At 45.5% G+C, this 143,857-nt stretch overlaps 3 protein-coding genes across 7 annotated transcripts; 1 reads left to right on the top strand and 2 right to left on the bottom strand.

Moving 5' to 3' along the window:
- The first annotated feature begins 11,011 nt into the window (after positions 1–11,011).
- LOC123393592 (procathepsin L-like) lies at positions 11,012–26,405 on the top strand. 5 transcript variants are annotated; one of them, XM_045086103.1, is made up of 4 exons: positions 11,012–11,458; positions 14,401–14,476; positions 14,579–14,704; positions 14,921–15,856. In XM_045086103.1, exons 1-4 carry the CDS (start codon positions 11,121–11,123, stop codon positions 15,188–15,190), a joined length of 810 nt encoding a protein of 269 aa, XP_044942038.1. In that variant the 5' UTR covers positions 11,012–11,120; the 3' UTR covers positions 15,191–15,856. The 5 variants fall into 5 exon arrangements, with proteins under 5 accessions (XP_044942038.1, XP_044942039.1, XP_044942037.1 ...); XM_045086106.1 differs by lacking the exon at positions 11,012–11,458 and adding an exon at positions 13,434–13,797; XM_045086104.1 differs by lacking the exon at positions 14,921–15,856 and adding an exon at positions 26,206–26,405 and having other exon boundaries at positions 14,401–14,704.
- A 24,597-nt stretch (positions 26,406–51,002) lies between these two features.
- FBP2 (fructose-bisphosphatase 2) lies at positions 51,003–83,523 on the bottom strand. Its single transcript, XM_004777379.3, has 7 exons — positions 83,233–83,523; positions 78,606–78,768; positions 76,501–76,593; positions 63,270–63,410; positions 60,815–60,952; positions 54,888–55,007; positions 51,003–51,422 (listed from the first exon to the last, which is right to left on the bottom strand). Exons 1-7 carry the CDS (start codon positions 83,400–83,402, stop codon positions 51,228–51,230), a joined length of 1,020 nt encoding a protein of 339 aa, XP_004777436.1. The 5' UTR covers positions 83,403–83,523; the 3' UTR covers positions 51,003–51,227.
- An 11,576-nt stretch (positions 83,524–95,099) lies between these two features.
- On the bottom strand, positions 95,100–120,517 carry FBP1 (fructose-bisphosphatase 1). Its single transcript, XM_004777380.3, has 7 exons — positions 120,188–120,517; positions 109,671–109,833; positions 106,899–106,991; positions 101,456–101,596; positions 98,160–98,297; positions 97,041–97,160; positions 95,100–95,424 (listed from the first exon to the last, which is right to left on the bottom strand). Exons 1-7 carry the CDS (start codon positions 120,355–120,357, stop codon positions 95,233–95,235), a joined length of 1,017 nt encoding a protein of 338 aa, XP_004777437.1. The 5' UTR covers positions 120,358–120,517; the 3' UTR covers positions 95,100–95,232.
- Between the last annotated feature and the right edge of the window lie 23,340 nt (positions 120,518–143,857).

A 143,857-nucleotide genomic window follows, 5' to 3' on the forward strand; every position in this document is an offset into this window, starting at 1 on the left:
TTCATTGTGGAGTAGCAGCCCATTTCTTCTTGGTAGTAAGGATCAGTCACCACAGCCGGCACCATAACTCCCTTCTTTTCCTGTTGACTCAATAGTGTGAAGAATGTACATGGCTAGGCAGCAGTCTGAACTTCCAAGTCAATGGAATTGTTGTGTATATTCTGGTGGAAGCATTTCTCCTTGTGCAACTAGGACATCCAAGGCAGAAGAGAATAAGGTGATAAGAACAGGTAGCATAAATTTTATCAGTGGACCACTAGGGGTAGTAGTGAATAGTGACACTCCCGTGTCCACCACTGAATTCTGGAACCTTTGAATTTTGGTTTATTGGAGAAATAGCACCATACTGAATGCTGGTTCAGTCCACATACAGCCTCCTAGAGAGCCTTGCGTCAGTCCTGCAAGATACTGCCACCAAGCTGGTGCTGTTACTCGAGTCTTCAAAGTCCATTCCACCATTCTATCAAGTCAGCTGTTTTGCATGTTAGGGAACGTAATAGGACCAGTGAATTCCATGAGCATGGGACAATTGTTGCCCTTCATTGGCTGTAAAGTGAAAGTCCTTGAACATAGCAAGGATTCCACAATAGACAAAGCATTCTGTAGTGCATGGGTGGTAGTTTTTGGCAAAAGCATTGTATGCAGGGAAGGCAGGTCTGTACCCAGACTGTCCATTTCAGGAAGAGCAAAAGGTTTCCCCTTATTGATGGAAGTCGTCCAATGTAATCTACCTGCACCAGGGAGCTTGCTTAACTCTCTGGAGAATGGTGTCAGGGCCCATTGTTGATCTTTGATGCCGGCAGATGGGGCACTAAACAGTGGCCATTATCAGGGTACCCTTGTGAATAGAAGTCTGTGTTGCTGAGCCCATGCATAACCTCCATCCTTGCCACCATGGCCACTTGGTCCACGAACCCATCAGGCCATGGGAGGGGTGGCTGGGCAGAGAGGCTGATTGCTATGCACAAAATGGATCATTCTACCCACTTGATTACTAAAATCCTCCTCTGTTGAGCTCTCCCCTTGGCGAGCATTCACACAGTACACAAATATCTTCAAAACTTCTACCCATTCAGAAAGGTTTTTTCACATACTTTCCCCCCAGATTTCCCTGGGCCAGAAATCCAGTCACGGTCCACCCAAGTCTTTAGTCATCTTGCCAAACAATGGGACACAGCTCGTGAATCAGAATATAATACCATGTTCGGCCATATCTCCTTCCAAGCAAAGTGAACCACCAGCTGTGCAACTAGAAGTTCTCCTCCTGGGGAGACTCTCCCTTCTCTACTGTCTCTTAGAGATGTCCCAGATAGGACTGAAGTAGTGTAGTTGTCCACTTTCAGGCGAGCCCTGTCCGTTGTGCAGAGCCATCTGTAAACCAGGCTTGTGTCTTAACTTTCTTTGTCAATAGACTGTAGAGAACTCCCAGTGAGGCCATAGGAGCAGGCTGGGCGAGATAAGGCAAGGCTGGGAGCCATGTCATTTGGGCAGCTCCTTACGGTAAATTACTCACACCTTCAGGGCCTGTGTAGGACTAATTGCACACATACCACTTCCATCTGATGGAGGAGTGCTGCTGTGCATGTCCAACTTTATGGCTTGGTGCATCAGATAGCATCCATGCATGATGGGCTCCCCAAGTCACACTGTAACCTGATGACCTGGGGTTAACTGTTCAGTCTCTACAAAGGCTCAGGAGCAGTCAGAGACCTCTTTCTCAAAGGAAGTATAGAGTTTTCCCCCGAATTCCTCAGTGTCTGTGCTGTGACTCCTCTACAGGGACCTGCCAAAGGCTCCAACCTGCCACTACCCTTCGAGCACCACTGAATGAGACCTGAGTGGCAGAGGAGTCACAGAGCTACTGCACCTGCAGCAGAGCTCCTCATGTTTCTGAACCTCATTCAAAACCAGACTTATTTTTTGTTCCTTGGGAAATAGGTGGGACATGACATTCACAGGAGGACTATGTTGTTTAAAAAATCAAAAGATGCCAAAACCCAAAGGAGACCTTGTGCTTCTTTTTTGGTTTGGGGGTGAAGGGGTGCAGATATGATACCATATCCTTCTCCTTAGAAAAGATCTATTGACCAACCCCATACCTTTGGGTCCCTAGAAGTTTCTCAGAAATAGAAGGCCCTTGAATTTTAGTCTGATTTATTTCTCACCCTCTAACACAAAAATGTCTTGCCAACAAGTCTAGAGTCTTTGTTAGTTCTTGCTCACTAGATCCAATAAGCATAAAGTCATCAATATTGTAAACCACTGTAATATCTTCTGGAAGGGAGGGGCTGTCATGGTCCCTGTGAACTAAATTATGACATAGGGCTGGAGAGTTGATATATCCCTGACATACACCAAAGAAAGTGTGCTGCTGGCCTTGCCAGCCGAGGAATAGACTTTTGGCTTTATTGGCATTTTCTTTAATAAAACAGAAAACCTGGCCACATTCTTCAGGTTATGGAGAGTTTCTGACCATTCCATGGACCCTATCTGAGGTATGGAAGTGATGGTCTTGCCGGCTGAATGCTGCTTTCTGGTTGGTCTCATGGCAGACATGGAGAAAGAGGCATTTGCAGAGACCAAAGGTATACACCCGTACCGGGGTGTGTTAATTTCGTTAAGCACGACAACCACATCTGGTTCAACACTGATTGAAGTGACCACCTGCTTAAGCGTATAATGATCCACTGTTAGTCTACAGGGTCAGTCTGTCTTCTGCACAGCCCAAATGGGAGAGGTGAGTGGGGATGCGGAGACCGTCACCACTCCTGTGTCTTTCAAGGCCTTGATGGTGGCACCATCAATATCAGCACCTTCTCCAGGAATGTGACATCACTTCTGGATTACAACTTTGCTGGGGAGAGACAGTGCTAGTGGCTTCTGCGTCACTTTCCCACTGTAATATCCCTCACTTCATAGGTCAGGGAAGCAATACGAGGATTCTGCCAAACACAGGGCTCAGTTCATCTATTCCAATTATGCATTCCAGAACAGGATGGGGTTGGGGACCCACTGGGTCCACTGGAAGATGGATTTGTGCTAAAACTCCATCAATGACTTGGTTTCCGTAAGCCTACCCTCTGGTGGACGACAGTGACATTTTGGGTCTCTTGGAATCAGTGTTGATTAGGAGCGAGTGTCTGATTATTTCCACTGTGGTTACCCTTTACCCTAATCAAAATCAAAGGTTCCTTTAGGAAAGGCTGAAGAAAGAATAACAGGAATAATCTTTACTGGTTACCAGGATCCTTCCTCAAGGGGAACTGGACTCTCCTTCATTCAAGGGTCCTGGGTCTATAAACTTGCTGAAGTCTGGGAACTGATGAAAGGATGTGATTCTCTTTTATGGCTCAGGTTAGACTTCTGTTCATTCTACCTGAACTTCTGTGCTCAGTTAACATTTAGCAGGCTTCCTATTTATTTCACATCCGGGAACACCGTGACCAACCAGCCAGCGCCACAGGTCTTCATGAGTCAGACGCTTCTGACTGGTGCTTTGGCTCTGCTGACCATTACAGTGAGCGTGCCCGCCCTGCCTAGGGCTGTTGAGTGCAGACTTGGCCCCTCACAAGCTCATTTCTCACAGAGTGGTCCAAAGTATGTCTTCTGCGTCCTCCCAGTGTGGGTGAGACAATGACAAGTTGCAATGACAAGTCCAATCTAACATTCCAGTTGCCCCTGCCTGTAAATCCCTTCCTCTACATTAAACCAGGGAATGCCTGGCATTTCCAGCTGGCTCTCTGTGGGCCACCATTTGGTCCATGTTTCATGACCAACCAACCACACCATTAGACCCTTTCTGAGTCCCCAGGATGCAGCATTAAATGCAGAACCTCCTCTTAGGGAGCGCATATCTACCAATCCATTTTTTTAAATTTATTTTTAAATTTATTTTTATTTATTTGACAGACAGAGATCACAAGTAGGCAGAGAGACAGGCAGAGAGAGGGGAGGGGAAGCAGGCTCCCTGACATGCAGAGAGACCGATGCGGGGCTCAATTCCAGGACCTCAGGATCATGAGCTGAGCCGATGGCAAAGGCTGTAACCCACTGAGCCACCCAGATGCCCCCTACCAATCCGTTCTAATCAAGTTCATGTTCGCCTTCCCACTGTCTCGTAGCTTAATATCCATTCTCATGCATGTTCCCCAGAGTTGTTTGTATAAGTTAGAAAACTCAAATAGTTGCTTTGGAATGTAGTGTACTTCCACGTGGGTCTCTCTTTGAACCTCACCTCTAGGGGTCTGTTGAAAATTGAGTTTAGCTTTAGCAAGCAGGGGAGGTTGGGGTCCTGTCTTTGTCCACGTGGACTGCCTTAACAAAATACCATAGACTGGGGGGGACTTAAAGAACGGAAATTTATCTCTCCCAGTTCTGGAGGCTGGGAGTTCAAGATCAATGTGATCGTTGATTAGGTTTCTGGTGAAACCCCTTTCTGGCTTGCACATGGCCACCTGCCTGTCGTATCTTAAAAGTGGACTTTCCTTGTGTGCATGGGGAGAGACAGAGATCAGTTTCTCTATATTTTCTTATAATGCCACTAGTCTTATTAGATTAGGCCCTCTCCTCCCCCACGATGTTCTCATTTAACATTAATTACCTCTTAATTGCTCTATATTCAAACACAGTTACACTGAGAATTAGAACTTTCATACTGAATTGTGGGTGTTACACTATTCACGGCACCGGCTAAGACTCTCTAAAAGGGAAAAGAACATCTTTCTTTTTTTTTCTAAATTGTAATCAAAAATTTGCATTCCTTTCAAGTATGTCTGTCACTAACAGACAGGATATTAGCAGTACTCATGACTTTGCCATCATGAGAAATCCGTTGTTTCGTATCACATTACAGGTGGTCCATGTATCTTAGGAAATTGCTTACACTTGTCACTATTTCAAAATTATAGCATTTGAAGATCCACCACTGCAGACACACATATTATCATGTCACCAATATATTTGTATTTTGGTAAGTGTATTTCAATATCCGATCACCTTGTAATTTCATGTATTGCAAACATTTAACAGCATTATCAAGAGACAGGGTCTGTGGGCATCATCAGATTGCCAGAGGTGTCAGGGCTGAATGTCTCCCATAGAGGGGAAACCTGTATATTTAGGTTTTTGGACTTCGGGCTGTGCTCCACTGGTTACGAGGTCTTCAGGATCACCCAAAATTGTCTCAGAACTGAGAAGTGGACAGCTGAGCTGACATGTCAACCAGGAGGTCCCTTTGACAAGAAAGGAGTTTAGTGACCAGGCTGTTAAATAGAAACATGTGGGGCACTATGCAATCATGGCCAAGAATTCTGCAACTACGCTGAGGATTATTGAAGCCTTGAAAAGAAGGCTAAGTTGGACTAATCTTTAGCTAGAATTATTAGCAACCAACTTTTCTGAAAGAACCATACTCTCTGGCATAGTTTTAAATTCACCTCACTTAACGGAAACCTGTCCTAAAATTAACAGGCGATTATTTTCTGGATTGTGAATCAAAGGTTAAAATGTGTCCTCTTTTGAACAGACATTTCTCAAAAATGGCCACTAAACACACAACAAGTTACCCAGTGTCATTAGTCATTAAAGAAATACAGACTAAAATCACACTGAGAGCCCTCATTCTACCTACTAAGATACCTAACATTGAAAGGACTGACAAGATCAGATGGTGAGGATACAGAGATACTGGAAATCTTATGTTGCTGGGGGGGGGGGTAGTTAAAAACGGTACATCCGCTTTGGAACACTGGCTGTTTCTTAGGAAACTAAATCATAGGTGTCCCTCATGACTGAGCAATTCACTCCTGGGTATTTCCTCAAGAGAAATAAAAGCAGGTTTCCACAGGACAGATTACTTACTCTAGAATATTAATAGCAGCTTTTTTGTAAGCACCGAAAAGGAGGAAAGAATCCCAATGACCATCAACAGGAGAATGTCTGGATGAGTGTGGACACCGTGCCCTGCAGAACCATCCAGCCACGAGGAGAGGGAACTGCTGGCAAGGGCAGCACTGTGGGTGAATGTCATTGACTTTGTGTTGAGTGTGAGAGCAAGACACACACACAGGAGTGCCTACAGTGTGATTCCACTGATGGGAATGACTAAACATGCTCCAGAGATCTGTGGTGAAAGAATCCAGCAGTGCTTGCCTCAGAAGGTGTGGAGGGTGGACATGGACTGGAAGAGCAGCTCGATGGATGGTGCTGGTTGGCTTGGACGTTCTGCCGTCTGAGTTTGATTTTGTTCATACAAGTAAATGCGTTCATTAAAACTCATCCATGTGTTACATAGACCATTAAACGTGTACCACAACTAAAACAAAATCGCCCATGGACTCTCCCATATAGTAAACATATGGGAACATTTCTCATGTCAAAATGTGTTTTTCTCTCTGTAAAATTATAATTTAGTATACATGCATACATTAAAGACGTGTCTATCTGGTCATTATGGCCAGAGTGTCAGCCCCCAAAATGTGCCTGATGGACAGGGGAAAGAGAAGTGCTAGGTGGGGGATGGGAGGAAGGCGGGAGGAGGGGCGTTCTCCAGGAAACCTGCCCCAACTTAGAAGAAAGGATCACATCAAAGAGGACACAGGCTGATGTATGGAGGGTTGTTGAGATGGGTCAGAAAGAAATCGCGTTATGTCACTAAAAATAAAACCTGATATTAATTTTCTGCAGGAGAAATAGTCCTAGCCATATTTTTCAGACATATTTTGCTCAAGAAATTTCCTCTATGAGGTGAGAGTTATTTTCTCCTAAGGAAAAATGTTTTGTTCATGTTTTCTTCTTCATTTAGTTTTCCCAGGGGCGCCGGGTGGCTCAGTGGGTTAAAGCTTCTGCCTTCGGCTCAGGTCATGATCCCAGGGTCCTGGGATCAAGCCCCGCTTCGGCCTCTCTCTCTGCCTGCCTCTCCACCTACTTGTGATTTCTGTCTGTCAAATAAATAAATAAAGTATTTTTTTAAAAAAATTTAGTCTTCCCAGCTTTAGAACATCTAAGGCTGACTGATTTAGCATGTAAAATATTTAAAAATAATAATAATAATGGAATCTTATAAAAGTCTCAGCATGAAGTGTTTCTGGAATGCAAGGAGGAATTCACGCTTCTCCTCCAGGGAACCACAGAGTTGACTGGGGCCAGAGGCAATTCTGATATTTCCATAAACTACAAAACAAAACAATGACATTCCACCATTCTGCCCTGTTCCTTACGTGTGGATGGGAGATAGCATTCATTCATTAACAAATATTTATGTAAGACTTGTTATATGCTACGTGAGTGGTGGATGCAATGGTTCCAGGCAAAGGTAGGCAATAATCAAATGAATAAATATGTAGTAATTCAGGCCACTGATGGAGGAATTAAACAATTCTGGGTTCAAATCTTGATTCTGCTTCTTAACAGCCGTATGCCCATGGGCAAGACCCTTCACCTCCCAGAGACTCCATTTATTTCCTCTGTCAAAGGAGATTAAAAATGCCTACTTCTGAGGGGATGGTGAGGGTTGTAGAGGATACCTTATACCTTGGTGAGCACACAGTCCCTTGCATGTGGCTACTACGGTTATTCCTAATGATGTTCTGGAATTTATGAGGGCCCTTAAACCATCAGGACACCCTAGCTGGGGTCATACTTTAGATCAATGACTGAAGATTATAGAATTATCAGACAACACAGAAAAATAATGGAACATGTGACAAGGCCTTGAGGTCTGGGGACGGCCAAGCACGTGAGGTCACAGGACCAGCAGAGATGGACAGGGGATTAAGAACACGAGACCACAACTCTCAGCTGGAGCCTCATGGGTGCTCTGTGCTCAAAGTCCGATGGAGAGTCAAGAACTAAGGTGACGTTGGAGTCTTTCAACCAAACAAGCTTCTATCATCATGGCTTCGCCCCTGGCTTTCCCTGCCCGCTGAGCTCCCAAATGCACCGGATGCACTGAAATAGGTCGTGTGGGGGCAGACTGTTGGCAGAAGGCAATGCTGTGTCCAGGCCCTGCCTCAGTGAACTCTGCTAATCCGTGCTCCGTCTGGGAAGCTGGTGTTCTTCCCGCTCTTCTCTTGCACGTTCTCAGAAAACCAAGCCAAAAGCCACTTTGGAGACTTCCAGTGGCTTCACTCTCCAAATGGTCCTGGCATATCGGACTTGCCAGAAAACATGACTTAAATGATTATCTTAAAACGTCAGTCTCTAAGTCCTGGGCCTATCCAGAATCTAAAGGGAATGCAGTGGTTTGTTGTAAAGGTGAAGAGTATGAATGTTTCACTACCAGAGGAACAAGGAACCAAACCAGTTACCTGGCTCGTGAGCAGCAGGGTCACACTTTTTCCCGTGTCATGCTCCTGGGGACGAGACAATCATGCACCATTGCCCTGACTTGCCTCCTCCCCTTGGAGTTTTCCTGAACGACTTAGTAGTAGCTGCGGTCAAGGATCTCAGAGGATGATGGCCACTGGCCTTCCAGCAGCTTCTTCTATTCCTTTTCTTATTTTTTTTAAAAACAAAACAAGTGATCATTATGAAAACTTTAGGAAGTATAGATAAGTAAAATGGGAAAAAAAACATGCAGCCAACCTCCCATCCACCTCCTTGTGGCCTCTGGAAGCCAGTGGACAGCTGGGACATAGTCACAAACACTCTGCTTTGGGTGGTGGCCTTTGTGCACCATAACAGCCCTTCTCCCATGTTCCAGATGAATGAACCGAAGCTTCGAGGGGCCTGGCAGCTTCCCCGGCTGGGGAGCAGGGAGCCAGGGTTTGATCTCAGGAGTCGTTACTCCAGACAAGGCAGCACACAGGGCTGGACCAGACCTGGGATGGAAGCCTGGCCATCAGCAAAGATCGTTAAAAAGAACTGCAGAGGACAACAGCTAATGTTTCATGCTTCCGTCCTGGGGACAGCAACCAAAGGAACACACTCCTTCCTGGGTCCCAGGTCATTACCCCAGGCACCATTGCCAATCCTCTGCCACTGTGTCCACTTTAACATTTCTGGAAAGTTCTTCCTGTGTTCTCTGACTGTGCACTCATTTCTGGGGATACTGGGGATTCCTTCTCTCTTCTCCGTGCCGTGCAGGAACCACTACCCCAGGCAGAAGATGCCCCACTCCTGAGTTATTTCCTCTAGAGCAGGTTGGTGCGCAGTTGGCAGGACTGTGGGGAGACTGTATTTAGATGCTAACGGGGCCCATAGCCGCCTGCAGACCTATGCCGTGTGTGAGCCAAGGGGAGTGATACTTTCTGAATATGTCTCCTGTTAGTGCTGAATACTCCTGAATACTCTCCTGTTAGTGCTCCATTTCTAGGGACTTGTCCCCTCCTTAGCCAGGGACATCTTCGTCTCATGGACCATCAGGATTTCAACAGTAGGAATGCAAAGAGAAGTAAGAGTCACTGCTCAGCACTTGACAACCCGGTTAGAATTCCTGAGTCCTCAAAGACCCTGAAAGCCAAACTGTGAAGAAAAAAAAAAAAGATTTTCCTAATCCCAGGAAGAGAGAATTCCTCCCACTAGTCCATTGCCTGGAGGAGTGGGAGGAAGAGGGGAGAAGGGTCTCCCCGACACTGGGAGAGGAGCAGGGGTTCCTCAAAGGCTGAGGGCCATAGCCTGCTCTCACTCAAGTTTTGTGAGGCTGGTCTGGGGGCGGGGGGAAGGCTCTTGAGGCTCTGGAGGCTCCACAAGCACAACCATTGACAAGGAGGGGGGAGATCCCACACCCTGGGGTGAGTAAGGGCTGCAAAAACACAAATTGTTATAAAACCCCAGGACCCTTGCACAGCCCTGGGGTGAAGGAGAAGCTCATGAATGAAAGAGACTAGCGCTTGCTTGGGGGGGGGGCTCCTAGTCACAATTATTTTAAGAAGCATAAAGGAATGACAGTCCTCAGGAATGTGGAGAGTAATTGTGCCCAAAGTCGGGGTTACAGTCATGGTTGAGTATGAAAAAGGCTGATTAGCTCACAGAAAATGGAAGGAAGTGGCGGAGGGTTGATGCACTCTGGGGAACTGAGGTTTATACGTTCTCCTTAGGCTTGTCCTATGATCCAGGGGCATCACCTTAACTTCCAGTCCTTCTCAGATGCTAGCAAGGATTAGGGTTAAGAAACATTCAAGTCAGAGTCTCTCTAATAGGTTAGGGCATTTGTCTGCATCAGCCACCTGCCCTCAGATGTTAGTTTCTCAGTCCAGGCTGGGGAACTCCTTCCCCGCACCCCACTCTCCTCCACCTGAGGTGCGTGCACTCCTGCAGCAAAAGGCAGGAAGGTTGTAGGTTGAGGCCCCATGATTTGCTTAGTACAGAGTTCACTGATCTCAAAATCCAAGCCGTCTGGGCATGAGTCCAACCCAGGCCGTGCCAAACGGTGTTACTAGAATGGTCAGGCTTGGTGTCAAGGATCACTGGTGCAGGAGGAGAGCCCGGCCCCAGGAGCACAGGGCTTGGGTTGGACGCAGGTGAGACGTGACCCCACGGCCTCTCCTCCAGGCACCTGGGGCGTCTACACAGCGCTCAAGCTGGTGCAGGTAAGATACTCAGCCCGCTCCACCCCCGCTTGCCGGAGCGCAGGCGGAGGACCAGGGGGGTGCCGGCAGAAGGTCCTGGCTGGCTGGTCACACTCACAGACCGAGGACATGGACACGGGAATATCCCAGGGGAAGGGAGAGCGGGAACGCTTATTCTCGAATGTACTTGTTTCTCGGATTATGAAAGTGGGACACTTGCAAACAGGAATGTAAGACAGAACAGCGTAGTCCGCTTTTCGGTGTATTTCTTTGCAGACTGTTGGTCCAGCCTGACAGAGGCTGCGAGGCGCAGAAGCACGAGCTTGTCCGCTTTGCCGTGAAGCCTGTCAGAGCGACCGTGGTCAGGAAGAGACTTCCCTAGTGACCGTGGGCTCCTGCTCGCCGAGAGCGGACCAGACTGCGCATGACAGGTCTTCCCACACCGCCCGAGTTGTCACCGTGAGACGGAGGATTCCAAGAGACTCGCGTGCAGCACCCTGAAAACAACCATCTCGCGGGGAAGCCAAGTCTTAGAGGGAAACCGTTCATCGTTGCTAACTGCTGACCCCTAGTGGTGGGAAGCGGCAGGCCGGCTGGAGCAGCCCCCTGGGCATGCTGAGCAGAGACAGAGCGCCCCCGGGGCTCCTCTCTGGGGACCGCAGGCCGCCTCCCCTGCAGGCTCCTCCGGGACACCTGCTCCCCCTCTGCTCTGGGTATGTCCTTCCTGCTGCAGCCCCACAAGGCCACAGCCAGACCCTCCGCTGGCCGCAGAGCGAGTCTGGGTGTGGCTGCCAGACGAGCCGCGTGGGGAAGACCCAGGGGCCCCAAGCGGCTGCACACGGAGCAGCCGGGATTCACAGGTGCCACCGCTCCTGCGTCCAACCTGGTGGCTCGGCCCTTCTGCCCCTGCACCTTCAGGAGCCAACAGCACCAAGGGCTAGGCGTCTAAGGTAAATCCACTGCTTGCTGTCTGAGTGATCTCTGTGTGCCCACGGGGGTCTCTCTCCCGGGGAAAGGAAACAGTCCTGGCCCTTCTGGCGGGGCTTGGGGGGGACCAGGGCTGTGGCCTTTGGGGGGAGCAGAGCATCTCTTTACACCACACACAAAATCGACTCAAAAACACATGAAAGACCTAACTGTGAGACAGGAATCCATCAGATCCTAGAGGAGAACACAGGTAGCAATCTCTTTGACCTCAGCCATAAAAACTTCTTGTCAGACACATCTCTCTCTCTTTTTTTTTTTTTTAAGATTTTATTTATTTGACAGACAGAGATACAGGTAGGCAGAGAGAGAGAGAGAGAGACAGAGAGAGAGAAGGAAGCAGGCTCCCTGCTGAGCAGAGAGCCTAATGCGAGGCTCTATCCCAGGACCCTGGGATCATGACCTGAGCCAAAGGCACAGGTTTTAACCCCCTGAGCCACCCAGGCGCCTCTGTCAGACACATTCCAAAGGCCAGGGAAACAGGTGAAAATGAACTATTGGGACTTCATCAAGATAAAAAGCATTTGCACAGCAAAGATATATAGATATATATCTATAGATAGATATAGATATATAGATACAGACAGATACAGATACATAGACACAGATATCTAGATATATATCTATATTTCTCTATATATGTCTCTATATATCTATATAATCTCTAAATATCTATGTATCTAGATATATCTAGATATGTATCTATGTCTATGTATCTATATCTGTCTGTATCTCTTTATCTATATATATCAGCCATAAAAAAAAAAAAAAAAAAAAAGAAAGAAAGAAATCTAGTCAATTGCAACGAGCTGGGTGGAACTACAGGGTATTATGCTAAGTAAAATAAGCCAATCAGAAAAAGACAGTTATATGATCTCACGGATATGTGGAATTTAAGAAACAAAACAGAGGATCTCAGGGGAAAAGAGGAAAAAATAAATGAAAGTGAAGTCACAGAGGGAGAAAAACCATGAGAGATTCGTAATCATAAGAAATAAACTGAAGGTTGCTGGGGGGGTGGTGGGAGGATGGGGTGACTGGGTGATGGCCATGAGGGAAGGCACGCGGTGCACAGAGCCTTGGGTGTTATACAGGACTGGTGAACCACTGACCTCTACTTCTGAAACCAAGAATACATTATATGTTATATGAAAAAATAAAATAAAATAAAATCCTATGTGTACAAAAAAAACTTGAACAGATAAGGAGCTGCTTCTTAGATGAACGAAATGATGGTTTCTGGAGATGGAAAAGCATCCTCTTCTCCTGGTGAAGATTCTATGATGATCATTGAACTGACCACAAAAGACTTAGAATATTACATAATCGGAGTTGATGAAGCTGTGATAGGGCGTGGGACTCTGTTGGAAAGAAGTCTTACCGAGGGTAAAATGCTAACAAACAGCATTGCATGCCCCAGAGAAGGTGATTGCAGCGATTTTCACTGTTGTCTTATTTTAAGAAAATGCCAGGGCCACCCCGAATTTCAGCATCCACCACCGTGATCAGACAGCAGCCGTCAACATGGGCACAGACCTTCCACCAGCAGAACGATCATGTTTGCTGAAACATGATTTTGGTTAGCACTTTTTAGCAATGGAGTGTTTTTTGATTAATGCCTGTTCATTTTTTAGACATAAAGCAATTGCACACTAAATAGACTACAGTAGAGGGAAAACATGACTTGTGTATGCAATGGGAAACCAAAAAATTTCTTTAAATTTTAATAGCACATCATTGTGCTATTGCTTTATTGCAGGATTCTGGAACCCTGAGTTGTAAGAAAAATGTCTAAAAATACAGATTACTTTTCCCAGTGCTAGACACATACTAGATAGCATGCGATGATGAAATACATTTCAATGCACTTCTATGGCGCAATTCCTTCTTGTCTTACCATGACAGCAGTTAACGGAAGGTGGACATCCATTTCCTTACTGAATATGCATAGACTTGTTTTTGTAAGCCAGACCATTGCGAACTCATTGGTCACTTAACTGAATCACTGTGAGCTCATTGTTTTTAGTCAAACCAGTTAAGGTAGGGATACAAGTCTACACAATTGTCCAGATGTTTTTGTTCTGTTAAAAACAAGATCTAATCATCAAGAAAACAGTAGAATAGAAGTCATCGGCTTGGCCAACAAAAGCAAAACCAACAGGATCACAGTGTGCCCAGGTGGTATGGGCAGGACCAGCCAGGCCAAACCCCAGGGCTTTCGATGAATGACCTTAAAGCCACAGCCCAACATCAGAGAACCCCCTAGGAGCCACACCTGTTGTCACATCTGCAGAGCGACAGTCAGGTGAGGACCCCCTCCCCCCACTGGTGGGGCCAGTCCCGTCCTTGTGTATATATTGGGAGGCTAAGTCAAAGTCAATGCTTTTTGTCCATTCTAGGGGCTCTAACAGCTCATAAGAAGAGGATGGCTTTTTAGACAGATTGGTCTGTTCAGATGCTCATTTCTTTTCCCTTTCTAGGTTTTGAAATATGCATCCTTTTTTCTTGCTGCCCGCGCTTTGCTTGGGAATAGTCTCAGCTACTACAAAATTTGGTCGAAGTTTAGATGCTCAATGGACCCAATGGAAGGCAACCTATGGGAAACTCTATGGCATGGTTGGGAACATCTAAGCTGTCTGGAGGGCCCCACAGAGAACATCCACGCTGGTGGGAGTTCACAGCAGAGAGTAGCCTCTGGAGGCCGCTCTTACCCAGAGAGGAAACGGGGCCCAGTGACTGTGCAGGATGGGGACAGATGTCCTGCTGTGTGGTTGCTGGAGAGTAGCTCCTGGAGCATCAGCCCAGCCCTGGTCCAGGCCCCTCCTCCTCTCTGTGAGCACATCCACTTTGAGTAGGTGAGTTGGCTTTAAATAGAAATAAAAATTGTAGGTTATATGTTTGTCTTTAGAGTGAAAGACGGAGGAGAGCAGTGTGGGAGAGGAATCGGAAAACGCTCGAACGGCGGTGAATGCGTCGGTGACCTGGTGAGGGCGGCTGGGGTTCCTGAACCTTTTGTTCTCTCTCTCTCTGGTACTTCGCCAAAGAATTCTCATCCTTGTCAACATTCTACCTTCTTTTCCTTGAAGACCAGTGAAGAATTCAGACACATGATGAACGACCTTAAAATCCAGAAGGACACAGAGGGGAAAGTGTTTGAAATACCCTTCTTTGCTGATTTCATTGTACCTGTGGACAGGAGACAGACAGCCAGGGTAAGTCCTATGAGTCTGAAGGATCCCTTCTCACCAAAAAAAAGGATCACTTCTTTCCAAAAGTAAAGCCGAAAAGAAAACAGCAGCTCTTCGATGGGTCCCTGCTGGGGAACAACACATCCTCGCTGTGTTTTACAAGAGTTTTCAGATTCATGGGCTGTTGGCAAAGCCTTGCTGTTTGTTGTTTAGGCTGAGAGCTTTCTAATTTGGTTTCAGGGTCCGTGTGCTTCTGGCTGGGCTTTTAGGGAAGCCGGTGCCCTCAAAGTACACAAGTTCCGGAAAACAGGCCAAATTGTGTCGCTGAGTGAACGGAACCCGCTGGACTATTCTAGGTCTCAAGGCAGTGAGGGCTGCCCTGTTGGCCTGGTGAATTATGCCTTCCAGTATATTCTGAACAACGGAGGCCTAGACTCAGAGGAATCCTATCCATATCGTCCAGGGGTCAGTGGAGCTCTTCACGTGTCATCTGTCCAGCTCTGCTCCTAGTCACATGCTTTTCAAGAACACAGATACCATATTTAATATTTGCATTTTTTTTATCTTTTCAAAAAGATTTTATTTATTTATTTGACAGACAGAGATGACAAGTAGGCAGAGAGGCAGGCAGAGGGGAGCGGGGGAAGCAGGGTCCCCACCAAGGAGGGAGCCCCATGAGGGGCTCAATCCCAGGATGCTGAGATCATGACCTGGGCCGAGGGAAGAGGCTTAACCCACTTAGCCACCCAGGCACCCACAACACTCACATTTTAAATGGTGAACCCTAGAGCTGCAAACTGTCAGGACTGTCATTAAACCAGACAAGCCAGGCACAGTGCCTGCCTCAGTGGGGACCACATGACTATTTTTATTTCTATGTTACAGGGAGACATACATACCATTCTCTACAGGGTACAGATTTCTCTGGAATGAACCAGTTCTTAAGGACACTAGATCCTGAATAATTCATTGAACACATACAAGGTAGTTTTTCAATTTCAAAACAACCAATAGCGATTCAGCTCCTGGGATGCTTTACGACAGATTTGGCTTGGAAATCACTCACCTGTAAGCTGTCTTGAGCTCATGCTCCCCAGGAGGTGGATGTAATGATCAAGTCTCTTCCCCTTTCCCTCTGAAAGGACGGATCCTGCACATACAGACCCGGGAATTCCTGCTGCCAGCGCGCCACCGGCCCGGTGTGAGGAGGAGGAGTCCCTTGTGCTGGTGGTGGCAGCTGTGGGGCCCGTCCCTGCTGCTCTCCGTGCAAGCCTGGACACTTTCTGGTTCTATAAAGAGGGTACGCATCTGTCTATGGAGAAATAGAGCTAGAAAGATTGGAAAACCACCCTAAGATACAGCAGGAGTGACACTATGGTATGCAGAATTCAATGTAGAATTGGGGGGGGGGGGGGTGGATTTCACACATAACACCTGCACCCATAACATTTATGCCTTCTGTTTCCAACTGTCATGACCAGATCCAAATCCCCATGATTTTAAACACATTATCAATATATTGAAATGGCTACATAATTTGATTGGTATAGCTTGCTTTTTACTTTTTTCCAGTTGTTAGACCTTAAAAAATTTTAAAGAATGTTACTACTGAGATTAACACTGGAAAGGGTCCTTAGGCAAGTCATTTTGTGTTCTGTTGTTTTTGTAAGCTCACATCCATAAGGTGAATCACAAGAGATATTTTTATACGCCTCTTGACTATTGTTTACAAAAAGATTGCGACACTTTGTGTTTCTGCTAACATCAGAGGAGGGCCTAAACCCGTAGCTTACCTAAACAAAACTGCCTGACTTTTAATCTTAGCTGGATTTATAGTGCAACTGAATTTTGATACATCTCCCTTACTGTGGCTGATAGGCTGATAAGCTGTCACTACCCCAGGTCACGCGGGAAACCTCAGCCCCACATTAGATTTTACTTTCGGGCATTTATAATGCTCTAAACCGCAGTCGTGAAGACCTGAATCACGGTGTTCTGCTGTTTGTTTATGGATCTGAAGTAGAAGAATCCGAGAAACAAAACTATTGGATTATCAAGAACAGGTATAGAAAGCCAAGAATACTTATCTAGGACATTGAAAAGGGAATCCTTTTTGGAATCGGTGCTTGGAGACAAGTCCCCCAACCCTTGAGCACACTTGTTTACATTTCATTTCTGAAATGCATCTGGCCCCAAGAGCTTCTTTTTTTTTTCTGTGTTTCCATTCGTCGTCTGCGAAAGGTCTGGGAAAGAAGGACTGTGTGCTGGGTTAGAACTCGAGCACGAACAGGAATGGCCTCTCTGGATTCTTCCTGAATCTGTCCCGGCCTCTCGTGCCCTGCTCATGGTCGGGTGTGATTGTTCATGAAGGGAAATGTGTTTGCTCCTCTGGAATCATTGGCAAACCCTGGCTTCTTGCAACTAGGGCACGGACTGGGGCACACAGGGTTCCATGCTGATGGCCAGGGCCCTGGACAACCAGTGTAGAATGGCCACCGTGGCCAGCTTTCCTGCTATGTGGGAGCTTTCAACCAGCAGGAATGCTAAGTGGAATTTGTGCTGAGGTTGTAGATTAGTAAAAAAGCCACAAGGTTTCTTTCTACAGCTTTCCCAGCTTTGAAGTCCCAAGTGTGCGGCAAAGGCTGTCTCTGTACTTCGCAGTGCAGGGAGGGCACCTGTGCTATGGCAGACTCGTTTCCTGCTTGTTGGGGACAGAGGACCCCTGGGTGCCCTCACACCCGCTGTCTCCCAAGGAGCTTCGTATCCAGATAATCCATGTACCATTGTGACGCATTTTGGGGTGTCCTCCCTGGCCCCCACCGTCTCTTCCTCTAAAACTCCCCGATATGTTTACAGACTACTAGCTGAGCTGGGGACTGTGGAGAGAGAAACCCAGTTAGTAAATGAGGGGTGGGAAATCTGGAAAGAGTAAAGAGTAAAGAGTAAAGAGGACATAGATTAGAATGAGGATGAATAACAGGGGTGACGGGGAATGGGAGGTCCAGGCTTCCAGCTATGGAATGAGTAAGTCCCGGGAATAGAAGGCACAACATAGGGAATATCGTCAATGGTGTGGTAATAGCACCGTAAAGGTACAGTGTGAGACTGACAGACACCAACTATCCTTGCGGTGAGCATAGCGTACTGTACAGGGTTGGCAAATTTTTGGGTTGTGCACCTGAAACTAATTTGACATTGTAACAATGTTACAGATGTAACAATCATTTATACTCAAAACAATCGGACCACCCAGCATTCTCCCAGGGACCACTGGCCTATCCACGGATATCCTAGAGCCCAGTCACATTTTGACTCTATAAGGAGTTAAAGTAGTAACATTTTTTACCTCCCTTCTACTTTGAAGTTTTTTATTAAAAAATAAAACTTCATACATTTTTTTAAAAAATGAAAATCCAAAAGTTATTAGACAAGTCTGTCATACAAAGGCTTTTTACATCAGTAACGAGCGAAGTGGTAACATTCCTCATATAAAATCCACACAGTCAAATCCCAGCTTGGGTCTTCAATGGTTCATGTGTTTTATCCCGTATCATAAGATGTGGTCGGCTTTCGAACAAAATTCATCTTCTCGATATTCGGTTCCCAGTCAGGCCTTCTGTACGCCCTCATCTCACACGACAGGAAAGCTGGCCATGGAGGCGATTCCACAGTGGTTGTCCCGGTCCTTGGCCAACAGCATGTAGCCCTCCATGCCCCAGTTTGTACCCCAGCTGAAAGAAGACAGGGTTTGCCACTTATTACAAACAATCAATCACATTTCCCGTCATGAACCATCACACCCGACCCTGAGCAGGGCACCAGAGGCCAGGACAGATTCAGGAAGAATCCGGAGAGTCCGTTCCTGTTCCTACTTGAGTTCTAACCCAGCACAGAATTCCGTCCCCAGACCTTTCGCAGACGACAAATGGAAACACAGAAAAAAGAAGCTCTTGGGGCCAGATGCATTTCAGAAATGAGAAAATTTTCAAGTTGAGAAACGCAATGGTAGCAAAACCATGGCAGGACCCTAGCAAGCTACTGCCGTCATCACATGAGTATGTCCCTTCCCCCTTAATGGCATAAACACGTCAGGGATTTCAGAAGCGTGCTCAAGGGTTTGAGGATCTGCCTCCAAACACTGATTCTAGAAAGAATTCCCTTTTCAATTTCCAAGGTAGGTGTTCTTGGCTCTTTATACCTGTTCTTGACTATCCAGTATTTTTTGTCCTCCGATTCTTCTCCTTCAAAGCCATAGCCAACCACCAGAACGCCGTGATTCAGGCGTGTATTGCTGCAGCTTGGATCATAATAAATGCCTGGAGAAGAGAGATTCAGTGCTGAGCGGGAACACCCAAGTGACATGATAACATGTGACAACAACCTAGTGACCACAGCAAGGGCGGCATCTCAAAATCCGGTTGTGATAGCAATTGAGATAAGATTTAGAAATCAGATCTTTTCGTTTAGCTAGGCTAGGGATTTAGGACATCATCTAGTACTACCAGAAATATATGTTGCCACAGTCTCTTTTGTGAAGAACAGTGAAGAGGCATAAAAGAGCACTTGTTGAAACTTTGTCATTCTACCATACGATGTCAGCCGAAGAAGCAGCAGAGAACAGAAAATTACTTGAGTCAAGGGGTTCTTTCCAGTGTCTATTTCAGTAGTAAAATTCCTTGGAAAACTTCAAGGTCCAAACATTGGAAAAAAGTGAAGTAAACTATACCAGTCAAGCTATGTAGTCATTTAAATATATTTATAGGGGTGCCTGGGTGGCTCAGTGGGTTAAAGCCTCTGCCTTGGGCTCAGGTTATGATCCCAGGGTCTTGAGATCGAGCCCCACGTCAGGATCTCTACTCGGCAGGGAGCCTGCTCCCCCCCGCTCCCCGCACCCCGGTCTTCCTGCCTCTCTGCCTGCTTGTGATCTGTCTGCCAAATAAATAAATAAATAAAATATTTTTAATGATTAAATATATTTCTGAAGTGCTTAAAAGCCTGGGGATATGGGTCAAGTCATGTCAAATGGTGACAACAAGCACAAGGACTACATACACAGAATGAGCCACCATGCTAAATCCATACCCTCCTGAATCCCACATACAAAAAAGCCCATCTTGTTGTATGTCATGCTGGTTACCCGTATTTTCTGGCCAATGTTCTGGGTAGACAAATGCTCACCTGTTTTATAGAACTGGAAGGAATACGGGCTTGAGTCTACAGCAGCAGAGACGGGCCCCACAGTTGCCACTGCGGTCATAAGACCATCCTCCTCGTTATAGACGTGCCAGAAGGTAGTCACATTGGCGGCAGATTTCTCAGGCCTGTATCTGCAGTAGCCATTCTTTCAAAGGTAAAGGGGAAGGGACTTGATTAATACCGTCCACCTCCTGGGGAACACGAGCTCAAGACAGTTTGCAGCTGAATGATGTCCAAGTCGAGTGTGTTATAAAACATGTCAAGAGGCAAAATATGATTGCTTGTTTTGAAATTGAGAAATGAGGCAATATCTATTCAATGAGACACTCCTTTGGTCTACTTGTGCATAGATTTTTCACTCTGGAGATCTGTACTGTATTTAGAACGATATTTGTATTGCTGTGTGGCTGAGAAGTGGGAACACCTGTATGGTAACCCTCTAGGTGGAGAACTGTGCCAGGCTAACAGATTTTAATCTGTTCTGACCATGTGCAGATACAGAGTCTACAGTCTAAAATGAGAATTTGAAATATAGGCTTTGTTTTACTGAATATACTCAACTTTGATAAAAGAAAGGGAAGTCTGTTTACCCTTGCAAGATACGGGTAGGATTCCTCGGATTCCAGGCCTCCGTTGTCCATAACATATTGGAAGGCAAAATCCATCAGGCCACCGCGGCAGCCCTCATTGCCTTGAGACCAAGAGCAGTCCACGAGGTTCTGCTCGCTCAGTGACACAAGTTTGCCCGTTTTCCGGAACATCTGTCCTTCAAGGGCACCAGCTGCACTAAAAGCCCAACAAGATTGACACTGACCCTGAAAACAAAATGATACAGCTCTTAGTCTACAAAGTTAATAGCAAGACTTGACAACAGCCCTGACATCTGAAAACTCTTCCAAAACATAACAAACTGTATATGGTTTCTCAACTTCCATCACGAGGGCACTGGTTCCTCTTGGCTTTGCTCTTGGAAAGGGAGCTGCCGAGTACTGTCTCACCTGATCCTTCACGGGGGTCACGTAGCCTTTCTCTCTCCAGTCCACGGACGAGGGGATCTCAGCAAAGAGAGGTGCTTGGAACACATTCCGGTCCTCTTGCCTCTGGATTTTAAGGTCACTCAACACCTGTTGGAATTCTTCACTGGTCTTCAAGGAAAAGGAAATAGAATGTTGACAAGCATGAGATTTTTTTTTGGAAAAAATCCTTAGAGGAAGCACAAAACATTCAGCAACTCCAGCTGCACTCACCAGGTCACCAAAGTCATTCATTGCCATCGTGAAGCTGTGTTTCCCTTGGCTGTACTCCTGGTTGTGCTGTTCAATCACTTTCAGATTCATCTCCCACACTGTTCTCCTCCGTCCTTCTTCATCCTGGAGACAAACATGCAACCCATCCTGTTGATTTCTATCTAAGCCCAGCTCACCTGCACCAAGTGGATGTGCTCACAGACGGGAGGAGGGACCTGGACCAGGGCTGGGCTGATGCTCCAGGAGCTGCTCTCCAGCAACCACACAGCAGGACATCTGTCCCCATCATGCACAGTCACAGTGCCCTGCTACCTGCCTGGGTACCAGGGGCCTCCAAAAACTACTCTCCACTGTGGACTCCCACCAGCATGGAACATTCCCTGGGGTCTCAGTGGACAGCTCAGATGTTACGAACCTTGTTGTATAGTCTCTTGTGGGCCGCCTTCCACTGAGACCAGCGTGCATCTAAGCTCTGATTGGGTTGTGGAGCAGCTGAGGCTATTCCCAGGCAAAGGGCAGCCAAGAGAAGAGAGAAGGATGCATGTTCCAAAACCTAGGAAGGGAAAAGAAATGTGTTTTGGATTAGACCAACCATCTAAAGAGCCATCCTTTATTCTGAGGTGTTAGAACCACTCTGGTACAGTAAAGACATTGCGTTAATCCTCCCACGTGTTTCCACGGGGCTGTGGAGAGGTGGCGCGTGCAGGGGGCCTGCTGGCCTGTTCCCCGCCCTGCAAACCGCAACCCACCTGCTGCTTCCAGAGCATGTAGATGGCAATACAGGGAGTGACAAGCCCTGAGTCTGGGGTGTAGGGGTCAAGCTGCCATGCCTAGAGGGACCAGGCCCTGGAAGAGTGCCTCCCCGGAGCCCTAAACCCCTGGCCCCCAAGGCTGGTACCCCCCCCCTCCCCATGTTTTAAGGGGTAGCCCTTCCCTTCAGGTCCAGGCTGGGATCTCACCTGAGGCAGGTGCAGTCAGAGGTGCAGGTCGGAGGTGTCCAGCACGCCTGCTGATGGGTAGGAGACAGTCCATTTAAGCCTGGGATTTGGCCCTGCTGGTCCTGCCCCTGGTACCTGCCTGCACAGCAATTGGCTGAGCCAGCCTGTGGGAGGGGGCTCTGTGCCCTGGAGCTGGGGGCCTTGGGGCATGTGATAACTGGGTCCCTACTTGTCCCAGGGGAGATTGTGCCTGCCTCAGGGGACCCGGGAAAGTCAAGTGAGAGGACTCGGGAAAGCCCTGTAGAAGGGGATCCAGCACCTTCCTAGGGACCCCCATCAACTAAATAACAGGGAATTTATGTGTTGGCAGGTGGTTCACAAAAAGAGGCTCACAGGGAGCCCCAAGTGGGTTTCCAGCATCACCCTGCCTATCCTCTAGTCTTTGGTTAAAATCTCCGTGAGGACTGAGAACAGGATAATCTAGTCTTATTGTTCCTGTTTATGCCAAGCAAAGGGGCAGCTGGAGGAAGTAGAGCCCTCGGGGGATAGTGTTATCACTGTTTCAGGAGGGGCTGCCTCTGCTCTTGGGAGAATCTGGAGACAGTTGCTGTTGTCCAAACAGGGGATGCCCTGGGCAAGGCTCAAGTGCTTTTCAGCAAAGGGACTGGTGGCAGGAGTGTCCAGGGAAGGTGTGGTGTTTTGGAATGTTCCTGTCCCTGACTGCCCCCACGGGGATTCTTCCTCCCTCCCAAGCCTTTCTCAAAACCAACAGAAATGATTTACTTCCAGAGAAATATGGTTTAACAAAGGGAAGAAAGACGGAAGGTAGAAACTGCTTTTTCCCCCCACTCTCTGCCTCATGGATGATTGTGTTTCTCAGTGTCCAATGTGCTTTTCTCGAGATTTAAATTTAAATGATTTAGAAAAACAGCTCTTCTAAAGAGGAAAAAAAAAAAAAAAAAAAGCGTTCATCAGCAGACCATGAATTTCCCCTCTGACGACCAGTTTGCTCTTCTTAGGAACACGATTCCACGCGTCTAGACAGTGGGTCACAGCCTCCTTCTCTGGACCTCCGTCCGTGAGACCCCCTAGTGAGCCTCCACACATCTCCAGCCCTTCTCTGCTCTGCTCAGGGAGGGCAGGGGAGAAAGGGGTCCCATACAGGGGCCGGGAGTCAGGGCGGGGCCGGCATGAGAATTCTGCCACTCTCGGCTAGTCTCCCACCCTGGCAGGCTCCGCAGCACCCCCAGACTCAGTTTCCTCGTGCAGGATGTGGGGCAGTGATTTGATTTTCCTCAGAGGATGCTTGTGAGACTGAATGAGCTAACACAGGTCATGCATTAGCATAGAGTAGGGCTCATTCCATATTGCTTTCTTGTGAGGTCCAAGGGAAAATCCTTCCAAAGGTCTCCCTTAATTTCGAAAATATTTATTCAAGGATTTGTTACATAGGCCATCCCTACTTACTTCTTTACCCTATGCAAAATTCTACGTCAACAGAAACTTTGTCAGGATAAAATTTGAGATCAAGGCAAAAAAAGTTACATAATAAAAAAAAAAAAAACACCCAGAAATCTGTATCAGGATATTGAGCAGATTCCTGCCTTTTCTCTCAAAAGACAAATCTGTAGCAAGTAGCCAAGAATCTTTCTACTGGCCCTAGAGCTGTGCCCCCAGGAAGACTATTAACATCTGCGCTCCTTGACTCGGTGGGAAAAAGGAGCAACAGCAGGTCTCGATGCAAAGATTAAGAAAACTGACTCAATGTAAAACCTGAGTAATTAACGGCTCAAGTAGTCGGTTGTAAGATCTCCTTGAAGAGCAAGTGATAGGTAGCCCAAAGCAATTGAAATCATTTTCTTAAAAATAGAATTTTGGTAAAGACATCGGGATGTTGACAGAGTTGATAGCAATGTTGAAGAAAGAAACAGAAATCAGGACCGAAACAACTGGAATCTTGGGCAAATCTGGGGTCTCAGCAGCAGGAACTATTAGGCAATATTGTCAGGGCTCTGTTGCTGGAAGGAAGAATTCACACTGTTTCTTTCATCCTTGCATCATTCTGCTTCCAAAAACCTGGGAGACACTGTCTATCGATATCTCATCTCATGTCTAGGGGAGGGAAGGCATCTTAATTACAGCCCCATTAAGACTCCATGCAATGGGGAAGAAACAAGTTTCCCCAAAGAACCCACAGTGCTCCTACCAAGACCAGAGGAAGTGGATGCTGGTGGCTGAGAAAAGCTTTGGTTCAACACAGCAGCCCCCATTTAGCTTCTCAACACACAGATAAATGCTTTCTTTTCATTAATCTTTTTCTTTTGAGAAAATTATAGAGTCACATGCAATTGTAAGAAATAATACAGAGAAATCCAATGTCCCTTTTACTGGTATAAAAACAGACACACAGATCGATGGAACAGAATAGAAAGCCCAGAAATAAACTCACGCGTATATGGTCACATCACTTACAACAAAAGGGGTAAGAATATACGAAAGGGGAAGAACAGACTCTTCAGTAAATGGTGCTGGGAAAACTGGGCAGCTACGTGAAAAGAATGAAACCGGACCACCGTCTCACACCGTACGCAAAAATTAACTCAAAATGAGTTAGAGATTACACTGTTATTTCTGAAAGCATAAAACGCCTTGAAAAAATAGAGGCAATAAGCTCCTTGACATAGGTCTTCGCAGTGGTGTTTTTGAATCTGACACCAAAAGGAAAAGCAAAAAAAGCAAAAACAAGCAAGTGGGGTTCCACCAAACTAAAAAGCTTCTGCAAAACAAAGAAACCCATTCACAAAATGAAAAAGCAGCCTACGGAATGGGAGAAAGTATTTGCAAATCATGTATCTGATAAGGGTTTAAAATCCAAAATATTAAAGACCTGAGAGAATGCAGTAACAAAAGATGCCTGGGTGGCTCAGTTGGTTAAGCATCTGCCTCTGGCTCAGGGCAGGATCCCAGGGTCCTGGGATCAAGTACTGCTTTGGGCTCCTTGCTCAGGGTGGAACCTGCTTCTCCCTCAGCCTGTTGCTCCTCCACTTCCCCTGCTGTGTTTTCTCTCTCTCTTTCTGATGAATAAATGAATAAATAAATAAATAAATAAATAAATAAATCAAATCTTTAATAAAAAATAAAATATTAAAAAAGAATGCAATAGCAAAAAAAAGATTAAAAAATGGAATAAAGATCTGAATAGACATTTTTCCAAAGAAGACGTACAGGTGGCTGACAAGTACAAGAAAAGATGCTCATCATCATTAATCATCAGGAAAGGAAAGTAAACATCGCCATGAGATGTGACCTCGCACCAGTTAGGATGTCACCATCAAAGACAAGGAATGAACAGCTCAGTGAGGATGTGAGGGAAGGACACCGCTGTGCACTGGTGGCGGGAAGGCAAACTGGTGCAGCCCCAATGGAAAAGAGTACAGAGTTTCCAGCTCATTAAATGTAGAACAACCATCACATCCAGAAATCCTGCTTCTGGGTATTTACTCACAGAAAGTGGAAACAAAACTCAAAAGGATGATCTATGTGCCACATATTCATCGCAGCATTACTTAAACAAGCCGAGACATAGCAACAAACTAAGTGTCCATCAGTGAACGAATGCATAGCGACGTAGCATATACACACAATGGAATATTACTCAGCCATAAAAAAGAATGGCATTTTGCCATTTGTGACAACATGGATGGACCTTGAGGGCACCATCCCAAGTGAAATTAGTCAGACAGAGAAAGACAAATACCATACGATCTCTCCTCTGTGTGGAAGCAAAACAAAAACAAAAATCGAGCAAACAGGCAAACACTAAACTAAGCACACAGACACAGAAAGCACAGGATGATTACCAGATACAAGGGCTGTGGGTGGGAGAAAAGGGTAGCAGGGTCAAAAGGCAAAGAATATTACGAAGAGAAAGAAAAGGGAGCCTGACAGGAAAAGCTGTTGAGTCCTCCTGCGATCTCAACTTCTGTTCCATCCTTAGCTGCCGTTCCAGCATTAGCCTGGGGCACAGAGTTTAGTGCCTATCCCCTGTGGGTAAGAGGATGAGCAGAAGCTGAGACACCTTCAATTACTGTGTGCAGAAAGGGTCTCTCTTAACAAGGCTTTATTGTCTTCCTACTGTTTCCAGATGGGCTGGCACGCACGGAAGAGAAGCTTCTCTGAAAAGGAAGTGCAATTCTTGCTGGAGCTTAGCGCAGGCGGCAAGAGTAACCGCCACATCCCACGTTCTGAAGGTTTTCTGCCAAGTTTCTTGGCATCCAGCCTTGTTAGGCGCTGTCTATATCCCTCGGTATGATGCACTCCGGGTCAACGACCCCACAGCACACACTGCCAGCTTCTTCTTCTCTTACTCGGGAGGGAGAGAGTCACCCTGGCTGCCTCTGCCCTCTGCCAGCTCAGCCGATGCCACGTTTCCTAGACTGTTACTTCTAATGCCCCATGTCCACGTCCCGGTCTCTCCATTAGACGTGATGCTCCCAGCTTCAGGTGACAGAAGCCTAACTCAACATGCTTTCACACAAGTTCTTGTGTTTGCATGTGAAACAGGGCAGGTGATCTCGAAGCACAGCGGGAGTCCCTCAGAAGCTTGGTGGGTGTGGGACAAACCTCCCTGAGCCTGTCACCGCGCCCCGTGCACAGTCCTTCCCCCCCATCCTCTCTAGCTCCCAGCTCCGGGCTCCGCTCTCGGACTTCTCAGACTCACTTGGCAATTACAGACTCATCCACTTCTTCTCAGGACGGCATCCTCAGAAAAGGGGAAGGATCCTGCCGAATCGCGCAGACGGTGTTGGAACGGTTCCATTGGCTCTACTGGGCTGTGGCAGGTGCTCGTTTTTTAAATCATCTCTGTGGAGTGTAGGTGAAGGGGCAGGTCTCAGCTCGGTCCCAGGGACAGGTCTGGTGGGCAACACCAGAAACACTCCTGAGGAGGAGGGGGTGATGGAAAAGGGGAAAAAGATGGCCATTGCTGAGTCGTAGGGTATATGAAAGTTTGCTTTTATAAGAAACTGGTTATAAAGGAGGGGAATGCAGGGCCAGGAGTGCCAAAGGTACAAACTTGTTATCGATAAATAAGATCTGGGGACGTAACGTCCAGCATGGTGACCGGCTTAAACATGCCACATTGTACATTTGAGGTTGCTAAGAGAGTAACACTTGGAACTCTCTAGCGCAAGGAAAAATAATTGTAACTACATGAGGGGAGGGATGTTAAATAAAGATATTGTGGTGATCACTTTGCCATTTTGACACGGGACGGTCAGCAGTGCATCTGATCGAGAAGGGTAGCGAGTCTTCTCTCTCTCCGAATCGTTGTCAGGACCCTTGAGGCTACTTTGAGAAGCTCCTCAGAACCAGTGTGCACTGCGGTTGTCTCTGCTCAGAGAGACTGTCTCTGCATCTCTGCAGTCGTGGGCTCTCCTTTGCACTTAGTGACAGGATGCACTGAGCTTGATATCCTAACCACATGCTTTTTTTTTATCCTGAACACGAACACATAAACTAGTTATTTGTTATTAACCCCCTAGTGATGTATCCAGGAATCAGACTGTCAGCAAGAACTCCAGATCTGCGGGCAGCAATGAAAGTCACGGGAAGACTGTGTCATCGCCAGGTGTCTGTCACACAGTCTCCATCCCCTTCCCAGATCCTGGAAATGGAGCCAGAAGAGGACGAGGGGGTCTGGGGGGCAGTCGGCTGGGTCATCAAGACACCAGGGAGCTGGAATGGAGGCAGCAGACGGCGCCGGTTTCTCCTGCCCGTTTGTCACATCATAAGCATCTGTCTGTCCCTGTTGAGCAAAACATTTGTGAGTTCATGTGACCCTGACCCTAAATGTGTGCCCTGGGGCAGGAGGGTTCCTGGGATATGAGGCAAGGGAGGAAACATGGAAAGCTGGTGAACGCTGTGCAGATGAACAAGGTCAGAGCCCAATAGCACTGGGTCCTGAAGATTTGAGACCAGGTTTGTCCTGTGTATCCTACACTTTAGAGATGAATCCTGAACACTAAAAGCCTCTAGGGCAGGGCTTCTTAATCTGCAGTCCACTGAATGCTTGGGTTCATGGACACACTTCAGGCAGCCTTTATTAGTCAGGGTTCTCCAGAGAAGCAGAACCGATAGGACGTAAATAGACAGAATGAGATTTATGATAAAGAATTGGTTCCCATGATCATGAGGGCTTAGAAGTCCCAAGATCAGCAGTCAGCCAGTCAATAACCTGGAGACACAAAAAACCCAAGGAGAAGTCCCAGTGGGAGCACCTAAGGACCAGGTGTTAGACCTGCATCACCAATGGTCTAAGTTCCAGGCAGGCCCAAGGCCCAAGATGAGCCAAAGTTTCAGTTCCTGTCCAAGGTCAGGAAAAGACCATTGTCCCAACTGGAAGTCAGTCAGAGTCCTCCATTACTCAGAAGAGCGTCGTGGTTTGGTTTTATTTTGTTTCTATCTATATAGGCCTTCAGCCGGCTGGATGAGGGCTGCCCACATTAGGGAGGACAAGCTGCCTTACTTTGTTTACCAGTTCAAATGTTAATCTCACTCCAAATCATTCTCACACACACACGTGTGAATGTGTGAATATGTGTTTGAGTATTTCCTGACCTAGTCAGGTTGACACAGAAATTTAACCATCACAACTCAAGTCCTTGTCCACTTGGCATAGGTACACATCCTCTCAAACCATGATTTCCAATTAAAGACAGTAACAAGGTCAGAATTCTGCCTAACATGATCCAACTAAGCTGACACAACCAAGAATGCACTAAGGCCTTGACCCAAAGAAGAAATGAGGTTCTTGAGTGGTCTTTCCTTTCCTTTTCTTTATACCCCATAACTACAATACTATGTCATAAATTCCATAATACCTAAATACTATGACACAAAATAAGTACATCTTATGTTACACAGTAAAGAAATAAGAGAGGGAAAAAGACAAAGATATCTTGCACACAAACACATAAGTATTCATGACAGAATAAGAAGGAAATGCTCATAATAATGGCAACCCTCATTTCTGGAACTGGTTATGTGGTCTGACATATCTGGTATTTACAACTGCTTCCTTCCACAGGTTCCATCCCCTTCCCTAGTACTGGAGATGGACCATTCTGCATCCTCATGGACCTCAGCAAACACCTCAGCTGGTCCTGATTCTTTACCAGATGTGGTGACCCAAAATTTCATCTCTTCAGGGTCTTGGGCCATTACCAGTCTGCTGGAGTGGGTTGCCTGTAATTTTCTGTTGAGCTTAATCCTAGATGCCCTAAGGTATCTCTTATATCCCAAACATACTCTCCTTTTCCTTCATTGTGGAGTAGCAGCCCATTTCTTCTTGGTAGTAAGGATCAGTCACCACAGCCGGCACCATAACTCCCTTCTTTTCCTGTTGACTCAATAGTGTGAAGAATGTACATGGCTAGGCAGCAGTCTGAACTTCCAAGTCAATGGAATTGTTGTGTATATTCTGGTGGAAGCATTTCTCCTTGTGCAACTAGGACATCCAAGGCAGAAGAGAATAAGGTGATAAGAACAGGTAGCATAAATTTTATCAGTGGACCACTAGGGGTAGTAGTGAATAGTGACACTCCCGTGTCCACCACTGAATTCTGGAACCTTTGAATTTTGGTTTATTGGAGAAATAGCACCATACTGAATGCTGGTTCAGTCCACATACAGCCTCCTAGAGAGCCTTGCATCAGTCCTGCAAGATACTGCCACCAAGCTGGTGCTGTTACTCGAGTCTTCAAAGTCCATTCCACCATTCTATCAAGTCAGCTGTTTTGCATGTTAGGGAACGTAATAGGACCAGTGAATTCCATGAGCATGGGACAATTGTTGCCCTTCATTGGCTGTAAAGTGAAAGTCCTTGAACATAGCAAGGATTCCACAATAGACAAAGCATTCTGTAGTGCATGGGTGGTAGTTTTGGCAAAAGCATTGTATGCAGGGAAGGCAGGTCTGTACCCAGACTGTCCATTTCAGGAAGAGCAAAAGGTTTCCCCTTATTGATGGAAGTCGTCCAATGTAATCTACCTGCACCAGGGAGCTTGCTTAACTCTCTGGAGAATGGTGTCAGGGCCCATTGTTGATCTTTGATGCCGGCAGATGGGGCACTAAACAGTGGCCATTATCAGGGTACCCTTGTGAATAGAAGTCTGTGTTGCTGAGCCCATGCATAACCTCCATCCTTGCCACCATGGCCACTTGGTCCACGAACCCATCAGGCCATGGGAGGGGTGGCTGGGCAGAGAGGCTGATTGCTATGCACAAAATGGATCACTTGATTACTAAAATCCTCCTCTGTTGAGCTCTCCCCTTGGCGAGCATTCACACAGTACACAAATATCTTCAAAACTTCTACCCATTCAGAAAGGTTTTTTCACATACTTTCCCCCCAGATTTCCCTGGGCCAGAAATCCAGTCACGGTCCACCCAAGTCTTTAGTCATCTTGCCAAACAATGGGACACAGCTCGTGAATCAGAATATAATACCATGTTCGGCCATATCTCCTTCCAAGCAAAGTGAACCACCAGCTGTGCAACTAGAAGTTCTCCTCCTGGGGAGACTCTCCCTTCTCTACTGTCTCTTAGAGATGTCCCAGATAGGACTGAAGTAGTGTAGTTGTCCACTTTCAGGCGAGCCCTGTCCGTTGTGCAGAGCCATCTGTAAACCAGGCTTGTGTCTTAACTTTCTTTGTCAATAGACTGTAGAGAACTCCCAGTGAGGCCATAGGAGCAGGCTGGGCGAGATAAGGCAAGGCTGGGAGCCATGTCATTTGGGCAGCTCCTTACGGTAAATTACTCACACCTTCAGGGCCTGTGTAGGACTAATTGCACACATACCACTTCCATCTGATGGAGGAGTGCTGCTGTGCATGTCCAACTTTATGGCTTGGTGCATCAGATAGCATCCATGCATGATGGGCTCCCCAAGTCACACTGTAACCTGATGACCTGGGGTTAACTGTTCAGTCTCTACAAAGGCTCAGGAGCAGTCAGAGACCTCTTTCTCAAAGGAAGTATAGAGTTTTTTTCCCCCGAATTCCTCAGTGTCTGTGCTGTGACTCCTCTACAGGGACCTGCCAAAGGCTCCAACCTGCCACTACCCTTCGAGCACCACTGAATGAGACCTGAGTGGCAGAGGAGTCACAGAGCTACTGCACCTGCAGCAGAGCTCCTCATGTTTCTGAACCTCATTCAAAACCAGACTTATTTTTTGTTCCTTGGGAAATAGGTGGGACATGACATTCACAGGAGGACTATGTTGTTTAAAAAATCAAAAGATGCCAAAACCCAAAGGAGACCTTGTGCTTCTTTTTTGGTTTGGGGGTGAAGGGGTGCAGATATGATACCATATCCTTCTCCTTAGAAAAGATCTATTGACCAACCCCATACCTTTGGGTCCCTAGAAGTTTCTCAGAAATAGAAGGCCCTTGAATTTTAGTCTGATTTATTTCTCACCCTCTAACACAAAAATGTCTTGCCAACAAGTCTAGAGTCTTTGTTAGTTCTTGCTCACTAGATCCAATAAGCATAAAGTCATCAATATTGTAAACCACTGTAATATCTTCTGGAAGGGAGGGGCTGTCATGGTCCCTGTGAACTAAATTATGACATAGGGCTGGAGAGTTGATATATCCCTGACATACACCAAAGAAAGTGTGCTGCTGGCCTTGCCAGCCGAGGAATAGACTTTTGGCTTTATTGGCATTTTCTTTAATAAAACAGAAAACCTGGCCACATTCTTCAGGTTATGGAGAGTTTCTGACCATTCCATGGACCCTATCTGAGGTATGGAAGTGATGGTCTTGCCGGCTGAATGCTGCTTCTGGTTGGTCTCATGGCAGACATGGAGAAAGAGGCATTTGCAGAGACCAAAGGTATACACCCGTACCGGGGTGTGTTAATTTCGTTAAGCACGACAACCACATCTGGTTCAACACTGATTGAAGTGACCACCTGCTTAAGCGTATAATGATCCACTGTTAGTCTACAGGGTCATCTGTCTTCTGCACAGCCCAAATGGGAGAGGTGAGTGGGGATGCGGAGACTGTCACCACTCCTGTGTCTTTCAAGGCCTTGATGGTGGCACCATCAATATCAGCACCTTCTCCAGGAATGTGACATCACTTCTGGATTACAACTTTGCTGGGGAGAGACAGTGCTAGTGGCTTCTGCGTCACTTTCCCACTGTAATATCCCTCACTTCATAGGTCAGGGAAGCAATTCCAATTATGCATTCCAGAACAGGATGGGGTTGGGGACCCACTGGGTCCACTGGAAGATGGATTTGTGCTAAAACTCCATCAATGACTTGGTTTCCGTAAGCCTACCCTCTGGTGGACGACAGTGACATTTTGGGTCTCTTGGAATCAGTGTTGATTAGGAGCGAGTGTCTGATTATTTCCACTGTGGTTACCCTGATCAAAATCAAAGGTTCCTTTAGGAAAGGCTGAAGAAAGAATAACAGGAATAATCTTTACTGGTTACCAGGATCCTTCCTCAAGGGGAACTGGACTCTCCTTCATTCAAGGGTCCTGGGTCTATAAACTTGCTGAAGTCTGGGAACTGATGAAAGGATGTGATTCTCTTTTATGGCTCAGGTTAGACTTCTGTTCATTCTACCTGAACTTCTGTGCTCAGTTAACATTTAGCAGGCTTCCTATTTATTTCACATCCGGGAACACCGTGACCAACCAGCCAGCGCCACAGGTCTTCATGAGTCAGACGCTTCTGACTGGTGCTTTGGCTCTGCTGACCATTACAGTGAGCGTGCCCGCCCTGCCTAGGGCTGTTGAGTGCAGACTTGGCCCCTCACAAGCTCATTTCTCACAGAGTGGTCCAAAGTATGTCTTCTGCGTCCTCCCAGTGTGGGTGAGACAATGACAAGTTGCAATGACAAGTCCAATCTAACATTCCAGTTGCCCCTGCCTGTAAATCCCTTCCTCTACATTAAACCAGGGAATGCCTGGCATTTCCAGCTGGCTCTCTGTGGGCCACCATTTGGTCCATGTTTCATGACCAACCAACCACACCATTAGACCCTTTCTGAGTCCCCAGGATGCAGCATTAAATGCAGAACCTCCTCTTAGGGAGCGCATATCTACCAATCCATTTTTTTAAATTTATTTTTAAATTTATTTTTATTTATTTGACAGACAGAGATCACAAGTAGGCAGAGAGACAGGCAGAGAGAGGGGAGGGGAAGCAGGCTCCCTGACATGCAGAGAGACCGATGCGGGGCTCAATTCCAGGACCTCAGGATCATGAGCTGAGCCGATGGCAAAGGCTGTAACCCACTGAGCCACCCAGATGCCCCCTACCAATCCGTTCTAATCAAGTTCATGTTCGCCTTCCCACTGTCTCGTAGCTTAATATCCATTCTCATGCATGTTTCCCCCCAGAGTTGTTTGTATAAGTTAGAAAACTCAAATAGTTGCTTTGGAATGTAGTGTACTTCCACGTGGGTCTCTCTTTGAACCTCACCTCTAGGGGTCTGTTGAAAATTGAGTTTAGCTTTAGCAAGCAGGGGAGGTTGGGGTCCTGTCTTTGTCCACGTGGACTGCCTTAACAAAATACCATAGACTGGGGGACTTAAAGAACGGAAATTTATCTCTCCCAGTTCTGGAGGCTGGGAGTTCAAGATCAATGTGATCGTTGATTAGGTTTCTGGTGAAACCACCCCTTTCTGGCTTGCACATGGCCACCTGCCTGTCGTATCTTAAAAGTGGACTTTCCTTGTGTGCATGGGGAGAGACAGAGATCAGTTTCTCTATATTTTCTTATAATGCCACTAGTCTTATTAGATTAGGCCCTCTCCTCCCCCACGATGTTCTCATTTAACATTAATTACCTCTTAATTGCTCTATATTCAAACACAGTTACACTGAGAATTAGAACTTTCATACTGAATTGTGGGTGTTACACTATTCACGGCACCGGCTAAGACTCTCTAAAAGGGAAAAGAACATCTTTCTTTTTTTTTCTAAATTGTAATCAAAAATTTGCATTCCTTTCAAGTATGTCTGTCACTAACAGACAGGATATTAGCAGTACTCATGACTTTGCCATCATGAGAAATCCGTTGTTTCGTATCACATTACAGGTGGTCCATGTATCTTAGGAAATTGCTTACACTTGTCACTATTTCAAAATTATAGCATTTGAAGATCCACCACTGCAGACACACATATTATCATGTCACCAATATATTTGTATTTTGGTAAGTGTATTTCAATATCCGATCACCTTGTAATTTCATGTATTGCAAACATTTAACAGCATTATCAAGAGACAGGGTCTGTGGGCATCATCAGATTGCCAGAGGTGTCAGGGCTGAATGTCTCCCATAGAGGGAAACCTGTATATTTAGGTTTTTGGACTTCGGGCTGTGCTCCACTGGTTACGAGGTCTTCAGGATCACCCAAAATTGTCTCAGAACTGAGAAGTGGACAGCTGAGCTGACATGTCAACCAGGAGGTCCCTTTGACAAGAAAGGAGTTTAGTGACCAGGCTGTTAAATAGAAACATGTGGGGCACTATGCAATCATGGCCAAGAATTCTGCAACTACGCTGAGGATTATTGAAGCCTTGAAAAGAAGGCTAAGTTGGACTAATCTTTAGCTAGAATTATTAGCAACCAACTTTTCTGAAAGAACCATACTCTCTGGCATAGTTTTTTAAATTCACCTCACTTAACGGAAACCTGTCCTAAAATTAACAGGCGATTATTTTCTGGATTGTGAATCAAAGGTTAAAATGTGTCCTCTTTTGAACAGACATTTCTCAAAAATGGCCACTAAACACACAACAAGTTACCCAGTGTCATTAGTCATTAAAGAAATACAGACTAAAATCACACTGAGAGCCCTCATTCTACCTACTAAGATACCTAACATTGAAAGGACTGACAAGATCAGATGGTGAGGATACAGAGATACTGGAAATCTTATGTTGCTGGGGGGGGGGGGGTAGTTAAAAACGGTACATCCGCTTTGGAACACTGGCTGTTTCTTAGGAAACTAAATCATAGGTGTCCCTCATGACTGAGCAATTCACTCCTGGGTATTTCCTCAAGAGAAATAAAAGCAGGTTTCCACAGGACAGATTACTCTAGAATATTAATAGCAGCTTTTTTGTAAGCACCGAAAGGAGGAAAGAATCCCAATGACCATCAACAGGAGAATGTCTGGATGAGTGTGGACACCGTGCCCTGCAGAACCATCCAGCCACGAGGAGAGGGAACTGCTGGCAAGGGCAGCACTGTGGGTGAATGTCATTGACTTTGTGTTGAGTGTGAGAGCAAGACACACACAGGAGTGCCTACAGTGTGATTCCACTGATGGGAATGACTAAACATGCTCCAGAGATCTGTGGTGAAAGAATCCAGCAGTGCTTGCCTCAGAAGGTGTGGAGGGTGGACATGGACTGGAAGAGCAGCTCGATGGATGGTGCTGGTTGGCTTGGACGTTCTGCCGTCTGAGTTTGATTTTGTTCATACAAGTAAATGCGTTCATTAAAACTCATCCATGTGTTACATAGACCATTAAACGTGTACCACAACTAAAACAAAATCGCCCATGGACTCTCCCATATAGTAAACATATGGGAACATTTCTCATGTCAAAATTGTTTTTTTTCTCTCTGTAAAATTATAATTAGTATACATGCATACATTAAAGACGTGTCTATCTGGTCATTATGGCCAGAGTGTCAGCCCCCAAAATGTGCCTGATGGACAGGGGAAAGAGAAGTGCTAGGTGGGGGATGGGGGAGGAAGGCGGGAGGAGGGGCGTTCTCCAGGAAACCTGCCCCAACTTAGAAGAAAGGATCACATCAAAGAGGACACAGGCTGATGTATGGAGGGTTGTTGAGATGGGTCAGAAAGAAATCGCGTTATGTCACTAAAAATAAAACCTGATATTAATTTTCTGCAGGAGAAATAGTCCTAGCCATATTTTTCAGACATATTTTGCTCAAGAAATTTCCTCTATGAGGTGAGTTATTTTCTCCTAAGGAAAAATGTTTTGTTCATGTTTTCTTCTTCATTTAGTTTTCCCAGGGGCGCCGGGTGGCTCAGTGGGTTAAAGCTTCTGCCTTCGGCTCAGGTCATGATCCCAGGGTCCTGGGATCAAGCCCCGCTTCGGCCTCTCTCTCTGCCTGCCTCTCCACCTACTTGTGATTTCTGTCTGTCAAATAAATAAATAAAGTATTTTTTTAAAAAAATTTAGTCTTCCCAGCTTTAGAACATCTAAGGCTGACTGATTTAGCATGTAAAATATTTAAAAATAATAATAATAATGGAATCTTATAAAAGTCTCAGCATGAAGTGTTTCTGGAATGCAAGGAGGAATTCACGCTTCTCCTCCAGGGAACCACAGAGTTGACTGGGGCCAGAGGCAATTCTGATATTTCCATAAACTACAAAACAAAACAATGACATTCCACCATTCTGCCCTGTTCCTTACGTGTGGATGGGAGATAGCATTCATTCATTAACAAATATTTATGTAAGACTTGTTATATGCTACGTGAGTGGTGGATGCAATGGTTCCAGGCAAAGGTAGGCAATAATCAAATGAATAAATATGTAGTAATTCAGGCCACTGATGGAGGAATTAAACAATTCTGGGTTCAAATCTTGATTCTGCTTCTTAACAGCCGTATGCCCATGGGCAAGACCCTTCACCTCCCAGAGACTCCATTTATTTCCTCTGTCAAAGGAGATTAAAAATGCCTACTTCTGAGGGGGGATGGTGAGGGTTGTAGAGGATACCTTATACCTTGGTGAGCACACAGTCCCTTGCATGTGGCTACTACGGTTATTCCTAATGATGTTCTGGAATTTATGAGGGCCCTTAAACCATCAGGACACCCTAGCTGGGGTCATACTTTAGATCAATGACTGAAGATTATAGAATTATCAGACAACACAGAAAAATAATGGAACATGTGACAAGGCCTTGAGGTCTGGGGACGGCCAAGCACGTGAGGTCACAGGACCAGCAGAGATGGACAGGGGATTAAGAACACGAGACCACAACTCTCAGCTGGAGCCTCATGGGTGCTCTGTGCTCAAAGTCCGATGGAGAGTCAAGAACTAAGGTGACGTTGGAGTCTTTCAACCAAACAAGCTTCTATCATCATGGCTTCGCCCCTGGCTTTCCCTGCCCGCTGAGCTCCCAAATGCACCGGATGCACTGAAATAGGTCGTCGTGTGGGGGCAGACTGTTGGCAGAAGGCAATGCTGTGTCCAGGCCCTGCCTCAGTGAACTCTGCTAATCCGTGCTCCGTCTGGGAAGCTGGTGTTCTTCCCGCTCTTCTCTTGCACGTTCTCAGAAAACCAAGCCAAAAGCCACTTTGGAGACTTCCAGTGGCTTCACTCTCCAAATGGTCCTGGCATATCGGACTTGCCAGAAAACATGACTTAAATGATTATCTTAAAACGTCAGTCTCTAAGTCCTGGGCCTATCCAGAATCTAAAGGGAATGCAGTGGTTTGTTGTAAAGGTGAAGAGTATGAATGTTTCACTACCAGAGGAACAAGGAACCAAACCAGTTACCTGGCTCGTGAGCAGCAGGGTCACACTTTCCCGTGTCATGCTCCTGGGGACGAGACAATCATGCACCATTGCCCTGACTTGCCTCCTCCCCTTGGAGTTTTCCTGAACGACTTAGTAGTAGCTGCGGTCAAGGATCTCAGAGGATGATGGCCACTGGCCTTCCAGCAGCTTCTTCTTCTATTCCTTTTCTTATTTTTTTTTAAAAACAAAACAAGTGATCATTATGAAAACTTTAGGAAGTATAGATAAGTAAAATGGAAAAAACATGCAGCCAACCTCCCATCCACCTCCTTGTGGCCTCTGGAAGCCAGTGGACAGCTGGGACATAGTCACAAACACTCTGCTTTGGGTGGTGGCCTTTGTGCACCATAACAGCCCTTCTCCCATGTTCCAGATGAATGAACCGAAGCTTCGAGGGGCCTGGCAGCTTCCCCGGCTGGGGAGCAGGGAGCCAGGGTTTGATCTCAGGAGTCGTTACTCCAGACAAGGCAGCACACAGGGCAGGAGCAGACCTGGGATGGAAGCCTGGCCATCAGCAAAGATCGTTAAAAAGAACTGCAGAGGACAACAGCTAATGTTTCATGCTTCCGTCCTGGGGACAGCAACCAAAGGAACACACTCCTTCCTGGGTCCCAGGTCATTACCCCAGGCACCATTGCCAATCCTCTGCCACTGTGTCCACTTTAACATTTCTGGAAAGTTCTTCCTGTGCTCTCTGACTGTGCACTGACTTCAGTCAGGGCAAAAAAGAGAGGGAGACTGGGGATTCCTTCTCTCTTCTCCATGCTGGAACCACCACCCCTGGTAGAAGACGCCCCACTCCTGAGTTATTTCCTCTAGAGCAGGTTGGGGTGCAGTTGGCAGGGCTGTGGGGAGACTGTATTTAGATGCTGACGGGGGCCCTATAGCCGCCTGCAGACCTATGCCGTGTGTGAGCCAAGGGGAGTGATACTTTCTGAATATGTCTGGGTTCTTCTCCTGTTTGTGCTCCATTTCTAGGGACTTGTCCCCTCCTTAGCCAGGGACATCCTTGTCTCATGGATTATCAAGATTTCAACACTAGGAATGCAAAGAGAAGTAAGAGTCACTGCTCAGCACTTGACAACCCGGTTAGAATTCCTGAGTCCTCAAGGACCCTGAAAGCCAAACTGTAAAGAAAAAAAAAAAAGATTTCCTAATCCCAGGAAGAGAATTCCTCCCACTAGTCCATTGCCTGGAGGAGTGGGGGGAAGAGGGGAGAAGGGTCTCCCCGAAACTGGGAGAGGAGTAGGGGTTTCTCAAAGGCTGAGGGCCATAGCCTGCTCTCACTCAAGCTTTGTGAGGCTGGTCTGGGGGCGGGGGGAAGGCTCTTGAGGCTCTGGAGGCTCCACAAGCACAACCATTGACAAGGAGGGGGGAGATCCCACACCCTGGGGTGACTAAGGGCTGCAAAAACACAAATTGTTATAAAACCCCAGGACCCTTGCACAGCCCTGGGGTGAAGGAGAAGCTCATGAATGAAAGAGACTAGCGCTTGCTTTGGGGGGGCTCCTAGTCACAATTATTTTAAGAAGCATAAAGGAATTTGACAGTCCTCGGGAGTGTGGAGAGTAATTGTGCCCAAAGTCTGGGTTACAGTCATGGTTGAATACGAAAAAGTCTGACTAGCTCACAGAAAATGGACGGAAGTGGCGGAGGGTTGATGTACTCTGGGAAACTGAGGTTTATACATTCTCCTTAGGCTTGTCCTATGATCCAGGGGCATCACCTTAACTTCCAGTCCTTCTCAGATGCTAGCAAGGATTAGGGTTAAGAAACATTCAAGTCAGAGTCTCTCTAATAGCTTAGGGCATTTGTCTGCATCAACCACGTGCCCTCAGATGTTAGTTTCTCAGTCCTGGCTGGGGAACTCCTTCCCCGCACCCCACTCTCCTCCACCTGAGGTGCGTGCACTCCTGCAGCAAAAGGCAGGAAGGTTGTAGGTTGAGGCCCCATGATTTGCTTAGTACAGAGTTCACTGAACTCAACATCCAAGCCGTCTGGGCATGAGTCCAACCCAGGCCGTGCCAAACAGTGTTACTAGAATGGTCAGGCTTGGTGTCAAGGATCAGTGGTGCAGGAGGAGAGCCCGGCCCCAGGAGCACAGGGCTTGGGTTGGACGCAGGTGAGACGTGACCCCACGGCCTCTCCTCCAGGCACCTGGGGCATCTACACAGCGCTCAAGCTGGTGCAGGTAAGATACTCAGCCCGCTCCACCCCTGCTTGCCGGAGCGCAGGCAGACAGGGGGTGCCGGCAGAAGGTCCTAGCTGGCTGGTCACACTCACAGACCGAGGACATGGACACGGGAATATCCCAGGGGAAGGAGAGCGGGAACGCTTATTCTCGAATGTACTTGTTTCTCGGATTATGAAAGTGGGACACTTGCAAACAGGAATGTAAGACAGAACAGCGTAGTCCGCTTTTCGGTGTATTTCTTTGCAGACTGTTGGTCCAGCCTGACAGAGGCTGCGAGGCGCAGAAGCACGAGCTTGTCCGCTTTGTCGTGGGGACCCAGGGGCCCCAAGCGGCTGCACAGGGAGCAGCTGGCATCCACACGTGCCCCGGCTCCTGCGTCCTGCCCGGTGGCTCGGCCCTTCTCCCCCTGCACCTTCAGGAGCCAACGGCACGGCCAGGCGTCTAAGGCAAACCTGCAGCCTGTCTGAGTGATCTGTGTGTGCCCACGGGGGCCTTTCTCCCGGGAAAAGGAAAAGGAGGGGCTGGGGTTGCGGGGAACCAGGGCTATGGTTCCTCCTATGGGAGGGAGCCAAGCACGGCCCCCCAGGCACAGCAAAGCCTCTGTGCACTGAAAGAGCTGCTATGTCCATGACCACACCTCCTTCCTCAGAGCCCACAGTCAATCCAAGGAGCCTGTCCCCTCCTCCAACCCCGGTCTCCCCCAGGAGGCCCTCCTAGCTTGCCCATTTCCTGCTTTCCCTCTCACTTTCTCTTAGGGCCCCCAGATGTCTCCAGGGGGCAGGGGAAGCCCTATAGTTTGCTTTGGGGTGAATCAGGAATCTTGTCAGTCACCACACCCCAACCAGCAATTCGTGCCAAACAGCCTAGATCCTTGCTGATATGATGAGAAAAGGCCTCAGGGTAGCAGTTCCCATACTTCCCTGCACACTGGAACCGCGGGGTGTTTCATAACTCCAGCGGGCTGCACCCGCCCACCCCCTTCTGGGCATTCTGCTTCCCTCAGTCTGAGTGCAACCCGCACACTGCAGTTGTAAGCGCTCCCCGTGATTCTGACATGTATCCACGTTTGGCGACCACTGTCTTAGTTGGAAGAAATCTGAGCCTTGACTAAAGTTGTCTGACTTCCAGCCACAACACTTCTGTCAGAGACCCAGGATCTGCTCGGTACACAGGCAGAGGACCTTCAGTGACAGAGGTTCCTGTCCATCACGGAGCCTCTGCAGTGACAAGAAAACCACCAGCAACCAAATGCCCCCCATTTGCCCAGCACTTTACAGTTTGCCAAATACAACTCAAGGAGACACTCTTCAGGCTCCCAAAAGAAAGGCCTGCCAGCGTCGTGGGAAGTTCAACCTTTGGCGTCAAGGACGAGGTTTACGTCCTGAATCTGCCCCCCACCAGCTGTGTGGTCAGTCACTGGGCCTCCTGGAACCTGGGCTTCTTCATCTGCAAGGCGGACACGGGGGCCCTCACTGCACAGGCACTTGAGCGGATCAGAGAAAACCAAATGGAAAGAAGCAGCAAAGCGGCAGGCACAGAAAAAGCAAGCAGCGGTTATTATGAATAGAGCGCTGAGAATTTCCTGGAACTAGCTGGCTCTCTGTCCAAGACGGAACGGGCTGGGAGCTGGATGTTTGCATTCTGACCTTGCCCGACCCTATGCCCCTGAGCCAGGTGCTAACTCCCCAGTAGCTTGTCACAAGGAGCAGGAAGGACCTGCAGAGAAGGCCAAGACAATGGATTTGTGGGGAATTGTAACACATGTCATCTGGAGGAAACCACCAGCGTGAAATTCATACTTTGGGGCGGGTGAGACTTCCCATCCTCGTAAAACATGAGACCCCAAGTAGCTCATGTCATCGCCTCCGCTACCCCCCATTCATTGTGAAATTTAAAAAACCACCTCTACCCATTTCCTGACACTCCGGGGAAGCCACCCTCTATTAGACCCCCTCATGTGGATCCTGAACACATTCTTGGGGAGAAATCTGTGTCTGCACTGCAGGGGGGAGGGGGCTTAAGTTGTCTTGTCAGTCCATACGTTTGTACGTAGGCCAGATTCTCAACAGAAACACTGCTTTGTTTTCACCTCCACTCAGTTGACATGTCTAAGAGCATAATTTTAAAGAAAGTTTTCTAGGGAAGCCATGGGCTTCCTGTTCCAGAAACACAACCACAGTCCCTCTGGGGACAGCTCACCTCCTGGGGCCACAGTGAGACTCTGTCAGTGCAAGGTCCCAGGAGCCTCAAAGACAAGCCTCGTGGGCAAAGGGCTCTGGGGAACAGGCTCCTCAACCGCTCTGGGCAGCGCTGCCCTTGGTACAAAGCCCCCTCCTCTGCTGCCCTGTGGGGCCCGTGGTCTCCATATGGACAGGAGCTTCCCAGCGTCCGAAGCCTCTGTAGAATGTGCTGGAGGCCACCATGGGAGTTCTGATTGGCTCCAGCTCTAGACGGCACATTTTGAAAAGGAATCAAAACTAGAGGTGGAGATTCTGGAGGACAGTTTGCAGAAGGGGTTTAATTACAACTTAGGAGTCCCTGAAGTGACAAAACCACAGTTGGCCCCATTGATGTCCAGAGTCCCCATGGGTTTTACTAAACCTTAATGGTGTGGCCCTAGAAAATCCCCTCCAAAGTGAGGGTCTGAGTTCACTCTTCCTACAGGCACAGCGGCGACGTGCCTGTCAGGGAGTGTGGTCAGGAGAGCTGAGCTTCGTGTGGAAGGCCTTAGTGAAGGGGAAAAGCTAGTTCAGTTTGGAAGATGAAAATGATCTGGGGACGGATGGTGAGTATGGTGCCCAGCGCTGGGCGTGTGCTCGCTGCCCTGTGCCGCACAGGGAAATGCAGCTCAAACGAACAATGTTTTTTAACTTAAATAAAATTAAGGGGCACCTGGGTGGCTCAGTCAGTTAAGCGGCTGTCTTCGGCTCAGGTCATGATCTCGGGGACCCCAGATGGAGCCCCGTGTCGGGCTCCCTGCTCAGCAGGAAGCCTGCTTCTCCCTCTCCCTCTGCCTCTCCCCATGCTTGTGCGCTCGCTCTATCTCTCTCTCAAATAAAATATTTAAAAATAATAATAATTAATACGTAAATACATTTAATTAACATAGAGTGTATTAGTAGTTTCAGAGGTAGAGTTCATTGACTCATCCATTCTATATAACGCCCAGTGCTCATCACATCACGTGCTCTCCTTAATGTCCATCACCCAGTTGCCCCACCCCCCTGCCCACCTCTCCTCCAGCAACCCCCAGTTTGTTTCCAATGATTAAGAGTCTCTTACAGTTTGTCTCCGTCTGTGATTTCATCTTGTTTGGTTTTTTCCTCCCTTCCTCTATGCTCCTCTATTTTGTTTCTTAAATTCCACATATGAGTAATATTGTTTTTCTCTGATCACCTTATTTCGCTTAGCATAATGCCCTCTAGTTCCTTCTACAACCTAGAAAATGGCAAGATCTCATTTTTGATGGCTGCATAATATTCTTTTTAAAAAAAACTTTTAATTTTTTTAATATTTTTTTGCTTCAGTGGTATAGACCTGTGAATCGTCAGTCTGACACAATTCAGAGCACTCAGCATAGCACATACCCTCCCCAATGTCCATGAAACAACCAGCCTCTCCCTCCCTACCTCCCCACAGCAACCTCCAGTTTGTTTGTGAGATTAAGAGTCTCTTAGGGTTTGTTTCCCTCTCTGGTGCCATATTCTTTCATTTTTTCCCTCCCTCCCCCCATGGTCCCTGGCCCGGCATCTCAAATTCCTCATATCAGTGAGATCACATAATAATTGTCTTTCTCTGATTGACTTATTTCACTTATTGTAATACCATCTAGTTCTATCTATGTCATTGCAAATGGCAAGATTTTGGGGATTTGATGGCTGCATAGTATTCCATTGGATGTATATATCACATCTTCTTTATCCATTCATCTGTTGATGGACATCTGGGCTCTTTCCATAGTTTGGCTATTGTGGACACTGCTGTTATAAACATTCAGGTGCACGTGCCCCTCTAGATCACTACATTTGTATCTTTAGGGTAAATATCCAGTAGTGCAATTGCTGGGCCATAAGGTAGCTCTATTTTCAACTTTCTGAGGAACCTCCAGTTTGCATTCCCAGCAACAGTGCAGGAGGGTTCCCCTTTCTTCACATCCTCGCCAACATTTGTCTTTTCCTGACTTGTTAATTTTAGCCACTCTGACTGCTGTGAGGTGGTATCTCACTGTGGTTTTGATTTGTATTTCCCAGATGCTGAGTGATGTGGAGCACTTTGTCACGTGTCTGTTGGTCATCTGGATGTCTGCTTTACCAAAATGTCTGTTCATGTCCTCTGCCCATTTCTTGATTGGATTATTTGTTCTTTGGTGTTGACTTTGATAAGGTCTTTATAGATTTTGGATACTAGTCCTTTATCTGATGTGTCGTTTGTGAAACTCTTCTCCCATCCAGTCCATTGCCTTTTGGATTTGTTGACTGTTTCCTTTGCTGTGCAAAAGTTTTGATCTTGATGAAGTCCTGATAGTTCATTTTTGCCCTTGCTTCCCTTGCCTTCGGAGATGTTTCTAGGAAGAAATTGCCATGGCTGAGGTCAAGGAGGTTGCTGCCTGTGTTCTCCTCTAGGATTTTGACAGATTCCTGTCTCATCAGTTTTGATTCTATTTTTGTGTGTGGTGTAAGGAAATGGTCCAGTTTCATTCTTCTGCATGTGGCTGTCCAATTTTCCCAATACCAATTGTTGAAGAGACTGTCTTTTTTCCATTGGACATTCTTTTCTGCTTTGTCAAAGATTAGTTGGCCCTAGAGTTAAGAGTCCATTTCTGGGCTCTCTATTCTGTTCCATTGATCTTTGTGTCTGTTTTTGTGCCAGTGCCATACTGTCTTGATGATGACAGCTTTGTAATAGAGCTTGAAGTCTGGAATTGTGATATCACCAACTTTGGTTTTCTTTTCCAACATTCCTCTGACTATTCGGGGTCTTTCCTGGTTCCATTTAATTTTAGGATTATTTGTTCCATTTCTTTGGGAAAAAACTGAGGTATTTTGATAGGGATTGCATTAAATGCGTAGATTGCTTTAGGTAGCATGGACATTTTCACAGTATTTTGTTCTTCCAATCCATGAGCATGGAACGTTTTCCCATTTCTTTGAATCTTCTTCAATTTCTTTCATAAGCGTTCTATAGTTTTCTGAGTACAGATTCTTTGCCTCTTTGGTTGGGTTTATTCCTAGGTATCTTATAGTTTTGGGAGCAATTGTAAATGGAACTGACTCCTTAATTTCTCTTTCTTCTGTCTCATTATTAGTGTATAGGAACACAACAGATTTCTGTGCATTGATTTTATATCCTGCCACTTTGCTGAATTCCTGTATAAGTTTTAGCAATTTGGGGAGTAAAGTCTTTTGGGTTTTCCACATGGAGTATCATATCATCTGCAAAGATTGAGAGTTTGAATTCTTATTTGATGATTTGGATGCCTTTTATTTCTTTTTGTTGTCTGATTGTTGAGGCCAGGACTTCTAGTAAAATGTTGAACAACAGTGCTGATAGTGGACATCCCTGCCATATTCCTGACCTTGGGGGAATAGCTCTCAGTTCTTTGTCCATTGATAATGCTATTCCCTATTGGCTTTTCATATATGGCTTTTATGATATTGAGGTATGTCCCCTCTATCACTATACTATGAAGAGTTTTAATCAAGAAAGGATACTGTACTTTGTCAAATGCTTTTTCTGCATGTATTGAGAGGATCATATGGTTCTTGTCCTTTCCTTTATTAATGTATTATACCACATTGGTTGATTTGCAGATGTTGATCCAACCTTGGATCCCAGGAATAAATTCTACTTGGTCATGGTGAATAATCCTTTAATGCACTCTTGGATCCTATTGGTTAATACCTTGCAGCTTTTGAGGATGAGAGTGAAAATGGCAGCCTCCGAATCTCTGGCCTCAAGTCAAAATCTCAGGGCCCCACTCCTCAGTGTGCCCTCCGAGAAAAGAAGTCATCTACTCCTGTCTCCCTGGTCTCCAGCTGCACTCTGTGTTCACCCAGCCTGTGATTGAACACTTCTCTGTGAAGCACACAACCCCGTTTTGAGTCTCCAAACACTGAAGGTGATGCACTCCTGCGCCACTCCTCCCAGAGGAAGAAGGGGATGTCACCAGTTCCACACTTGTTGGTCCCCAGCTCATAGAGCAGTGGCCCATCTATGCCGTAGTTCACAGTTTGTTACAACCTGGAGTGGAGAGCCCACTCCTGGACTCACTCTTTGAAGGTTCTCCACTCTGTTGCCTGGGAGCTCTGCCACACTCAAGCACCCCTGATCTTTCTATAACCCCCAGGATCCTGAGACAACACTATCCCAGCTAGGGTTCCACCCCCTGCTTAGCAGCCTGAGACATGTCCCTCACCAGAGCAGACTTCTAAAAATTCTGATTTTGTGCTCTGCTGCTTTATCACTTGCCAGTAGCCGGCTGACAGAGGCTCCCTTCTCCTGCGGTCTATCTTCCTATGTATTGCTTCCAATTCACTTCGCCACACTTCCTACCTTGCAGACAGTGGTCACTTTTCTATTCGTTGAGTTGCACAGTTATTCTTTCTTAGATGTCTGGTTGAGTTTGCAGGTGGTCAGAATAATCTGATAGCTATCTAGCTGAATTCCTGGGACCAGACAAAATTAAGGTCTCCTACTCCTCCACCATCTTGGACTCTTCTTCTCAAATGCTTTTTCTACATCAGTTGAGAAGATCATAAGATTCTTGTCCTTTCTTTATTAATGCAGAGTATCCCATTCATTGATTTGTGGATATTGAACCAACCTTGCAGCCCAGGAATAAATCCCACTTGGTCGTGATGAATAATCCTTTTAATGTACTGTTGGATCCCATTGGCTAGTATTTTGGTGAGAATTTTGGCATCCATGTTCATCATGGATATTGGTCTGTAATTCTCCTTTTTGGTGAGGTATTTGTCTGGTTTTCGGATAAAGGTAATGCTCGCCTCATAGAATATGTTTGGAAGTTTTCCTTCCATTTCTTTTTTTTTTTTTTTAAACAGTTTCAGAAGACTAGGTATTAATTCTTCTTTAAATGTTTCATAGAATTCCCCTGGGAAGCCATCTGGCCATGGGCATTTGTTTTTTGGGAGATTTTTGATTCCTGCTTCACTTTCCTTGCTGATTATTGGTCTGTTCTGGTTTTCTATTTCTTCCCGGTTCAGTTTTGATAGTTTATATGTCTCTAGGAATGCATTCGTTTCTTCCAGATTGCCTAACTCATTGGCATATAGTTGCTCATAATATGTTCTTATAATTGTTTGTATTTCTTTGGTGTTGTTTGTGATCTCTCTTCTTTCATTCATGTTTTTATTTTTCTTTTTTCCTTTTGATTAGTCTGGCCAGGGGGTTATCAATCATATTCATTCTTTCAAAGAGCCAGCTCCTAATTACATTGATCTCTTCTACTGTTCTTTTGGCTTCTGTTTCATTGATTTCTGCTCTAATCTTTATTAATTCTCTTCTCCTGCTGGGTTTAGGCTTTATTTGCCTAAGGTGTAGGGTTAAGTTGTAGGGTTAGGTGTAGGGTTAGGTTGTGTACTTGGGACTTTTCTTGTTTCTTGAGAAAGACTTGTATTGCTATGTACTTCCCTCTTAGGACTGCCTTTGCTGCATCCCAAAGGTTTTGAACAGTTGTATTTTCATTTTCATTTGTTTCCATGAATTTTTTAAATTCTTCTGATTTTACTAGTTGACCCATTCATTCTTTATTAGGATGCTCTCTGGCTTCCATGTATTTGGGTTCTTTCCCAATTTCCTCTTGTGATTGATCGAGTTCCAGTTTCAAAGCACTGTGGTCTGAAAATATGCAGGGAATGATCCCAAACTCTTGGTATCTGTTGGGACCTGATTTTGTGACCCAGTATGTGACCTGTTCTGGAGAATGTTCTATGTGCACTTGAAAAGACCATGTATTCTGTTCCTTTAGGCTGGAATGTTCTGAATGTATCTGTGAAGTCCATCTGGTCCAGTGTGTCATTCAAAGTCCTTGTTTCCTTGTTGTTCTTTGGCTTAGATGGTCTGTACATCTAAGTACACTGTACTAGAGACAGTGAGGAGGGTTTTAAGTCCCCTGCTATCATTGTATTATTATCAATGTGCTTCTTTACTTTTGTTATTAATTGGTTTGTAAATTGGCTACTCCCACGTTAGGGGCATAAGTATCTATCATAGTGTCCTTCCTCATGTCTTATTACAGTCTTTGGTTTAAAATCTAATTTGTCTGCTTTCACGATTGCCACCCCAGCTTTCTTTTGAGTCCATTAGCATGATAAATAGTTTTCCACCCTCTAATTTTCAATCTGGAGGTGTCTTTGGGTCTAAAATATGTCTCTTGCAAATAGCATATTGATGGTCTTCCTTTTTTATTCAATCTGATGCCCTGTGTCTTTTGATTGGAGCATTTAGGCCATTTACATTCAGAGTAACTATTGAAAGATGTGAATTGAGTGCCACTGTATTATCTGTGAAGTCATTGTTTCTGTATAATGTCTCTGCTCCTTTCTAGTCTATGTTACATTTGGGCTCTCTCTTTGTTCACAGGATCCCTTTTAATATTTCTTGAAGGGCTGGTTTAGTGATCAAATTCTTTTAGTTTCTGTTTGTCCTGGAAGCTCTTTATCTCTCCTTCCATTCTGAATGACAGCCTTGGTGGATAAAGTATTCTTGGCTGCATGTTTTTTCTCATTTAGCACCCTGTATACATCATGGCAGTCCTTTCTGACCAGCCATGTCTCTGTGGATAGGTCTGCTGCCATCTAATGTTTCTACCCTAGTAGGTTAAGGAGCTCTCATCTATAGCTGCTTTCAGGATTTTATCTCTGAAATTTGCAAGCTTCACTATTATATGTCAGAGTATGGAATGATTTTTATTGATTGGGGGGTGGTTCTCTGGGCCTACTGGACTTGAATGCTTGTTTCTTTCCCCAGATTAGGGAAGTTCTCAGCTGTAATTTGTTCAAATAAACCTTCTGCCCCTCTCTCTCTATTCTCATCTTCTGGGACCCCTATTATTCAAGTACTATTGAACTTTATGGTGCCAATGATTTCTCAAAGCCTCTCCTCGTGACCTAGTAGTTTTTTCTCTTTTTCTCAGCTTCTTTATTTTCCATCATTTTGTCTTCTATATCACTGACTCTTTTCTGCCTCATTTACCCTAACAATTAGAGCCTCCATTTTTTACTGATCTCAGTAATAGCATTTTTAGTTTTGACCTGATTAGATTTAGTTCTGTTATTTCTAAACTAAGGGATTCTCTAGTATCTTTTATGCTTTTTTCAACCCCAGCTAGTATCTTTATAATCATTACTCTGAGTTATAGCTCTGACATCTTATTTATATCCATATCTATTAAATCTATGGCAGAGAGTATTCCCTCTGCTTCATTCTTCTGTTGTGAATTTCTCCTTCTAGTAGTTTTGTCCAGAAAGGAAAAGAGGAAAAGAATGAGAAAAAAAAAGAAGGGGGGAAAAAAGGAAAAAAAAAACTGTAATAATCAACAACATCTTCAGGAAGTAATTCTGGTGTACACTGTGTATACTCTGCTATGGTGTTTTGGCTGCTCTTTCCCACTGGTCCTTCTCTATAGAGTTCTTCCTTGTTTTGGGAAGGGGGGGTACCTTTGAGTAGGGATGCTTTGGGTTTTTTGTGGGGTGTGTGTGTGTGTGTGTGTGTGTGTGTTTAAGCCAGAAGCTGATGTTTTCGAGTTTTCTTTAATTAGTATACCTGGTATATGCTGGGGTTTGTGTTTGTCTTCTGAGGGAAAGGCCTGCTGTGCTGGTTTACAAGCTGACTTGCCCTTAGAACTTGCTCCTGCCAGGTCTGGGGGTGGGGTTTAGTGTAAGGGATTAAAGCCTCTACCAGAGGTGCTGTGTTTCTCTCTGTGCTGGTAGACAGGAAGAGGGCATCATGTAGAGAAGGTAGAATATGGTGTTACCTCATCCCCTTGTCCCTAGGGGGGCAGAACCCTCAGCAGCTGTTGCTCAGGAGGCCCTCCCAGAAAACTGAACAATCTCCTGTGGCCAGGCCTTCATCAATTTCCTGCCCTAACCTTTCTATGTCCAGGTCATCAGCATGCCCAGAGCCACAGATCTACTGTCTTTTATCTTGGCCAGTGGCTGGGATTCAAAACTCTAAGTTTTAAAGGGCCTGGTAAGGTGTGCATATCCAATGTTGTCCCCAGGCAGGGAGCATCGGGCTGTGTCCAGTACGAGTCCATCCATGAAAAGCCTTCACACAGTATGTGTGCAGAGGCTAGAGTTTATCATAACACTGATGGAAAGCTGGGGCCAGGCTATCAGCCATCTGCACTACTCCCTACTCCCTTTTTCCTAGAAAAGCCATCACAGAGGTTTGGATCTATTGTGGCAGACAGTAAAGCAGCAGCCATGTTACCTGTCGTTGGCTCCAGCCTCCGCACTGGCCACAGACAGTCCAAGAAAAGTGACTATTGGCGCATGCGCGCAGAGGTTCAAGCCTATTGTGGCTCAGGGCAAAAACTTAAGAGGTTTTCTCCCCTCTGTGCACCCCCTGACCCTACTGGAGAGCTCCCCTCAGTGGCTCCCTGGCTGTCCCTTTGGCTCTGGAGAGGACAAATAATCCTCAAATGCCCTCTGGAAAGGGGAGCAATTTTTCCCTGAGCAACCCAGGGATCCACTTGACAGCTACTTAGGGGGTCACAAACTGCTGCAATCTTTCTGACTTCCTCTCTCTTCCTGACTTTGCTCTGCAAACCGGGCTTACACCCCTTCCCCACTCCACGGCTTCCCAATCCCCCAGTTCAGAGCTGTGAACCGCACTTCTGCCAAATTCCCTCACTCCATACTCCTCCCATCCTTTTCCTAGTTTTTCAAAAACTTCAAGGCTAGTCTAGTTGTATTTAAAACAAAACAAGTTCAGGGTCTGCCTAGTACTCTGCCATCTTGGAAGCAGTCTCCACTAGGTTCAAATTTTAAGCCAACCAAGACAAATTCTTAACTGATCCCTAAACCTTTTGCCCAAAAAATCCGTAGCTGCGAATTCCCTGGCTGTCAGACTTGGAACTCTAATCCTATTAGCTGTTGTGCTTGAGAGAAGACAGATCAAATTTGTTCTTTTCAAATGTGGGTTTTTACTTTGAGCCCTTCCCATGGAGCATAGAATCGCCTCTGGCTCCTGGAGCCCGGAGGAGCACTTCATTGCTGCTCTTCTGGGGCTGATTCAGGGGTTTGTCTTCTACGACTCATCACCACTGTTTACAATGATTGTTTATTTAGGGCCCTTAATAGAAGGGACAAGACAAAAAAAAAAAAAAAGGCAGCATTCCGGGTGAAACCCACTACCTTCCTGCCTGGCTTTTCTGTACACAGGTGAGGTACTCTTTCACATCATCTGGGGACCCCAGAATGAGGGGAACTCGCTGGTGAATGGACTCCGGTTTCACGTCCAGCACGGGCTGGGTGCCTGTGGTCGCCAGGCCTCCAGCCTGCTCTATGATAAAGGCCACGGGATTGCACTCGTACAGGAGCCGGAGCTGTGGGAGAAAGAGAGTCAGGTGGACAAGTTCTGCAAGTGACCCCAAATCCCGAAGCCACACCCCTAAAGCTCGATGGGGAATTCCAGCAGCTGAACTTGTGTCTTGTTAGCACGACTATGCCAGGTTCATGGCCATGTCTTTGGGGCACTGCTGGTCAGTCTCTACCTGTCTTGTGATCTTTGTGCTTATGAGAGGCCTGCCTCCTCCCTTGGGAGATGAGACCTAGATCCTTGCTTGCTGTTAGTTCAACAGAGAGCTAAACTGATGCTGAGCGCTGGTCAGGAGCCTGTGTATGTGAGGCCTTACGGCAAGTGAGCCATCCAGCTTGGGTGAGATGGAAGGTCATCTAGAGAGTGCTAGGTGGTCTCTCAGGATAACTTCAGTGTTCAGGATCATGTGAAGAACCCCACATCATCGACCTGACTAGGTAGTTTGCTGGGGTTTAAATGGCCTTTTCTCTTGGCCCCCAAGACAGAGTTAACGTCCCCTGCTTGCACTCCCACAGGATCCTGCACATTCCTCTTCCTATATTTGTCACACAGAGGCGTGTTTCATATCTGCCTTCCTCCTTACACGCTCGCCCTTGAGGGCAGGGACAGAATCTGTCTGGGTTGGACATTGTGGCATCTCCCTTCCCAGTAATATCTGACCCAAGGGAAATGTCCAAACAAGGCTACTGTGTCCCTTGCCCAAGGACTCCCAGTGGAAGGCAGAAATGGGCAGAGTGGGGAGGGTAAAGTCAGCTTGTGCCCTGCTTTCCAAGTCATGCCCGTGTACCCAGGGCTGAGCTTATCCCGAGCAAGGACTGCTTCTTCTAACAGGCACTACAGGAACCAACAGGTGTCTGCCCTGCGTCCCAGTGAGTGCTTGGGGAATTGAATAGAAATGGGCTGGACCCAATGTCTTTTTTAGGCTTGTTTCTGTGATTGTGCTATGATGCACTCCTCACCAACCCACCCCCTACCGAAAAACACACACATATCCCATTAGATTCAGGGTGACAGGCTAGCTGCATGTTCTAGCCCAGTATCATACTGTCTTTTCCTTCCTTCCCAATAGGTGCAAAAACCTGTATTTAAAAGATAACAAGTTCCTTCCTGTAATCAGCTTACAGAGTGGTTGTGCCAGCTTTCTATAGCCTTTTCTTTCCCATTCTCTTCTTCAACCCTTTCTGAAGATCATCTGAAACTCTTTGAGAAGCAGTCATATCTTATGCTGATTTTTGAATCGTTGTTATTTCATGGTGAGAAGCAAAATATCTCTGGTCTAGGTTAGAGAGACAGGCATTTAGGAGAGAATAAGTTAAGATTCTGGGGGTATTTACTGGCACTTTGGTAAAACAGTGTACACTGCCCTCCACCCTAGACCTCCAGGGTCCAAAGAAGCCCCAGTGGGTGTGGACACACTTGGATCCACTAGTTTGGTCCCTGTTCACCCAGAAGAGGGACACTGGTGGCCAGCTGGTCCTGCACAGCCATCTTTCAGCTTCTAGAGTTTGGTTTTTTCTTCGTCCTTTCCTTGCTCTGGGTGCTTAAGGATGAGGGATTTGGGATGCCAAAGTCTCAGACTGTAACCCAGTAGCCTTTGTTACCATGTTGATTCAGATATTTAAAAGAAAAAGAAAAAGCACAATATCCTCACATAAAGTTTGTCTTTGAGCCAATGCTGCCCTTCACCTAAAGTTGTCTTTATAGTAAATTCATCTTAAAACACAATGTGCAGGGGTACCTGGGTGGCTCAGTGGGTTAAAGCCACTGCCTTCGGCTCAGGTCATGACTCCCAGAGTTCTGGGATCGAGCCCCATATCAGGCTCTTTGCTCAGCAGAGCCTGCTTTCCTCTGTCTCTCTGCCTACTTGTGATTTCTGTCTGTCAAATAAATAAATAAAATCTAAAAAAAAAAAAAAAAAAAACACGATGTGCAGGGCTTCGTGTCACTTTGACCTGCAGCCCATGTGATCTTCTTTTTTTTTTTCTACAATTAAAATCTAAACAGATAGACAGAGAAACGCACACACAGGAGAAAAGGCATACGCATCTATCCCAGCACCAAAACACACACCAAAGCACTCACAGAGACCAACAAAGCTAAAACACAGAGATCAGGAACCAGCGGTATTTTCAGTAAGGTTGGTGATGGTGTCGTGAATATAGATCTATACATGGAATTACATGTCTTTACAGAAATGTCTCATAATCCCATGTGCATATTTTCTGGCTTATTGTAAATTATTTTTAATAATTGGTAAGAAACAGACTAATGTTTTCTGTGTTGGAACTGAGCAGACAGCAAGCATGTTTCTATGCAAGCATTTCCTCGTTTTCCAGACCTCATTTAATACCCCGTCCCCGCACCCGTCATGCAGACTTGGCTGTGATTGTTACTTCCGAAGGTTATAATATAACTGAGCTCAACACTCACATGAAGAGAAATTCCTGACACACTAATCTGCATATTAAAAATCTTCCCACTGGTCTCATGTGCTCTTAGATTTCTTTTTTTTTTTAATTTGACAGACAGAGATCACAAGCAGGCAGAGAGGCAGGCAGAAAGAGAGAGGGGGAAGCAGGCTCCCTGCTGAGCAGAGAGCCTGATGCGGGGCTCAGTCCCAGGACCCTGAGACCATGACCTGAGCCGAAGGTAGAGGCTTTAACCCACTGAGCCACCCAGGCACCCAGATTTCCTATCATGGCTTTGAGTCTGGGATTCCAAAAATTCAAATTGCACAGCCTGGGACACAAATATACACACGGCCAGTTGTGGGTGTGTTTGAGAACACAGTAGATCTTTATTTTGATTTGTCTACTTACCTATGATTTCTGTGGTTGGTCAGACACGTTTCCATGGGAGGGTCTATTCAGGATAGATGCATTCGGATCTTAAGATTCTCATCTGACCATACAAGTATTTTGGAGTTTGTGTCATAAAGTTGCAGTAAGATCACCCAGGGGCTACCTTTCCAGAAGTATTAAATAAGTTCTGACCAGAAGTTCTTACTCTGAAGTTTGGGAACTCTCTGGAGGATTCATCGGTAGACTTCAGGTCATCTGTGAACCCCCAAAAATGTATGTAATGCCTGTTTATGTGCATTTATGTGCATATGGAAGTGGATCCATAGCTTTCATTAGATTCTCGAAGGGTCTCTCATCCAGAATTAGGTGTTGCTCAAGCTACAAGTCAGGCACAGCACGTAAAAAGCAGCAGTTGAACACAGCTGACTCATGGTGAATGACAGGCCTGAGACCAGGGAATGCAAAGACCAGTGAAAATGGCCATTAACATCTTCAGCCTCCACCACAGCCTCAAAATCCATTAATGGGAAATACACTTATTTTTTCTTCCACCTGCACACTCACAAACAGACGTGAAAAGGACAGAGCAGTAGCCAAAAAGCAGGCATGAAGAGAAAGGGAACTCCAACTGGCTTACTGACCAATACAGCCAGGGGACAAACGAGAATTACCTTGCCCTTCGGACTTTTCTGATTCGCCGGGTACAGGAAGATCCCTCCGTAGACCAGGGTGCGGTGCACATCGGCCACCATGGAGCCCACGTACCGGGCCCCATAGGGCGCACTGCCATCCTAGGAGGCGGAGAGAGAGGAGACAGGATGCTCGCCTGGATTAGACACTCCCTTACCCACGTACCTTGCCTTAGGAGGTTTACAGAGCAAAGCATAGTAACTGTTAAACCCTTCTAGGGAAAGAAGGTGACATCAGCAGCATTTAGGCTTGCGTTAGACAAGCAGGAAATAGTCACCTCCCACCAAAATGAATTGAATTGCAATAAAAGCAGGTACTACCAGTGATCCCAAACCCTGAATATTAGGTAGAATGCAAAACATGCCAATTACTCTCCTAGTTAACAACATGAGTAGGACTGTTCACAAATCGCGTGTAAACTCAGCCCAATAAATAATTTTTCAGCATCTTATTTATGCCTGGCACCAGGCCAGGCCCTGAGGATGCCAAAAACAGGAAGATAGTCTCTGCCCCCAAGGAACTCCCAACTGAAGGGAGGGACTAACATACATAAATGAATAAAAATAAATGAATTTACAATTTTATGATAAAAAGAGGAATAACCCCATTTTAAAGATAGACCAAAAACTTAACCTACGCCACATGACAAGTTAACTCAAAGTGGTTGGAAGACCGGCACATTAAGAGCTAAGGCTATAAAACGCTTAGAAAATATCAACAGACTTTTGGGGGAAGAAACTTGAAAGAATTGGTATTAAAATTCTCTGACAAAGAAAACAAGAACATTTGTGAAAATGAAGAGCAAGGAAAAAATTATCTCTACCAAATCTAAGAGCACACAGTGAACAATATTTACATATGCAAGGAAGAAATGCAAACACTGACCAGTAGCTCAGAATAGAGCCCAGTTATGGGCCTAAAGATAGACAAGAATTTCATTTATGCTGAACAGGACCTTTCAATCAGTGTGGGAGAGGACTATTAGGGAACAAACAGCACTGTGCTAACTCCTTAGAGAAGAGGGGTGTAGGATCCTTACCTCATTTTTTACAGCCAAATTATTTCAAGATGGGGAGAGACTTAAAATGAGAAAATAACAAATAATTTAGAACAAGGCTGTCCAGTGAAATTCTCTGTGGTGATGAAAACACTTTTTTAAAAAGCTTTTATTTATTCATTTGAGAGAGAAAGAGAGACAGAGATATCAACAGAGCATAAGCAGGGAGGAAAAGGAGAAGCAGGCTCCTGGCTGAGCTGGGAACCAGATGCGGGACTTGATCCCAGGACTCTGGGATCATGACCTGAGCTGAAGGCAGATGCTTAACCACCTGAGCCACCCAGGTGTCCCAGCAAAACACTTTTTATCACCAATGTCCCACTCGGCAGCCACTCACCACTGTTGAGCTCTGGTAACGAGACAAGTGTAGATGAAAATAGGATGATTTACATGTTATTTACTGGCAATTAATTTAAATTTAAATAGCCACATGTGGCAATTAGCTATTTATTGGACAGCACTTCTATAGGATCAAAAGCTGAAAGTCTATACATATTTCTAACATGAATAACAGACAAAAGCTAGTTTCCTTCATTTACTAAGTGCCTATCCAAAGCAACAAGAAAAAGATAAATAACACTAAGTAAGTATTTGCTAAGGATAGAATTAGGCAATTTACTAAGACAAAAGTAGGTGCTTGATAAATACATAAATGTGCTTTATGACATAAAGCATAATTAAACATGTGCAGATCGAGCCACAAGGTTCACCTTTTCACCATCAAAGGGACAAAAATTTTAAAAGATTCACCATATCTCACACTGGCAAGGACATAGGGAAATGGGTACTCTTTCATATGGTGCTGGAGGCTATAAATTGATGCAACTTTTCTGAAAGACTATTTGGTAACAAAAGCCCGTGAAATATTCATATCCTTTGACCCAGCACCTTCAGTAAGACATGTGCCCTACAGATACACTTGCAAAAGGTCATGAGTGTATACATTTGGGATCTCCATGGCAATTATGTCAATCTCTAAATCATGAAAAAGAAAATCAGGTGAAACTAATAGGGTCTACCTAATGTTCTAAAAGGGTAGTGGTACAGATATGGAGATGAATGTGCATAACCCTTCCCCCCATCCCAGCTCAAAGAATAAAAGCAACACTTGGCAGTGGTCATCCCTGCAAAGAGCCCCTTGAAAAAGGGAAGGAGGGTTTCACCTTTAATTTTGTATATTTCTGTATGTTTTACATTACCTAATCCTAGGTTATATTTTTTAATTGAAGTAAAATCTACATCAGATAAAATTAACAATTTTAAAATATACAGTTCAGTGGTATTTAGTGCATTCATAATATGGTACAGCCATGACCTCTATCTGATTACAGAACATTTCCATTGTCCAGAGGAAAACATCATACCCCTTAAGTAGTCTCCGTCCTCCCTTCCCCCCAGACCCTGGCAAGCACTAATCTGCCTGTGTCTCTACACTTGACCTAAGCTTAGCAAATGGCTTTTTCCACTTAGCATAAATGTTTTTGAAATCATGATATCGATCAATACTTCAATCCTTCTTACGGCTTGTAATACTCCCTTGTATGAATGTACCATCTTTTGTTCATCCACTCATCCCTTGATGGACATTTGAGTCCCATCAGTTGATGGGACATTGTTCCCACCTCTAGTTATTGTAAATAATGCTGCTGCAAATATCTGTGTGCAAGTTTTTTTCTGAATATATTGTTTTGATTTATTTGGGGTATATACTGAGGAGTGGAATTTCTGGGTCATATGGTAACTCTATGTTCAACTTTTGAGATATATTACTTGTTAAATTTTGTTAACAAGAAAAGAAACTAGTTTCAATCAAGTGGAAATATTACGGACTATTTATTGACTTCTTCTTTGGGCCTTTCTTTATTTAAAAAGAGTTAAAAGTACTTAATAAAAGAAAGAAATGGCTTCATCCCAATATCCCCCAAGCTAGCCTCTCCTGCTTTCATCTCTGTCCTTCTCTCTTCTCAGAGAATTGCTGAGGGAAGGGCGCACAGATTCTTTTCCCTAATTTCCTTTTAATCTTTCTAAGGGATCACTGACAACCTCCACCATAGCCAGGAGGATGCCCACCACTCTGTTGAGGATATCCCCCTCTGTCCAAAGTCAAAATTCCTTTTTGTATCTATAGGAGGAAATTCTGGAATCCAACTTGGGGTTTCACTGTAGCTCTGTTTGTCTTATCAGTTAGAACTGTTAACTCCCAATCCAATCCAGCACTTCCATCAAAATGATCATTGTTTTTTTACATCAAGAAGAAAGTCCCTCCCTGGACTATCAAGCGTGGCCTGAGGAAATTATCAAGCATTCACACCAGTGTCCTGCTGTTACATGTAGACTAAACTTTCAGGGCCACAACCAACTAATGCCTAGTTTTCAGTTTATGGATCTTATAAGGGATTTTATGTAAAAAGTAAGCAAAACCAAAATCTTCTAGAGACAGAACAAATCCTTTTATGCTAGGGGAAGATGTAAATTAAATCTGGAGTTACACGTTAAAAAACAACTGGAGGATTCTGGAGCCTTGCTTTATATTGGGGAGTATGTGCCCTCCTTTGCTGTTGAGAAGGGTCTCATCTTTGCATCGACACGGAAATATTGATTAATACATTGTGCTCAATAGTCTATCATTTCCATGATGAGTGAACACTGACTTTCTGTTTTCTAGGAGGGATTGCTCCACTGAACAGCTGTTACAGAGCAAGGAGGAGATCAGAATAACCTGCTATTTAGATCCTACTGCACAAGTCCTACTCGTTTTCATACTGGGTACAATAATGAGCAGCCATCCATGGGCTATTTGAGTGACATTAACCTGTTCTGCAGGTGTGCAATGCACACACTCCCTTTTATTTTTGTCTCACTGTCTCCATTCTGAGAATCTGTAGATTACTTTTATGATCTAGTGAAACGTTTAAGAAGCTACCCAGCACCGTACACTTTTTCAAGTGTGGATGAAAAGCCATTCATGGATCATAAAATCCATTTATGGGTCATTGCTAAACATGTTTTTGAAAGAAATGAAATGCAATCCAAACAAATGGACTGGAACAGAACAGAACAGATCAGATCAGAACAGAATAGAATTGAATAAAAAACAAAAGAAAATAATGAAAACATATCTTAGAGCACAGTAGACAGAAAGGCAGTTTACTTCTGTTTCAGTGTGCATGTGCATGCTTGCACAAGTGTGCTCTGAATTAGACATAAAATGCATTTGTTATTAATGGTCACAGTCAAAAATTCTTCAGAACCTCTGGCCTGATGAACTTCTCTTACTCCTGGGACATCTCTTGGGAAACTGTGTAGATCCTATTAAGGTTATTTACTCCATTTTGCAAAATTACAGTGGGTAGCTTTATCTTAGAACCTAGTGTCTTTCTTCTAGCTGTAATCAAACCATCTAAGCTGGACTGTGAGAAACGAGACAAGAGAAACCCTTTTTTTTCTTTTAAAGAGCAGAGAGCCTTACCTGGGTGGAGAAAAAGCTAAAATGGAATTGAGAAAGATCTTAAATAACTCCTAAGAGTTCCGGTTTTACTGAGAGGGCAAGGGATTCATGTTTTTTCTCTGACTAGCATAATAATCATGCCCTTTGAGTGGTTTTCCATTTGGGAGCTCATCCTGTGGTAAGATTTACAAGGGGTCTTCGTGTGATCAGACTGTTCACCAGCTGTCAGTCATTCATGGGCTGATGCCTTTTTTCCTCACCTGAAACCCCTCCTTCAAAGAGACATATGATAATTTTTGTGTAGGACTTGTATTTTTTAGTGGTACTTGTATTTTTTATGGGCTCTAGAGAAGGCACCTTTTAGCTTAGAATGGGGGCCACTTTGAAACATCTCCAAGACCAGAAACACGTAAATAATTTTGAATTTATCACCTTACAATTCACATCTTGCGACTTTTGCCCTCAAGACATTGGATGGGTTCGTGAGTGTTGGCAAAATACAACCCTATGAAGAAGAGGTACAGGAAATGGCACTTTTGAGAATTTCACTCAAAAAATAAATGAAAAGAAGTAGAAATTTCTCTATAGCTTCACCTTGGGCCTGCAAAGGCAGGTCCCAGGATCCGGTTCACAGACTGCCTCTTAGTCCTGTGGCATCACAAGCTCTTTTTCCAAGGAGTTCATGAGGACTTCCAGGGACAGCCAGGCTAGCCCACCACACCACTGCCTTCCCACCACAGGACAAAGGGTGTCTCTTATGGAATTCCCCAGAATTTGGTGAGAGATGGTCCCACTCATAGACAAGCTTGCATTCCTCTTCAATTTAGGCCAGACTTTACACAGTTGACCTGGAAAGTCTTTGACTCTACTCTCACACCTATCTTAAAAGTTTTCTTAGAATGATGGACATGTTGAATGGATCTTGAGGACTTCGTTAATAGACACATGAAGTCCAGAACTTGGTAATCCCATTGAGAGACAAAAAAAAAAAAAAAATCCTAAAGCTTGGGGTAAACACGAGGTCTTGATATTAGGGCATATGAATGGGACTTTCAAATATAACTACTCCATCTAAAAGCAAATAAAAGTGAGTGACCAGAGTCTATATATGGTAGCTCAGCAAACAAATGACCTGACAGGTTCTGGCCTGAATCCTGAATTTTGAAAATGTGGTCTGTTTCCTAGAAAAACTAAACTAGGGAGTATTCTCTTAAGTAGGTAACTTTTAGTTGTCAAAGACATTGCTTGTTTATGAAGAAAGGCAGAGCCCATCATTCTCGTACTAATCAGATCCATAAACAGGGGTATCAACTCTTTCAGCCAGACCCCCAAATCCGGCACCCAAACAGGGACCCACTGAGGCAGCATTCTCCCTGCTACTGCCTTAAGCTTTCTTCACTCACCTCAGGAAATTTCTTTTTCTGCACATATTCTGTGGTGGCAGCATCAAAATATTTGGCATAGCCCTCATTGAGACTGTAAATCTTGCCTTTCTGTTTTATCTTGACATCTTTTTCCACCAGGACAAATTCACCGAGAGCCTAGAAAGATGAACAGAAACACCAGGAAGGAGAGAGATACCAGGAAACAGAAGCCAACAGCGCTGCCCCCAACAATCAGAGAGCATCAGAAGGTGTGGGCCTCCTTGAGGACCCAGCTGGTCCCCGTCCTTCAGCAGCTCCAGCCATCCTCCAGCAAGAGATGAAATAATTCAAAGGAAAGAGGGAACGTTTCCTTGGTAATTTTCACTGCCTGTCAGGTCACTCTTTCATTGGGAACTTCGAAGCATTAATACCCCCAAGTTCTCATCCCTAGTTAATTCCTGATTTTTCCAGGAAGATGTGGGCCATCGACAATGAGAGGAAGAAGTTCCATGGAAGGGATTCATCATAAAGTTGGGGGATGTAGTTCCCTACTACTGTGTGGTCCATTGATTTTAATGACTCGGTCTTAGAAATCACAAAAAATTCCCAGTATCCCAGTGACTCTTATACAGGGTAATAAGGAAATCAGAAACTGTATTCACTTGGCATAAGGAATAAAAAGGGTAAAATGAAAGAAATCTTCAGAATTATTTAATCAGATTATACCCACGGCCCCCACTGTGGTCACTCCGCAGGAGACCCCTCAGGTACCATTTATCTGAATGTTTATGGGCGTGATTAACTGGTTGCAGGCATCACCTCAAAAGGCTGGATGTCTAAGTCACTAGGATAAAAACCAGGCTTGGAATGTAATCAGTTTTAATGAACTTTGAAGACTAAGAAAATGAAATCCCCTGGGACAACAGCTCACATCAGGTGGCTAGACTAGAAGGTTCCGAATAAACAAAGCAATTTATAATCCCAGTTATAAAAAGGCAAGACCATGCTGATCATGTCTGAAATAAGACAGTGATGAGAATACTCAGCAACCACAAATGTAGCTAAGCATCCCTCCCCCCTCTGCTGCATGTGAGGGACGACTTCTTCTTTACCAGTGAGTCTCTACCTTCACTTTAATCTTCCTACCTCCTAGATAAAAATTACTGATACACAATCATTTATGGTATCCACTCTCAAGCCAGAATGGACCCTCTCTTTCTTGAATCCTCCCAAGATTATCAAGCAAAAGTGCATTTGCTGTAGACTAAGTCCATCCCAGCTCCCTCCTGGCAGGACTCTCCACTGTTCTTCTAGAGCACAGCCATCCTTGTTCACTAAGTCCTACTTCCTGGTAGTCTCTGGCTCCTGAGCTTTAAGAGCTTGCTGTGGACATTTGTGGAGTAACACTTCCTAAAAACAGCCTAACTCCCTTTGAAGAAGTAACTCTTCTCATTGGATGCCAATCTAGGAAGACTAAGCTGGGTCTCCTCCAGCCCAAGGTCAGGCATGTGACTTAGCTTGGCAAATGAGATACTCCTCTTTGGCACTTGAAACCTGAGTGAGAGACACAGAATCAGGGGTAGGGTCCAGGCCAGACTGGCCATGCTGCAAGCCCGTTCCTGGGACTCCTGCATCCGGGTCCTCAAGACCTGCCCATCCCCAGCGTATGTCCTGAGCTTTACCATTAATATGGTAACATCTTTTACTTAATTGGGAAGAACATGTACATTAGAAGGAGTCCCACAAATCCATGCTGTCCAATGGGGTAGCCACTAGTCACATGTGGCAATTTAATTTAATTAAAATGAGACAAATTTGGGTTTTTTTTTTAAGGGTTTTATTTATTTATTTGACAGAAACAGCAAGAGAGGATCACAAGCAGGGGGAGTGGGAGAAGAAGCAGGTTTCCCGCCAAGCAGGGAGCCCGATGCGGGGCTTGATCCCAGGACCTGGGATCATGACCTGAACCGGAGGCAGATGCTCAGCAACTGAGCCACCCAGGTGCCCCAAGACAAAGTTTTGAAACCAAGTTTCTAGTCACACTAACCACATTGCAAGTGTTCAGTAGCCACAAGAGGCTAGTGTCTGCCATATTGGACAGCACAGATAATAGAACATATGCCGGGTCACAGAAAGTTCTATTGGAACATGCTACTCTAAAAATATCCATGTTTCTGTCTAGACACTGGCAACATTAGACTTTTTAAAATGATTGTATTTCCATAAGCCAAAGAGGTTGAATGCATTTTTGGATTAGAAAAATCCTTAAGGGCAGAGGCTGGGCTGATATGACAGACCCCACAGAACCCTTCAAAAGCCCTCTGGGGGGGTGGACACAGGTCATTAATGTTCATTGATGTTGGTGTTGATTCCCCAACCAGATTCCCTTGTCCCAAAAGCAAGTATTAAGTATGAAATTACCCCAGCCAACTGGAATTAAAGCACAGAGACACAGGGAGTCCTCAGAACTGATATGAACACACTGGATACCTACTGGGTCAAGCATGAAGAGGTCCACTCCTTGCCCAGTGGAAAGAGCAACCAAGGTTGCACTACCATAGAGGGCATAGCCCGCAGCCACGATATTTCGGCCTGGCTGCAGAGCATCCTTTTCAGAAGGCTCATCCTCTGAAGTCTGTGGAAGAGAAAAGAGAAACATAGGGTGTTATCGTCTCTGGACAGAACACTCTACCAGAGGCCTGGGCTTCAGACCTCCTTGAACCACTGAAAGAAATGCAGTCCTTAGAATTTTGAGCTGAGGCCAATGCATCTGGAGGGAATGCATTGCCATGGTAACAAATGGTTCGAGCCAAGCAATTGCAGAGACCATTCTTGGACTCCTTGCTGGTTTCTGAACACATCCATCTGCGTCCTGCCAAAAAGCACCCCAAAATGCTAAAACCACAGGCCCTCTTAAAAATTATAAGCCAGGCTCCTTAACTGTTACAGAAACCAAGGTCATGAAGCTCTGATCTTGCGCCCTATCCCATTGTATGTGCTCAAGAGCCCTTGGAGGGAAACATCTTTATCATCTGGATTATGTAGATGCAACACTCAGGCCTGAATGTTTGAACAACTCACCTGATTACTTTGGAAAAACAAGTAGCACACTGCTGGGCTCTGCTGTGAGAGCTGAGTTGGGGAGTGGGAAGGAGAGGAGGCATGCCCTGCTCTTTCCTCACCTTCATCTGGGGTTCTGGCTTCACAGCAAAGCCTTCAGGGATGGGGGGAGAATTCTGGACTAGCACTGGAACTGGCCCTGGCCCCTAACATCCCTGTGGGCGGCAGATGTGACAGGAGCTTGGAAGGAGAGGCGAATGGGCAGACTTCGATCAACTCTTCAAATCAGAAGACCCAGATGGATTCAGCTCCACAGACCATGGCAAATAGCTGTGACAAATGTGACAAGCTGAGGCTCCAAACTCACTTTCCCAGAGCCTGTCATACCCAAGGAGCATGGTGCTCGGTGTGCAAGGGTTAAATACGAATGGTTGGCCTCATTGCTTCTGGGCTCTTCTATACCCCACTCTCTATTTTCCAGCACAGCTTCCTCTGCTGTTTAATTAGATGCTCTGTTCTCTCTAGATGCCAGTGGATTTGGGCTAAAAGACCAGTCCAGAAATACTGCCTGGAGATTCCCTACTGAGCAGAAAATTCCAGAGAATTGCAAAGTGGTAGAGGTGAAGTTATGAAGACACACTGATGATTATGTCATTAGGAACCAGAACAACAATATTGAGCCTGAATATTATACACACATCTAAAATCTGTCAGCCGGAGCACCTGGGTGGCTCAGTGGGTTAAGCCTCTGCCTTCGGCTCGGGTCATGACCTCAGGGTTCTGGGATCGAGCCCCGCATCGGGCTCTCTGCTCTGCAGGGGGAGCCTGCTTCCCCCCCCCCTCTCTCTCTACCTGCCTCTCTGCCTACTTGTGATCTCTCTCTGTCAAATAAATAAATAAAATCTTTTAAGAAAAAATCTGTCAGTTGTGTTAATTGACTCCCCTGAAGAACAACTTCTTCAGGGTAAAATAGTTAATTTATATTTATTTGGGGCTTTATCTTTTTCTAAGTACTTTCCCATCCTCATGCTTTTGTGAAACAATGGAGACTCTCCCTAGTCCTCATTTAAAAGTGAAGGAATGGAGGTCAGGGGAGGTACCCACACATTTTGAAACAATTAAGTGACACAGCTGGGATGGACCCACATGTCCCAGTGCTAAGCCAGCATCCTTCTCCACACTGTCACGGAATATGGGTGGCTCAATCTGTTAAGTGTCCTACTCTTGGTTCCTTTTTTTTTTTTTAATGCTATGTTATGTTAGTCACCATCTAGGACATCATTAGTTTTTGATGGAGTGTTCCATGATTCACTGTTCACATTTAATACTCAGTGCTCATTACTCCACGTGCCCTCCTTAATACCCATCACCGGGCTACCACGTCCCCCATCCCCCATCCCTCTCCCCTCTGAAAGCCTCAGATTGTTTCCCAGAGTCCGTAGTCTCTCGCGGTTTATATCCCCCTCTGATTTTTCCCCATCTGTTTTCCCTCCCTTCCCCTAATATCTTCCATGCCATTCCTTATGTGTCACATATGAGTGAAACCATATGATAATTGTCTTTCTCTGCTTGACTTATTTCACTTAGCATAATCCCCTCCGGTCCCATCCATGTCGATGCAAATGGTGGATGTTCATTCCTTCTGATGGCTGAGTAATAGTCCATTGTATATATGAGCCAACTCTTGATTTCTGCTCAGGTCATGATCTCAGGGTCATGAGATCGAGCTCCACATCATCCTCTGCACGAGCACAGAGCCTGCTTAAGATTCTCCCTCCCTCCCTCTCTTTCATGTGCAGTCTCTATCTCTCAAAAAACAAAAACAAAAACAAAAAAAAAACACCTAATTTCCTTTTTTTTTAAGATTTTATTTATTTGACAGACAGAGATCGCAAGCAGGCAGAGGCAGGCAGAGAGATAAGGAGAGGCAGGCTCCCTGCTGAGCAGAGAGCCTGATGCAGGGCTCAGTCCCAGGACCCTGGGATCATGACCTGAGCCAAAGGCAGAGGCTTTAACCCACTGAGCCACCCAGGCATCCCAAAGCTAATTTCCTTTTAATAGTCTTTATGTTCCCATTTTACATTCTTTCAAATAACTTTTTTTCTTGCAACTAATTACATTTCCACCTGACTCTCTCATGTGTTCAATAAATTGCCCTTGTTTCTAATTCCTGGCCATGTATTCATTCTGAGAACCAGGCCCTGGAGCAAACTCTCAAAGAAGACAAGCAGTATCAGCATCCCCTGTGATCTTGTTAGAAGTATAAATACTAGTCCCCCCACCGCTCCCCCAACCAGGCTTTGGAGTCGGAAACTCTGGGCCTCCGGAAAGCTTGCAGGTGATTCTGGGGCATGCCAGTTTGGGAACCAAAGCTCTAAAGCATGAGCTCTCAAGAATCTTTAGAAAAGTGGAAGTTGTTTGTTTTTGTTTTTTTTTTTACTAAAATCTTTAGTCTTCACCATCGAAGCTTCACTCGGCCACCAGAAGGACCACATTTTCTGTGTAGGAAACCAGAGTTCTGTCCTGCTGATTTCTCCCTGACCAGAGGAGCTGGGGTCTTGCAGTCCCCACACAGCCCAGCACCCTCTCCGTGGCCCTCTGGGCTCTGTGCTGGGGCTTGAAGGGAACCACTCCTTCCCCACTGGCTTCACTGCTTCTAATAACAGGTGGAACCCTCAGGCCCACAGAAATAATAAAAATACTTTCTAGATCTCAAGGCTTCCCTCTAGCCATTGCCCTATCTCTGCCTTCATCTAGGTCTGTGAGTCTAGAATGCCTGTCTACCTAGCTGTCTGTCTTCTGCCCCCACTGCAGCCTCCCAGATATGACCCATCTACCACCTCAGGAGCACAAGGTCCAGTCCTCTTTACTCTACCTCTGGGCAATGTCGGGTCCCTTGCCTGCTGTCTCCATCTTGATATGGGTCTCTCCTGACCATCTGTCTGCTTCCCTCTTTTCCGACTCCCAATTTTGTGATTTATAAGAAATATCTATTTGCACATTCAGATGACCGAAATGCATTTCTCCTATATATTCCGTTTTCACCCACAGTTCCTGGCTCACAGTTTCCAAAACCCTCAGACTTCCCTAAGTGTTGAGAGTGATAAAATGTCTTTGTCATGCTGATGAATGACTTTTGGACGTCACTGGAAGGAAGCTGGCTTGTTGCCAGAAGAATCAAGCTCTGTAATTTTTAGAAAATTGGAACTTTCGACCTCACCCCCTGCAAAGGTGGTAAGGGATGGAGACTGAATCTACTGCCAGCGGCCAATGATCTCATCAGTCAAGCCTATGTAATGAGTCTCCATAAACCTGAAAAGGACAGAGCTGGAAGAATTTCTGGACTGGTAAACACCCAGAGGTTCAGGGAAAGTGGTGTGCCTAGAGAGGGCAGGGACACTGCACCCTTTCCCCATACCCTCCCCTAGGCATTTCTTCCATCTGGTTCTTCCTGAGTTATATCCTTTAATAATAAACTGGTGATCTAGCAACTTTTTTTTCTCTGAGTTCTGTGAGCTGCTCTAGCAAATTAATCAGAACTGAGGAGAGGGTCTTGGGAACCTCTGATTTCTAGCCGGTTGGTCAGAAGCTCACATAACAACAGGGCTTGCAACTGGCATCTGGATTGAGTGGCCAGGGGGTGGATGAGGCAGAGGGCGGTCATTAGGACTTCCAATCTATAGCAGGTCGGTCAGGAACACAGTACAGATAATAGCCTGGGGTTGCCTTGTAAGAATGAGCCCTTCACTCCTGGAATCTGATGCTATCTCTGGGTAGATAGTGTCAGAAAAGAGTTGAGTTCTTGGACACCTGCCAGTGTCTGAGAATTGCTTGGTGCAGTGTGGGGACCCTATCTCTCCTCCATGTTGGAATTGCATCCAGGAACCTTTCATGGCCTTTCAAACTCTCTAGCTGTGCCTTCTTATTTGCTTTTGCCACCTCCTATTCCTCTGACCCCTTAAATGTAGGTGCTCCTCCTGATTCCTCCCCACCCTCGGGGTATATAACCAGTGCAAGATGCACTTTCTTATCCATAAGATGCACTTTCTTATCCAAAAGTACTCTGAGTTGCTGTGAGACAAATTTAATGAGGGCTGGGATGAATGTCTGACTCAACCTGGCCCAATCAGAGTCTGCTCCAGAAATCCAGACTTGGGGCTAGAACACCCTGGTTCCTGTCAGCCTGGGAGCTGTGGGACAGCACTTTCCTTCTGCCATTAGCCAGAGAACCAGAGAAAACCTGATTCACAGAGAGAGGAAGGAGTAAAGTGGCCAGGTGGCAGGAAGGCAAGATAAGAGACTCTTTTCTGGTCCCAGCCTTCTCTGAAGCTGCCATATTCCTGCCTTAGCGTTTCCTAATCCATTCCTGCCATTTACGCTAGAACCCTAATCAGTAAAGCTCTCTTCTCAGTCTACACACTCCTTGGCAATCGTACCCACAACCAGAGTTCAAAGCCCTACGCACCTACCGATGATTCCTGAGAGCCCAGCCTCGGAGTCACTGCCCACCAGACAACCCTAGTCAGGTATCCCGGAGATACGTCAAACTCAAGATGGAATTTGCCGGGACGCCTGGGTGGCTCAGGGTCCTGGGATCGAGTTCTGCATCGGGCTCCTTGCTCAGCAGGGGGCCTGCTTCTCTTGCTGCCTCTGCCTGCCGTTCTGCCTGCTCGTGTGCACTCTCTCTCTCTGGCAAATAAATTTAAAAATCTTTAAAAAAAAAAAAAAAAGATGGAATTTGCCTGTCCCATCGCACCCCCCAAATCCCTGCTCTGCTGTCATTATGTCTTGTCTCAGCAAACGGCACTGTCATTTGCTCAGTAGAAACCCAAGAGTCCCCGGCCCTCCCTTTCGCTGGCCACCCTCCTTGCCCTCACCCACGCCTTCCTCTCAAGGCACTAAGACCGGGCGCTCCTGGCACCTCCCTTCTCAGCGCCACGGCCCTCGCTCCCTCCTCACCACCTCCACCTCGCCCCAAGTGACCTTCACCTCTTGCCTGGTCCCCCAACTCCACCCTGGCCCCATCCGGACCCATGCCGCTTCTCTGACTGTCTTGTTCATGCCTGTTTTCCTACCACTAGGGGCGATCTGGCCCATGGCTATTGCACTCCGTTGAGAGACACACACAAATACACACGCAAGTTTATACACATGCATATATATCATATATGTACATATATGTACATATACACATGTGCATGTACGCATGTATATGTACATATATGTAAAATATATATAAATATAAAATATATTTTTAAAGTATGCATACATACTTTTTCAGGAGCAGGCTGGGCAGGCAATTGCATAGGCATTTCTAAATTTAATCAACCTCTTATTTAAAATTTAGATTTTTTTTTCCCTGAAATTTTTTAAACTTTGTTTTAAAATAATGGTAGATTCACAGGAAGTTGTGTAGATAGTACAGAGAGCCCCAGTACCTTTCACCCAATTTCCCTCAGTAGTTTCATGACATACATTTTACTATGGTACAATATCAAAACTGGGAAACTGACATTGGTATTAAGTCCGTGTGTCGCTCTTTGCCATTTTATTACATGTGTAGACACCACATAAAGATACAGAACTATCCCACCAGGTGGAGAAATCTCCCTCATGCTACTCCTTTACGGTCACACCCAACCTCCTCACCCCACCATCCCTAACCCCTGGCAGCCACTGATCTTTCTCCAACTGTACAAGTATGTATTTTTTTTTAAGATTTGTTTATTTATTATTAGAGAGAGAGGGAGCATGGGGGAAGGGGGAGGGGGTGGGACAGAGGGAGAGAATCTTTCAAGCAGACTCCCTGCTGAGCACAAGCCAGATGCAGGAGTTGATCCCACAACGCATGAGATCACTACCTGAGCCAAAACGGAGGGCTGGATGCTCAACAGACTGAGCCACCCAGGTGCCCCTGTGCAAATATGTCTTTTAGAGAAGGTTACATAAATAGGATCATACATTTTGTGAACTTTTGAAATTACCTTTTTTCACTCAGCATGATACCCTTGAGATCCACCCAAGTTGTTACATGTATGGATAGTTTATTCCATTTTATTGCTGAATGTTTCTTCATGGTAGAGATGTATCATTGTTCAACCACTCACCTATGGTAGGATGTTTGGGTTATTTCCAGTTGTGGGTGATTAGAAATAAAGCTGTCACGAACAATCATATGCAGGTTTGTATGTGGACATAAGTCTTCATTTCTCTGGGATAAATGAAGAAACTGCCAAATTTTTCCCAAGTGGCAGTGTCACTTACATTTCCACTAACAACACATGAGGGACATCATTTCTCTGCATCCTTCCAACATTTGGTATTGTCACTATTTTATACTTTATGGGTTGTATTGGATGTGTAGGGATGTCTCATCATGGTCCCACTTCACATTTCCCTAATGGCTAGTGATGTTGAACATCTTTTTATGTGCTTATTTGCCAAAAGACTCATTTTCACCTGCTTGGTGATATGTCTCTTCACGTCTCGTGTTCTAATTGGATTGTTCAGAGATTTTTTACTATTGAGTTTTAAGAGCACTTTTATGTTCTAAAAAGGAGTCCTTTGTCAGACTGGTTTGCAAATATCTTCTCTCATGCTGTAGCTTGTGTTCATTCTCTTAACAGAATGTGATTTTTGAAGGATTGCTCCATTTCATCTGAGCTGTCAGATTTATGTGTGTGCAGGTGTTTACAGTATTCCTTTATTTTTCTTTTGATTTCTCCTCATTTTTTAAAATACCAAAACAACTTTGAGATGAACAATCTAGTACACAAATATGTGTTTTCCTAAAAATTCAAAAATTAAAAATAAATTTTAAAAATGTGTGTTTCTCTGATTATTCTTAGAAGAGAAATTCCAAATAATGAAACTATTGGGTAAAAGACTGTTAATACATATTGAAGAGTTGCCCCTCAAAAAGGTTGCATTAACTTGCAACTTTACGATCAGTGATAGAAGTATTTGTTTTTTTGTTTTGTTTTGTTTTGTTTTGTTTTGTTTTGTTTTGTTTTAGAGAGAGAGAAAGAGAACACATGCACATGCACCAGTGGGATTGTGTTGGGGCTGGAGGAGAGGAAGAGAAAGAGGGAGAGACAGAATCTTTAGCAAGCTCCACGCTCAGCACTTATGACTCGAGCCAAAATCAAGAGTCAGATACTGGGGCGCCTGGGTGGCTCAGCGGGTTAAAGCCTCTGCCTTCGGCTCAGGTCATGATCCCAGGGTCCTGGGATCGAGCCCCGCATCGGGCTCTCTGCTCAGCGGGGAGCCTGCTTCCTCCTCTCTCTGCCTGCCTCTCTGCCTACTTGTGATCTCTGCCTGTCAAATAAATAAATAAAATCTTTAAAAAAAAAAAAAAGAGTCAGATACTTGGGGTACCTGGGTGGTTCAGTGAGTTAAGCCTCTGCCTTCGGCTCAGGTCTTAATCTCAGAGTCCTGGGATCGAGGCCCACATCAGCCTCTCTGCTCAGCAGGGAGCCTGCCTCCCCTACCCCAGTCCCCTGCCTCTCTGCCTACTTGTGATCTCTCTCTCTCTCTCTCTCTGTCAAATAAATAAAATTTTAAAATCTTAAAAAAAAAAAAAAAGTCAGATACTTAATTGACGGGCCATCCAGACAACCCAAAGCATTTGCTTTAATCCAATCTGATGACTATAAGAGAACACTATCTTTTCAACTTGGTCAATTCGAAGGCTAAAAAAAATTATATTTCTTTTGTTTAATTTCCATTTTTTAATAGTTAACAATGTAAACTTCATAGGATTCTTGGCCATTTTTATTTCTTATTTTGTAAGTTGCCCTTTCATGTATGTGTATTTTTCTCCTAGCGTAATTGTCTTTGTGTTGATTATTTTAATACCTTTTTACATATGAGAGATAGTAATGCCTTATACGTGTTAAATCTATTTTCCTCGTGCTATCTGTCTTTTAATTTTACTTATAGTGTCCTTTTCTTTTGCAGTGCAATATTTTGATCATTAAAACTATTCGGGCATCTGGGTGGCTCAATCAGTTAAGCATCTGCCTTTGGCTCAGGTCATGATCCCAGCATCCTGGGATTAAGTCCCACATTGGGTTCCCTGCTTAGCGGGAGCCTGATTCTCCCTCTCCCTCTCCCCCCCCCCACTGCTCATGCACCCTCTCTCTCTCAAATAAATAAATAAAATTTTTATAAATAAATAAATAAATATGTATATATATTATTCATTACAGTCCAAGTTATTTTCTTCTCTATCTTTATGGTTAGATAGGATTTCTCCTACATCAAGACAAAACCAGACAAATAGTCTTCTATGTTTTATTTCTCCATGAAATTTGTTAACCCATCTATAATTTATTTAAGCTCATGAAAAATAGAAAGACTCATTTTTTTCCTGGCTTTGAGACTTCAAAGATCTACTTCACATTAGTCATCTCTATTGCAATGACACTCTCCTCAGGAAATCTCGGAGTAGTTGGCAAACAATTTAGTGTTACCTTTCTCTGATCTTTTTATTTCTTCCTACCCCAATAAAACATCTAAATCTGTCACATGTAAAGGAACGGATGCACCCTATGGCCACTTACGAGTAAAGTTAATGGGAATTGCAAAGGTTCACTCTGTTTGGTGGTAGAGCGTATGGAAAAGTGGACCATGTTTCTTTTTATTGAGGTATAACTTACACATAGCAAAGCACACACATCTGAATTGTATAGTTCAGTGAGTTTTTACATACATGTAATATACACTTATGCAACTACCAAAATCAATTTACAGAACATTCCTTTTTTTTTTTTTAAGATTTTATTTATCCATTTGATAGAGAAAGCAAGAGCATGCACAAGCAGGGGGAGCAGCAGACAGAGGGAGAGGGAGAAGCAGGTTCCCCATGGAGCAGGGAGCTTGACCTGGGGCCTGATTCCAGGACACTAGGATCATAACCTGAGCCGAAGGCAGACACCTAACCAACTGAGCCACCCAGGTGCCCCACTGCAGAACATTTCTAATAACCTAGAGAGACTCTTGCACCCTCCTCAATCACAATCACCTTCCCCAAAGGTAACCTCTACCCTGCCTTTCATCATGTAGATATCAAAAGGATAATCACCTTTGCCTGTTTTGGAACTTCATTTAATGAAATCCTAAAGCATATGTTCTTTTGTAACTGGCTTGTTTCACATTATGTATTTGTAATTTTATCTGTGTTTTTGCACATGTCAGTGTTCTGTTCTTTTTCATTGCTATGTAGTTTTCTGTTGTATGAATGCATCACAATTCATTTATCCATTCTAATGCTGATACACAGTTTGGCTCTGTTTGCCCACCAGGGGCTATTACAGATTACTTACCGCGTGTCTTTGGGCAGACCCGAGCACTCACTCATCTTGGGTGCGTACCAGGAGTGGATTTGTTGGACCATAATGTATGACTCTATGTTAATCATCAGCAGGTGCCATCCCAACTTTCTAAAGTGTTTGTGCTATTTTTGCTCCCACCAACAACGTACAATTCCCAGTTTCTTCATCAACACTTGGTACGCACTTTTCATTTTAGCCATTCTTGTGCGGTGAATGATGTCTCACTGTTTTAATGTTCATTTTCCTGATGACCAATGATGTCAAGTATCTCTCTTGTGCTTATTATTAACCAGCTGTGGAAAAACTCTCTTCAGTGAAGTGCCTGTTCTAATCTTTGCCCAGCACTTTGATGAGATAATGGCATATTTAATTCATTTGTAGAAGTTCTTTACTTATTCTGCCGAGAGGTCTCTTTTTGGAATTATGTCTTGAAAATCTTTTCTGCCAGTCTGTGATTACCTTTTCACTCTCTTAATTTTGTCTTCTGATGAATGAAAGTTCTTAATTTTAATGAAGTACAGTTCATTAGCCTTTTCTTTCATGGCGATTGCTCTCTATCTCTTGTTTAAGAAATATTTACCTTCCCCAAAAGCATGAAGATATTCTCCTGTGGCTTTTTTTCTAGAAACACTGGTAGTTTCCAGAGGCAGAGGCAGAATGGTGAGGGGCAGAAGGCTGAAGGTAACTAAAAGATACAAACTTCCGGTTTTTCGATGCTAAATCCTAAAGATGTAACGTACAGCATGGTCACGATAGTTAACAATACTGATTGCATATTTGAAAGTTGCTATGAGAGTGGATCATAAAAGTTCTCATGACCAGAAAAAATACATATTTATTTTGTGTATATGTATGTATATATGTATCTGTATGTATATGGACATATATACATACAGATCTCAAATCACTATGTTGTTCACCGATTCTAATACAGTGTTATATGTCAACTGTATCTCAGTGAAGCTGGAGGGGCGTGAGAAGCTATGAAGAGCCTGATGCAGCTGGAGAGCCCGTTTGAACCCCTGACCTGCCGGGTCCTGACTGGTGATTCTCTCTGTGCTTCAGTTTGTTCACCAGTAGGAAAGTGACAGCAGTAAGTGCACCTGCTTCACAGGCTGAGGCAAGGGCTGAGCCATGGGCTCGGTGCTTACAGGTGGGCAGAATGTGGCCAACTCACGATCTGTAGTCCATAGTATTAGCCATAATGAAAAAGTCAACGCTTAAAACCACCTCAAATGTACACCTGGTACCTTTTTTTGGAATCTCATGAAGATCACACCATCCATCCCTTTATTTTTATCTCTAAGCTGTACCTTAAAGGGAGAAGCAAAGCTCCTTTATTCACCAGGTTCATTTTTGCTTGACCTCAAAACATCACCTTAGTCTTTCACTCTCTCAAATACCAGAGAAAGTGTCTACAGTCATTCTCGCCTGCCCCCTCAGCAAATGTCTCCTTTGCTCTCTCGGCAGGAAAAAAAGAGAGAAGCACCAAGTAGGAAAGCAAAATTCTCAGAGGTTCCCTCCAGTCCAGGCTGGTTTGGCCTCCATTTGGTTCTCCAAGACAGAAGTAGCAGAGCCCACTCCTGCTCTTCGACGTTCTCCTCAGAAAGAAGCTTAGACTAATTCACATATCCTGCTAAGGTTAGTTTTCTGCTAAGCTTTTGTCCCTTGAAAATCAAATTCTGGGCTCTTTCTTTGAACAACCATCAGCCAAGTAGAAATATCTTCAAATATCAGTATCTACAGGCAACACATGAGGTGACATGGGACAGATCCAGTCTTTCCCTCATGTTTGTCATCTAAGAGCACTAAAGAAAACACTCAGAGGAAGTTAATCACACGCACATTACAGAATTAGTGCCAAATCATTGCACAGAAAGTCAGTGATGCCCGCGATTTGATCCCAGGTAGTTTAGTGGACAGAATGTGTGCTGTGGAGACAGCAGCATGGGGAGGGGCCTCCACAACCAGCCTGGAGGGAAGATTACCCAAAAGAACGATCCTTAAGACCACCCAGCAGCCTTGGTCTCCCTTCTGACTGAAAGCCCCCAGGGCAGAGCCCAGCCATCCTGACTAGAGTGAGGACTGAGCCTCAAATTGTGATCCAGTGTGGGTTATGCGGTTTGCCATGAAGTCTCCAGTGATACAGGATGGTCACAAACCAAGCCATAAAATCCTCTCTGTTGTTAGGTATGCATGGTAGGCAAAGGCCCCAAAGAGATCCTAATCCCCAGAATCTGTGACCGTGTTATATTATTTGGCACAAGGGACTTTCAGATATAATTAGGGTTACCAATTTAAAATAAATCATCATGGATTATCTAGATGGGCCCAATCTAACCTAATAAGCCTTTATTTTTTTAAGATTATTTATTTATTTATTCAGACAGAGGTCACAAGTGGGCAGAGAGGCAGGCAGAGAGAGAGAGAGAGGAGAAAGCAGGCTCCCGGCTGAGCAGAGAGCTAGATGAGGGGCTCCATCCCAGGACGCTGGGATCATGACCTGAGCCGAAGGTTTAACCTACTGAGCCACCCAGAAGCCCCTCTAATAAGCCTTTAAAAACAGGGAACTTTCTGTGGCTGAGGCCAGGGGAGATGAAGCAAAGTAGGGATATCAGAGAGATTAGAAGTCTGAGTAAGACTTGACCTGCCTCTGCTACCTTTAAGGACACAAGAGTCGCAAAACACAGAATGTAAGAAGCTTCTAGAAGCTGAGAATGGCCCCAGCATCAGCCAGCCAAGAAAAGCCAGGGACCTCCATCCTACCACAAAACAGAACTGAATTCTGACAACAACCTAACCAAACCTGGGAGCAAACTGCCCCACCCCCAGTTTCTCAGGAGGAGCCCAGGCTGGCTGACACACAGACCGTGGCCTTACGAGATGCGAGCAGGGAACTCAGACAGCTGACCTACAGAATGGTAGACAATAAGAGGGTACTGTTTTAAGCCTCTAAACATGTGGCCCATTGTTACAGCAGCAATAGAAAATCAATACAATAAGATTTGAGAAACATAACAAAGAAGCAGAGGAGTCCTCAAATGCCATCAAGAACCTAATACCACATCACAACCAGATTTTCCAAACCAGGTCCCGTCTGTCCTCTGATGTTACCATCCCACCAGGGCGGTGAAGAAGGCAGTCAGAAAAGTACCAGTTCAGTTCTTCCGGTGAGGATCCCGAGACTGAGCGAGCTATGGTTTGCCTACAGTGGCCTGTCTGGTTAGTGGAAGGACAGAGACTAGAACTCCAAACTCGTGGCTCCCAGCCCAGCAACCTTCCAGAAACTCCTAGAGGGAGGAGACATTAAAGATCAGACCATCTGCTTACCTTCCTGTAGATGGCAAAGATGGTTCCAATGGAGGCCAGGCAGTCGATGTTAGAAGATCCATCCAGTGGGTCAAAGCAGACCACGTACTTCCCCTAAATGCACGGAGAGAAGAACCACCTGATTGGTCCCCTTTCAAACAACACACTCCATGTAAGTGGCTGTAAATGGCAGGCAACACTACATCAAAAAGTGATTGAGAGCAAAGGGTTATCCTTACCAAAAAATGCAATTACTAAGGGTGGCAAAGTATATCAGCATCTATGAATCCTAAGCCCAGGACCAACCTGCCTGTAGACGGATGAGTTGATGCCCACGTGGGGCGATCCAGGTCCCATCCACCTCCTCGCTTCCTCTGGCTCTGCCCTCCCCAGCCCCCTGGAGACTCAGGGCTGACAATGGTGTGACAGGAAACCCAGTCTGAAACTGACAACTGGCCCAGAGGGGTAGAGAAGTGGAAGGTGAACCCGGGCCAGCTCTATCCATAGCCGTGGTGAGATTGGTTATAGATTTATTCATGACTCTTGCTGAACCTCTCTGCAGACAGGCTTTCCTCCTTTTGGAGTGTTTTTGCCAAAAGACTTTGCCAAAAGAACAACATTCCAGAGCCTCTGGATCTGTCTAAGAGAGCTAGTAACCATAAATAGTCATGGGAATGAAAATATTGTCCCAGGTTTTGCTGAAGCCGACCCACCTGTCCTACGTGAAGACCAGAAGACAGAGTGGGTGGGATCTTTCTAGCTCACCCCACTGCTGTCACAGGCTGCTCCAGGTGTCACTCCGTAGAAAGAAATCACCAGATACTTTTTACAGGCCTCCTATGTGCAAGGTTCCAGGAGAGCTGGAGTGATGGGAATCAGAGTCTCCTGGCTAATTCCACACGGATAGTAGAACATCAAGGAAGACAGGAGTCATCTCTTCCACCACTAAAATTACTTCTCCCTGACTTTCTGGTGAGTAATACCCTAGCTTAAGCTGACCTTTATTTCTTTTTTATTCCTTGCTCAGTGGGGATGAGGGCAGGTTAAAAAGTGGGATAATCCATAAATTTGGAAATTCCCCATTCTCCCTGTAGATAATTCAAGTGAGCCCATTCATTCAGGCATGCATGCTTTCCACAAATATCTGTTGAACATCTGGAACATGCTGGAAAATGCTCAAGGAGCTGGCATGGAAGTAGGCATGGAATATTCAAGAACTAGCACTAAGACCTGTATGGCTTGGGTCAACTGGTGGGAAAAATGATGAATTAGATCGGAGAGATGATTGGGGGCATATCAGTGGGAGCTAAACGTTGAAAATGATCAGCGTCGTTTAGTTTAAATTGTGTGACACAGCGAGAGTAAAGTACTTTGCACAGTCCCTGATATACAGCAGGTATTTAATAAATTTGGCTTTACCTGTTCTGTCCTCTCATTATGAAGAAATGGTCTCCAACACCAAATGTATAAAACAAGGACCAGTCCCAGTATTTATTTTGTATAATAGCTGAGCATAGGTTGAATTTTTGGCCACCAGCAAACCTCTGTCTTTAATGAACTGTTTGTGAAACCAGAATGACTACAGACCCTCCCCGGTCACGCCCTGCACTGACCAGGTTTGCCATTGTATTAAGGCAACAGCACATGATCCTTACGCTTTCTTTCCTACATGAATCTGTTTCTCAGGCACAAAGAGATCTCTGCCGAAACCAGAGCTCCCTTGGAGAAGTGTGTGTTGGGGTAATGGGGCATAGAAGTGGGATGGGTGCTCTTCCTAGGAACTCTACTTTTTATTGGACTCAATGACTTTGAAGCCACAAAAAAAAAATGCAACACTTATTCTGGGCACATGAAAACACATGAACCCCACCCATTGAGGCATTTCCAGTTAATTACTCTGTTTTACTTCCTGAATGAATCACTCGGTCATAGAATTTTTTTCACTAGACAGTGTCAGCCTTCTAGCTAAAGAAGTATGCAATCCATTTTTTTTTTTCAGGAAACAGAATTTAAGGAATCAAGGAAAATCCCAGAAACTAAAGAAAAGCAAAGCAACCAGATTCTTCCCAACTCGGTAGTGTCATCTGCTGGTGAGGAGGGGAACTGCATTCCGGCCATGCTCTCACCCTCTTCTCCTTGGCGGTGATAATCGCGTCTTTATTCTCCTCCGAAACCAGGACGCAGGTGCTGTAGGAGGACTGGAGCATGTTGATCACCAAAGAATTGGATAACACGTCCAATTTCTTCACCTCATCCCCGGTCACATTCACGCTTCCCGCAATTCCATACCTAAGTAAAGGGAAGTCTGAATTAAAGGAATCCAAACTCCAGTAGAGAAGCCCAGAAGCCATTGTATGCCAGCTTTTCCCCTCATGGCTGCAGAGTCTCCAAATTATACAGACCAAGTGTAACATGACTCACAGTAGGGATTCTCAACTTTGCTTCCTTTACACCTCAGGGATGTATAGTCCTATCCCCTTATTTTCACAAAAACCCTACCAAGAACTCAGTCTTAATAAAACACAAACCAGCATTGGGCAGTGGGAGGAGAAGGAAAAGGACTAGTTCATAAACTCAGACACATTGCTGTCTTTACTGACTCCAACAAATGAAGGCTCATGGCTTTGCAGCCCGGAAGCTTCAAGTATCTGTTGATTACCCCAATAGTGGACCAGTGAGTCGAATGAAAAATAGCCCCATTGACAGCTTTGTGTTCCTTACGAAGGAAAGTTGGGGACACAATTAACTAGTTTAATTTTGCTCTTCATTGCCATTTCAAGCAATGTAAGAAAAATTCTATCTAGCTTTTTATTTTAGAATATCCATATGCAAGGTCTCCCAGTTCCCACCCTCATGGATAGGATCCTTCTAAAATACCAACCAGATAACTCTGGTCTCACCCTGAGTTCCCAGGTTCCCCACGGTGGACCTGAGGTCCCACCAAGAAAGCCATGTCCCACTCACTTCATTCAGCCAGTCTCACCTCCAGAATCCACTGGACACACACTTGCCTTACATGTACCCCTGAGTTTGCCATCCTACCCCCACACTCTTCCACACTCATCCCTCTAAAAGTGGAGTGGCTATTACCCCGCTCAAGCCTTTTTCATCTCAACAGTACAAAAGTCCTGTGGCCACCAGCACCCAGCAAACTGTTCCTCTCCTTTTCACCTTCACTCATGGTGTTTCTCCACAGGAATGCTCTCTGCCAACCATCAGCTTCTCACTAGTCTCCCTCCTCGTCCCTTCTGGAAGGTTCTTTGGTTCCACTGTAGTGGGACGCTTCCCCACACTGGACACATCCCCTATCATCCCTCCCTCCCACAGCAGTTCATGACCTGTTCATGCAAAAACCTTTCCTGCTGGACTGTCTGTTCACTGAATGCTAGACTGCTGGCCTACTGTACTGGTTTCCATAGTGCTCAAGGACATAGTAGATGCTCAATACACATTCAACGAATTATGAAGAAGGCATGGCAGGAAAGTAATTTCCCTACTTCTCCATTATTTAATGTCATTTATTTGTTGAAGGAATCCTCAAGTGGTAGCCAGGGTTGAGAACCACTGATCTACCCTCAGCAGGAGACAACTCATTTCCCACCCTCCTTGACTGACAGCCTTCTTCCAGATGCCATCTACTCTTAACCCCCAACAACATCCCTCCTTCCAAAAAGAATGAAAGCTCATTCATACTGAGACCTAATTGTCTGACAACTGCTCCAAGTTAGGTCACAGATGCAAGAGAGCTTTATAACCCACAGGACAATATCTTTTGCCATTTTAACTAATATTAAAACTTTACTGACAATTTTTGGGGCACCTGGGTGGCTCAGTTGGTAAGCATCTGCCTTTGGCTCAGGTCATGATCCCAGGGTCCTGGATTCCAGCCCCACATTGGGCTCTTTGCTCGGCGGGAAGCCTCCTTCTCCCTCTCCCACTCCCCCTGCTTGTGTTCCCTCTCTCACTGCGTCTTTCTCTGTCAAATAAGCAAATAAAATCTTTAAGAAAAACGTTACTGACAATTTTTAAATAGAATATTCTACCACTGACAGTAGAAAACCATGAAGATGTTTCCAGAAGAAGCATTCTAGCATTCCCTTCTTCTTATAGCCACGAGAAGACCAAAAAAGAAGGAAAAAAAAAAACACCATGAAAATTTCTGATCCCTTTGGCATTCATTAAGTTTGTGCCTAAAAATAGCTTCCCAGAAAAAGGAAGCAAAAGAATGAGGGACTTGAGGTCCCCTAAGTGGGAAGGGACAGAAGTATGTGGAAGTCCCATTTTCGTGAGCAGAATTGCTCCAGGACAGAGAGCAACCCTCTAGCAATATGAGAAGCAATTCCCTTGCTGTTCCATTGTCCTGTTAATTAATCTCAGCATTTCGTTAGAAAGAAGGAATTTCCAGACAATGGGCTTCTCACGCTGCCACTTTGGTGTTTCTTACTGAGGGGCTAGGGAAGGACGTCATCTGAATTGGCAAGGTGTGGGGCTCCTGCCAGCCTGAGGACCCCTGTCTCATGGCCTCTGAGAAAAAGGTGGAGCCTGACATCTTGATTCGGTGGTCTGCACCTGCCACCTAGTGGACAGTCAGCAGCATGGCCCAGCCAGCCGCAAATTTCCTCGGATCTGCACTGGGAACCACTATAATCATGAGAATTTACTGAGCATTTATTATGGATCTGGCCTTTTTGAAATCTTCATCCTATGGATCCACTAAGCCTTACAACAACCCTGTAAGCTAGGGGATATTAGCATCCCCTCCAGGTTACAAATGAGAAACTGAGGTCCCAGCGAGTGTAGATAATCACACGGAAAGAAGAGCCAAGTTCAATGAAGCCCCTATTACCCAGTTCCTGAGTCTACTTAATCTGGACGCTCAACAGCCACAAAGCTAAGAGTTCTGAAGCCAATTAGTACAACCCTACCACAGCCGCCATTGCCTAGCTAAGCATCCTGCCAAGAGGAGAAGCGCATTAAGGTGGGTAGAATATACAGAAATGTCAGCAAGCAGCGGAGATGCCCAGAAAATGGCTCTAAGCATAGCAGGGCCCATATTGCAGGGACAGAGAAAGTCCCTATTTAGTGTCACTCAGCATAACTCATCACCTCATAGGAGCAGGACAGAGGCAAATGGCTTCACCTCGCATTCACGAAAGTTCTTAATTGTAGAGCTTGGCCATTATTGCTGGATGACACAATAATACAGTTATAGCACAGAGAGTGGAGAAAGGCGATCATAATACATCTTTATTATTATTATTATTATTATTATTATTATTATTATTATTTTTAAGCAGGCTCCACTCCCAGTGTGGAGGCCGATGCGGGGTTTGAACTCATGATCCTGAGATCAAGACCTGAACTGAGATCAAGAGTCAGATGCTTAACCAAATGAGCCACTCAGGTGCCTCATAATGCTATCAATTTTTTTCTGTATTATAAGTACTAAATTGTTAAGAATTAATATTTTAAATTATCAGATTTTGTTATTTCTTTTTGTTATTTCATTTTTGGAATAATAATAATGGGTCCTTTCAACTTTTGAGAAGACCTCCACTGGACTTGCTACAAAGAAGATGGAACCCCAGAGAAAATCAGCTTCTTTTTACCACAGACTTAAACTGGACACTTGGCTTTGTGAAATTTTATTAAAGGTAAACCTCACTAAAATTGAGTCAGGAGGCCAGAAGGGGGAGCCCTCACACTGGACAACTGGAGGTCATTGCCGGAAGTGTTGTCAATTCCAAACCCTAACAGAAATCATCAATTAATTACAGACTCCTATAAGAAAAGATGTGGGTGGCATCTCCTCCAAGAAATTGACTAGCCCAGCAACGCAATCAGTAAAAAACTGTGAAGGCCCTGAACTCTTGTTTTTCACCAATGGGCTTTCGTTCAAAACAACCCCTGCCAATTTCCTCCTCTGTAAAATAACCTTCTTCTTTGTTAGACCAGCCTATGGTTTTTGGCAGAGCTTACTTGTCCCAGATTGCAATTCTCTACTATTCCTAATAAACTCATTTTTGCTGGCAAAATAAGCAACTTATTTTTAAGGTCAGCAGCTGTGACAGTCAGCAGCTGTAGCATGAACTTGGCCTCATTCTGCGCTTGGAAGGAGTACAGAAGAGAATCAAGTGGAAGAGCGCTCTGCATTCCCTCCTCCTCAACCCAGAACATCCCAGCTTCCTGCATGCCAAGCAGAGAAGATAAAGAGTCACAGAGAAGAAACAAAAAATTGTCTTAAAAGCAAAAAAGACTCCTTTCCAAAATAAGACTGAAGCTTCAGGGCAGGGAGTTATTTTGTAAATGATTCCTAGCTCCTAGCACCGTTGGCAAAGTTCATGGCAATAAAATGCTCATATCTGCTAGGAGCTAAAGCGAAATCTCAAGTGTTTCTCACTGTTTCTTTGCACAGCAAGAAACAAATCATGATAATTCAACCTATAGAAATGCAACAAGCCCCTGAGCTGGTCATCATTATAATACATGACAACTGGAAAAATTAAACATTTTTTTAAAAGAAAAAGAAAAAAAATTTTTTTTCCTCCATACCATCTCTCCCAGTATTTTGTTCCTTTCTTGAAACAAGTCAAGAGCCCTTCATCAGAGACAGAAACTTTAAAATCACCTTCCCTCCAGACACAGAGGCAGCTTCCCCGAGCACCTGCAGGTTTGCCCATGCCCCACCCGTGCCTGAATCCCTGCGTGTCAAGGGCGGGTCTGAGCACCCGCACTTGCTCCCCGCGGACTCACAGGTGGGCCAGGCCGGCCTTGCGCACAGCCGAGGATATGGCTTTGATGGCCGTCAGCATGGAGTTCAGCAGTTGCGTGAGCTCCCCAGTCCCTTTGGCCTGACGCCCCTTTTCCATAACGTAGCGGGTCAGGGTGAGCATGTCCGTTTCAAAGGGGCTTCTGTCCGACATCGTGGCGGGGAACTTTGCAAATCCTTCTTTTCTCCCAGGAAGCCCTGTTTATCTCGAAAGGCTGTAGCTCAGTTGGTATCAGAGCTGGTTCCTGCGCGTCCTGCCAGGACCGTTAAGGAAAAAGTGCCCCGACCCACGTGGTTGAGACAACTGGGCAAGCCCTCAAGGAAATCTCTCTGGCAGGCTGATTTGGAAGGATGCCAAAGCACCATAAGCAAGCTGCAAATAGAATCAGGCAGCCCAGAAACACACACCTCATTTTTCTTGATGATCCCAGGAAGCAACCCTTCAGTAACTGGTGGGAGAAGAGAAATCCAGCCACTAAAAAAAAAAAAAAAAAAAAAATCCATAAAACCCTCTCCTTCCAGGACTCGGGATGCTTTGCATACATCCACTGCAGAACCCAATTCCCCTGTGCCTATGGGAGGCATGCTGGCAAGTAACTTATCTGGGGTATAGGTCAGGTGATGAGATAATCCTGGTTCCGCTTAGCCAGGGGTCTTTCATAAACGTTTGCAAAGGGGGCTTCTTATTTCCAAAAGCACATGTGACCAAAGGGGTATCCATGATAGATAACCAAATCTAGAATAAGAAAATTACCCTCCTAGCGCAGTGTCTCACATCAGGGTTTTTTTTTTTTATCAAGTCCTCTAGATTTGCACTTTTTTTTTTTTAAGATTTTATTTCTTTATTTGACAGACAGAGAACACAAGTAGACAGAGAGGTAGCAGAGAGAGAGAGAGGGAAGCAGACTCCCAGCTGAGCAGAGAGTCCGATGTGGGACTCGATCCCAGGACCCTGAGATCATGACCTGAGCCAAAGGCAGCGGCTTAACCCACTGAGCCACCCAGGCGCCCTAGATTTGCACTTTCAATTCAAAAATGCTACTTGCTTACTGAAAGGAAACATTATGAAAATATATAAAGAAAAGTGAGGGGCACCTGGGTGGCTCAGTCAGTTAAGCATCTGCCTTCGACTTGGGTCATGATCATAGGGTCCCTGAGATCGAGCCCTGGGATCAAGTCTCCCATGGGACTTCTGCTCCTCAGAGAGGGTCTTCTGCTCCTCCCCCTGCTCGTGCTCTCTCTCTCTCTCAAATAAATAAAATCTTGAAAGAATGAATAAAGGAAAGAAAGAAAGAAAGAGAGAGAGACCTCACCACCAGTCCAGCCCCCAACCCACTCTGTAGGACTAACTGGGTTGGTGGGGGGTCTGTATGGGTCATAGGCACTGGCGGGGGCCTGCCTAGGGTGGACCAAGAAGGTTCTGTAGGGGCACACACACCCGGCACTGAGTCCCAAGCTAGTTAGCTACCTGCTAGATATCCCCGGGAAGTTTCCTGAATCCTCAGTTTTCTCTCTTATAAGTGGGAATAGCAGTAAAACACCTACCTTATAGAGTCATTGTCAGGGTTAAAAACAAAAAGATGAGCCTGGCACATAGTAGATACTCAGTACCTCTGAGCTATTATAGATATATATATATAACTATTTTAGATGTATATTTTTTAGATGTGTATTTAATAATTACGTGTACCTATGGTTTAGATGTATATACGACTATTGTTAGAGTTTTTATTTTTGTTGTTGTTAGATTTTTTAGATGTATATTAACTCTTATGTATATATAACTATTTTAGATGTATATGTAACTGTTATGTGTACATATATAACTCCATTTTGCAAAATAGAATATGCACATTGCTCTGCCGAATATACATGAAGACGTTGCGATGGGATTTTTTTTCTGACAATTAATTCAATCAGAATGTGTTTAGCTGCAAGCAAGAGAAAACTCAGACGACTTAGATATGCGGGAGTTTATTTTTCTCATGTTTTCTCATGAATTCACTAGGAGGTGGCTGCTGGCATTTATTTAGCTACTCAAAGTTTCCATGAGGAGCCCCTCTGTCTCTCCTGTTATCTTTGGTCAGCTGGCTTCTGCCACTAAGCTAAGACACCTCAAGAGCACAAAATGGCAGCCACCATTCTGAATATCTAGCCCACACTGAAGACCCAAAGAGGGGAGAAGGGCGCTCCCATCACATCAGTTGCCTTTTATTAGAAAAGAAGTATTTCCCCAGAACACTCTTCCCCACCCTCTCCCTACACACACACCAGTGGACTTCTGCTTATATAGCTTTGACCAGATTTATGTCATATGGGGACCCCTTGTTATGGGGGTTGAGCACTGGTTTTCCATAGACCAGCCCATCTCAAGTGGCTGCCATAGCAAACATCTCAGAAGTACATATCCATGTTGGTACACAGAGATATACTGCAATCCAAGGTGTGGACAGTTTGATGATTCTGGAAATGTTCACTCTTGAAACAATGTTTCAATGAGCTTCCATATCTTTGTGCACCTGCTTGTGTGAGCCTTTAGTAAGATACAGCTGTGGATACCTGCTCTGTCAGAACACTTAAATTTTGACACCACCAGCATCTAAACCAGAGAGCTCTCTTTTTTTTCTGAGAGCTTTGGGAAATGGTGAGAACTATGGAGGGAACCTTCTTTACTTGCCGAGTCATGTTGCCATTAACAAATAACAAGTTTTGTCTGATCAACAATGATTCTTCTGACATGACTATAGTAGGAGATGTAACCGGGTGTTAGGAGTCCTGGGCCAGTAAGTGAGTACACTTACTGTGTACTGGTTATTGGTTTCCAGATCTCCTTTGAAGTACAACATTGTCATCACAGGATTTCCCACGTGACCGTGCGAAAGGATGCCGGTCAGTGGGCCTTCACATCTTCCCTGGAGAAAGGATTATGTCTATGCACACTAACACCGATTCATGAATATTTATAGCAGCTCTATTTATAATGTCAGAGACTGCAAACCCAAGTGCTCCTCAGTGAATGGATAAACAAACTGGGGTAGAGCTGTAAAACAGACTAGAGTTCAGCAATAAAAAGGAGCAAACCTGTTGCATGCAGCCCCAGGATGAATCTCAAAGACACTGTACTAAGTGAAAGAAACCACTCTCAAAGATTACGTGTGATATGATTCCATTTATATTTTTAGAAAACAAAATTAAGTATAAAGAGAACAATCCCATAGCTGCCAGGGTCTACAGGTGTGGGGGGGGTCGAGACAAGGACTGTCGCCTGATGGGACTGTTCCCTCTCCGAATTATGGTGATGGCGATTCATTTGTTTTGTTTCGTTTGTTTCGTTTTGTTTTTTAAGATTTTATTTATTTATTTGACAGACAAGTAGGCAGAGAGGCAAGCAGAGAGAGAGCCCGGGAAACAGGCTCTGCCGAGCAAGGCAGCCTGATGTAGGGCTCGGTCCCAGGACCCTGGGATTATGACCCGAGCCGAAGGCAGAGGCTTCAACCCACTGAGCCACCCAGGGGCCCCGGTGATGGCAATTTGAATCTATACGTGTGTTAAACTCAAATAGCTGTACACTTTTTTAAAAAATTCATATTACTATAGAACAAAATACAAAATGGATCATGGATAGTCTGCAAACTGTACCAGTCCGTGACCAAGTTAGTAGAAATATTCAAAACATTTAGAAATGTCTATAGCAATTGTCCTATGTTGTGTTTGCTCTGTCTGTATTAAAATGTGATTTAAATCTAGCAATAAGGGGTGCCTGGGTGACTCGGTCAGTTAATCATCTGCCTTTGGCTCAGGTCATGATCTCAGAGTCCTGGAATCGAGTCCTGCATCAGGCTCCTTGCTCAGTGTGGAATCTGCTTCTCCCTTTCCCTCTTCTCCTCTCCCCTGCTCTCTCTCTCTCTCTCTCTCTATCTGGCTCTCCATCTCTCTCTCAAAAAAAACAATGAAATCTTTAAAAATAATAATAATAAATCTAATAATAAAATGTAATTTAAATTTAAATGAAATTTTAATCTAATATTAAATAATCAGGAACTGCATTTTATATGTAATTGTTTTTTATTTCATTTTTCCAGGTTTGGGTTTTTTTGTTTTTTTTTTTTAACCACTGTAACGATTTTTTAAGCACACCGTGCAGTGGCATCAAATAGATTCACAGTCTGCAGCATCCCTCAACTGAAACTCTCCTTAAAGGATAACTCTCTTCTTTGGCCTTTCCTGTAATTCTTTCTATTATGTTTTATAAAAGTATATGTTAGCAAGATTGGAAGTGAAACCAACCAACCAGTACTTCAGGGTAAACTCCCAGAGAAGCTCTGCGCTCAGGCACACGCGCATGTTAAGAATACGAGAAGACTGGAGACCTTGGAGATGGAGGAGGGAGTGGTATTGGCTAGTGTCGTTTCTAAGTGGTCAGTGACTCATCCACAAAGGGAACAGGGGAGGGTCTGCTATTTGTGCCACCATCTGGCCCTGGGTGATAGCTGGGTGCAGCGATCACACCCCTTTTGCAGCTACGCTTAAATGTTACAAGTTCGAGTTACCCAGTAGTCTAAAATTGCAACTGATGACCTTTCAGCAAATGCCAGAGTTCCTTCAGGGCACACAACAGGGTGGAAACAGAGCGGCCATGGTGGGAGCCGGCAGAGAGGGAGAGCGGTACCCAGCCCTCATTTAGCTCAGGGCCACTGATCTGCCAGTGACCCCAAAGCAGCCTGGAGCCCTGCTCTGCTTGATGGCGGATGCTCACAGTCTGAGTAAGGACAAGCAGAACTCCTGACAGTCGAGCCAATTTTGCTCTTGGATCAGGATCTGAAGACAAGGATCTGGAACGTGATTCTAGAGGATCAACCAAGGGACGCTTCTTCGTTAGCAAAACCCTGCTAAGAGGGTTTCCATTCACTCCCCCATGTGATCCCAATGTATGGGGTTGCTTTTTAAGTTGTCAATCAGAGAAGATTTTATTATAAGAAACAGTGCCATCGGGCAAAAAAAAAAAAAAAAAAAAAAAACACGATTGAGGCGAAATGTTTAAAAATGTGCACACATTTGCCCCCATAGGACTGCAGTGTTTGCTGTGTATCTGAGTGGAACACCGAGGCCGTTGTAAGCTGTTCCACGTGGGGAATCTGGTTGTTTTTTTAAGATTTGAATTTATTTATTTATTTGTTTTTTTTGTTTGTTTGTCTGTTTGACAGAGAGAGACACAGGGAGAGAGAGAACACAAGCAGGGGGAGTGGGAAAGGGAGGAGACTCCTGGCTGAGGGGGGAGCCTGATGCGGGGCTCGATCCCAGGACCCCGGGATCACAACCTGAGCCGAAGGCAGACGCCCAATGACTGAGCTACCCAGGCACCTTGGAAATCTGATTGTTTGGGGGAATCACCCTATTTTTCCTCACGCACCAGTGAAATCAGCTTAAGCTTCAACTTTGCAGGATAAAAGAAAACAAAGATGGGAAATCAAGAATCCAATTTCTACTCTTCTATAATATACTAAGTCCAGTTTTCAGTGCCTAAAAACTATATGGGGAAGTGCTATATACATTCGTCAAGTGGAAAAAACAAAGTTAAAGTGGAACGAGCCCATGTTAGAGCTATTTTTTAATTCAGTGGTAACTGCTGTGCTTTTTACTCTTATTCTCACCGTGCTATGCATTTTTTAAAAATTCAAGACTTGGGATTCCCGGGTGGCTCAGTCAGTTCAGCGTCTGCCTTCAGCTCAGGCCATGATCCCAGAGTCCTGGGACTGAATACCACATGGGACTCCCTGCTCAGTGGGAAGCCTGCTTGCTTCCCCCTCTGCCTGGTTCTCCCTCTGCTTGTACTCTCTCTCTCTGACAAATAAGTAAAATCTTAAAAAACTAATTTTAATGAACTATTGGGACTTCATCAAGATCAAAAGTTTTTTCACAGCAAAGGAAACAGTTAACAAAACCAAAAGACAACTGACAGAATGGGAGAAGATATTTGCAAACGACATATCAGATAAAGGGCTAGTATCCAAAATCTATAAAGAGCTTATCAAAGTCAACACCAAAGAACAAATAATCCAATCAAGAAATGGGCAGAGGACATGAACAGACATTTCTGCAAAGAAGACATCCAGATGGGTGCCTGGGTGGCTCAGTTGGTTAGGCAACTGCCTTCAGCTCAGGTCATGATCCTGGAGTCCCAGGATCAAATCCCATATTGGGCTCCCTTCCCAGCAGGGAGTCTGCTTCTCTCGATGACCTCTCTCCTCTCATTCTCTCTCTCGATCTCTAATAAATAAATAAGAAAAATATTAAAAAAAAAAAAAAAGAAAGAAAGAAGAAGACATCCAGATGGCCAACAGACACATGAAAAAGTGTTCCACATCACTCAGCATCAGGGAAATACAAATCAAAACCACAATGAGATACCACCTCACACCAGTCAGAATGGCTAAAATCAACAAGTCAGGAAATGACAGATGCTGGCGAGGATGCGGAGAAAGGGGAACCCTTCTACACTGTTGGTGGGAATGCAAGCTGGTGCAACCACTCTGGAAAACAGCATGGAGGTTCCCCAAAAGTTTAAAATAGAGCTACCCTATGACCCAGCAATTGCACTACTGGGTATTTACTCTAAAGATACAAACATAGTGATCCGAAGGGGCACGTGCACCCGAATATTTATAGCAGCAATGTCCACAATAGCCAAACTATGGAAAACCTAGATGTCCATCAACAGATGAATGAATAAAGAAGATGTGGTATATATCTACAAGAAATACTATGCAGCCATCAAAAGAAATGAAATTTTGCCATTTGTGGTGATGTGAATGGAACTAGAAGGTATTGTGCTTCACTAAATAAGTCAGTCGGAAAAAGACAACTATCATATGATCTCCCTGATATGAGAAAGTAGAGATGCAATGTGGGGGGTTTGGGGGGTAGGAAGGGAGGGAGACAAACCATGAGAGACTCTTAATCTCACAAAACAAACTGAGGGTTGCCGGGGGGGGGGAGGTAGGGAGAGGGTGGTGGGGTTATGAACATTGGTGAGGGTACCTGTACCCCTGGGGCTAATAATACATTATATGTTTATAAAAATTTTTTAAATAAAAATAATTAATTAATTGATTGATTAATTGATTTTAAGACTTTGGGGGTTTTTTCTTAAAGATTTTATTAATTTATTTGACAGAGAGAGATCACAAGTAGGCAGAGAGGCAGGCAGAGAAGGAGAGAAAGCAGGCTCCCCGCTGAGCAGAGAGCCTGATGCGGGGCTCAATCCCAGGACCCTGGGATCACGACCTGAGCCGAAGGCAGAGGCTTTAACCCACTGAGCCACCCAGGCACCCCCAAGACTTGGGTTTTGGGAGTTTTTTTAGAGCAGTTTAGGTTTACAATAAAGTCAAGAGGAGATGTGGAGATTTCCCTTTTCTCCCTGTACCCCACACGTGCACTGTCCCTGTTACCAACTCACTCACCAGAGTGATACATTTTTTTTTTTTACAAAGAAAGACCTTCGTGGACACATCACAATCACCCAAAGCCCATAGTTTGCCTTAGGGTTCAATCCTGGTATTGCATATTTTATGGGTTTAGACAAACATATAATGACATAGATCTATCATCATATCATACCATACAGAGTATTCTCACTGCCCCAGAAATCCTCTTTGCTCCACCTGTTCATCTCTCCCCACCCCCCTCCCCTACCCTCATCCCCCTAACATTGACCTCTGCCAACCACTGATCTTTTTTACTACGTCCATTGTTTTGCTTTTTCCAGAATATCATACATATAGTTAGAGTCATATGCCATGCAGCCTTTTCATTTTGGCTTCTTTCTCTTAGAAATACACATCTAATTTTCTTCCATGTCCTTTCATGGCTTGATAGTCCATTTCTTTTAAGCACCGAATAATATTCCATTTTCTGGGTGGACCACAGTGCGTTTATCCATTCAGCAAATGAAGGGCATCTTAGTTGCTTCCAGGTTTTGGCAATGATGAATTAAGCTGCTCTAAATAAATTTCTGCAGATTTTTGTATGATTTTTGTATGATGTACGATGATTTTGTATGATGTAAGCTCCCTTGGGTATCAGGTCCTGTGATGGCTGGGTCATGTGGTAAGTGTGTTCGGTTTTTCAAGAAAATTGCCAAGCTGACTTTCAGAGTGGCTGTACCACTTGGCATTCCCACGGGCAGTGAGAGCTCCTGTTTCTTCACATCCTCATCAGCATTTGGTGTTGTCAGTGTTCTGGAATTTGGCTATTCTAAAAAGTAAGTAGAGGTGTTCCTTGAATTTGCATTTCCCTGATGACATATGACGTGGAGCATATTTTCGTATGCTTATTTGCCATCTGAGTATTTTCTTTGGTGAGGTGTTTGTTAAGGTCTTCGGCCCTTTTTTAAGCAGTCATTTCCTTATTGAGTTTTTAAGAGTTCTTTGTATGTTTGGGGGTAACAGTCCTATATTAGATGTGTCTTTTGCAAACATTTTCTCCCAGACTGTGACAGGTCTTCTCATCCTCTTGACACTGTTTCCCAGAGCAGTTTTTCATCTGCATGAAGCCTGCCTTATCAATTACTTCTTTCATGGATCATGTCTTTGTGTTCTATCTAAAACGTCATTACCATACCCAAGCTCATCTAGATTTTCTCCTGAGTTTTAGGGTTCATATTTTAGCCTAAGATGCATTTTGAGTTAGTATTTGTGCTGGGTATAAGATCTGTGTCTAGATTCACTTTGTATATGTGGATGTCTGGCTGTTCTAACACCATTTGTTCAAGAGACTATCTTTGTTTCATTGAATTCCCTTTGCTCCTTGGTCAAAGATCAGTTGACGATATTTATGAGGGTCTGTTTCTGGACTCTCTATCCTGTTCCACTGATCTCTTTGTCTGGTCTTTCACCAATACCACATTGTCTTACTCTAGATTCTTAAAAACACCTTATTTACTTGTTCATTTATTAGAGAGAGCAAACATGCAGGGTGAGGAGCAAAGGGAGAGGAACAAGCAGACTCCACACTGAGCATGGAGACCAATGGGGAGCTTGATCCCACAACACCAAGACCATGATCCGAGCAGAAATCAAGTTGGCTGCCCAATTGACTGAACCACCCAGGCTCCATTAATTTCTGTAGACTTATAGAAGTCTTGTAGTTGGGTAGCATCAGTCCTCCAATTATGTTTTTCTCCTTCAATACTGTGTTGGCTATTCTTTTGTCTGTCCATATAAACTTTAGAACTAGTTTGTCAATACCCATAAAATAAACTTAACAGAATTTTGTTTTGGTGGCCTTGAATCTATAAATCAAGTTGGGAAGAACCAACATCTTGACAATATTAAGTCTTCCTATCTATGAACACAGAGTGATTCTCCATTGATTTAATTCTTTGATTTCATGTATCAGAGTTTTGTAGATCTTCTATTTTGTTAGATTTGTTATGTATTTCATTTTGCTGGGTGCTCCCTCTGGAGCTGTAGGGATGAATCGTCCAGCTTCTGGTGGCTGTTGGCATTCCTTTCTTTGGCTTGTGGACACATTGGTCTTGTCTCTGCTTCCATCTTCACACTGCATTGTGTGTGTGTCTCTTAGAAAATCGCATTATCATTCGATTATGGACCCACCCAGGTAATCCAGGATAATCTCACCTCAAATTCCTTAATTAAATCTGCAAAAGATCCTCTGAGTAAGGTCATGTTCATAGGCTCTAAGGATTTGGATATGGACATGGCATTGGTGGAGGGAGCAGTAACAGGTTGCCACAATAATCATTCTGAAATTTTGAGAACCAATGATGCTCATCTGGAGTTTCTACCCGCTTCCTGGTCACAGGTTGTCCCATCACCCAGTGGCATAGTATGGTGGCAAAGCCAGGCCAGCCAGATGCTGTAAGTCAAACTGGACTTAGCTTTTGGTGAAAAATGAAACAACAAGCATGCCATCATGGAGAAACTCCTCTGCTGATATACTTTGAAATATTTAGAATTTAGGCTTACATCCTGGCATGATTTTAACTTGGAACATGAGGGACACAGCTACGGAACCTGTAGGAACCAAAGTGAGACCTGTAGGTGGCAGCAGGGAGGCCTGGGGAACCTTTACAAACCCTGCTGACGCTGTTACTGAGGAACCTAATAGAAAATCCCCAGGTGAGTGGTGAAAGGGGGTGTTCTCCTTTGCAAAGAGAATACTATGTGTTAAGAGTAGGACTACACGTGGAGCCTTAGATCCAGCAGACCTGAGTTCCCGCCACACCACCACGTAATGCTCAGTGAACACTCTCTTTGTCCTCATCTGTGAAAGGCATGTCAGCATTTCCAAGGTCAAATCCAGATCTGAGATTCCACAAATCATCAGAGAATTACTGTTTGTGCTGCTGATTCTTTAAGTCTGTGACTATCTTCCTCAGTGTTAAAAAAGACTGGATGCACCCATCCACAGCGAACACCAACAAGTACCAGTTGAAAACTCTGAAACCAATGGCCTCATCCAAAGTCACCACACAGAACATACGAACGGTACAGCAAAGTTATCTGTGATTTTGTTTGGTTTCATTGTGGCACTGAGTTAAGGGAGTATCATTTCCCATCCAGCTCTCTTAACAGTAAGAAATGGCTCCCAGACCACCCATCTCCCCCACTGCTTTTAGAACCAACAAAGCTACAAGGTGGTTAAAAATCCAAAGGTGTAGGCACATGGGTGGCTCAGTGGGTTAAGCCTCTGCCTTTGGTTCAGGTCATGGTATTAAGGACCTAGGATCAAGGCCCACATTGGGCTCTCTGCTCAGTGGGGAGTCTGCTTCCCCCACCCCCACCTCCTTGTGATCTCTGTCAAATAAAAAAAAAAAAAAAAAACTTTTAAAAAAATGATCATAAAAGAGCTACTTTAAAAAAAAAAATCCAAAGGTGCTTTTTGAGTTCTGGAGACTTGAAGCCTAGACACAGGTCGAGTTGGAAAACTACTGGCTTTAGGTCCAGACACTGGACAAAAGCTCATCCAATGCTTAACATCAAACCAAGTTTCCCATTAGAAAATGCTCAATTAAAAAAACACTAAATTAGCAAGAATTGGGAGGGGAAAGATAGATTTACACATACACATATTTAAACTCATTATATAAACATACTGATACACTAAATATACTTGATTTAAAATATTGTTAAACCCATTAAATGTATTAATTTGTATTTCCTATGAACATATGTATATATCATTATTTGCCCAAATCTAGAGCTCAAAAAATTCCAGATTTTTAACATGTAACTTGCTTGGCCATTTTAGCCCAGGTCAGCTGAGAAACTGCTTATATGGAGACTCTAGCAAGAACTATACTAGCTTGCAACGAATTTCCTTGAATCTTGTTTTTATGACTTTTTCCTTATGGTCATTATGCCTAGGCTTTGCAGCCAACCACTGAGTAAGCAAGCCTTCCCTTGCGACTCGGAGGGTTGCACCCACAAGTGAGGCCAACAGGCCACAGATGGGCCGCCCTTGACTTCTGTCCAGTACCCAGGAAGGCGTGAACACCTCCGCCCAGGTTAGTTCTGCGTGCTGAACTCAACAGTAACTATTCCCTGGCCAGAGACCACTCACTGGCTGGAGACCTTGGGCAAGTAACTCCCCCTCTCCATCTTTGGGGTAGAAGAGTACCCAATTCCCAAGGTTCTTGTAAGAATTAACCGCGTTATCTAAGGATGGGGCATTCGCTGTTATCCTTACTGCTATTTGACACAAAACAGGATTTATTCTATTTATTTAATTTTTTTTTAGGAAAAGACATTTTTATTTCTCCCCATGCACTCAAAGTATGCCCTCAGCAGCATTACTGGGACAGGAAGACAGCACCAGGCACTACACTGAATTTGATAGTGAAAATATCCATGCTTTTTATTTCTGCTGTCTAGGGCTGTGGATGCAGTCAGAAAGGGGCAGCACTGTGCAAGACGAAAGGTCCAAGATAAATGGCAATTTTTTGTGCTGGCAAGGTCAGGTCTTCATTTGGCAGCATGCTTCTTATAGATCTCCAGGAACTCCTTCACGTCTTCAGGCGACCCCAAGATGACTGGCACCCTCTGGTGGATGTCAGTGGGAACAATGTCCAGTATAGCTTCCTTCCCAGTGGTAGCCAATCCTCCCGCCTTCTCCATGACGTAGGCCATTGGGTTACCTTCGTATAGCAGTCTCAACTGGGGGGAAAAAAAAAAGCCAAGAGCAACACACTCACACCAGCAATCACTACACAGAAAAGGGATGCATTCTGTAGCCAACTTGTACAGAGCTGGTCGGAGGAGTTTCCAAGGTAACCGATACACTCTCTTTCTGTCTTAGAGGTTCTAACAGTCCTCACCCTCACTCTGAAGGCTGCCTCTTAAAACCTAATGCTTAATTTAACCAGTTGGTTGAATTAAGCCATTTATCAAGCCATAGCCAACAATAGATTGTCTTATGCAAACGTGAGACAGACCACCTGGACTCAGGACTGAATGACATTTTGGCAGAACTAACGGTTCCCTTCTCTTTATAGCATGGAAACTGGACCTAATGAGTGACTGTGTGTTTTGGATGGAGCTTTGCCTATTCTAAAAGCATTAAACGTCCATGGTAGTGTCTGGCTGCAGACATCTGGAAAACAGATTGGCTCCTCCAAACAGTATAATATTGTTTGCAACCCTGTACACATTCCTTTTACAATTCTCTGAAGGCTTCAGGGTTGGGATTTAGTATGTTATCCATCTTGGCATTTACTTTAAATATTAACTTTTTTATTGTCTGCATTTTCATGCAGTCTGCCTACTGAGGAGACAGCTTCTCACAGGTGTTTCCTGGCCGTATTTGCATACAGGTGTCATGGCCAGATTTGCAAAATAGGGGGGGGAAAGGAGGAACCTCAGTAGGTGCATTAAACAATTTTTTGAGGCATTAAGTTAAGTGCTACAGAATAGGCTAATTACACAGGTTGAGAGGCCTGAGGTCGCAATGGCAAGAACAGTGGTTTAAGTAAATAAGGCGGCCTTCAATGACCTTCCAACGGCTACATACAGACACCTGAAGGTATCTGGAATATACACATTTTTATCTGTATCTTGAAGGGATTATTGTTCCTATTCCTTCTCTCACGTATTAAAAAAAATGAAATAAAAGACAATCTACTAAAGAAAGCAAAGGGACAGTATTTGGGAAGGAAAGACACTATAATGGAGAAGACTAAGTGGGCTGTCCCTTAGCCAGCGTACAAAAGCAGAGCCCCCATCCCCAGCCTCCGTCCCAGCCCCTACGGCTTCAGGACACCGTGGGCATTTCTCAGCTCAGTGCTGGTTAACAGCTCACCTGAAAGCTCTAGGTTTCCCCAGAGATTCTTTCCTTCCCTAGGTATCGTTTCCAAGCAGCCCATGTCAGCTCATTAGTTATTTCTATTTAATGCCTTTTGAAAGCTATCACAGGAAACCTCTATTTAGATACATACTTTATTTTCTGCCTTGGTAATGAAGCTGAACGGTTTCATTTCACACTGTGAATGGCATTCCTTTTGCCCAAGCCCCCCAGTGGAAGCATCCATCCTTACCATAACACTGTTATGTAGCTTTAGCGATGGAAGCGATCTCCCCCGACCATCTCCCACTGATTATCACCTGCCTTTAAGACAACCTTCAGTCTAGAAATGATGCCCCAGACATCCTCAGTATCGTACTACCGAGTTTAACAGCAATGTAACAGCTCATCTCTCTCTCTTTCCAAGTCAAATCCCCTATGCTGCAAAATGGAACCCACTGCTTCTCAACCACTGTTCAGGGTATCTGATTACCTTTCCATTGGGGCTCTTCTTGTTCGCGGGGTACAGAAAGATCCCTCCATAGACCAGGGTGCGGTGGACATCAGCCACCATGGAGCCCACGTACCTGGCACCGTAAGGGGCTGTGTTGTCCTGCAAGGGGAAGACCAGTAGTAATTAGGGGTGTGGAAGAAAGTGTTGTGTGTGTCCTCTCTGCTCATCCAGTTCAACGATCATTTAATGAGCACCTACAGGTACGTGTTTGGACCTGTGCCAGGAAATGTGATGAAATTCCTGAGCCCCACATGCAGACACAGCCAGCCTCTTACACATTTAACAAGGTCAAATTAACCTGCAGAAGCCTCCAGGAGGTGGCTGATTCTGACTACCGGGTGAGGACAGACATTACAAACCCTGCCAGCTGAGGACTCTGCCAAGCTAAGGAGCTGGGCCAGGGGGTGGAACCCTCTGAGCAAAGCCTGCAACCCACAGGCACCCGCTGTCTACCTGGGACCTGGGGCCTGGGGAGGAAGCCGGTGCACTGCAGGCCAAGGTAGGAGAGAAGCAAGCAGGAGAGCATGCCTCCGGCCAGCCCAGAGCCCCCGAATGTCATCCTAACAAGGGCTGGGCTTCCTCCTCATCACACAGTGGTTTTCAATGGCCTTGAGTAGTAGAACAATGAATCAGATGTTCCTACATAGAACCGGCTCTGTGAACAGCAATTTCCTCTCTTGTAACCTCTTCAGAAAGTACCAAGATGGACATGCTCAATCTTGAGACAGCTGCTAGAAATCCATTGGCCACGCCGGGGAAGGAACCTTAGTTCAAGAACTATGTTCTGTACCATCCAAAATCAGGGACCACAGAAATGGAAATGTTTTACTGCCATGAGCTCATTCATCTGCTGACCTTGTTATTCTGATTTTCTTCTGCCAGGAGAAAGTAGTAGAAGCTGAAACAGACCCTCTTGACTTTTGACATCCAAGAGCAGGAGTTCCAGTCCCCAGGACAAGGTGGGAACCTCACCATGGGGTCAGTGCACAGCGGACTCCAAGCTCTGGACATTCCTGCCACCTGCAGCCTCCAGGGTAAATCATGAACCAAGAGATTCCTACGTAACTTACCAGGGCCTTCCGCACAGCCCTCACTTACCAAGGGAAACTTCTTCCTCTGGACATACTCTGTGACAGCAGGATCGAATTCCCTGGCATAACCCTCATTGATGCTGTAGATGTTCCCTTTTTTCTTGATTTTCACATCTTTGTCCACCAAAATAAACTCTCCAATGGCCTGAAAGAAGGGAGGAGACAGAAGTGCTGAGCCAGGCCTGTGTGGGGGCGGGGCAGGCGCCCCCGAGGCTGCTTCTCCCGGCCCTGGGACACACTGTCCCTGGCCTGCCACTCCGTAACTGTGATCAGGCCCAGGGAAGAGGCAGAGGGCAAGAAAGGAAAACAGGAGGAGGAGAGAGGCTGCGCTGATGTTGTCAAGTGATCGAAACCTTTTGACTTCCCTTTCAAACGTGAAAGGAGAAGTAGGGAGGGCAGAAATACATGAACAGCAGCAAAACCTGAGGAAGGAATAAGCCTTGTGCCCACTCATGTGGAATTTAAGCAGCAAATGAGCAAAGGAAAAAAAGGGGACAAACCAAGAAACTCTCTTAATTACGGAGAACTGCTGGTGAGGATGGGGGAGGGGGAGGATGGGGGAGCGAAGGGCAAGGGACGGGGATTAGAGAGTGCACTCATCATGGTGAGAAAATAACAATGAAATAATAGAAAATAAACAGCTGTGCCCTCAAGGCGGGGAAGGGGGAGAAAAATGTGTGTGCAAAGCAACAAACAATTTTGCAAAAACAAAACAAAACAAACCAACTGCGGTGGGCACGGAGTCACACCAGCATTTCCCTTCTATGTGCTACCACAGGAAAGAATCCCGAGTGCGGACTCACAGCCTCTATTAACTCCATCCAGGTGCTCTTGCTCGGGATCTGCAAAACATCTCTCGGAACTCAGTCCTGCCACCAAGTTCCGGTGCCGAGCTGATGCCTTCAGGGCTGAGAGTCTTTAGAGGAGACTGGAATCTGGGGAGAGGGTTGGGAGAGAGCAACTCCTGTTGCTCTGGACTGAGGACGGTTTGGGGTTCCCATGTGCCCTTGAAGCTCGGCCCCAGTAGGGAGGGGGCTCCACCCTGCAAGCAAGAGTGAGAAGGAAGGAGGTGCCACACACCTCTCCTGAGCCATTTACCCCCATCGCAGGGAGTGCTTCCTGCAGGTTGGGACTATGATGGAGAAGGGGAGGGAGGGGGCAGACAGGAGCACGACAGGGAGGGTAGGAAGGCGGATGGAGAAGGAGGAGAGAAAGGACACTCGAATTAACAGCAGTCCTTGAAAGGCTTCACAGGAGTAATTTATTATTTTGGTTTTTTTTTTTTTGTATTTCCAACAATTCTGACTGCAGTTCTGTAGAAACGCTTTTTTTATAATCAGAAAACTAGGTATCTTTACAAAGTAGTGTCGAGAGCCAAACCATCGCACAATGGGCGCTGCAGGGGTCCCAGAACTGTGCTCCCCCCAGACGGCCCACCCTGGCACCCAGCCAGAGCATCCAAGATGTGAAGGAGCTGAGTCTCCTGCCCACGCAGACAAGAGCCTGAAAGCCTTCTGAGAGTTCAAGCCCGCTGGAGATGCACACAGAGCTGCAGGTTTCTTTGCAGCAGAAATTGAAAGAAAGCACTGAGGGGGTCCAAGGTTCGCCCCACAGACAGGGGCCAGGGGTGGGCTAATAAGCAGTGGCCCCAGCAGGGGACTATTAGAGCAGACTTTGCTGTTCTTCCAAAACACTGTGAAGCCATTACATCTCGGGACCGCTACAGCCCATTATGTACACAGAAACGAATGGACTCCCAGAGACACCAGTCTACGACCTGGAAAAGGTATCATTTCTTCTACACGGCTATAGACTCAAAGGGAATAGAGAAGTCACCAGAAGAATGCCTAGGGAAGTAGTAAATCTTCCGCAAACCAGTACATGTGCAGACTTCAGTGATTCCAGAAAGTGTACACTGGGCTCAGGGTGAACTTTGCTCTGGTGCTACACCACTGTGTTCCCCTGAGGTCGCCCCATTTGGAGGCTTAATCTAGTGTTGTTCCCCTACCCTTGTTTATTTATCAAACGCTGGTACTTCCAAGGAGCCAAAGTCCAGTTGTGCAAGAGTGCAGGGGGCCAAGGCAGCCTACGTCCTCATCGTTACGACCTGCCACATACGCAAAGCCTAGAGCTACCTGTCTCCTGCCAACTCCTGCTGTCGTCTGTCTCCTGCCAGCTGTGCGTACCCTGTGTTCAGTGTGTCCACAAAAAGCACGAAATAAGGTCTCATTACTGTCCTAGGAGGAAATGTCTAAAACTAAAATTGTTTATAAACCCAGTTCTTTTCCCTTTGGAGATTGAATCAAGTTCATGATGAACATGCCGACGTACTGAATTCTACGTTCAGTGGGAGGTTGACTTGGGCCAAACAGTCAAAGTGTTTCTGCACTTCATTGGCTCCACTGAAACCGTCATCTACCTGAGTAACTCCAATTAACAGACACAGAAGAAACTACCCACAAACTCCAGCTGTTAATGAAGATTGTTCATGGCACCCTGGGCTTCTCTCCACTAAGTAGCTTTTCTCTATCATGGGGAATGAGGATTTACCCTCATTTCCTTTACTTTCTCTTCATTGAGTTTTTCAAAGCCTCATCAAGTGTTCCCAAGGCATTCATGGAATACACACATGACAGCCACAGGATCTGGTAGCTCTGTCTGAACGAACAATGCAATCCACTCCCTCATCTGGGGCACCCATTCACCTCTGCAGAACAAGCTAGTCCTGGACTCAGTGGGTGGCATAGACACCATCTACAGGCCTCATCTGGTCCATAAATGCGTTTTAGCTGGCTAGCACTTATGTTTTACAAATCCAGAAATAATTTTTTTAATCCAGTGTTTCTCAAGCCATTGGAGCCCTTGGCTAGACTGGGCGCCCTATTACCCAATAGTTAACAACTGCTAGACCTCTCCGGGTTACCCCTGTCCCCACCATTGCATTGGGCCTTCCTTACCCCCAACCCCCACACCTCACTGATTTACATGGCCTGCTTGGACTCAATGGGCATTTCGGTCATTTTAATAATGTCTGTTTTAAAGAATTAATCATGGAACAAAGACTCCCTCTTGTGCTATGGAGTATTATTCTTCCACATTATTGTATTATTTCTCACCTCAGTCATCTTCTCATGACATACACATGGTTCCTCCATCTCCTTCAGCCCCTTGCCTACTCCATCTCTGGCCTTCTGTGGGTCTCATTTCCCACCTCTATGTACCACCCCCCACCCTTCCACACAAGTTAACAGACCCTTGCAAACAGTCACCAGCCGAACACCCAAACTCCCACAGGTCTCTCACCGGGTCCAGCATGAAGCAGTTGACGCCATTCACCATGGCCAGGACCAACATGGTGGCACTGCCGTACAGGGCATAGCCAGCAGCTACCAGGTTCCTGCCGGGCTGCAAAGCATCCTTCTCAGAAGGCTCATCAGTTGAACTCTGGGACAAAAAAGAACACAAAATGTTTTTTTGTTCTGTGTTCCATTTCTTTTTTCCAGTTCAGAGATTATCAAGGTGCCCTCTCCTAATGCTACAGGCCATCTTCCCAGATGGGGCCTTCCTCCACACATCAGTAATATCCTGATTGTATTTACCACAGCAGCCACATCCCGCTCCCTGCCCCCGTCCTCCCCCGCCCCCCGCCCCCCGCCCCTACCACAGATTTCCTGCATCTGGATCCTTCTTTCCAATCAGGGTCCTCCTCCAATTTTACTAATTTGATAATTCCTTCATTTCTCCATTATCACTTCCCAAAATAAAAAAATTTTTAAAAAGCACGCCTTCTTGCCAGCTCCCGCTAATTGAATCTTATTACAGGCATCAATGTCTTCCATCTGCCTACCCCATCTTTATTTAAGCATATTAACGCTGGGGCTAAAGGACTGCTCTCGTCTGGCCAGGAAATCCGTTTTATGAGCTCTCACCAGTGGTGGCACGTGCTACAGTGGGCACTCCCGCATCCAGCCATTCTCAGAAATGCAGGGACTTGGAATTTTCTCTCTGGTGTCAGTACAGGGTAGGGCAGTTGCTTTCCGGTTTTTTGGCAACACCCACCATAAAAAATACATGCACACCACAAATGAGTACCAATACACACACACACACAAACTATACAAACAGAATAAAGCAACGCTTACACATGGAACATAACACGCTCTGTCATCTTTCCTGCTTCAGTAAAAACACAGCCCAGTGGGTCATGTGACCATAGTTTGATACTAAGGAAGGGGACACTTTAAGAGGATGACTCCTAAGCAACGTTTACTTGATTGATTTGTCAAGCCTCAAAGCAAGCCCAAATACATCTTTCAGCTCAAATACTCTCTACTTGAACTTAACAGAAATGAAAATGGGCAACTTCTGCCAATTTCATTTATTCCTTTCCCCAACCAGAGATTCCAGTGGCCAAAATTACGTACGGAAATCTGTATCATAATCCTGGGGATGGAGGTCATCCCCAGCAAAAACATTTCTGGTAATTTCTTCTGCAACTTCTGAACACGTATCCTAGGAGTAGAGCCTATGTTTACTGAGCCTGACTTTGTGAGGAGGGGGGTGTTCCTGAGAATCTGCATTTTACTGTACCCCACCCTGACTCTAGCACTAAAGTTTTTAAATAAAGCAGAATACCAAGGACCTTTCTCTCCTTTCCTCCCTCATCCCCACTCCTGGGTTTAATAAATGGTTTTCACATAAGGTGGCTGGTTGGTTGGTTTAGGTCAAGTTATTTGATTTAGTTTGCATTCACAAACAGGGCACTGCCTCTGAATACAGACTACATGTAGTATCAAAAATGAGTTGTTACCCGAACTCCAAATTTTACCAATGCCCAGCCTGAAAAAAAAAAAAAAAAGAACCAGCTTCATTCAAAGCTGGTGACATACAGGATGACTCAGGCTTCCAACTAACTATCCCCTCCATCCCCAACTAGTTAACCCTGCCAGGGTGCTGAGCAATCAGACCAGCAATATGTAGACCAAGTTGACTAGGAGCCATTAAAGACTGGGAGCACCACTTCTCCACTAAGAAAATCCCCCAGGAGGTCCACCTCACCTAGAACCATCCATGCCTGCCTCTGTCAAAGAGGCCAAGAGTTAACAGGCTCTCCTGAAATGTTGTCATGTAGTCATCTTATCCTCTGACTTTTAAAAGAAATGGTACCATAGTCTAGGATCCACACACTCAAGAGAAAAACAATGCCATGGAATCATGGATGAGGCAGCAAATTCTTTCCTAGCCTGGTCTTACTAATCCATGAACTCCTTCCTTCAAACCCCAGCAGGGAAGGCCTTTGCTCTCAAGGATGCATCACATGCTCATGCAGAGGCTCATGGGATGACCAAGTCACATAAAGCCCTTGGCCAAAATTAGAAAGCTCCCAGATCCCGCCTTTCGCTGCCTTTTCCGGGCCACAACCCACTGGGGATTATTGGTTTGTCTTACTCCCCGCCACCTCCTCAAATGTCTACAAGTAGGCACCATGGATTCTGGAGACCTGAGGTGGTGGCAGTGAAGAGTATCTGGCAATGTGGGGACAGGCTGTCATTGTCACCAGATGGGTCTTTCCCCAGAGTAGTCAACCCTCCTTGGAAGGGCTCATAGAGCATTCTAGGTGTCCCCCATAACTCAGCCAATACTGTTCACCAATCATCATGCTATGCAATTAGCCTACAAAAAGATACATACAATGGGATAGGGCCCCTGCATTTATAATCAGCAGTGAAGATGGGTTGGTTTTTGCCTGGCCAGCATCCACTCTCTTCCCCACATATCAGCACATTCATCTCCTGAGATAATGCCTCCCTTGCCCTCAGCTCTCAGGTATGACCCTCTGGCCAACATTGCATGTCTCAGGCCATAGTGATTGGCTATGGCATGGCCACGTGACCTAAGCTAAGCCAATCCAATCAGCTCCACTGAGATGACACTCCTATTGGAATTGTGGGGAGAGAGGCTTGCATCTTCCACTGAACTCACTGAGAGCTGGGTGTGAGCCTGGACCTGCTCCACCTCAAGGGAGGAACGTAGTGAACAGGAAGGGTCTCCTGATGGTGTGGTCTGAGTCCCTGAATGCAGTAGCACCTGAAGCACATCTATCCACTGAGCTTCCTAGTTACAAAAACCAGTAATTTTCAGGGCAGTATTTCTCATTTTCAGTTCTTCCCCTTTCCAGATAAGGAAATAAGAGGCAGAGTTACTTTGCCCAAGGTCCCATAGAACTGTGTCAGGGTCAAGAAACAACATTCCATATGGTTATTAATTAATAACTCTTTCAGTTAAAGGACTTGGATTCTGAAACTGCTGAAGCACTTTTGGCCTAAACTAAACTGTGTCTACTTGTGGGGACTGGATATATTTAAAGGATGCTGTAAATCAGAGTATGTCCAGTATAGGCTGACCACACTAGGGAGAGATCTGGAATCTCATACTGACATATGTTTATCTTAAAAAAGATTTTTTTTAAAGGGAGGGAGGACAGGGCAGGAAAGCCAATTCCAAACACTTAAAAAAAGAACAAACACACACAAGACCTTATTTTCAGATGCTCTGAAAGGCCAATGTGCATTAGGGAGATATGGTTGATTCAAGATGTGAACGAACACTCTATGATGTTCACTCAACCTCAGGAGAATTCTCCCCGCTTCTTGGTGTCTCCACAGCAGAACTACCTGGGACACTGGACCATGTGCCTTTTGAGACACCTTTGGAACCTGTTTCCAGGCATCACGAGGGCAAGGCCTGATCACTGCGCCACATTCAGTTACCAATACTGTTGCCCACAGAGATGACCTCTAGCCTAGAACCAGTGCCGCAGAAAGCGTGGAATGTGTCCTCTGAAGCATCAGACCGAACAATCGTTTATACCCCGTAAGCCCTCAAAATGGTTTCAAACAACCAGTAACGTTTAAAAACTGCGATGGCAAAAATGTGGGGGTCATACTCTAAGTCTTTCAGAGAGCCACTTTAGGTTTCTTAAGATAGCACGAAGGCTTGAGTTCTAGCATTTGTTAACTCGAGCTTCTATTGCAACCTGGTTTGATTTTCTTTTTTTAGCTGCCAGCTAGTTTTCTGGTCCAGATCCAGGCCTTTATTGAGGGGGCTGAGGGGTAGAGACGGGGGCCAGCCAACATCAGCAGCCCCGTAGTTTTGGTTAAGTCATTAACAAGGAAGGAGGCTTCCCTCACAGAAGCATTTTGCTAGAAACCTCTCCTGCACTACTATGGATCTGATACTTCGTAAGGAAAATTACCTCCCTCCATGTCTGTTAACACGAATGGTATGTTTCATGGTCTGACCTGGAAAATAAGTGGAGTTGTTCCCTTTGCCTTTTTGTTTCGAGCCCTAGAACCTTCTATGACTCCAACTGTCTTGATGTGGATCTGCCTCTCGGCCAAGACAAAAAAGCAAAATGCACTCTAGCGAGGGAAGAGCAGCATCCCGTGGTGGACCATGGGTCTGGAAGGAGATTCCGTGCCACACTGGACAACAGATCACTCTGGAAAAGGAAGGTAGAACTGCGATCTCAAGCTGTGGCCTCCGTCTGAAGAAGACGGCTGGAGGAAACGCACAGGCCCGCTGAACGAAGCTGCCTCATACACGGAGATGAGGAAACGGGGTCCGGCTCAACCTCATCTGGGAGGTTTTATTTCTAAAATACACAAGGGCTGAAGCCGGGATGTCGGACTTTAGATTTGAATGTTTACGATGGGCCCATGGGCATTCATTCTGTTTCTCACTTGTCTGTGTACCTGAGTTGTTCCGAACACATGCACACGCACGTGGGTGCACAAGGAAAGGGCAGGCAGGAGGCGAGGCGCTCACACACGAGAAATACCCGGAGCCGGAGTCCCGTCCCCATACTGCACCACCGCGCAGCAAGCTCTCCACAAAGGGACAGACAGTAAAACCTTCAAGGCTTTGCCACCACCATTCCATCACAGCTACTTTACCTGGCACAGCACAGCTCAAAATCAGCCAAGGGCAGTATGTAAACGAATGAGCTGATCATAAACCAATAAAACTTTATTTGTGGACAGTGAAAATTAAGTTTTATATGAATGTCATGCGTCATAAAACATTCGTCTTTAGACTTTTTTTCAGCCATTTCAAAATAAAAGGGGGTATTTTCTGCTCCCAGGCCATACAAACCAGGCAAGAAGCTGGATTTGGCCCCAAGGAGTCTTGGTTTCCAGACCCGATTCAGAGGATTTAAAGGACAATTTTGACAATCTCTTGTTAATAGTCGTAATTCGCAGTTTAATAATAATTCGCAGATCTATACTTTACTCTCTTAAGAAAAAGCAACAGAGTTAAAAAGGTGAAATATCAGGCGCCTGGGTGGCTCAGTGGGTTAAAGCCTCTGCTTTCGGCTCAGGTCATGATCCCAGAAGTCTTGGGATTCATCCCCGTATCAGGCTCTCTCTGCTCAGCAGGGAGCCTGCTTCCCCGTCTCTCTCTGCCTGACCTTGACCTCTCTGCCTACTTGTGATCTGTCAAATAAATAAATAAAATCTTAAAAACAAAGAAAGGTGAAATACCTCTCTTCCCACCCATGTTTTACTTTATTTTCTTTTAAACCACTTAACGGATCATCAAGCAAGCTGAGAAAGTCAGAACCTAAGATACAAACCTATGTCAAGCCTCAGAGTTTCATGACATACATTCTGCCTACTCCACCAAGAGTGAATGTCAGCCTTAACTTTTTATCTCAAACCAGGGCTTGATTATTACTACATTTCACCTTTTTGTAGATGCCAAAAATTGTTCCGATGGACGCAAGGCAGTCGATATTGGAAGATCCATCAAGGGGATCAAAACAGACCACATATTTACCCTGAGCAAAGAAAAAGGAAACACAACTTTACAAGGTAGAACTTTTCAAATTGTAACAAAACAATGTATATACAAAGATGATAGGGGCACCTGGGTGGCTCAGTGGGTTAAGCCGCTGCCTTCAGCTCAGGTCATGATCTCAGGGTCCTGGGATTGAGTCCCGCATCAGGCTCTCTGCTCGGCAGGGAGCCTGCTTCCTCCTCTCTCTCTCTCATTGCCTGCCTCTCTGCCTACTTGTGATCTCTCTCTGTCAAATAAATAAATAAAATCTTTAAAAAAAAAAAAAGATGATAAAACAAGGGAATCTAGGAGAAAGTCCAAGAAATAGTCTGATTTATACTCTGTAACGGAAGGTATGAGGTGGCATACAGAACATGAACAGTTTATCTATCCCAAAGGATCACTAGGCAGAGAAACATAACAGAATAGCAGATACAAATGAAGATGATGAAATACAGAAAAGTCAGAATTTCCTACACTGTTGATATAGATGAATCATGATTTTGGTTTGAGTTTCCTGACAGCCAAAGGAAAAAAAGAAACAAGCCTGGTCACTAATTTCTCTTTATTCATAAGAGAAAGAAAGAAAAAAAAAACTTTGGCTGAAGCAAAGGTGATATTAAGGCTATTTAAAAGAACTTCTCTCATGCACGTCTTACAGATGCCATGAGGTTGCAGCAGTGCAGAGTTCCCAACAATAGCCCTACTGCAATTCCTAAATGGATCCCTGTGTCTTGGTGGGACTACCAAAATTTCATTCTTTGAACCAGATTTTCACATGCTGGAGCTGGTTCCTATAGTGCCCAAGAACTAATGTGCACATCTCTTCCCAAAATTCTGCCTTCAGGGGCACCTGGCTGGCTCAGTGGGTTAAAGCCTCTGCCTTTGGTTCAGGTCATGATCCCAGAGTCCCACATCCGGCTCTCTGCTCAGCAGGGAGCCTGTTTCCCTTCCTCTCTCTCTGCCTGCCTCTCTGCCTACTTGTGATCTCTGTCAAAAAAAAAAAAAACAAAAACAAAACAAAACAAAAAACTCTGCCTTCAGTGTGATGTCATGTTGGCAGCTTGAAATACTATGGTGCTCATTCACATGGTTAGTTGAAACTGTCAGTGCAGTTTTTTTTTTTTTTTTTTTTTTTTTTTGAGAGCACATGCACAGATTTGGATGGAAGGAGAGGCAAAGGGAGAGGGAGAGAATCTTAAGCAGGTTCCACACTCAGCACACAGTGAGATCAATCTCAAAATCTGGAGATCAGGACATAAGGGGTCCCCCCTTTTAACTGAGCCACACAGGCACCCCAGAGGATTTTATTGTTTTGGTTTGTTTTTGGTTTTGGGTTTTTTGTTTTTTGTTTTTGGAGAATTAACCAGTACACCACTGGGGATTTTCCATCTTCCAGATTAGCCACTTTAAGATGTGGTTTTTAGATCTTCTGCATCAAATTAAGAGGTTTCCCTGATTCCCTGACCTATAGCTGTTAACAAATCACCCTCCCCATACAGAGCAAACTGTCATCTGGAAAACAGAAATATGCCTATTATCAAGGCACATTATAGTCGGGAAGTTTCGGGTTAACTGATAGAAGATATTAAACAAAATTCAATCCACATGCCTAAAACTGCCAACTACCTTGAGAAACCCAGGAGAAAAACATGAACTTTAAATCATGAGGTGGTATTTTAGGAATGATGTAAAACAAGCTCATCAGATGTGGCTCCCTACCCCTCTTACAAAGGTCAAAACTGGGTTATCAGACAACCTCTTTAAATTCATCTTCCAACTGGTTTTTTTGGTTTTTTTTTTTTCCCTAATGCTACTCCTTCCTGTCCCCATTCATCTCGAACAGGGAAAGATGGTAACCCCATAGAACTGCACATCCCATCTCCAACATTTTTTTTTGTTTGTGATTGTTTTTCTTCAAAAGCTGACTATACTTTCACTTTTTCAACAATTTATTGTCAAGCCCATACAAGCAGCCACATACTGTGCTAGATGCTAGAATGCAGAAAGAATATAATCCGTACTTGTCTTTTTTTTTTATTTTATTTATTTATTTGACAGACAGAGATCACAAGTAGGCAGAGAGGCAGGCAGAGAGAGAGAGGGAAACAGGCTCCCTGCTGAGCAGAGAGCCCGATGTGGGACTCGATCCCAGGACCCTGAGATCATGACCTGAGCCGAAGGCAGCGGCTTAACCCACTGAGCCACCCAGGCACCCTAATCCGTACTTGTCTTCAAGAAGCAATCAAACTAATGGGATCCCAACAGACTGTAACGCATGAATCAGTGACGAACTGAAAGTTTAGATTAGCAGGAAAGGTGAATGGAAGGTTGACTATTTGGTGGGTAGAGATGAAGAAGAGGCAGTTAACAGAAGTCAGACTTTGAAGAATCTTGAACATGAACAGAAAAATTTATTAGGGTGGGGTGAGTATGAGTGTACGAGTCTAACTAATGCGTGAGTACACGGGAGGCGGGGGCGCGGGGCGATAATGCACTTAACTCTAGTGGTAGCGTGAACAGTCGAGGACAGATCTGAGATATAAGGTAGAATCTGTGAAATGGTAACTGATGGACATAGGCTGATTCCTAGGTCTGAGCCTGGCTGAGCTGAGTCATTTACAAAACTAGCATCATGATTACACTGAACCCCCCACCCCCAGCAGAAATTCAGACCCACCCTTTTCTCTGGCTCCACTATAATGGCGTGCTTATCTTCTTCTGACACAAGTACACAAGTGGCAAATGATGACTTTAACATGTTAACAACCAGGTCATTGGAAAGGACATCTAGCTTCTTCACTTGATCACCAGTCACGTTGGTTGAGCCAGCAATTCCATAGCTAGAGGGAAGAAAGTCACAAAAATGTAAGCCATGACCAACAGAATAGACACCATTGCACCTACAAACCCACTGAAAGCAGGTGTTTGGCAGGAAAACAGGAACGATGACGAGGGGTCTGGGAGACACCAAACAAGAATGGTCATCCCCCGATCGACTCCTAGTTGTAAGAGCAGTTATTCACCTGTCCAGTACCTGTCAAGTACCCAGCACACCTTTGTGGGTAAATCCACATTTCTCAACCTTATCTTTAATGGCCTCTGAAAAGACTTTTTGGCTTTTGTTCCCTAATCACACTCCTCCATGAAATTTTAGTTTTACCACAAATACAGTGTCTATTTGCACTTCGTTAAAAAAGACGATTTCTTTTGCACCAACCCCCAAAACCAGTTTCTCCCCTGAATGCACAGGTTAGCCCAGAATCAATCAGCTGAGAGGTACAGCAAGCAAGGAAACTTCTGGATAGGGTAGCACCAGACATGTGAGCTAAGCCAAGAGATGCTATGATTTTATAGCTGGATAGTTCCTAAGAGACAATACAGACTGGCCCCACCACCTCATTCTATAGAGGAAAACAGGAGGCTCATCTGCAGATCTAATGGGCTTGCCCAAACCAGAGAAGCAGAGCAGAGGTGAGAAGCCCGCTGACTCCCAGGCCAGGCCTCCCTCACGGGCGTGCCACTGGCCCTGGCAGGAGTCCTTGGGCTGCCAGAGAGAAGACTCTGGAGTCTTGATTCTACTTTCAAGGTATCCATATATCAACTTTAATCCCCAGAACCGGAGTGGCTTGGGCAAACAAAATGCAGCCTAGTTTGTGAAAATGGAGAAGATACAGGTTGTCCTAGCTGGGCTTGAACGGCAGTGCAAAGAGGGTGAAGCTTTAAAGAAAGGAAGCACAGGCCAAGAGGAGAGACTGGATGTGGGAAGGGAAGGTAGGAGATGAAGACCCCGCCCGACAGCTAGCTGCGGGTGGCTGACAAGGGAGGTTCCAGAGGCCCTGGCTGAGGTGGCCGGGAGCACTTGCCTGCGAACTGGCGGTCCCAGCAGCCCCTGCTTCAGCTCCTGCCAACACATCTTCTCTTCACAGACAGAACTCGCTGGTCTCTGGCTGAACGAAAACGCAGCCAGCACCAGAGACTGTCCCATCCCAAACACCTCGCCTGGCCTGACTGGCTCCAGAAGGTACATCCGGCGTCACAGCAAGCCCACCTCCGGTGTCGCTGTCACATCGTTCCCTAGCCCACCTGGAAACCGCATCTCCTGCACCCCACCCGCCCTCGGCCCACTGCTCCCCTTCCCACCCTGTCGCTCCTCGGTCCTGAGTAAATGACCAAGCCATCGGCCACACTTGCAGCTGTGGCCCAGTCCCCTTTTCATGTTATCTTTTTCTCACTCAACTGTAAGGCCGATGCTGGTGGACAGGCAAATTCTAGGTGGGGAGAGAGAGCTTGGCAAGGTCACCAACCCAAACAAATCTCCCTTGCTGACCCCACAGGCCCTAACTGTCACTCCTTAGCCTGAGATGTCTTCGCTGAAGTCACACTACTAATGCAGGCGGGCAGACAGGCTGAGCTTTCTGACAGGGACCTGTCTCAGACCTCACCACTGCCAGCTGCTTGTCCTTTGTCTCCTCTGGCACGTGTGCCCACGGAGGCAAGGATACTTTGTGCTGTGCTAGAGCATTCCATGAAGCGACCCATGCAAGCAGTCAGCACAGCCTTTGGCACTACCAGGGGAGGGGAAACGTCCACCACCTCGTCTGTTCTCTCAAGGGAGCCCTTATTAGGATGCTGCACCTGCTGCGGGAGGGGACGGTGGGTCTCGGGAGACCCCTAAGCTTCATCCCCCATCATGTCAGCATGGCTGGTTCATCTTTCATTCCCATGAGGAAGACAGAGGCTATGTGTTCTTCCACTGTGTCCCAGGACATAGAGCCCTCAAGAAATTACTCATAGCATGATTGAATGCCATTCACTGAGGAAAGCAAAACCCTGAGTTCAGAGGAATGAATGAATATAGAAGCAACTGACTTTAAAGTCATTCCACACCTTGGAGGAGCTGGGAGAAGCTACTGGCATGGTCCCCAGAGGGGCAGGCTTATGGAGGCAGCTCCACAGAGGCCAGGCCGGGGAGGCTGGGGCAGAGGGACAGGGCACCAGAGTCAGGCATGGGAAAGGCCTATTTCACACTTCCGCCCACGTCCACCTGCTCATGTTAAGTGCCTCATCCAACAAGATGGGCAAAGAGGAGTCAGGCCACAGTGCCTTTTCTCAAAGGCATCCTAGAGGCCTGTGTTGAGCGTTCCTTCATTTCCCAGTATCTATCACCCTCCAGAACTGTTCTCAGGGCTGGGCTTGCAGTGCAGAGCAAGACAGATGAGACCCCTGCCCTCCCAGAGCTGGATCCTGGTGAGCAGACAAACCAGGATGTGCTGCAGAACGGTGGAGACCACCAGCCAGGTTCCTCACCGCTGCTCCAGGGTCCTGAGCTCCTGTTCTGGGTCACAGAGGGCGGCATCCTGTGTGCCATCGAGGTCAAGTGCACGATTTAACACACTGCAGATGAACACTCTGGGGACCTCGCTATACCTAGCACCAAAACAGCCACTTTTCCCTGCCCAGCTGCTACGGATCTCCAGCCACTTCAAGTCCCCTGCAAGGCCAGGCAGTTACCTCTCGCTCCTCCTCCTGACCCCACAGAAGATCCCTCCTCTGTTCTAACCAAAAGGACCCTTTCCCAACTATCCTCCAGTAGCTTGTGAAGCATTTAAAAAAAGGGGGGGGGGCGCCTGCGTGGCTCAGTGAGTTAAGCCTCTGCCTTCAGCTCAGGTCATGATCTCAGGGTCCTAGAATCGAGACCCGCATCAGGCTCTCTGCTCAGCAAGAAGCCTGCTTCCCCCTCTCTCGGCCTGTCTCTCTGCCTACTTATGATCTCTGTCAAATGAATAACTAAAACCTTGAAAAAAAACAAAAAACAAAAAACACCACAAGAGAGAATATTCTGGGCCCTCAAACTCAAAATTCAGGCACTTTGTAACTTTCCTGGGACATCTGGTGGGAGGCTTTCCCTGGTGAGACCCGGTGGTAAAAAAAAAAGTCTTCATGGCACAGGAAAGGGATGCCAGGTAGAATCAGGGTTCAGGAGCAAGAGTTCCCAGATGCCATGTCCTTCTAATTACAACCAAGTATATTCTTTGCATTTTGTCTTGGAACAAGAAGTCAGCCATGACTGGTGTCTGTCCTCTGTGTTACTTGCTTAAGGATGAGGAGCCAGACAAGGCCATGCTCAGTCAGGCTTCTCCAACACGCCCCAGGAGGGGCCGTCAGAAGAGCTGCACGGCACCCCTGAGGAACAAGCTCAGTGAAAAGCTGGAAGCCAGTAAGTCTCCAGCAACTCTGACAAGAGGAGAAAAACCTCCAGTAACACCCTCCAGGAACTAATTAGCTGAAGAGCACATGGAGTTTTTGTTTTCTCCCCAAGTTCTCAAAAACCCCCTTGAAACAAATTTCTTCATTCTCAAGTCTGCGAAGGATAAATGACAAGGGCCCTCGCTATGTATTCTGATGGCCACGAGGGGAGAGCAGCTGTCACCTGCCGACAGAACTGGTCGCAGATACGCCCTCGACTTCCAGGCAGGCAGCCCACACTTGTGCCCACACCTGTGCCCGCCCACTTGAACTAGGACTTGCAAGACAGATCAACTGGAATCCCGAAAATGGAATTCTAGGCAGACTCCAGGATGGCCCAGCAGAGGTCAGAAGCCTGGCCTGGTTCAGAAGCAACTTCTGTGCCAGCTGCTGTGCCACCAACAACCCTTTCACACGCCACCAGGTTCTTTCTCAGATCGGTTCCCAGTGTCTGTTCCCTGGGGTGTGAATCAGGCAGCAATGGGAGGCTGCAGGGCTGTGGGGAAACCATCACACCACTCTGTCCAAAAAGCCTTCCAGAGGCCAACCCTTCCTTATGGTCAGTGGGGAAAAAAAAAACACGCCAAAGGGTGAAGGAAATGGGTTGACTCAAGCAAGTTGTAAACTTTCAAGCTTCCTCCTCCACGCCACCCAGGAGGTGTCCTGATCTCACAGGGACAGACATTCCTTTGCTAACTTGATCAGCTGAATCAAGTGACTCGATTTACCAAGGAAGCTTTTCCTAAGTTCAAGTTATCCCAGAAGGAAAGGGAATATTATTGGCTTTACTCCAGAGGCTGGGGCACTCTGTAATGAAGTTCAAATCCTAGCTCTGTCACATGCTAAGTCAGCCTTGAAAAGCCACTTATCATCTCTGACCCTTGGTTCATCCGTAAAATGGGAATTAAGTTAACTGTATCTACTTCGTAGTATATGGGGAGGCAGGGCTTAGAACAGAGCCTGGCATATATAGGCCAGTGAGCAAAAAATGTAATCATCCCACTCCCAATTCAATTTTCCTTGGCAATAATACAACCATGCTGAGAAGCAAGGCGGGTCCTAGCAAGGACAGACAGCTTGGTCCAGTCTGCCTTTCCCTCTTACTGATTCTGTATCAAGGTGTCTCAACTACCTGGTTCTTTCTGCTTCCAAATCTTTAAGGATGAGAGGTTAGTCACTGATGCCACCGAACAGCAGCCCTGTTGTCCCCAACAGAGCCCCACAGGCATCCACTAAGTAAACTTTGGCTGATACAGGGGAGAGAGAAACCACGACCTCTAGACCAGTTTGACAGGAAACTTCTGGAAGTCACCCAGAGCAGAACCGTGTCACAGGTAACTTCACAAAGAAAAGTACTTGAAGTTTACTTTTGAGCCTAGTCCTACTGAGGTGGTCTTTCATTTGAAATGCCTAAACATTTCACTTCGTTTTTATTCAAATTAGTTGGCCGGGCAGTCCCAGCAGTTCAAGGGTGGGAAGCATTCCTGTGAGGGTTTGAGCCCTTTTGCATGTTCCTTTTCATGCCCCTTTCTGAAGGCTGGGAGCAAAAATCAATTTGAAGACCTGCTACCACAGTATCTCTTCTTCCCCTTGTATTTCATAAACCTCACCAAAAATCTGAAAAAGCTACATTGCTTTAATTCATACACAATAGGGAACTCCTAAATGAATAAAAAGCATAGGTTCAATTTGGCCAGTGTTTTAAAAGCCTTAGAAATCTGGATAAAATTATTGGCATTGTTTCAAATTTGCACATTATTTCTATGATAGATGAGCCATCAAGTTTGCAATTTCATTTATCAGGGGAAGAAAGTTGCCTTGAGCAACATTTCCAAAGACTCAACCAGGGTTGGAGGCAGGCGGGGCTCCTCCCAGGCAGGGAAGAAAGCTCCCTTTGCATTTCCTCCCACCATCACCAAGGCCTCGTGAAGCAGCCACCAGGCAAACAGAAGAACCAGAGGTGGAGCTCACTCTCAGGACACCCAACTGAAGAGAAAGGAAGGTCGATTATTATGTAATCTTTATCACAAATGTCGAGGGTAGCAAGACCTGTTATTGATTCCGAGGTAAATACCCAACCGTTCACCCAGACAGAAATATCCAAGGGTCGGAGCAGAAATTCCTTGAGGAAGAGATGCCAACCAGAGCAGTTTTCCAAGGTCACAAGCCCCAACCTCTGCTGGTGCCCTGGGGCAGCCTGTGCTCCTGGCATGGAGAGGAAATTACAAGTCACTCTTTGGCAATATAGGGAAGATAATTCAAGATTATATATAAAATATCTGATGACGTTCCAGGAGTTTAATGTCAAACTCGGCAAATTTGGAAATAAACACATGACCCGATCTGCTAATACCAAAATTAAAACTGAAGTGATTATTCCCTTCCATCAAACCACTAGGAGCACCCCATACATAAAAGCAACTCTTCTGGACACATACAGGAGGAGGTTTCCTGTAATTAATCTGATGGTGCAACATTGTTTTTATATGGAACATTTCATGCCAGAAAATTAGGCCTGGAGATGTACAGGGCTGTATGGGGCAACTACTAAGGATTAAAAAGCAAACAAAAATGTATCAATTTACAAAAATATAATCATAATCTTCACCCTAGGAAAACGATGACCCTATGGACACCTGTTTAATGAACTCACCCAACTCTGAGGTTGAAAACAAACAGTGGTCTCCATCTCACAAGTGAGGGAACACTGAGGTTCAGAGCTTGGACATCCATTGCCAAAATCCTCACAGAATTCAATGGCAGAGCCAGAACTCTGAGCCAAGCTCCATGACTCCCCAAAATGTGCTCTGAAAACCCTGTGTGTACCTGTTCTGCAAAATCCGGTCCAGATTTTTTCTTCTCTTCCTCTCCTGCCTCAGGGCAAAGGTACCAAAAGCCTGTGGCCCAATCTTGAGGCAGGGCTTCATGGCCTAATTCCCCCAACTGCAGGCTGGACGTGGTACCTCGGACTGGGCAGAGCTCCAGCAACCCCTCAAGTTCACTGTTTCCATAATGTCGGGATCTTGTCATCCATGACCAGCCTCTAAAACCAGCTTCGGCTTTGGAATTGTTTTTGGTTTTGGTGTTGCTTCGTGTTTTAATGGTGTCCTTGCCCTCTCAGTCCACACTCAAGATGTCCCCCAGGCTCTCTTTACCTTAGGCTCTCGCCTCCAATTCTCACCCCTCCACCCTGAATGGGTTCACCCTGTTTCAGCTTTGTCTCCCAATTCTGTACTTCAGCCATATCCTCCCCAGATTAGTCACTAATCATACCAACGACCTCCTCAGAAACTTGTACTCTGCCCCCATGCATGCCCCCCAAAATATATTCACCCCAGCCACTGGAAGCTCCCCAATGCACCCACAATTTCACACACACACACACACACACGGACTCTAGGCTTGAGTCCAACCAAATAAGCACATTTTCCAGGAATGTTTTCCCACCCACCACTTTCCCTTGCACAACTTGCCCAGCTCAAAACACTCTCCAGCCACCAGGCCTTAGGACAGTTGCCCACTGCCAGTGCTTATCACAATGCCCCACAATCCTTTGCATCCATGCACACTGCATTTTTGGAACCTCTGTGAAAGCACCTTTCAAGATCTTTATTGGGTTTTATAACAAATTCCATCCTGGTCTAACAGCATAAGCTGTTCTCATCTCCATTCTAGAATTTTGTACATTGCAGGTGCTCAACACGTTTTGCTGAAGTAAAAAGAACCAGTCAATTCTTCAAGCAGTGATTTGGTGACATGTACATAGGAAAAGCCTAAGCCATTGGAGAACCACGTTCTCCCCTAAATGAGTGAAGACAAAAGATATGAGCAACAACTTCATTTGAACCATGAATTCATCAGATCCACTTAACAAGCCACACTGTCGTTCTCCTCAGAGAACAAAATGCTGGTCGCCCATTGTAGGCATCTGCATCCCTTCCCTCTGGGAGTGGGTAGAGGGGAACCAGAAACAAAGAAATAATAAGGCTTCAAGAACAGGTTTTCTAGAAGTCAATTGCTCCTTGAGGTTTAATTCTTAATTTGCCTCAAAAATAAAATAGGTGACGGGGTGCCTGGGTGGCTCAGTGGGTTAAAGCCTCTGCCTTCGGCTCCGGTCATGATCTCAGGGTCCTGGGATTGAGCCCCACATCGGGCTCTCTGCTCAGCCGGGAGCCTTCCTCCTCCTCTCTGCCTGCCTCTCTGCCTACTTGTGATCTTTAACTGTCAAATAAATAAATAAAATCTTTTTAAAAAAATAAAATAAAGTAAAATAAAATAGGTGAGATTTAGAGTTTAGATGAATTTAAGTGACTTCTGAAAAATACGTTGTAGTGTAGAGTCCCCAGCCTGGGCAACAGGCCCACTCACCTCATCTCCCCTGCACTCAGGGTCCTAGGCTGTACAAAGGAGGGCTGGACAGGGTGACTTCTCAGTCTTTCAGCTTAAACTCTAGGATTCTATGCCTGTATTAACAAAAAACTGGCTACAATATCAACTGTTGGTTGACAGAGAGGGAGCAAGAAAGAGCAAGAAAGCGAGAGGATACTCCAGGCTCTGCTCTCGAACTGCTGATGCTGTGTCCCTGGTTAAGACTTCATGGCTGAGCTCCCTAAGCAGGTCCCTGTGAGCTTCCTGCAAACCTGCAACCTCCTTTTGCCGTCTGGATACGTGGCCTTCCAGTGCAAGCCTTCAGGTGTAGTAGCCAAGTCACTTGCAGGCACACTGGCCTATTTCAGTAACGAATGTGATCTGCAGGCCTGGCTTGAGATCTTGCCTAACTGCTATCTGCCCAACTGACTACACATCATACAAAGATAGCTGAATTTCCCACAGGAGTATGGAAGGGTCCAGATTCTGGTCCATACCCTGTCACTACCTACACAACCAAGCATCGAGCCCTGTTTCATAGGTACATTACTGGAAACAAAGATCCGCGACAGCCAAACCTAGAGAAGAGTTGAATAGATCATGTAGCCCTACAGAACCCTTACAAGAAGGAAGTGGATTTAAGTCCCAACACTGAAATGTTCACAATTTCAATGCTGTTATGTTACTGAATGATGACAGCGAAATGCAAATATATTACATGCAATGCCGTTTGTTTGTTATTTACATGTAGGCCTATGTAATAACATACCCATATATAAGTTTAGATGGAGAACGAAGTACTAGATGGGAAAATGGCCAACAAATTAAAAGTTGGTACCCCAGCGAACAGAAATGAGGGGGTGCTTTCCCTTTTTCCTTTGTGTTCCTTTGAGTGGTTGGCACTTTCGCCAAGGACTGCAACTTTCTAAGTTAACAGCAGCACCAGTATTTTTTTAAAAACCTGGTATTTACAACTATCTAGCCTAAAAACATCCATTTTCTTTAGCCAAAATTAGCCCTCTTTGTCCAGATTCCCCTACACAAGATCCTCAATATCTAAAGTCACTTAAAAGGTGGGGAAGTGGGCTATCTGGGTGGCTCAGTCTTAAGCATCTGCCTTTACTTTGGATCATGGTCCCAGGGTCCTGGGATTGGGCTCCCTGCTCAGTGAAGTCTACTTCTCCCTCTCCCACTTCCCCCTGCTTGTGTTCCCTCTCTCACTGTGTCTTTGTCAAGATCGATCGATCTTTTCCAAAAGCAAAAAAAAAAAAGAAAAGGAAAAATGTTGGGAAGATACAGATCTTGTATGTTTGAGTCCTTTGGGGATGGTGAAAGATACGGACAATTTTTAAATAGAAGAAATGCCAAGCGCTCTATTAACAAAGCTCCCTGATTCTCAAAGGCACGGAAATCAATGAAACACCTATAATACTTTTCAATTAAATCTGAACTCAGATTTTAACCCAGTGCACTTCCTAGTGCTCAATCTCCATAGAAATGTATTACTAAGAAGGGCTCTAGACGAAATAGTAACGGAGCCACCACCTTCCTAACATACTCGTCCCAATCCCAGCAGGGCCTGTCTGTGCTTGACATCTGTAAATAAATATCATCAACACTCCTTTAAGGGTCAGCTCCACCAACCCACAGTGTGGGGCTGAAGCAGAACAGCTTTCCAGAAAAGCAATCTAGATTGCTAGATTGCTAGATCTCCAGATCAGCTGAGCATCACACACTTTTCCGTAGTGTTCAAGAGCAGGAACATTAGGAAGCTGTGTGGGCAGTCGAACTCCTCTAGCTTCAACTAAAGCGAAGATCAGTCTAAGTGTTAAAATACATGTGCACATCAAAGTGAACCAAAATGTATGATGTTACCTACAAAAAGCCTCGTTAAGATGCCCACTGAATCCCCATGTCCCACAACTCCTTTACTACTCACAACGTGATCTGCAAACCTACCACAGAAGGTGGAATTCTTCATAGAAATGCAGAATCCCAGGCCCCACCCCAGACCTACCGCAGCCCTTTGCACATCAACACTGCTGTTCCTGAGCGCTCTGGGCGTGCGGGCTTCCTCCCAGCTTGACTTAGGTTTCCTTTGCTCCTAACAGAGCTTGTTTAGGGTCGAGGTACTAAATAACAAACCTGACTTGGAAGCCCAATTCCAGAGAGTGAAGTTGGTCAAGGCAGATAAAGGGAAAGGAAGCACCGCTGCAGGCACTTTTGGGGGTGGTGGGTGGGGGGTTCACCAGTCGGAAAACAGGTGCAAAGGCAGCTTGCTCAGCCCAGGAGCGAGGACTGCATTATGGAGGCAGGTATCAACCGTGAGCCAGGTGCCCCCCACTCCCACCTCCGGCCCCGTCCCCGGCCGTGAGAGCACTCCCAAACTCAAGGGCGGGGGAACCACAACTTGGGTGCAATTGGGGGAAACTTTGTCAGAGAAGCCACCAAAAGAGAGTAAGTTAGATTCCCATTGGACAGGCTGGCTGACAGGGCCAGGAGACCACACATCAGACTCCCAAGGCAAATCCCCAACTAGACAGACAAGACGTGGTCCAATGGCCTGGAGGCCTGACTCACAGGTGCGCAATGCCCGCCTTGCGCACGGCCGTGGAAATGGCTTTGACCGCCGTGCAGAGCGAGTTGAGCAGCTGGGTCATCTCGCCCGTGCCGCGGGCCTTCCTGCCCTCCTCCATGACGAAGCGGGTCAGGGTGACGATATTCGTGTCGAAAGCCGCCTGGTCCGTCATGCTGAGGCCGGGCTGCGGCGCGCTGGGCGGCAGGTGCGGGATACAGATGCGGGACACAGGTGGTAGCGCCTGAACACAGGCGGCGGCGGCGGGACGCAGCGGGAAAACAGAAAGACGGCGACCAACCTCCCGACGGTTCACAGCTCACCGGCCAAGGCCAGGTTCCTCCGCCCTCCCGGGGAGCTTATAGGCGAAGGTCGCCGCCCACCCCCACCCTCCGGAACACCTCCGCGCCGGGGCCTCCCCCCTGCTGTCCGAGTGCGGCTCCGCCCACGCCGATCCCCGCCGCAGGCATTGCCCCCGGCCGCCCCTTCGCCGCCCCTTCGCCCCCACCTCGCCGCTTCCTGCTCTGCGCTCTGGCCCTGCCACGCCTCGGCGCCGGCTGCCCGCGGCCCCCAGCTCGGCGGACTGGTGCTCAGGGTCACCTGCAAGACCTCGTTCAGTGCCCACCGGGACCCCGCCTCGGAGGGCCGGCCCTCACCCCTGCCACGAGTTGTAAGACCGAAGTTCGGCAGGTTACCGCAGGTTTCCCCGCGGCGCGGGGTGCTGGGGAGGCCCGCGCTCCAGCCAGCCCCGGGGTCTCAGAGCTCGCGCTTCTAGCGGCCGACCAGAGTCCCCACGGCCTACCCCTAAGCCCCGTCGCCGCCTCCCCCTGCTCTCTGCTCCCTGCTCCCCGCCAACCCGCGTGGCCTGCCACCGGGCTCTTCTTATCAACCTCGGGAGAAGTGGCTTCCCTCTGCCTCACTGGTCTGATGGCCCGTAGCTGGAGTTTCATTCAGGCCTCGTCCTTTCAGGATTCCTAGAAATTCAGAACTATTGGAGACCACGGTTTTCTGTATCTGTGTTTGGCAAAAAAAAAAAGAAAAGAAAAAAAGAAAAAAGAAAGAAAGAAAGAAAAGAAAAGAAAAAAAAGAAAAAGTCGCAGAGACCGGGAACTGTCCCCAGAATGCCACATTGAGACCCGAGACTCGTAGACCCCATCCTGATCTCTTCACAGTCACTACACCGTTGTCTTAAGCTGGTGCATACAATGATTCGTGGAACCACATTTATTGAAGACCTACTATGTGCCAGGCACTGTCCTCTGCTGCACTAGGGACAGAGCCTGAACAAAACAGATAAAATGGCCTTTGGGGCTCTGGGTGGCTCAGTCCTTGGGTGGACTGCCTTCAGCAGGTCATGATCCCAGCATCCTGGGATCAAGCCCCACATAGGACTGACTCCGTGCTCAGCAGAAGCCTGCTTCTCCCTCTCCCACTCCCCCTGCTTGTGTTCCCTCTGTTGCTGTCTCTCTGTCAAGTAAATAAAATCTTAAAACACACACACACACACACAACTCCTGCCTTCTTTGACCTTACATTTTAAGGTCAAAGACCTTAAAACCAAGCGCAGATTTGTATGTTAGATGGGCTGTAAGAGCTGTAGAGGAAAATGAAATAGGAAGTGGGGACAGGGAACATTGGGGCGAGGGGTTAAAAACTAGAATAGTGAAGGAAACCCTCACTGAGGACAAAAGTCTCCGAAGCAAAATATTTCCTTAAATATAACATCTGAAATGTAATGACGGCTACTGTGGCCTAGAAACCAGTAACAGTAGCTCCAGTCAAGAGTTTGCCCTTTCATGTGTCAGACATGTAGCGCCTAAGGATCTCAGACGAGCTAGGACCCTGAATGCTGCCTCCTCCAGTTCAGTCTCCCTGAAGTGTAATCCCTCGGAAAGCAGCCCTGGTAACCTTGGAAGAGCTCAGGATTGGAGTTAGATAGGCTTGCTGGATTCCCAGCTCCAGCCTCACTGGCCCAGAGACCTAGGCCAGTTACCCAGTCTCTCTAATTCCAGTTTGTCTGTATAGTGAGATGATTATTCTAGCTGGGTGTCATGGGTGCGCCATGAGATGATGTGGGCAGAGCTCTCATTTCCAAGCCAGGCACAGAGGACACGTTGAACAGATGCCGGAGACCTCTGTATGACTCTGTTATTGACCCCTGTCACCACCCAGCGATAGGAAGCCTGCAGCCTACAAGGCCAAGCAGATGACTTACGCATAGGCCACTTTGCCTGGGCAGGGCAATAAGGTAGGAACTCGTCAAGGGAATATTTCTTAGGAATTGACCTTTCCTTCCAGACTGAAGAAAAAAGGGAATGGGGTGAGTGAAGAACTCGCAGAAGTATAGGCAAAGAGAGCAGCAGGTGCAAAGGCCCTGAGGAAGCAATGGGCTGGTGTATTCAAGGAATAGCAAGAAGATGGCCAGTGCAGCTAGAAGGGTGGGTGAGGGGAAGACCCACAAAAGATGACGGGAGAAAGTGAAGCGAGGACCAGATAATGAAAGACCTCCGGATCATTAACAAGACACATGTGTTCCATAAATAGTATGGTGAGGAGCTACTGGAGAGTTTTAAGCTGGAGTGATATGACCTGATCTAAAGGCATGGGAATGAACTGCAGGGCTCAAGGGGGAAACTCAGCTGGAGTTTGATCCAGCTTCTACTTGATTGCCTGTCAAAGATGAAGAATGCCGTCATAATCCTCGTAAATCTTTCCGTCTCCAGTAAGTATTTTCACTTCCTTCAACTGTTCCTCATAGGGTATGTCCTGCTTTGGGCCCATTGACTTCTTGGAGCTCCTTCCCACACCATGTTCTATTTCTGTGATTCCTTCTCTACTCCGTCAGCTCCACCCCATGCCCCAGGGGTCTGTTCTCTTATATGAGAAATTAATCCTATTTTCTTTCCCCTGCTGATAATATTAGCAACAGGCTGGTTATTACAGCAGCAGGAGGGGGCAGAGGTGAAAGCTGAGCTGAGGCACCATAGCAGTAGAGAGCTTACCCAGCCCTGCCGGGAGCTCTAAGCCAGGATGGCCCTTCAAAGTTGTCCTGAGTTGGGGCAAGGGGTTCACCCTTCATACCCCCGTATCAACCTGGCATTAGCTATAGGCAGCCCTGGAAAGGGGCATGACCCAGGATAGGTGGCTCTCTTCTGCTAGGGCAATTGTCCCAGGAGCTGGAGAACAAGGCTTTTGTTCTCAGTGAAGAACTAAGTGGCCTACCCCAGCATCCACCAGAATCACAGAGGACTGGAGCTGTCCCTACATCTCTTGGCTTTCCTCTCCTCTATGCATCATCACTTTCAGACATCCCTCCTCTCTCAGGAGCAGGTATGACCACAGGCATTTGCAGACCTGTGTTCCACTGGCTTGGCTCTTCCCCCTGGTCCCAGCAAAAACCCAGGATTGAGCTCTTACTGGCCCAGATCGATGACCTTTCCTCTGCCAATGATTATTGTTACAGCGGTAACGGGATCAGCTCTAATGTAGAGAAGGCGTTACAAATGTTAGTACTTAGCTGCTATTCAGAGCCAATGCAATCGTGAGTAAAAGCGTAGTGCCTGGAAATTGGTAGGTGCTCAGTCTACAGGGTTGCTGGGGCTGCTGTTAGGAATTAGATGGGTATTCAGGGTCGGTGGCTGAGATGGAACATTCTGAGGCCAGGGTAACGTAAAATAGCATGAGAAAGACAAGGATGAGTTGAGGGACAGTGAGCAAATCAGGTTGACAACTTGGAGTGTTTCAATGACAGACCAAGAGCTGGCAAGCCTGTAAAGTAGGTTGGCAGAGACTACAGAGGGTTTGAACAGGATAACGAGGAGTCTGCAGATTGTCCTGCGGGCCACTGGCACTCTGCTCTGCAAAGTCACCTGTTCAGGAAGAATACCAGAACAGAAGAAAAAAAAAAGCTATAGCAATTGGACAGAACAAATGTATGCCTGTTGACTCAAACAATAAATCTTTGGGAACTGTATTTTTCATCTTTTCTATTCCATTTTTTAGAAATTAATTTTTATAAAAACAATGGCCCATGATGGATTGGAAATGTTTTGGTTTTTTTGTTTTGTTTTGTTTTGTTTTTTTAATTAGTCCTTCCCCCCAGAGAGTTTGGAAAGCACCACTGAGTCCCATGAAGGCCATCTGAGTTTTATGACAAATGACATGTACGGGATACCACTTTTCCTAGATTGAAGTCGAGAGAAAACGGAGCTCCCATGACCTTCTGGGTGAGCATCTCTACAGGCCAGTGGCAGCGGAGACCTTGGCGAGGAAGGAATCAGGACAGGGGTTCCGTTTCTACTGAGGGCTGGACTCCACGGGGCGTCCACGTGCAGGGAGAACTGTGACGCCGGTGGGTACCAACCTACCGAGAGGCCCCCATGCTTCAGACAACACAGGGAATCAATCTGGGACTCCAAACACAGTACTCGGGCAAGACGACGTTGCCCCCTGTCTCATCACACAGCCCGCCATCTCCGCGTAGCCTTGGCCCTGCTGCGTGCCTGGGCCCCACCCCCAATCAGGTCACATTGGTTCTGCTTCTGAAACAGCTCTCCCATCCCCCCACTTCTTGCCGGGCCCCCTTTCTCTCACCTCCCGTCTCTGCCCTGAATGCCTTATCTCCCCTGAAGGCACTTAGATTTTGTTACTCCCTAACTCCAGAACCTCTCCTGGCTCCCCACGATCTGGGGGAAACATCCAACTCTTGAGTGGGGCATTGAAGATCTACCACCCCCTGTCTCCAAACCCCACCTTTCTACCGAAATGCCCTCTTCTCCCTCTCCCACTGTCCCAGCCCCCCTCGCCCTTTTGCCTTTCCTCCACGTCATGCTCTACCATGAATTAGTAACTACGACAACGAACAAACTCTCCAAGGCGACTCCCTGAACCAAAAAATGTAAGGGACCTGGGACCCTCCCATGGTCACCTGGGGGTCATCCAAGACCTGGCTGCCCTGTGATGCCCTTTCATTTTAGCAAATGGGAGGAAAGGTCAGAAAGCAGGCATAAGGAAGTGACCTTGGCCGTGTTTCGTGCTGGTGTCCCACGGGCTAGCTTAATCCCTTCTTGAAAAGAAAAGGATCAGGGTGAGGCTCCTTTTTCACCCGGGTTTTGGCTACATAAGAGTCTGGATGTGTAAGGGGAATTACAGTGACTTGGGTACACAGGTACTCATCCACTCAGTAGGTGCCCACAACCTACTAGGGTGTTCAACCCCATTTGTAGCAGAAGGTAGACAACTTCACTCGAGTGTCCAACGCCACAGAGTAGTCAGCAGCAGTGTGGGACTCTGGACCCCAGCACTAGACAGGTTGCTTCTTAATCTCAGATAAGACCAAAAACAGAAACACCCAGAAGCCAGGACTAGGTGAAAGCCCGGCCCAGATGAAAACCAGCCTACCTGAGGAATGTCACTTAATCTCTTTTAGCAGACTGCGGATTTGAACCCAGGCACTAAATGCAATTGTTTCTTTATCATCAGATAAGACCGAGAAAGTGAACACCCAGATCCCGGACCCGCTCTTCTAGAAACCTGCACACCTTAGGAAGGTCACTGAATCTCTTTGAAAAATGTGGTACAACTAGATGTTTTTGCAAGGTTCCTCACTTCTCTTATGTTCTTTGACCCTGAGTAGTAATAACAGCTGATATTTGTTGAGTGCTTGTTACACGTGCTGCTATCATGCTAAGTGCACTTTTAAGCCAATTATCTCATTTGATCCCATGTGCCCTTATGAATAAGTGCAGCTGTGATTGCCCTTTGACAAAGGAGGAGGCTGTGGTCTGGAGAGGTTAAGTTGCTTTCCCAAGGTCACAGTTCCTTAAGCAGGGGAGCAAGTTTCTGACTTCGACGCGCTGACTCGAGTCCACACTCGGCCTGTCGGGCTTCCAGAATCGCCAAATCCAGGTCTTCTGTGAGGCCTGGCTCTCTCCAGCCTCAAGCCTGGGCCACCAGCCACTTCCTCACCGAAACAGTCCACCCACCTCCCCCAAGTTCACTTGTCCTTGGTAATTTCTGGCCACCAGACAAGTCTCTGGAGGGCCAGTCCCCTGCGTCAGGCCCGCTAGCCTCCCCCAAGGCCTTCCTGCTGCCCTGACCTTCTCCCATCATCTCCCTGCTCTTTACTTTCCCAGTTACTTTTCTGCTGTCCACACTGGGCTATAAGCTCCAAGAAGGCTAGGAACACCCCCGCCAGCCCCAGCCGCCTTGCTTCCCCAGGGCATAGAACAAGACCCTGCACCCTGACAGGAAAATGTGTTCACTCAGAGCAGCCCTCGCTGAGGAGACGCCAAATGTGAATGCTGCCTCACCTCAACGGGTTCTAACTGGCTGAAGCAACACTGGTTGCTAGGCCCATCCCAGAAGCCACTTAAAGACTCTTTCATGACAAAGAACAATGGGACTGTTTCTAAACCATCCTATCCAGGGTGCCTGTTGTCAGTCCTTAATTAGGATAGCCACCATGAAACCTGTTTTTTCTAATTCATTTTAGGAAACCCTGAGTTTCTTTCTCCCAGAAAACATGTCAGTGAATTTCTTCACTGTGTGTTCCCTCACCCGGCAAGTAAAATCACAGCATTATTATTATTATCATTATATTTGTCAATGGCTCTGATACTCTGTCTTATTCTTCGACAGCACATAGTGGATTCAACGAAGTTTTTGATGAGCATCATAAATACATAAATAATCATAAATACAAACACCAGGTGAGGGAGGATATGTCCATGGCTGCCTGAGGAACCAGGAGGAAGGCAAAAATCACTTCTCCCCAAGATAACCAGGGGGACGTTCATAGAGCAAGCGACCTGGGTTTTGGTGGTCATCATTTACTTTTTTCTAATCCAATGCCTTCTTAGTTCCAGCCTGCCTTTTCCAGCATAGATCCCACAAGGTGTCAGTTCAATGTCATTCTTAGCAATTGTCTCAATGCCTTGCCCTTCTGGCTTCCATCACCTCCCCCTAGACGTACCCAACCATCTGCTCTCACCCCTGGACACTGCCAGAGAAAGTCCCATTAACTGGATACATGGGGCCCTCCACAAATTCATGAAGTTGTGCTTTGTTCTCAACACTGTCGGAACGTTTCTCTACTCAATTCATTCTCTTATTCTAAAACTTCCAGCTGCTCACCTCCTCCTTCCCTTATTAACTAAAAGCCTCAGGTAGGAGCTCTTCAACTTTTCCTGCCTCAGCTAGAAATCTAGCTACATCGGTCCCAACCAATTCTCTTTCCCTTCTCCTAAAGCCAATCCCGTATCTGAGCTTGGAACCCATCCACTTGCCTTCTTAGCAGAATGCCCCCCCTTCCCCGTGTCCTTCTGGCTCATTCAGCCACCCCTCTCTCAAATGGATCCATCCCATTATCGGTTAAAAATGTTCAAATCCTTCATATCTTAAACAGAAACCAAATCCTTCTCTCTCTCTTGCTCTTTTGGACTTTCACTCTCTTGCTTCTCTCTCTCTCTGTTTTAGTAATCTCTGCACTCGATGTGGAGCTCACACTCACTAACCCAAATTCAAGAGTCACAAGCTCTACTGACTGAGCCAGTCAGGCATCCCTCAAAATCCTTCTCTTAACCCTCTTACTCGTCTCCAGCTACAGTCTCACAGTCAAAGCTCCTGAGAAGATGGAAGAAGGGTCATTGAGGATAAAAACTCCCTTTATTTCATCACCCTACTGGAGGTTAGCTTTCACTTCCATTTGCCAGGGTCACTGATGACTTCCATGTTGCTAAACTTAACAGATAATTCTCAGTTCTCCTCTTGACTTCCTAGGAACACGTATTCGACCGCTCCCCTTTTCTTGCAACACTCTGTCTGGGTTTCTTCGTCACACTCTTCTGCTCTGCCTGTTACCTCTTGAGTTCTTCACGGACCCTCTCAGTGGGTAGTCTCCCAAGACCAGCTCATGATTTTAATTACCATCTGCTTTCTAATGGTTTCTAAATCCAATCTCCGGGGTGCCTGGGTGGCTCAATGGGTTAAAGCCTCTGCCTTCAGCTCAGGTCATGATCCCAAGGTCCTGGGATCGAGCCCCAAATTGGGCTCTCTGCTCTGCAGGGAGCCTGCTTCCTCTTCTCTCTCTCTCTCTCTCTCTGCCTGCCTCTCTGCCTACTTGTGATCTCTGTCTGTCAAATAAATAAATAAAATCTTTTTTAAAAAAATAAATTAAATAAATCCAATCTCCATCTTGGATCTCCCCTTAGAGTTCCAGACCCACATATCAAATTCCTTCCTTTTTTGTTAAGCCTATTTCTAAGAGCAGTTTTAGGATCATAACACAATTGACAGGAAGGTATAGAAATTTCCCATATACCTCATGCCCCACACATGCCTAGCCTACCCCATTACCAGCATCATTCACCATTTGTCACTAAGGATGAACCTACATAATCACTTAGTTTACATCAGGTTTCATTTTGGGGTTGTACACTTCCTAGGTTTGGACAAATGTTTAATGACATATATCCATCATTACAATATCACATAGAGCATTCTCACGACCCTAAAAATCCTCTGTGCTCTGCCTATTCATCCTTCTCCCCAACCCCATTGCTGACAACAACTGATCTTTTTTAGTGTCTCCATAGTTTTGCCTTTTCCAGAATGTCATAGTGGAGTCTACAGTATGTAGCTTCTTCAGATCAGCTTCTTTACTTAGTAATATTCATACAAGTTTCCTCCATGTCGTTTCATTACTTGATAGCTCTTTTCTTTTTAGTGCTGAGTAATATTGCATTGCCTGGAAGTAGCACAGTTTATTTACCCATTCACCTACGGAAAGACATCTTGATTGCTTTCAAGTTTTGACAATTGTGAATAAAGCTGCTAGAAGGTCCTTGTGCAGATTTTTGGGTGGATGTAAGTTTTCAGCTCCTCTGAGTAAACACCAAGGAGCCTAACTGCTAAATTATATGGTATGAGTATGGAGAGTTTTGGGATGCCTGGGTGGCTCAGTCGGTTAAGCATCAGTCTTTGGCTCAGGTTGTGATCCCAGGGTCCTGGGATTGAGCCCTATATCTGGCTCCCTGCTCAGTGGGGAGCCTGCTTCTCCTGCTCCCTCTGCCTCCCTCCACCCCTGCCACCCCCTCATGGTCTCTCTCTCTATCTTTCACAAATGAATAAATAAAATCTTAATAAAAAAGAGAGAGAGAGAGAGAAATCACTAAACTGCCCTCCAAAATGACTGTGCCATTTTGCATTCCCACCAGCTATATATGAGAGTCCCTGTGGTTTTATATCTTGTCAGCATTTGGTGGGTGTCAGCTGCAAATGCTTCTTGACGTCCCTACCTAGATGCCCCAAAAGGCATACCAAACTCAAGACTCGTGGTCTTCCCACCCCCTCCACACCAAACCAAATCTTCGGCCAATATTATATCTTTTGGATGATAACATCACCAACCAGACGGAAACCTAGGATTCTTCTTGGATACCCTCTTCCCTCATTCTCTATATTCACCCCACACTCGACTTTCATGTTCATTTTATCCTCGTAATGCCTTCTGGATTGGTCCAGTTCTTTTCAGCTCCTCTGGTGTCGGTCCAGCTCAACTTTTCATCTTTCACCCAGACTATGGCAAAAGCCCCTAACTCTCCTACCTATCTTATTTCCTGTGTTGCAGCCAAAGTCATGTTTCCAAAACCTTGAAATGATCATGGATCCCCTATGTTGAAAATCCTTCAGTGGCTTTGCATCTTCGTCTGTTTTAAATAAAGACCTGGCCTTCAGAGCCCAGGCCATCTGGCCCCCTGCCTCTCAGGTGTTGTTTTCCATAGTCCATCACTAGTCTCTCCTTCCCTCTTTCCAGTTCAGACACATTGTGCCTCTCCCTCCACAAGACCTTCACACACAGGGTTGCTTCTGAATAGAATGCCCTTCTTCCCCTGCTCTTTGTCTGGCTGGATCCTACTCACCTTCTTTTTTTTTTAAGATTTTATTTATTTGAGAGAGAGCACGAGAGGGGGGAGGGTCATCCCCCACCAAGCAGGGAGCCCAATGTGGGACTCGATCCCCGGACTCCAAGATGATGACCTGAGCCAAAGGCTCCATTCAACCAATGGAGCCACCTGAGCACCCCACGTACTCACCCTTTTACATCAATCAGTATCAGGTCCTCAGCAAAGCCTTCTCTGACCTGGCTCAGACCAGGTTTTTAGACATTATGGAAACAAATGTTCCCTTCAGAGCCTTCCTATCAGTTTATAAAACATACACACTGATGTAATTATATGACGGATGCCTCTTTCCTCCCAGTAGCCTGTCCTCTTGCTGAGAACAAGGGTATGTCTATTTTACTCATTGTTTGATCCCCACGTATTATTAATATAGGGTTAGAAAGACTGTAAACCCTTAATAAATATTTGTTAAATTATGACTGAACGTGGGGGGGCAAAGCTGCTGCTTGTGAGTTTTCTGAAGGAGTGGACTGTGATGAATTCACTAGTGTACCTTTGGAACCTGGCTGACTCTGGGCCTTGCACCTAGTAAGAGCTTAATAAATGCTGGTAGGACTGAATTGAATTGAATTGAATTGATGCTCCATGCCATCCATCAGAGCACCATCCCAGCTCCCCTCTGAAATAAGTCTTCAGCTATCATTTACTGAGCAGAAAACTATGTGCTCATTATTACGCTGAGTGCTTTTCGTGTGTTATCCCATTTAATCCCAAAGACATCATGAGATGGATATCAGTTTTTTTTAATTTTTATAATTGAAGGAGCCACATCAGTTAAGATCTCTATCAGAAACAGATGACACACCCAGCTCAGGATGATTTCAGAAGAACTGCATGACGGTTCTCTTAACAAGGCTTTGTGCAGGGGGAGAGTAAGACACAGGAGAGGATGTAATACTCCAGAACAAGTAAGGGCTGGGAGGAGTTCATTACTATTTCTTGCCCTGAAGGTTACCAAAGCCCATACACACAGGGAGCAGGGAGGAAGGGGCAGCCAGCCAGGACCTGAGACCATGGATGGAGGGATGTGGCCAGCCATTGGTGGCCCAGAAGGAACATGAATAAAATGCCCCAACCTCACTTTTCTCCCTCATTCTGCAGCACTGTACTGGCTGAATCCAATGGGGAACCAGAGAGCAAAGGAATCTTTGATGCTATCCTAGAGTCCAGCTTCCCAAGGCCTATAGCAGCTGGGGAAGGATGGAGAATGGAGATGGAGATGCAAACTAGAAACACCCAGCATGAGTCCCAAGACCACCGCCCTCAGAGACAGAGCTCTCTTCCCCTCATAAAACATAGACTTGCTGTGCATGTAAATCTCTTCTTGGAATGGAGATTGAGAAGTTAGGGTTCTTCTACTTGCCAAGCACTGATGACTAGATATTCCAAGACTGAGTCATTGGCTGGGATAGCATGGGGCAGTGGCCCAGGGGATATTGGAAATACCGAGAGGACATAACGGGGTGGCCACCAATCCAGCATCTTCCCATTATCCATGCCCAGAAGGATGCAGAAGAAGGGAGAGTCTGTCCTGAACTTAATTCATGCACAGGGTGGAGAGAATATAAAATCCAGCCACCTTTAAATCTCATGGTTTGCATCTACTCCTATACTTTAAAACAGATCATTTGAGGGGCGCCTGGGTGGCTCAGTGGGTTAAACCTCTGCCTTCAGTTCAGGTCATGATCCCAGGGTCCTGATATCTAGCCCCGCATCGGACTCTCTGCTCAGCAGAAGACCTGTTTCCCCCTCCCCCTCTGCCTACTAGTGATCTCTCTCTCTCTGTCAAATAAATAAATAAAATCTTTTAAAAAAATAAAATAAAACAGATCATCTGAGAACGGGCTAACTCAACTAACATCCATTTCACCCTGATTTAAATCTGGTGGCTATAGCTCTAATGACACATTCCGTGTTCTTAGACTTCCTCAGTGGCTCAGTCTCTAAAATGAGGACCAGAGGACATGGAGACATCCCACACTTGCATAATTTTAATGACTATCTGCAAAAGAAGTACAGTGAGCTACTGTTATCTATTATGAACATTCTTTCGAACATCTTCCCCTTTATATCTTCAACTGAAGCTTTAGACTAGTAAACAACTACCAGCTGAAGAAGAAATCCAAAAGTCATTAACCAAGAAGCACCAATTCTAGCAAACTTGACTCAGCAGGGACAGATGTTCCTCCTACTTCCTTAATAATTAAATCCAGCTCCTGCTGGCCAAACATTTTGTTGTTGTTGTTACGGAACCACAGGCTGCTTGAATTTTATTATTTCTTTGTCCAGTTTGCATGAATTTGTCTTCAATAAACTTCTTTCTCTATAAAGCCCCTATTCCCACCATACATAGCAAATTATTGGATGCATTTTTTACATGGAAATGATGAAAAAACATATTTTAAGACAATATGAACATGTCAAAATCAGTCATAGCTTTTATACTACTCAATAGACAACTCAAGCTTTTTTTTTTTTTTTTTTAGAGAGGCATGGAGCCCAACACGGGGCTCGATCTCTCAACCCTGATCTAAAATCAAGAGTCAGACACTTAACTGACAGAACCACCCAGATGCCCCTCAAACTTGTTTAAGTTTGGCCAAATGTTGACATCGAGAGCGAAATAGAAGGACATAGTGAGTTGAATGGTGGCCCCTTCCAAAATATATGTCTGCTCAGAACCTCTGACTATGGCCTTATTTGGAAAAGGTTCTCTGCAGATGTAATGCTGAGATGAGATCACTCAAGATTACCCAGGGATGCCCTAAATCCAAGGACAAGTGCCCTTATAAGGGAAAGACAGAGAGAAATGTGAGACACACAAAGACCAAGGTGATGTGAAGGAAGAGGCAAAACTGGAATGATGCAGCCACCAAACCAAGGACCGCCCAGAGCCACGAGGAGCGGAATCCTTCAAGGAAGGATTCTTCCACAGAGCCATCAAAGCAAGCACAGCCTTGCTGACACCGTGATTTCAGGTTTGATCTACAGAAAAGTGAAGGAATGCATTTCTGTTGGTTTAAGTCATTCAGGTCATGGCACCTTGTGATGGCAGCCACAGGAAACTGACATAAGGACCATTCAAATGCCCTAATTGAATTCCTTCACTACAGATGAGGGAAATAATGGCATTCGCAAGTATGAGATGCTTCACATAGCTGATCATGTTCAGTCTTTATCACAGCTCTGTGAGGTGACTGTTTCACTCAAGGGAACAGAACTTAAGTCCAAGGAAGTTCAATGATTTGTTCGAAAAGCCTTTGAGCAATGGTAGCTTTGGTGGATTCTTCTTGCAAAGCTGGTCTTTTCCCAAAGAACCTCTCTGCCGGTGGCTCGGCAAGCTCCAGCAACTTGTCCACATCACACAGGGGATGAGAAGCAGTCTAGAACACGGATCATTGTTTTTTGGGGTTTTGTTTTTTTCCCCTCCCCATGTCCGCTATAGGAGTCTACCCTGTACAGCAGGTTGAATCATAAGGTCAAAACAGTTGAACAGTTAACCTTCAACTGATAAACAGGATGACCTCAAAGCCCATCACCTAGATCCCGGGACCAAATAAACATTGATGTCTCCAAACACGGGTAGTGCTGTGGGTTATTTGAATGGGCGGTACAGGCTGTTCATTTGTTCATGAAATATCCTTTAAGATTCTCCAAACACTCAGAAAATCAACATAATCAACAGCTCCCCAAGGCCAAGCCTGTTTGGGGACCCTCCTTTCTGGCCTACCTTGTAAAATGTTTTATTTACAAGCTGCAAGGGTACCACTTCAAAGTCCCAGAGGTTCCAATGGTAATGAGTGAATAATCCAGTTGAGCAAGTAATCAAAAGAACAATAACAATTGTTCTTACCATAAAGCCCCCCAGTTTGCAATTACTTAGCCATTTAAATTCACTTCATTTAGAAAATTTTGCCTCTGAGGCAGACTGAGGCTCTGTCAGAGGCTAATTAGATTAAATTAGGAGTGACACATTAGCTGAGGAGACTTAATTCATGTGGGGTTCTGTGCAGCTTTAATTATAATCGAGATACAACCAGAACCACACTTTGGAACATTTTCTCACCTCTGCCGGTGCTGGAGGTGATTGGATCCCAGGAAAGATGATCTGGGTGGTGCGTGGCCAGCCAAGTGACCCAAAGCTACTTCACTTCATCACCAGATTCTGCTCTAGACTTCCTCTCTCAGCTGCCACTGAACAGTCACAGGAAGTGACTTCAACAGATCTTCCTTTTTTAAAAGTAGCTTTATTAAGATGCAATGAACAAACAGCCCACATTTAAAATACACAATTTGATAAGTTTTGACTGTATGTATACTATACACCTGTTTAACTACCCTCATAATCAAATAAGCAAAATATCCATTGCCCTCCTAAATTTCCCCATGTCCCTTTATAATCTCTCCAACCTGGACCCCACACAAACTCAGACCAATCACTCATTTGCTCTTGTTACTATAATTCGTATTTTCTAGGATTTCATATAAACAGAATCATACAATATGTACTCTTATTCTTTCACACAGCATAATGATTTTGACATCCATGTTGTTTCTAGTATCAGTAATTAATCCCTTTTTATTGTTCAGTAGCAGTCCATCGAAGGGATGTACCACAATCTGTCTATCTATTCAGATATTGAGAATTGTGGGCATATGTGCATATGTCTTCATTTTTCTTGGGAAGATACCTAGGAATAGAAAGGCTAGCTTACATGGGAGTTACATGATTTGCTTTTTCAGAAACCACCAAACTATTTTCCAAAGCCATTGTACCATTTTACATTCCCATCAGCAGTGTATGAAAATTCCAGCTGATCCATATTCTTTCCAGCACTTGATATGTTTAATTATTTTAATTTTAGTCATTCTGATAAGTGGGTAGTGGTATCTCATTGTAATTTTAACTCGCACTTCCATTATGACAATGATATTGAGCATCTTTTCATATGCTTATTTGTCAACATGTGTCTTCCTCTGTGAGTGTCTGTTCAAATCTTTTGCCCATTTTTTTCTTCTGCTCATTTTAGAAATTTAGTTGATTGTGTTCTTACTGAATTTTGGAAGTTCTTTATATATTATGCATGCAAGTTTTTATCAAATACATGATCTGCAAATATTTTTTCCCAGACTGTGGTTTGCCCTTTCTCTTAATAGTCTCGAGTTTTGAAGAGTTGAAATTTCAAATTTGATGAAATTCTGTTGACCAATCTTTTTATGGATTATGGTTTGGTGTCATATCTAAGAAAATCTTTGCCTAACGTAAGCTCACAAAATTTTCTCCTGTTTCCTTCTATATGTTTTACAGTTTGAGGTTTGCCTTTAGGCCCATTATAGTTTGAGCGCATTTTTCTTTGTGGTGCAAGGTATAGATCCAGGTTGAATTTTTGGCGTGTGGAAATTCAGCAGTTCAGCACCTTCCTTTCTCTATTGAATTGCCTTTGCAACTTTGTCAAAAATCAATTGTCCATGTATGTGTACATCTCATTTCTGGACTCCATATTCTGTTCCACTCATCTATTTGTCTATTACATCAATACCATATATTTTGACTATTGTAGTTTTAAAGATTTTATTTATTTATTTTATTAGAGAGAGAGCTTGAGCAAGAGGAGGGGGAGGGGAGGGGGGAAGGGTAGGGTAGAGGGAGAAGCAAACTCCCCAGGGAGGTGAGGGGAGGGGGAGGCGGAGGAGGAGGATGGGGCAGAGGGAGAGCGAGAAGCAGACTCTGTTTAGCAATGATCCCAGGACTCCAGGATGGTGTCCTGGGCTAAAGACAGACGCCTAACTGACAGCCAGCCAGGTGCCCCTGAATATTGTAACTTTAAAATAAGTCTTGAAATCAGGTAGCATTAGTTGTCTGACTTTGTTCTTGATCGTAAAAGTTTGGCTTTTCTAGGTTTTTACATTTCCATATGAATTTTATCGGCTTCTACAAAATCCCACAAGAATGTTATTTGGCATTTTGACCCACGAATACAGCATGTTTCTCACGTTATTTAGATATTCCTTTATTTTTGCCAGCAATGTTTTGTTTTTTTCAGATGTACTTATCTTGCTCATCTTTCATCAAATGAGGTTCTCAGTATTCTATAATGATGTTGTAATAAATAGCATGTTTTTTGAAGTTCAACCTCTGTTATTTCATTGCTAGTATGTGTAGAGAGAAAAACTGTTATGATCTTATATCTGACACCTTGTTATTTTGTCCAGCTTTTTCCAGGTATTTCAGATGGACCGGCAAACCTAGTCCCTGTTACACCTGTTGGCTTAGAAGTCCTAAGGCTCTCTGAAAATTTCTAATTAGAATTTGGATTCCTGGGCACCTGGGTGGCTCAGTGGGTTAAAGCCTCTGCCTTCAGCTCAGGTCATGATCTCAGGGTCCTGGGATGAAGCCCCGCATCAGGCGCTCTGCTCAGCAGGGAGCCTGCATCCACCCCCCCACCCCCCCAGCCCCCCGCCTGCCTCTCTGCCTACTTGTGATCCCTCTCTCTGTGTCAAATAAATAAATAAAATCTTTTTTTTTTTTTAATGTCTTATTTGCTATAATCACGCCCCAGAGTCAGGGCAATTGGTAGGCACCTTGAGAAGGAATTTTCTGACCAGGAAAGAGGCTTGATTTTTCTAGCCTCTAAATTCTCCTCTTACTGAAAATTCCTATAGGGTAGTTTTTCTCAAATTCCGATGTGCATTAGAATCATCAGAGGAGCATATATATATGTGTGTGTGTGTGTATTTAAATGTTTTATTTATTTATTTGAGAGAGAGAGTGAGCAAGCAAGGGAGAGAGAGCAGGCGAGTGAGAGAGCATGAGCCGTGGAGGTGGGGGGGGAGCAGCGGAGGGAGAGGGAGAAGCCCACTCCTTGCTCAGCAGGGAGCCTGATGCAGGGCTCGATCCCAGGACTCTGGGAACACGACTCAAGCTAAAGCCAGATGCCCAACCGACTGAGCCACCCAGGTGCTCCCAGAAGAGCATATTTTTAAAAATATAGATTCCCAACATTCCCTCTACTCAGCCCAAGGAAGCTGAATCCCAGGAAATCTGTAGCATATTTTTAAGCCACTCCACAGGAGATTCTGTTATATACCTAAATTTAGACACCTCTGTTATAACCAAGCCTTGTGAACCACCCAGTTCAGCCACTTGGAAAATCCCAAAGCTGTAAAACCTGTCTCTTCAGTGTTGCTATTCATTGTTTTCTCTACTCAGGCTCTTAGGTTCTGCATATCTCTCCCCAGCAAAGCAAGTTGGGCAAATTATTGTCAAGTTGTTCTAGGGATATCATATTGGCATATTTTCTCATACTTCCTTCCAAGAGAAATTGCACAGTCAACAGCCTGTCCTTCCTGGGAGGCCCTGTGATTCTGCCTCAGTGCTGTCCCCTGGCTGCCACAACTTACTGGGCTCAGGGTCAAGCTCATTGGGGCGGTAAGAGCAGGGTATATCCTGGGCCAGTGCGTTCCTAGGCCTTCATTCTCTGCCCAAATGTCCAGAATGGGTAAATCTATAGAGACAACAATCAGGTGGTGGTTTCCAGGGGCTGTGGGGAGAAGGGATGGAGTGGGCTGCGTAGGGTAATGGGGTTTCTTTTGGGGGAATGAAATCCATTGGGACTAGATAGGGGTGGTGGATGCACATTATAATTGTACTAAATGCCACTTTCAAATAGGACTTTCCACTAAAGAACAAAAGTCTGAGAAGTGGGTGCTGTGGTGATATGAGGCCCTCAGAGCCCCCAGAAGATGGTGTTCCTCAGGAGATCCTAAGGGACACACTTTCTGTGTCAGGAATAGGCTCGTGACGGGACACCAATATCACTCCAAGTTCTATGTGGGCACCTCTGCAGGCAGGCCAATGGTAGAGAGAAAGTCGCAGAGCTCAGCTCTCTGAGAGCAGTGGGGATTGCCTCTCACCCTGGAAGCAGGAAGTCAAATGGCAGGCCCCACGTGAATGGGAGAGGGAAATTCTCTGTGTCTTCTTTTCCTTGGCCTGTTTTGAAGGGGAGTCAGTGACACCTACAACAGAGTCCTAAAAAGGAAACTTAGATCTCTTAAAAATCACTTTAAAGGCAACACAAGTACAGAAGCATGATCACAATATATTGCTAAGTGAAAACAGTAATAACGCTATCTAATACTATTTTTGTAAAATAAACCAAAAAGAAAAACAGAGAGAAAGACTGGAATAATTTTCAAGTTACAAGTAAATATTTTTTTTTAAGATTTTATTTATTTACCTGAGAGAGAGAGCAAGTTAGAGAGAAGACGAGAGGGGGAGAGGAGCAAAGGCAGAGGGAGCAGCCGGCTCCCCACCGAGCAAGGAATCCCATGTGGGGCTCGATCCCAAGACCCCAGGACCATGACCTGGGCCAAAGGCAGACACTTAACCAACTGAGCCACCCAGTCGCCCCTCGAGTTACAAGTTTAAATGAAAAACAAATAATAAAACGTACAACAGTATGCACAAAATCCTTCAATTTGTGTTTAAAGGACAGTATATATAACTGATGGGAAAAATCGTATCACAGAACTTCTAATTTAAATCACTTGCTTTTATAAGAAAAGGCAACATAGTAAAGAGAGAATAGAATAGAATAAGGAAGCCTGTTTGTGGAGGAGAAAAGAACACTGGAAAAAGTCTGCCAAGATCCACAACATCCTGCTCTTCTCAGCCATTTTCAAATTATCCTCCCAGTAGTTTTGCTGTCTGGGCACAAATCGACACATGCCGGTAATGGGAGCGTATTAGAGCAATAGGACTCTGAGGAATCTGCCCGGCTTTTAAATGTGGTTCCATTATGGGATTACGCGGCGCCTCCAAGTCCAATAGCCGCGCACAGAGGATGGGAGACGTGACCCAGGGAACCAGAGCAAAATGACAAAGGAGACCATTCGGGATCTATGACAGCAAATAACTTTTTCTTCTTCCAAGAAACCACAGAGCCTTTTAAAAAACAAATGGAAGAAAAATGTGGGCAGAAGTACCCCTCCCTGGGATAAACAGATGGGGAGGAAGAAAGTAGAAAGCAGGTGAACTGCCAAAGAAAAGGCAGGAAAGTGAAAAACATCAAAATTTCTGAGTTAATTATATACCACTGCTCAAGAAATGAGAGATAAGAAACCAGAAAAACAGTAATTTAGGGAAAGTTGAACAACAATTCTTTTCCCAGTGGCAAAGAAAGGGAGAAGCCAGCGTCTCAAACGCCGGCAATTATGCAGATGGCGGAAAGAAAGATGATGAAATGTCGTTGAGGACGCAAGCCCACATAATAAGGGAGCGTATTCGGAAGACAATAGCAGTCTGAAGTGTTTACTCTGTGGCGGGAGCCAGCCGCTCAGCCCGCACTTAGAAGGCATTATCTGAGTTGTGAAAAATTACCCTCAGAAATCATGGAAATTAATGGAGAAGTTAAACATTGATTAAAAACAAGATTAGAGATTACAGGAGAAAGGTCGAGGCTGCCGGGGCAAAGAAAGCTGCATCAGCTTCTTTTCTGCACCACCCACTGAGCGGGTCGTGTTTGATTTGGAACCTCGAGGTCCAGATGTAAGTGGAGCTTCCGGACACCCCGTCCTCTTTGGGGACCTCAAGTCTGCACTGGAGGGAAACAGCCGGTGGTGTCAGCCATTCTGGCAAAAAGCCGATGATGTAACCGGTGAACGACGAGGACCCCTGACCCCTCTGTGACGTGCGGACCCAGGGAAGCGAAGCCAGCTTTTGTTTGTGTCCAGGTAACTGGTTGGCTTCAACAGTGGGCAGCATTCAAAACGGAACCCAGCCCCTCTCAGCACCCGGTTTGCGAGGCGTGGACTCCATTGCGCAGGTGAATGAGGCACCTTGCTGTGGACAGCAGTTTTGCCTCCCATCCTCTTTGCCAGAAACGTCAAGCAAACAGGAAAGCACTGAAATAGACAAAGGAGGGGCTGCTGTGTTTCTTGGCAGGGAGCTGGAAATGAGGGAGGTTGCTGGAATATGCACAGAACCACTTTGGGGGTGCAGGTGAGGAAGATGGCTTTTCTTGATGACTCATGAGTTTGCACCAGACACCCTTCTTTTCACACCAAGACTGAGATCCAGCTAGTGTCAGGTCCTCACAAAACTTCGTGAAAATATGAATGGCACAGAATCCTCAGGCAGTCGAGAGACAGAAAGGAAAATTTCCTGTCCTCCTCCTTTGATCTGATTGGGGGGGGGGGTACGTGTGACTGGCTCCCTTCCCTAGAACGCCATGAATTAAGACATACATGAAAACTGTACATGACCAAAATTTTCGCCAGATTTCACTAAAATATTCTCATGTGTCTTAATTCATGATGTTCTAGGGAAGGGAGCCAGTCACGCATATCCACAAGAAAATCAATTAGACCACAGGAGGAGGACAGGAATTTTTACCAGGAAGAAGATTAAAAATTTTGAAATAAATTTTTTCTCTAAAAGGTTAACTTCAAACCTTTCTATGGGCTGTAATACATACCACCTTCTGGGCCAAATGTTCCATATGGATAAATGCGTGCTTTCCTGTGACAAAGCAAGGAAGTACTAAGCATCAGAAATGTCTCATACAAATGTTAAGAAGAAAAAATAAAATGTTCCTTTGCCCAGCAACTCTCATTGAGTCAGTTGCGTTCATTCCTGTAGCCAGCACCCCAATTTCAAACTGAATGAAACCTCTGGCATTTGTCCTGATGCCTAGAATTTTGAGGTATGACAGCGTTGATACTCTTGTACCCCACAGTTCCAGGAAGTCAGGTGATGACATAATATAAATTCCAAAATGAGAATAAGTTGTGAAAAATATTTGTGTTTCAGATCACGTGCATTAGTATTCAGAGAGAAAAGAGCAAAAATGGCTCTTCCCAGAGCTCCCCCAGAACGTGACTGACTGTAAATTTATGCCTCGCACTTAGGAGAGTGAAATGTATCAGTCAGCAGCGGAAAATAGAAGGGCCCTAGGGACTTAAAGCACAAAAGGGTTTAATAGTATGTGAGTTTCGTGCTTACAAAATCATCAGAAAGGTTGGGGGCCCTCTAAGGTGTTGGTCTGACTCCCTTGCCATCAGAGAGCTGGGGAATCGAGAAGCTGTCCAGGAACGATTGCTTTCCGCTTCAGTGAGGTCAGGGATCAGAAAGCCTCGTGGTCTCAGCTGTTCCCGCAGAAACCCATCTCTTGTCCTGCATCTGCACTGGCAAAACTGCGTGTCCTTTCATGTCTCCCAACTCCAGGGGGCTGTGCTGCTTGCAGACAGTCTCACTTTCGTCCCCAGGTCGGCCTGCAGAAAGAGCAAAAACATGCAAATCATATCCAGACCCCAACTGTGAGAGTCTGGAAATGAGCTCTCTTACTTCCTTTTTTTTTTTTTTTAAGTTTATTTATTTATTTATCTAGCAGACAGATATACAAGTAGGCAGAAAGGCAGGTGGTGGGGGGATGGGGAGCAGGCTCCCTGCTGAGCAGAGAGCCCAATGCAGGACGTGATCCGAGGACCCTGAGATCATGACCTGAGCCGAAGGCAGAGGCTTAACCCACTGAGCCACCCAGGTGTCCCAGAAGCTCTCTTACTTCTGAGGTGGGTGCCAGAAGGCACCCTGAGGGGAGCTGGAAATGATGGCAGCAAACCATCCTGGCATCACAGGTGGAGTGAATCAGGACTGGGCCTAGAAGCCAAAGAGCCGAATGGGATCACTGACTCTCCCCTTGCCAGTAGCGATGTGATGGCCATGAAAGCTCTTGGTTCCCTCATGTGCAAAACAAGGAAGTTGGACTACACCCTTTCTAAGAAACCTCTCAGTTCCTGAAATAAAAGTGCACTTCGATAAACCGGATGAGGAGAGACCATCTCCTCTCACTATCCTCCTGCCCTTTGTTCCCAAATGTAGCATCGTTTTGTCTTTGTGGTTCTCATCCTTTCTTGGAGGATTACTGTGGCAGCTGGAGCTGAGCTGTTTTCTGTTTAGAGGATTCCTCTAAGAAGCCCTCCAACAGCCTACCTTGGAACTTGACAGTCCAGTGGAGTTGAGTGTAGTTAGAAGTAGGAACAGAGCAGAAAAGAGAAGTTGGCAGAGCTGAAGTTCTCTGACCCCACGTCTGAATTTCCAAGAGTCCCTGGAGGCCTCTACCATCCGCCCACATTCCTCGAGTAACTGTTGTGAACAGAACTGAGCTGGAACTGTTGTGAACAGAACTGAACTGGCCACCATTTTGTGGCCCATGGTGCTGCATTGGGCTTCTACACAACCTGAGAAAAACCCCTTCTTCTTAAGAGACTCTCAGAGCAGTGCTTCTCAGACTTTGATGGGCATGCAGAGCCCCAGGATCTTTGCAAAAATGAAGATCCTGAGTCAGTGGGTCTGAGGAGGGGTCTGAGATTCTGCATGTCTGACAAACCCAGACATGAGACAGACTCAGACTCATGAGACATGAGTTTCCCACTGCTTGGTACACCGCACTTGGAGTAGCCAGGTCTGCACTTACAGACACCACACTCCGACCCAGCTTCACCCCAAATGGAATGAGTTAAATGCAGATATCTGTGACAGAATGTCATAAATTGAGGATTATGTGAAGAACCCTGAAGATAAGTGTTTGAGAGATTTTTTTCGCATTAAATATTAAGTACCGATCCTGAGATAAGCACCATACACTGTGTTGCTCAGAGAGAGACACATATCCCAAGGGTTCTGGTTGACACAGTGTCTCCCCTTCCTATATCATCCCTATTTCCTTGCCCACCTTTTCTTCTGAAGCCAGCTTTCTGGGTTTGGGCCTCAGTTTTCTCATCTGTAAAATGGGGATAGAAATATTTATCTCTAGGACTGGTCAGAGGAATTAGAGACACTGCACGCCAAGAGCACTTGGTATATTACTAGAAACTTTGAAGGTTGTTTCCTCATTATTGGCGTCATTGTCTCAATCATTCTTCACCTTGGCCCCTCTCTTCTCTGAGGTATAAAGAAAGATACCAGGGGTATCTGGATCACTCAGTTGGTTGAGCTTCTGACTCTTGATTTCAGCTGAAGTCATGATCTCGGGGTCATGAGATTGGGACCTGCACTAAGCCCTGCATAAGCTCACTCAGCGTGGAGTCTGCTTGAGATTCTTTCCGTCTCTTTGTGCCTGTCCACCTGTTCATGCACTTTCTCTCTCTCTCTCATAAATAAATACATAAAATCTTAAAAAGAAAGGAAGGCAGGCAGGCAGAAAGGCACTACTCACAATCACTTCCCTCACTTTCATAGCATGGCAAGTCTAGCATTCACCCTTGAAGGATAAGGAAGAATATTGAAAAGCATGAGACAGCAGCGCCTGGGTGGCTCAGTGGGTTAAAGCCTCTGCCTTTGGTTCAGGTCATGATCCCAGGGTCTTGAGATCAAGCCCCACATCAGGCTTTCTGCTCGGCAGGGAGCCTGCTTCCCCTCCTCTCTCTGCCTGCCTCTCTGCCTACTTGGGATCTCTGTCTGTCAAATAAATAAATAAAATCTTAGAATAGCACGAGACAGAGAACAACTTGTCATGTAAGTTATGGCAAGAAAAACAGAAAAAATGAAAGACAAAAAAAGAAGAAATTGAGCAAATAATCAAAAAGGAGGCATAAGAAATAAGTCAAGCGGAGAAATACAACTATCATATGATCTCCCTGATATGAGGAAGTGGTGATGCAACATGGGGGGTTAGGCGGGTAGGAGAAGAATCAATGAAACAAGATGGGATTGGG

The sequence above is a fragment of the Mustela putorius genome, unplaced genomic scaffold (genome assembly GCF_011764305.1).
Source record: "Mustela putorius furo isolate JIRA1106 unplaced genomic scaffold, ASM1176430v1.1 tig00000876_pilon_pilon_pilon, whole genome shotgun sequence".
NCBI lineage: Eukaryota > Metazoa > Chordata > Mammalia > Carnivora > Mustelidae > Mustela > Mustela putorius.

Excerpts from the sequence above, each read along its gene's own strand:
- LOC123393592 (XM_045086102.1), top strand. The coding sequence starts at position 11,121 with ATGCTGAGCAGAGACAGAGCGCCCCCGGGGCTCCTCTCTGGGGACCGC. Across the intron at positions 11,459-14,400 it reads CCAAGGGCTAGGCGTCTAAG|AGTGAAAGACGGAGGAGAGC; the intron begins GTAAATCCACTG and ends GTTTGTCTTTAG. Across the intron at positions 14,705-14,920 it reads ACAGGAGACAGACAGCCAGG|GGTCCGTGTGCTTCTGGCTG; the intron begins GTAAGTCCTATG and ends ATTTGGTTTCAG.
- FBP2 (XM_004777379.3), bottom strand. The coding sequence starts at position 83,402 with ATGTCGGACAGAAGCCCCTTTGAAACGGACATGCTCACCCTGACCCGC. Across the intron at positions 63,411-76,500 it reads TCTTTGCCATCTACAGGAAG|ACTTCAGAGGATGAGCCTTC; the intron begins GTAAGCAGATGG and ends TCTCTTCCACAG. Across the intron at positions 60,953-63,269 it reads ACCTCTTCATGCTTGACCCA|GCTCTCGGTGAATTTGTCCT; the intron begins GTAGGTATCCAG and ends TCATCTTTCTAG.
- FBP1 (XM_004777380.3), bottom strand. The coding sequence starts at position 120,357 with ATGACGGACCAGGCGGCTTTCGACACGAATATCGTCACCCTGACCCGC. Across the intron at positions 109,834-120,187 it reads AAGGCGGGCATTGCGCACCT|CTATGGAATTGCTGGCTCAA; the intron begins GTGAGTCAGGCC and ends TCTTCCCTCTAG. Across the intron at positions 98,298-101,455 it reads ACTGCTTCATGCTGGACCCG|GCCATTGGAGAGTTTATTTT; the intron begins GTGAGAGACCTG and ends CCCTTCTTTCAG.